The sequence below is a fragment of the Mobula hypostoma genome, chromosome 13 (assembly GCF_963921235.1).
Source record: "Mobula hypostoma chromosome 13, sMobHyp1.1, whole genome shotgun sequence".
NCBI classification, from domain to species: Eukaryota; Metazoa; Chordata; class Chondrichthyes; order Myliobatiformes; family Myliobatidae; genus Mobula; species Mobula hypostoma.
This window is the reverse complement of record NC_086109.1, coordinates 18,504,363-18,648,541: the sequence shown is the minus strand read 5'-3', so window position 1 is coordinate 18,648,541 and position 144,179 is coordinate 18,504,363. Positions and strand designations below refer to the sequence as shown.

The 144,179-nt window shown below is 40.9% G+C and overlaps 1 protein-coding gene across 2 annotated transcripts; it reads left to right on the top strand.

Moving 5' to 3' along the window:
• Positions 1–51,210: 51,210 nt before the first annotated feature.
• On the top strand, positions 51,211–139,826 carry cttnbp2nlb (CTTNBP2 N-terminal like b). 2 transcript variants are annotated; one of them, XM_063065398.1, is made up of 6 exons: positions 51,211–51,340; positions 70,303–70,408; positions 106,357–106,587; positions 116,883–116,990; positions 130,912–132,615; positions 134,930–139,826. In XM_063065398.1, exons 2-5 carry the CDS (start codon positions 70,310–70,312, stop codon positions 132,595–132,597), a joined length of 2,124 nt encoding a protein of 707 aa, XP_062921468.1. In that variant the 5' UTR covers positions 51,211–51,340; positions 70,303–70,309; the 3' UTR covers positions 132,598–132,615; positions 134,930–139,826. The 2 variants fall into 2 exon arrangements, with proteins under 2 accessions (XP_062921468.1, XP_062921467.1); XM_063065397.1 differs by having other exon boundaries at positions 130,912–139,826.
• The last annotated feature ends 4,353 nt before the right edge of the window (positions 139,827–144,179 follow it).

Genomic DNA, 144,179 nt, shown 5'->3' with positions numbered 1-144,179 from the left:
ACTGCTGTGACTCTAGCCCTCAGTTCAGTTGCAGCAAACATACAAGCTTACCTTCATCTCAATGTTACGCACCAGCAGTGGAAGAAATCTGAAATAAAAACTGTAATCACTGAGCAGGTGAGGCACGAGAGAGAAACTGGTTACCACTTTAGGTTGAAGGTACTTCTTCTGATGAATGGACTCCAACCTGAAATATTAACACTGTTTCTCTCCGACAATGTCTTTTGCCTTGGTTACTCCAACCAAGATTACTCCAGCACACTCCACTGACCACTTCTCATGCTTTATTTTCTGTAAACTTGAGGTTATCTAAAATGTTAAGGATGTAATTGCATTGGAGAGTATGCAGGGGGGCTCAGTGAGATGCTGCATTTATGAGGAAAGAGTAGCTTTGTTTTCCCTGGACTGGAAATGGCCAAGGGGGTCTTGTCAGAGATACGCAAAATTATGAGACCACAGCTAAAGTAGGTAGTAGGTGTCTAAAACTAGAGGACATAATTTTAAGCAAGGAGCAATTAGTTTTGAGGAGATCTTAAGAGGATTTTTTTTTCAACCAGAGCGTGGTTAGAATCTGGAAAACGCTGACTGAGTGGTTGGTGAAGTCAAAGAGTCTTGGAAAATTTCTAAAGCTTTATTAGGTACCTACTGTACCTAAGAAAGTAGCTACTGTGTATATATTCATGGTCTTCTGCTGCTGTAGCCCATTCTCTTCAAGGTTCGACATGTTGTCATTCAGAGATGCTCTTCTGCATACCATTGTGGAAACACGTGGTTATTTGAGTTACTGTCATCTTCCTGTCAGCTTGAACCAATCTGGCCATTCTCCTCTGACCTTTCTCATTAACAAGGCATTTTTGCCCACAGAACTGCCACTCACTTGAGTTTTTTTTTGTTTTTTGCACTACTCTCTGTAAAATCTAGAGACAGTTAGGCGTAAAAAGTTTCTGAGATACTCAATCCTCCCAATCTGGCACCAACCATCATGGTCAAGGTCACTTAAATCAAATTTCTTCCTATTCTGGTGTTTGGTCTGAACAACAATTGAACCTCGTCTGCAGGTCTTCATGCATCAAGTTGCTGCCGCATGATTGGCTGATTAGATATTTGCACAAATGAGCAGGTACACAGGTGTACCTCATAAGATGGCCACTGGGTGTAGGTGAGGACTTGAATCACCTATAGATCACGTGTTGATAAATTAGGATTAGTACAGAAACCTGGTGATTCAGGGACTTGTGTTGTCAACCTGAGAAACAATTCTCCCTGCCGTAAACTACCAAGCCTGATAAAATGGTCTTGTCCATTTCATACACGCCATAGTCTGTGCCTGCGACTACATAGAGATTAGATTTGTAGTCACACAATCTATAGTCAGTTGATGCACAGCTAAAATTAGAGAATTATTTACAGTAAAATTAATGTCCATGTATTTATTGTGGTCAAACAGTCCAACAATATTACTTACCTCCTGTATAAGGTACAATTCCTGGGACATTAGAGGTTCACATATAGTCTAAAAAGAAGGGTACTTAATGTCATCCATGTTTTAAATTACGTCAACTTCTCTTCACCCTGTGCCAGTTTACTTACACTGTCTCCTGGTTGATCAATGACTTGACTTTAAATTTCTAACCCTCATTTATGAATTCTGCCATGGCATTATGTCCCTTCCTCACAACCCTTCCCTTATTTTGGTAAACTCCATCTCTTTAGCCATCTGCATAGTTCCAGTGCTGGGCTTTCACTCACCCTGACTTTAATCTCTCTGCTAGTGTTAACTTCAGATGTGAAGACTTTAAGCAGTGAAATTCCTTTCTTGCCCTTCTGCTCCTCTGTCTATCCTTCTGTTTCCTTAAAACTACTCCTTGATTTTGTTGCAATCTCTTTTTATGGGTCTTTGAAAAGGCTAAATGCAGAGAGGATGGTTCCCCTCAGTTGGAGAGTCCAGAGCCAAAGGTCTCATAATAAGGGCCTCTGGTCACCTAACTATAGGAAGGATATCAGTAAGATTGAAAGAGTGCGGAGAAGATTGGCTAGGATGTTGCCGGGTCTTCAGGAGTTGAGTTACAGGGAAAGATTGAACAGGTTAGGATTTTATTCCTTGGAGCATAGAAGAATGAGGGGAGATTTGATAGAGGTTTACAAAATTATGGACAGAGTAAATGTGAGTAGGCTCTTTCCACAGATTAGGAGAGATAAATACGAGAGGACATGGCTTTAGGGTGAAAGGGGAAAGATTTAGGGGGAACGTTAGGGGGAATTTCTTCACTCTGAGGGTGATGGGAGTGTGGAACAAGCTGCCATCTGACGTGGTAAATGCAGGCTCACTCTTAAGTTTTAAGAATAAATTGGATAGGTACATGGATGGGAGAGATCTGGAGGGTTATGGACTGGGTGCAGGTCAATGGGACTAGCGAAATAAGGTTTCAGCACAGGCTGGAAGGGCCAAATGGCCTGTTTGCTGTGCTGTAGTGTTCTATGGTTCCATGGTTCTAATAAGACAATGTCCACTGAAGACTGAGATAAGGAAGAGTTTCTTCCCTCAGAGGGTTCTGAATCTTTGGAGCACCAAGGCAGAGAGAGCTATTGGACAGAGTCCTTGTGTATATTTATTGCTGAGATAGATCTCACCTGATATGGAAACACCAATGCCCAGGAGCAAAAAAATTTACAGAAAGTGGTGGATACAGCCCAAGCCATCAGAGGTAAAATACTTCCACATTGAGCACATTTACAAAGGAGCACTGCCACAAAAAAAAACAGCATCTATCATCAAGAACACCCACCATCCAGGCTATGCTCTCTTCTTGCTACTACTAGTCAGGAGGTACAGAAGCTGAAGGTCCCAAACCAACAGGTTCAGGAAGAGTTATTACCCTACAACCACTGGGTTCCTGAACCAGCATGGATAACTTCAATTGCCTCAACTCTGAGCTGATTCCACAACCTATGGACTCACTTTCAAGGACTCTACAGTTCATGTTCTTAGTATTTATTTATCTAGTTTCTTTCACTTGCATGATCGGTCTTTTTTTTGCACATTGGTTGCTTGATAGTCTTTGATTATGTATAATACATTGTAAATTCTATTGTATTTCTTTACTCTCCTATAAACGCCTGGAAGAAAATGAATCTCAAGGTGGTGTATGGTGACGTATATGTACTTTGATAATAAATTTAATTTGACTTTGACATGACTTTGATTAGGATGGCAATGAAGGACTCCAGGGAAGGGGATTTGTGGAATACTAGATCAGCCATGCTCCAGTTGAATTGCCAAGCAGAGCTGAGGAGATGAATGTCCTACTACTGTCCCCACTTCTTAAGATTTTTACTCGATAACATTCCTTATGATGTTTTATAACATCAAAGGTGGTGTACACTGTAAATGGAGGCTATTGCTGTTGTCAACGTTCAGTTTTAAAGGGATAGCATCACTATAGGGTCACTTTCTGTCCTTTTTATCGATCCGTTGACTTGGAGTTTTTTTTCGTTATGGTTGTGTGGGAAAGATTTGGGTTTCCAATTGTTGAGACACTTTAGATTTACACCAGGGATCATGAGAAGAAGTCAAACCACAGAAAGAAGCAAAAAAACACTCGCAATCCAATAAAGATATTTACTTCATTCACTGTAAAGTATCTCATATATTTCAAACCTTTTGTTTACCTTAACTCAATAAATTTAACACAATGAAAAATTTACTGGTTGCCAAACACAAGGCCTATTTTGATAATCTATCAATTTCTTTCAGAAGTGTTCAAAGACTAAATGTATTATAAATGTATTTCTGCTTAAACTTCTATCATTTATTTCCAGTATAGGATGGAGAAAATCTTTTGCTATTTAACCATTTTCCCTGCTATTCTCCTGACTTTGGCTCTGCCTGAGCGCCACCAACCTGTAGCTCAACACTACCAGCTATTAGAAGCATCAGTCTTACCTCAGGTGTTCAAGCCTTGCCCAAAACCATCCGAACTCAGAGCTGATTCCACCTCCATTGTCGGTCGCTGACTCAGACCACATCAGCAGCTGCCCAATTCGGTTTCTTGTTCAAACTTGAGTTCACATTTTGAATCCCACAAAATGGACATTGCTGTCATCCTTTTGATCACAACCCCCAGATACAAACAGCTGGAAGTAGGTAATTTATCCCAAATCACCCCTACTACCCAAATCGGCATTCTTCTGCATTAATCCTATTTCCGGGCTCTTGGCCCAAACCCCACTTTGTTCAGGTGAGTTATGTGCTCTAGACACTTCTTCATTGGTGTCAACCACCCAACTTCAACTACCCTCTCAGGTAGTCCATTGTAGGTACTGTACCTATCACTCTCTGGGTGAAGAAGATCTCCCTCATATCCACTCTAAATTTCTTTTCCCTCACTTTAAATCTCATTTTATTTCATTATCATCATCATGGTGTGCTGTGTTGTATGACATGGGCGATAATGGTCTTCCATCTGTTTCAATCTGAGAAGTTCTGATCTCTATCCATGACCATGATTACTCTTGGCAAATTTTTCCACAGAAATGGTTTGCCATTGCCTACTTCTGGATGGTGTCTTTACAAAATGGGTGACCCCAGCCATTATCAATTCTCCTCAGACATTGTCTGCCTGGCTTCAGTGGTAGAATAACCGGGACTTGTGATATGCACCAGCTGCTCATATGACCATCCACCACTAGCTCCCATGGCTTTACTTGACCCTGTTTGGGGAGAGGGGGAGCTGAGCAGATGCTGCACCTTGCCCAAAAGTGACATGCAGGCTAGTGGAAAGAAGGAGCACCATACAACTTCCTTGAAAGAGATGTATCTCCACCTAGCCACCGCAGTTTTATTCACTTACTCTGTTTCTTTCCCCATATCCTAAATCTGTGTTCTAGTCTATCTCCTTAGGTAGATGGAATGAAAGGGCTTAGAGGGTTTTGGATCAAACATAGACAACTGGGACTAGTGGTCAGCATGGACTAGTTGGGCCAAAGGGCCTGTTTATGTGGTTATAACTCTATAGGGGTGGTCAATTTCTCTATCCCAGGAAACATACTGATGGATCTCCTCTGCACACTTTCCAGCACAATCACATCCTTCCTATACCTTGGTGACCAGAGCTGCACGCGGTACTCCAGCTGAGATTCATAAATTTGGAGCATTACCTCTCTAGTTCGGTTCCCCTTTGCCTTCATATTTCTGAACAGACATTGAAGTGTCAAACACTGCCTCACTATATTGCTCTCTCTTTGCACTATTATTTTAATTATTATATATTACTTACCATAATTTTTAAGCTTTGTACTGTACTGCTGCCACAAAACGACACATTTCATGGAATAATTCAGTGATAATAAACCTGATTCCGATTCTATATTCAATACCATGATGAAAGAAGGCCAGTATCCCAGACGCCTTCCTAACCACATTACCCACTGTGTCACCACCGTCAAAGGTCTCTGGACGTGTACTACACATTCCCTTTGTTCCTCAGTGTTCCCTATCCCATGGCCTTTCCACTCCTTCAAACCATCTTTTGAATTAAACATTAACCCAGAGCCTTCTACCCACCGCAGTTTACGTTGCCAAGCCCATGGCTCCAAAGAGCAGCCATTATGAATTGGCCATTCCTTTGCCAGATGGGGGAATCATTTGCCTCAAGATGAAACAAAGGTTACAGGAAACAAATTGCAGAGAAGTAAGAAAGGTGGGAAAGTTCTGAGAAGCAGTGTAGAATCAATGGGCTAGATAGAACATGGAATATTTCAGCTCAGTACAGTCCCTTTGGCCCACGACGTGCTGACCTTTTAACTTACTCCAAGTTTAATCTAACACTTCCCTCCCGCATAACCCTCCATTTTACTATCATCCATGTGCCTCAGTGTTGCTTAAATTCCCTTACTATATCTGCCCCTAACCCCACCCGGCAGCAGGCCATTCCACTCACCCACCACCCTCTGCGTAAAGACCTCTCTCTGACATCCCCCCCCCCTATAATTTCCTCCAATCACTTTAAAATTCTGCCCTTTTTATTAGCCATTTCCAACCCGGCTGTCCACTTGATCTTTGCCTCTTATCACCTTGGACAGGTAATGCCCCGGTTAAGATTTCTACTGCTGTGCTGCAGGTATTTCATATTAACTGTTTCTGCAAAAGCACTGAGTTCTGCTGGTAGAATGATTTGGTGTCAGCTGAGATAAGAAGTCCTGTTGTGTCGGCCAATCAGGATGGTGGGATCCAGAGAAAATGCTAGAGGGAGTGGGGCAGAGAAAGATTTGTGTTGGAGAGCAGGCTGGTTTTTGGTGGGAGCTGCGGAGCAGGACAGAAGGGAAGGTGCCGCAGAGTGCTTTGGGAAGGAGAGACCCCGTTGCAAGGAGTGCTTTGTGCAGATGAATGGCTCCAAGGAGGGAGCTCACTACACCTGGCAGAGAGCCAGTTTGTTCGAGATGGACTTCAAGGGAAGTTCGGATAATGGCGGGTGCTTTCATGCATACTGTGGATCCGGCGCTGTAGGTAACGGTTATATCCGGGTTTGGAAGGTACAAGCTCTAACAGCCCTGTGTACATTTAGACAAGTTTAACTGTAATGGACCCTTTTATTTCTTTTTTCTTTTCTTTCTCTTAATAACTGTTTGATAAAGCTGAAATTAGTAAATATGCTTCCATTATAATTTTATGCAGTGTGTGGTCTGTAATTTCTTGCCGTCCAATAATTGTGTCATCATCATCAGGTGCCATGCCCAGTTTGAGCTTTGACTGCCATGGCCCACACACTCCTGTTTCAGGTCAAGTGGATCAATTCATTGGTATTCATTTCCAGTTTTCTGGCTGCTGTCTCTACCATCATTTGTCTTTGTGTTCCTCTTGCTTTCTTTCCTTCAATCTTTCCCATAATTACCGTGCATTCTAACTTCTCTTTCCTAATCACATGTCCAATGAAGTTATGTTGCCTTTTCATGATCTCATACATTATTTCTCTTTTTGTGTTTGCTCTGTTCATGACATCCTCGTCAGATATTCATTTCATCCATGATATTCTTTGCATCCTCCTCAAAAACCACATCTCTGCTGCTACAATTGTGTATAGACAGTATTTACACAGCATTCTCTCAAATCGAGATTTCTTTAATCAGAACATTGCGACATTCCTGTTTGGTTGAATCCCAAATCATACTGAACCTAGACGTGTATTGTTGTGAAAGGTGGCCGCCTCACTGCTGAGTCATGGGGCCGTTAGCAGAGGTAGCTGTAGAGCCAGGTTTGCCTACAGGCCCGATGGGAGGGTTACAGACACATCTTGTATAGAGGAGTCACTGCACAGGATCAGAAAAGCTGCCGAGGGTTGCAAACTCAGCCAGCCCCATTCTGGCCACTAGCCTCCCAAGGGTCGAGGACATCTTCAAAAGGTGATGTGTCAAAAATGCAGCATCCATCATTAGGGACCCTCACCATCCAGGACACGATCTCTTCTTACTACTACCAATAGAGAGGAGGTACAGGAACCGGAAGACACACACTCAACATTTTAGGAACAGCTCCTTCCTCTCTGCAATAAGATTTCTGAACCGAAAATGAGCCAACCCGTGACACTAATTAATTATCTTTGCTATCTTTTTGCACCACATATTTAATTTAATCTTTTATATATACTTTTTATTTTAATTTACAGCACTTTTACTTATTAGAATGTACTGCTGCAGCAAAACAACAAATTTCATGACAGTGATATTAAACCTGATTCTGAAACACCTCTTGCAAGTCTGTATGAAATGATACCTTTTGCAGCTTCTTGGGTGAGAAGAACCCAGAGCATTTATGAAAAAAAATATTCATTCCCCTGCCTAAGGCAGTTTGCACTGTCAAACTGCGGAGCCTGAGCTCTCAAAGGTGGTCCTTGGTACATGAGTAACAGAGGCCAGAGGAGCAAAGGTGTTTCACATTCATCTGAAACAGAAATTAAAGCTGTAATTTAATTCAGGCCAAAACAGATAAGCTTGTAACCCTGTAGAAGCAGTGACTGCTGTAGTATCTCAGTCATAGAAAGCTTTAAGTGGAAATCACTCCTGTATGTGCAATGCATTATTTGCAGTTGTATCGCAGGACAGCCTCACTCTATATGAACATTGACGACCTTGCTTAAAATGACCGTGATTCAAACTTCAGATTATACTCCCCTCTGCTGGTGCTACTGTGATAGCACATGTTAAAGATCCAAGACCCTTTTATTTGCGCCTTGCAGGAACTCGTGACTCTGAGATTGGCCTTGAATGCAAATGTGCCAGGCTACGCTTTAGCCCCTTCGCCTTCACCTGCAAGATATTTTGGCTCTGCAGTTTATATAAAATGGAAACACGGTCTATCCCCGAGTCATGAGATTTAGAGAGAAACATCCAAGAAGCAGCTAAGTAAATTAGAAGCAAATCGGATACAAAAAGAGGAAAAGACAAATAAAGAATGGAAAAGAAACCAAAGGAAATATATTATGAAATTTGAAAAGATCTCAATCTAGTAATGATTCGATATTGGCCAAGTGGCTGAGGGTTGGAGTGGAGTGATCCCCTGAGATGGATGGATCAAAGTTCAGTATAAACTGGATGTGAGCAAACCTCACTGTAACAACTGGGATTCATGTTCAACACTAGCATTCCTTCACATCACTTCCCCTTTCCCAACAAAATCCCCTGATAGATAGCCCATGTGGGGCCAGTAAACCCAGTGTGGTGAAGAAATGGTTTGTTCGTATCAATCCTGATTGACCCTCTGGAAACAGGAAAGAAGAGTGATTGGAAACTAACCCAGTTGACAGGCCAGGCCCTCCCTTCATTTTATACTTTGTGAAATTTTTTCACTCTGCGTTGGCCTGAAGAACAAATAATGGCCAGAGAGTAAGTCCTAGTGATCCACCTCAACCCCCAAGTTCCTGCCCAATGAGTTTGGACACAAGTGTCATTCAGTCACAATTGCTCTGATTAATTTCTAAATTTTTGTCATAGCTTCCAAATCCTTCTGTGACCTCACACCCACCACCAACCTCCCCTGCCCCACCACCATCACCAGTCTTCTTTAAAACACCCCAGAACAACTTGCAGTCTAATAATCTCTAATCCCTTCTTTTTCCAGCCTCCTATGTAAGTCTGATATTTGTTAAATTATCTTTACTACCCATTCCTTCAATTGAGTGATGTCTACACTGGGAAACCCTCTTCCCAAGTCTCCCTACTCTTCTACTTTCTTTTGCTTCTTAAAATCCAATATTTTATGAAACAGAAAACAAACTGGTATTTAGCCCCACCCTCTCTGTGCCAGCCAAGATTTGCCATCTGAGCCCATCCCATCTGCCTGCATTTGTCCCACCTCCCTCTCTTCTCACTACCGCCATCAGGCAGGAGGTGTAGGAGTCTTGTGTCCCACATCACCAGGTTCAGGAATAGTTGTTGCCCTATAACCATTGGGCTCCTGCATCGGTGTGAATGGCTTCACCCATCCCAAAGCAGAACTCCCCACTTTCAGGGGCTCTGCAGCTCACTTTCTCATTATTATTTTTTTACTTTTTTTTTTATTATTTACATCATTTGTCCTCTTTTGCATTTAGGATGTTTGTCAGTCTTTTTTATGTATGTTTTTCATGGATTTTATTGTGTTTCTTTATTTCCCTATGGGTTTCTGCAAGAAAATGAATCTCATTGTTGTATATGGTATACAAACTTCGATAATACCTTCGGGAGCAATGTAGCATAGGGTTTAGTGTAATGCTTTGCAGCACTAGAGACCCGGGATCAAATCCCCCCCCCCCCCGCAGTCTGTAAGGAGTTTTTATGTTCTCCCCATGGCCATGTAGATTTCCCCTGGGTTCCCTGGTTCATGTGGTTTAATTTAATATCAGAGAACATATAGAACCTGAAATTCTTACTCTTCACAGACTCCACAAAACAATAGACCCCAAAGAATGAATGACAAAAAACATGAGGATCCCAAAACCAACCCCTGCTCCCACACACAAGCCATAGGCAAACTGGAAGAAGTCACCTGGGTCTACAAAAACGTCTGGCACCCTACATTGTCTTTTCCCACATTTCAAAGATGTACAGTTAGTAGGTTAATGGTCACATACAGACAATGTGGGCTCATTGGACAGGAAGTGCATTTTACAGTGCTGCATCTCCAAGTTCAATAATAAATTTATTTTGAACGCTGAAGTTCAGGTTTCTTGTACTAATATCTCTTTGTTGGCTCAGTCTCAAATATTTTTAATGACTTTTCTGCTTAATACCTTAAGTTTCTATTGTTTTGTTAATGGTGCTAAATAAATGCAGGCTATTTGTTGTATATAATACACAACAGAATGCCTGGTAACAACTGATAATATGTCTTCAGCCCCACCCGATTTACAAGGCGTGTGAGTTACTGGCAATGTTGATAAGGAGCAGAAAAAAACTTTCAGACAATATCATTTCATGCAGATGGTTACTTTATCCTGACTTGCACCTCCTGCAAAGGAGAAGATAATTACCAGACATTCCTCCAGAACAGACACAGGAAACTGTTGAAGCATCCATCAAAATTTTCATTGGGAACTTTCTCTAACTGCACAAAATTCAACTTCAAACACTGCTAGTTAAGATTATTATAATGATTAATGATGTTATTATATTTATATTAAGGACTAGTAATCCAGAGGCAGCAATCCAGCTAAAATCCAGAAAACATTAATTCAATTCCTAGCATGGCAATTTGAGATTCTGAAATCAAACAAAAAATGCAGATACTAAGGTTGGCAGGTTTGGACTTTATTCCCTAGAGGGTAGGAGAATGAGGGGAGATTTGATAGAGGTATATAAAATTATGAGGGTGTAGATAGAGTAAATACAAGCAGGCTTCTTCCACCTAGGTTGGGTGGGTGAGACTGTAACTAGAGGTCATAGGTTAAGGTTGAAAGATGAAAACATTTAAGGGGAACCTGAGGGAGAACTTATTCACTTGGAGGATGGTGCAAGTGTGGGATGAGCTGCCAGCAGAAGAGGTGGATGTGAGATTAGATGCAATAGTTAAGAGAAATTTGGATAAGCACATGGATGGGAGAGGTATGGAGGCTATGGGCTAGGTTTTAGTTGATGGAACTAGGCAGAATAACAGTTCGACACTGACTAGATCATCTGATGGGCCTGTTTCTGTTCTGCAGAGCCCAACGACCCTATGACTCTATGCTAAAAATCTGAAATTAAAACAGAAAATACTCAAGACAGTCAACAGTTTAAACTTTGTGAAGTGAGAAATAGAGTTCTCAGATTGACACCATTCACTAGAACTTAAATTCACTTAAAACTGGTAGTATTCTTTAGAGCAAGACCCTTGCCATCCATAACAGGGTCTAACCTACACATAAAGTGTTTGCACAGTCTCACTCTGAAATGCTCTCTGTTGCATCAAAACCGTCCACTTGTCAAAGTTTCTCAGATTATCTCAACATGGGCAATACATGTTGACCTTGGCAAACTTACTTATGCCCATCACCGCTCCTGGTGCGTAAGCCACCGACAGTAGCTCACCAGAGTCCTCTATCCAGGACCAGTCTTTCTCATCATCTCCAGGTGTGGCCTTTCTTCTTGGTGTGTCCTTCTTCTCCCAAGTCTTCCGAGCTTCTGTTGGTGTTCCTATGGCACTGGTTTTTATGAGATGGAGTTGCTAGCCCCATGCCCAACCCTCTTCCTTTCCTAGCTGGCTTGTGTCCATCCATGGCAGAGTTACCTTGCTGAAGATAACATTAAAAACTATGATCCTTCTTCAGTGCCAATTTAGGAGCTGCTCATGTTCCCTTCCAGTTTGGAATAGTTCTTAAGTCACAAATGATATGCAGATACTCCAAAGAAAATGTAATTGCCTTTGCCATAGCATTTACTGCATAGTCCAAAATGTACCTTGAAATTTACAATGTGAAAACTAACAGGAGATAAGCGATATGGCTTACACCAGAAGTGAACGGAAAATTAATTAAAATGGAATTGGACACTGGCTCAGCAGTTTCATTCATCCACAAAATGAGTTTGAGTGACATTTCAAAGGTACTGAACTGAAGCCTGCAGATATCAAACTAAGAACTTATACTGGAGAAAATATACCTCCTGTGGGAATGACATTCATAACAGTGAAATACAACTTACATTAAGCTTTTATGTGGTAACGAAAGGAGGGCCAGCATTGTGGGAGTGTGATTGGCTGAGATAACTACAACTTGACTGGAGATCCATCCTCCATTTGCATGCCACATCTCTGGAACTAAAGCCAATGAAAGTGAATTAAGAAAGGTACTGGATAATGTCACAGCAGTGCTCAAGGATAGCTCAAACATATCAAGGGTAAAGTAGTGTTAAAAATGGCACACTAATTTTACAAAGCTCGTTCAGTTCCTTATACCATCTGTGATAAAGTAATCAGTGAGCCGGATTGCATGGAGGCTGAAGAAATTCTTTTCAAGGTTGAGTGGAGCCCATGGGCAATGCCAGTGGTCCCAGTAGCCAAGAAGGATGGGTTTGTCAGGATCTGTGGTGATTTTAAGGTCACCCATGGCCAAGTGGTTAAGGCGTTCGTCTAGTTACCTCAAGGTCGCTAGTTCGAGCCCCAGCTGTGGCAGAATGTTTGTGCCCTTGAGCAAGGCACTCAATCACATATTGCTCGAGTCTGTGCGAGGAGTGGCGCCCCACACAGACTTCCAATCTGCGCCTTGTAAGGCATGAAAATGCCCGTCTGAGTTGACGTTCCCTGCCTCCCTGACCTAGTACTGAAAGTACGTTTGTAGATCAGTTCCCTCTGACCAGGACAGAGGAAGCACTTCAGCAGAGTGGACTTAGCTAATGCCTACCTACAGATGGATATGGAAGAAGAGTCCAAAGTGTTTCTCACCAAAAACACTCACAAAGAGCTTTATCGCTATAATAAACGTATTTTTGGAGTAACATCTGCATGTGCACTCAGGTAGAAATCTATGGAAAAGGTGCTGCAAGGCTGCCCAGGCACTCAGTGTTACCTGGATGACATTGTTGTTATTGGTGAGGGTGACAAGGAAGATCTCCAAAATGTCACAGTAATGTCAAAAAGATTAGAAGATTATGGGCTCAGAGCATAATGCAATAAATGTGAATTCTTTAAAGTAAGTATCACGTACTGTGGTCGGTCTATTAATGCACAATGATTACACAAGAGTGCTGAGAAAACTCAAGCAGTGGTGGATACCCCAAGGCCAAAGAACGGGTCACAGTTGTGGTCCCTTTTTCAGGATCTGTCAATTCTATAGCAGGTCCCTGCCAAACCTAGCAGTGTGATGGAAGTTCCAAAGTGTCAGGGGTCAGAAGTGTGTGAAGTTGACATTACTAGGGAGAAGGTTCTTGAGAAGCTGAAAGGTCTGACGGTAGATAAGTCACCTGGGCCAGATTGTGTATGTCCCAGGGTTCTGAAAGAGGTGGCTGAAGTGACTGTGGAAGCTTTAGTAATGATCTTCCAAGAATCTATTAGTCTGGCATTCTTCTGGAGGAATGGAAATTGCAAAATGTCAATTCACTTTTCAAGAAAGGCGACAGGTAGAAGAAAGGAAATTATAGGCCGGTTATTCTGATCTAAATGGTTGGGAAGATGTTAGAATCAATTGTTAAGGAGGTGGTTTCTGGATACTTGGAGGCACATGATAAAATAGGTCATAGTCAGCATGGTTTCATTAAGGGAAAATCTTGCCTTAGAAATCAATTGGAATTCTTTGATGTAATAACAAGCAGAATAGACAAAGGAGAATCAGTTGATGTGTATTTGGATTTTCAGAACGCCTTTGACAAGGTGCCTCACATGAGGCTACTTAACAAGTTAAGAGCCCATGGAATTACAGGAAAGATACTAGCATGGATAAAGCATGGGTGATTGGCAGGAGACAAAGCCTGGGAATAAAGGGAGCCTTTTCTGGTTGCATCCCAGTGACTAGCATTCAACGTCCGTAAGACAAAAGAGCTGATTGTGGACTTCAGGAAGGGTAAGACGAAAGAATACAAACCAATCCTCGTAGAGGGATCAAAAGTGGAGAGATTGTGCAATTTCAAATTCCTGGGTGTCAATATCTCTGAGGACCTAACCTGGATGGAACATATTGATGCAGCTATAAGGAAGACAAGACAGCGGCTATATTTCATTAGGAGTTTGAGGAGATTTGGTTTGTCAACTAAAACACTCAAAAACTTTAACAAATGTACTGGGGAGAGTATTCTGACTGGCTGCATCACTGTCTGGTGTTGGGGAGGCTACTGCATAAGATATAAATTGCAGAAACTTGTAAAATTAGTCATGGGTACCAGCCTCCGTGGTATCCAAGACATCTTCAAGGAGCAGTGCCTTAGGAAGGCGTTGTCCATCAGTAAGGACCCCCACCACCCAGGACATACCCTCTTCTCATTGCCATCATCAGGAAGGAGGTACAGAAGCCTGAAGGCACACACTCAGCGATTCAGGAATAGCTTCTTCTGCTCTGTCATCTGATATTTAAATGGATATTAAACCCATGATCACTACTTTGTTATTTTAACAAAATAACTTTTCTGTTATTTTGCACTACTTATTTTAACTTATCTATTTAATAAATATATATATTTAATGTAACAGTTTTTTTTCCTCTGTATTTATTTATCATGTATTTCATTGTACTGCTGCTGTAAAGTTAACACATTTTGTGACATATGCCAGTGATATTAAACCTGATCCTGATTCTGAACTAGTAGCGTTCCACGGGGGTCTGTGTTGGAACTGCTTCTTTTTCTGTTATGTGCCGATGAATTGGATGATGGAATCGATGGCCTTGTTGCAAAGCTTGCAGATGATATGAAGATATGGAGGGACAAGCAGTTTTGAGGAAGAAGAGAGGCAACAGAAGGACTTAAGATAGATTAGGAGAATGGGCAAAGAAGTGGCAGATGGAATACAGTGTCAAGAAGTGTATGGCCATGCACTTTGGTTGAAGAAATAAAAGGGTAGGCTACTTTCTAGATGGAGAGAGAGAAAATTCAAAAAGCTAAGGTGCAAAGGGACTTGGGAGTCTTTGTACAGGATTCCCTAAAGGTTAATTTGCAGGTTGAGTCAGTAGTAAAGAGGGCAATTGCGATGTGGTGTTCACTTCAATAAAAGCAAAGGTATAATGTTGAGGCTTTATAAAGCACAGGTGAGGCCTCACTTGGAGTATTGTGAGCAGTTTTGGGCCCCTTATCTTAAAAAGGATGTCCTGGCATTAGAGGGGGTTCGATGGAGGTTCACAAAAATGATTCCAGCTTTGAACGGCTTGTCATATGAAGAGCATTTGATGGCTCTGGGCCTGTATTCACCAGAATGCAGAAGAATGAGAGGTGAACTAATTGAAAACTATTGAATGTTGAAAGGCCTCAATAAAGTGGATGTGGAGGGGATGTTTCTTATGGTGGGAGAATCTAGGACCAAAGGACACAGCCTCAGTATAGAGGGGCGTCCTTTTAGAATGATGATGAGGAGGAATTTCTTTAGCCAGAGAGCGGTGAATCTATGAAATTCCTTGCCACGGGCAGCTATGGATGCCAAGTCTTTACGTATACTCAAGGCAGAGGTTAATAGATTCTTGATTGGTCAGAGCCTGAATGGATACAGGGAGAAGGCAGGAGAATGGGGCTGAGAGGAAAAAATGGATCAGCCTTGATGAAATGGCTGAGCAAATGACCTAATGGTCTATTGGCCTAATACCCAAAAGGCCTAATTCTACCCCTATAGCTTATGGTCTTATGGTCAAACCAGGTTACTGTGCTCCACCCCTTGAACTCATTACTACAGATCAGGAAGAAATGGCAATAAATAAAGCAGTGTGAGGTGGCTTTCCAAAAGGAAAAGGAAATAATGACGTCGGACACTGTACTCACACATTATGAGTAAAAGAAGTGAACGCCCAATAACCATTACATCACGTTCCCTGACCACTACAGAGAAAAATTATGCACAGATTGACAGAGATGTCTTGAGTTTGGGGTGTAAAACATTTCAACCACTAACTGTATGGGAGAGAGTTTACTCTCATTACTGATCGTCAACTACTGGTGGCCATTTTCAATTCCCAGTCATGTGTTCCACTAACAGGAGCAGCAGAAAAGCAGAGATGGGCTGTTTTTCTTGGAGGATACACGTACAAGATCGAATTCATGGAAATACTGATGGCTCGTTCTGTTTATCCTTGGAAAAGGAAATACCTGAAAATTTTATAGAAGAGGACACTCCTCTTGACACACTCTCCCTGATGCAAATCAAAAGTTTCCCTATTATGGTAGAGATAATCCAAAAGGAAACCAAAAAATACTCCGCACTGTCTAATGTCTACATGGACATCTACAATGGCTGGAAGGTGTAGCAGAAATTCCATTTTCTCCAATTTCCCAGAGGTGGGATGAACTTGCCCCTGACGGGGGTTGCCTTATATGGGAATTGACAGTTGTTGTACCATTCAAGTTGAGAATTAAAGAGTTGGAGGAGCTGCATGCCAGTCATCTAGCTGTGGTCAAAGTGAAAGTGTTGGCTTGAAGCTTTGGCTGGTGGCCTGGGATAGATCAGCAGATCAAACAGCTTACCATGCACTGCATGGGATGCTAACACGTCCAAATGCCAGCGGCAGCACCTCATCCTTGGAAATGGCCTGCACTACCCTGGCAGAGGATTCGTTTGGATTTTGCCAGACGATTCATGGGCACAAATTTCTTGATAGTGGTGAATGCAGCTACAAAGTGGCCAGAACTGTTTCCAACAGCCTCCACTACAGCCTCACACACTATTGATGTGTTGAGAAGCCCCTTCTCATGGACTGGTGTTCCAGAATACTTAGCTCGTGACAACTGTCCACAGCTTATTGTGGAACAGTTTCAGTCATTCCTGAAAATGAATGGAATAAGACATATTACATCTGCACCGTACCACCCAGCAACAAATAGCTTTGCAGAAAGTTTTGTCCAGTCTAAAGAGCAAACTGCAAGCAACGTCAACAGAGCACACTACACTATCCTTGAATCAGAAGTTCATCAAATTTGTCCTACATATCACACTGAAGCACACTCCACAACCAACAACTCACCAACTATGCTTTTCCTGGGTCGTCCCATCCGCTGAAGCTTGGATCTCCCCAAACCCAGTCTCAGAAGGAATATGCAAGACAAACAGCAGAGACAAATTGAGGGCTCCTCAAACAAGGATGTTCGATGTTTCACTCATGACAAGCAGTCCTGTTGAGTGACTACAGAGGTGATCAAAAGTGGGTACTTAGAAAGATTAAGGACAGATCTGGAGCATTCTTCTACACAGTAGAGATTGCATCTGATGTCATCAGGAGATGACAGATCCATCGGTTGAGGACAGCAGAGTCAATTGTTAGAGAAGAAAGGTATCCAGAGATGTCAGAACCACTTCCTACAGTCCCAGAATCATCTCCTACAACCACCAAGAGAGAAGCCCAGAACCTGAGATTGTTTCACAGCCACAATTCTCACCTGCAAAGCATATTGTCTTTCCCTTGTTTGGAAAGATATTATCCCACAAGAGTAAGAAATCCTCCAAGGTGATTAAATCTTTAGGCCTGAATAGGACAACTTACAATTTATTAAGCTGTCAATGTCTATATAGTGATTTTATTATACAGTATGCAGTGTGTGTGTATATATACATATATGCACACATTATATAGATGACTATAGAACAATACATTACACATTTGAATTCAGATTAATTCTATGTTGAGTTGGAGTCTATAGCTAAGCAGGTAGGAGAGATATGTATTTAATATTTTAGTGATATTTGAGTAATATCGTAAACATATTGTTTGATTAAACATTCTTTGTTCACATAATTCACTACAGATTATATGTATCTTACAAAATTAGATTTATTGTGTTTTATTATAATTGTGTTTTTGTCATCTTATTGTGTTCTTTTGCACCTGGAGAAACAATCTTTCGTTCTCCTTTACACTCGTCTACGAAAGTGACATTAAGCAATCTTGAATTTTGAATATTGATTTAAGCACAGAGAGTAGAGATGGTCTTCATCCTTGATTTAGCACAGGACGTCATGTAAACATGTCACTTGAATCCACCAATCCAGCTGAATTCAGAGTGTCACTTTCTCATCATACTGCTATTTTCCTTATTGGAATTCTTTGCAGGCACAACAGATAATATTATTCTAATCCTTTGACGAGGGTGCAATGAGGTTAGCTGTCTATCTTTCACAAAACCAAAATCAACAATAATAGAATCAATTGAGCTACTAAACAAGCTGCCAGCCTGAAATGCCATTGTTAAAATCACACTTGTTAACTAATGGCCTAAAACAATGTAATCTTAACTATCTGCTTCTCCATCTGAATCCCAACAATATTAGAAAAATCAATTACTTGCAGGTATTCATTCGACAGGCCACGCAATTTCTATTCAATTCAAAGTCAAAGTTCAAAGTAAATATATTATCTAAGTGCATATATGTCACTAAATACTATCAGTGTCAGCATTTACTGAAAATAAAGAAATACAATAGAATTTATGAAAAATTAAACGTAAGCAAAGATTATGTCGGGATAGGGCCACACTTAGGTTGGAGGAACAACACCTTATATTCCGATTGGGTAGCTTCCAACCTGATGGCATGGACATTGATTTCTCAAACTTCCAGTAATGCCCCCACCCCGCACTTCACCATTTCCCATCCCCTTGTCCCTCTCTCATGTTATCTCCTTGCCTCCCTCTGGTGCTGCTACCTGCCCCACCTTTTTTCTTTCTTCCAAGGCCTTCCTACCTCCTTCCTTCATCCCTCTCCTCCAAGTTTCACCTATCGCTTGGCGTTTATCTCTCCCCCCACCCCCACCTTTCAAATCTACTCCTCAGCCTTTTTTCTCCAGTCCTGCCGAAGGGTTTCGGCCCGAAGTGTCGACTGTACTTTTTTCCATAAATGCTGCCTGGCCTGCTGAGTTCCTCCAGCATTTTGTGTGTGTTGCTCGGATTTCCAGCATCAGCAGATCTTCTCTTGTTTGTGATAAGCAAAGAATGACAACCAACGTACAAAAGAAGACAAATTGCACAAATAAAAATAATAAATAAATTATCAACATGAGTTGTTGGTTTTTTAAAAATTTCTGTTCCTGCACTGCTTATTTTAATTTAATTATTCAATATATGTACATATACTTACTGTAATTCAGTTTTATCTTTATTCTTTCTATATTTATCATGCATTGTGCTGCTGCCACAAATATCATGACATATGCCAGTGATATTAAACCTGATTCTGATTCTGATTATTTGAAAGTGAGCCTGTAGGCTGTAGAATAATTTCAGAGTTGAGGTGAGTGAAGTTATCTGTGCTGGTTCAGGAATCTGATGGTTGTAGGATAACAGCAGTTTTTGAACCTGGTGATGTCAGACTCCTGTACCTCCTGCTGGATTGTAGCAGCGAGAAGAGAACACAGCCTGGTTGGTGGAGGTTCAGGATGATGGACTCTGCTTTCTTCTGGCAGTGCTCCTTGTGAATGTGCTCAGCAGTGGTGAGGAGCTTGCCTCTGATGAACTGGGCTGTATCCACCACATTCTGTAGACTTTTCTGTTCCTGGGCATTGGTGTTTCCATACAGGCCATGATGCAACCTGTCAGGATACTTTCCATTGTGCGTCTGTGTTAAAGTTTTAGTGGAAGAACAGTTGATTAAACATTAAATCATTTTAAAAATTCAAAAATAACGAGAGGGGCCAGAAGCTCAACCTAAAATTATTGTCCTGGTTATTATTATGCTAATGCGATTAATGCTAATAAAATTACTAAATAATTCAGAAAGATGTTGGTGAAGCCATGTTAGGTGTAGTGTGTACAATTCTGGTCCCCCTGTTATTAGTAAAGAAATCATTAATTTGGAAAGGGTGCAAAAGAAATTATAAGAATATTAATAGGACTGGAGTTATAAGGACAGCCTGGATTGGCAAGGACTTTCCTCACTGGATCCCAGGAGGCCAAGAGGTGATCCTGTAGATGTTTATAAATTCATGAGGGGCATAGGTAATGGGAATAGTCACAGTCTTTTCCCCAGGGTAGGGGGGACCAAACTTAGAGAGCATATGACACAACTGTGCCTTATGACTCAAGTGCTAAGAGAGAGGGAATTTGTTGATCAAAAGTTCAGTGACTTTTATTAGGAACTGCAGAAATAAAAGAAAAACTACAAAACACTAGGCCAACAAGGCTGCCAACTAGAACACAAGAAAGTCTGCAGATGTTGGAAATCTAAAGCAACACAAAATGCTGGAGAAACCACTAGGTCAGGCAGCATCTATGGAAAAGAGTAAACAGTCAGGACTGTTTATTCAGTTCCATAGATCATGCCTGACCTGCTGAGCTCCTTTAGCTTTGTTAACAAGCCAAAGCTAATGCCCATATGGTGACTAGGCAGTAATATCTTAATACTAAAAAACACCGAGCATCTGTCTAAGCTTCTTTCCCGGAACCAGGACAACGGTAAGCAAGGAGCAGACGTTGCTCTGCCTTTCACCAAGTCTGGACAAGACTGAAAGGAGAGGAAGGGAGTTAAATACCACCACAGTGCAACACTTATTGGCTGGAACATGCATACTCACAAGACTGATTGCCCAACTTTGTCTGCAGCTCACCTGCAAGGACGAGCCTGTGATTGTGACAGGGGCCCCTTCCTACGCCGAGCTCCTGAGGCGCCACAAACCTGCGCCTGCCGGAAGTCCTGGATGAAAGACTTGTCCAGGAGGTCACGGGCCAGAGCTCAAGAATGTTCCTCAGGGCACACCCCTCCCAGTCCATGTGATATTGGACCCTGCCCCACACCTGGCGAGATGCCAGGCAGCGCTGTGCAGAATAGATCAGGGACACATCCATCAAGTGGGGAGGAGGGACTGGAGCAGTGAGGGAGAACGTCACCGGCTTGACCTGGGAAACATGGAACACGGGGTAGACTCACTCTAGACAAGACCTTGCTGATGGTGTTCTCCACTATGAATGATCCCATGTAACATGGGGCCAACCGGTGGCTCTCGACTTTCAAGTGAAAATCCCCAAAAGCCCGCCAGACTTTCTCCCCTGCCTTGAGAGGTCTCACCTATCAGCAGGGCCAATCAGCCTGCCAGGCATCTTGACCCTGAGCATGCAGCAGAGAAGCTCTGGTCTGTCTCCACGTGCACTTGGAGCATTAGACCAACGGTTCTGCAGCAGGATCTCCCACGTCAGTTATGATTATGGAGACAAGCAGTCCTCTTTTATTGTCATTTAGTAATGCATGCATTAAGAAATGATACAATATTTCCTCCGGTGCGATATCACAAAACACAGGACAGACCAAGACTGAAAAAAAACTAACAAAACCACATAATTATAACATATAGTTACAAGAGTGCAACAATACCATAACTTGATGAGGAAGTCCATGAGCACAGTAAAAGTTCAAAGTCTCTCAAATGTCCCACATCTCACGCAGACGGGAGAAGGAAGAAAAACACTCCCTGCCGTACCCGACCACGGTCCGACTCTGAGTCATTCAAAAACTTCGAGCCTCCGAATCAGCTCTCCGACACCAAGTACTGAGCGCCATCTCTATCCGAACGATTCGACCTCCATCTCGGTCGCCAACAGCAGGCAAAGCCGGGGATTTTGAGGCCTTCCCTCCGAAAGATTCCCAAACGTGCAGTAACGACAGCAGCGAACAAGCGTTTCAGAAAACTCTCCAGATGTTCCTCTGTGCTTTCACGTCCATCTCCATCAAATCAGAATTGTCCATGGCCCCTATTTAACGGATACGATATCATTTTTTACCGGAGGGCTGCGCACGCACGGCGGGCTGCTTCTCTCTCCTCCCGCCTGCTCCGTCAGTGAAGAGCAGTGGCCGGATTCTCTTTTGGCATCCAAAGGCAGACATGCCAGTGGAGTACAACTGGAGGTTACTGTAGCTGATCTCTGCCCAAACCAATTAGGAGCTCTAGGATGTGGGGTTGGAGGAGACAAGACAGAGCATAGGGTTGTCTCCAGCTCCTGATTCACTCTCTCAGTCTGGTCATTAGATTTGTAGTGAAAACTACTTGAGAAGCTGGCTGTGGCTCCCACAGGGAAACAGAAGGCCTTCCAAAAACGGATGTGAACTGTGGTCCTCAATCAGACACTCTGTCCTGAGGGAAGCCATGCAGTCTGAACATGTGCTGAACCATGACAGTGGCAGTCTCATGAGCTGACAGAGGCTTTGGGAGAGCAATGAAGTGGGCAGCCTTGGAGAATTGGTCCACAACCACCAGAATGGTAGTGTTTCCATCAGACAGGGAGTAGACCAGTGATAACATCCTCTGAGAGGTGGGACCAGGAGCAGTAAGGCACAGGAAACGGTCAGAGCAGATCCACAGGGCACTGACTTGATGTCTTGTTCTGGGCACAAGTGGGACAGGCAGAGACAAAGCTGTAGATATCATGGAACGTAGATGGCCACAAAATTCATCTCTTGATAAATTCCAGGGTACATTGAATTCCTGGATATCCAGCCAGATGAGAGGGGTAACCTCATTCCAATGCTCCATGGCAGGGACAAACAGCTAGATCCCCACATAGGTCTGGTTCCAACTCTTGGGCAACCATCACCTCCTCCTCTATTCCTCATGTCACCGGAGTAGCAATGAATTAGCGAGGAAAGACGGGCTCTGAATTGGTGTTGTCCTCAGATATGGACCAAATGTGAGCAGATGGGACTATTTCATGAGACAACTTGGTTGGCATGGAGAAGTTGGGCTGAAGGGGCTATTTTCCATGCTGATTGGCTCAGTGAATCTTTGGCAATTCATTGAATACATTTTACCTGTGAACTGCTAATTCTGAATTTAATAACTTGTGTTTTCATACCTTCACTATGTTTCATTTCCCCATGTCCATAACTTTCTTCAGGTGTACGTACATACTGTTCAGAAGGTCTTTCCTCCTGTTCAACCATTGTCAGATTCATCTGCCTAGACACAACTCCCTATAAATCTTTCTTGTTTCCTTTGAAATTTTCCAAAAAATCTGTCTCTTCTAACCTCCATATTGCTCTCATTGTACATAATTTCCCAGTTGCACTATTTTAGACTGTTTCTATGCTTAAGGAGCTAGGTAGATGACAATTAATTATTTTGGTCATTAGAAACTTCTGTAATCAAGAATTCACTGGTAGGCAGAGCTTTCCTCAGTAACATTGTGCAGAGAAGAGAGTGTATTTCTTATTCCTGCAGTGAAACGATTTGCCTATAACGTACTCCCACCAAAACACAAGGCAGTGACTAGATAGCCTATTCTTTTATAATACCACCATAATTTTAAAGAATGTATTGTCTAGGCGCCATGGTAGTGTAGCGGTTAGCACATCACTATTACATCTCAGGGCATTCCAGAGTTTCACGCCATCCTGTACGGATAAGGAGTCTCTGTATGCCCTCCCTATGGAATGCGTGGGTTTCCCCCGGGTAGTCTGGTTTCTTCCCACAGTCCAAAGACGTACCAGGTAGGTTAAATTGTCACTGCAAATGTTCTCACGATTAGGATAGCATTATGAGTGTTGTGGGGACGCTGGGGTGGCGCGTCTCGATAGGCTGGAAAGGCCTATTTCACATTGCATTGCCAAATAAACAAGTTAAAAAACTATATTAATATCCTATTATGAGTGCCATATCTACCTTAAATGTTGCAAGTTCAAAACAAATTTATTATCAAAGTACATAATGTATATGTCACCCATATACAGCCCTGAGAATTATTTTCTTGCAGGCATACTCAATAAGTGGAGTAACCATAAAAGAATCAACAACCACATCAACAAGGTGGAAAACCAATGTGCAAAAGACAACGAACTATGCAAATACGAAAAGAAAATAATAAATAAATAAATAATCAAACAAACAAGCAAGCAAGCAAGCAACATATATCGAGAACATGAGATGAGAATGAGTCTATAGGTTGTGAGAATAGTTCGGTGATGGAGCAAGTGAAGTTATCCCTTCTGGTTCAAGAGCTTGATATTTGAAGCGTAATAACCCTTCCTCGTGGTGTGAATCCTGAGGCTCCTGCACCTTCTTTCTGATGGCAGCAGTGAGGAGGAAGCATGTCCTGGGTGGTAGGGGTCCTTGATAATGGATGCTGCTTTCCTGTGAAAAGGCTCTGTGCAGATGGGCTCAATGGTGTGTATGGCTTTATCTTCCCACCATTGATGGACTTTTTGTAGCATTTTCCATTCAGGGATACAGTACTGGTGTTTCCATATCAGGCTATGATGCAGCCAGTCAATTTACTCTCCACCACACATCTATAGAAGTTTGTCAAAGTTTTTTATGTCATGCCGAATTTTCAGAAACTCCTAAGGAAGTAGCAGCACTGCTGAATTTTCTTGATAAATACACTTACGTGCTGGGCCCAGACAGGTCCTCTGAAATGCTAACACCGAGGAATTTACAATGTTCCTGGCCCTGTGGCGGCATCAGCGAAATTAAATATGGCATTGGAGCTGTGCATAGCCACACAGGCATAAGTGTAAAGTGAGTACAGCCTAGTCGTGCACCTGTGCTGATGCAGACTGTGGAGGAGATTTTGTTGCCAACCACACTGACTGGGTCTGCAAGTGCGGAAATCAAGGATCTGATTGCAAAATGAGGTATTGCGGTCAAGGTCTTGAAGCTTATTGAATAGTTTTCAGCGGATGATAGTATTGAATACTGAGCAGTAGTTGATCCTGATGTATGCATCTTTGCTGTCCAGATGTTTCAGGGTTGAGTAAAGAGCCAGTGAAATGAAACGTACTGTGGACCTGTTGTGCTGGGAGGCAAATTGGAGCGGATCCAAGTAGCTTCCCTGGCAGCAGCTGAAATGTTTCATCACTAACCTCTCAAAGCACTTCATCACTTCTTCTGGACAATTCTCATTGAGACAGGTTACCATGCTGTTCGTAGACACCAGTATAACTAAAGCATGCTGGAAGCAGGTGGGTACCTCAGACTGTCGAAACAAGAGGTTAAAGATATCTGTGAACACTCCAGCCAGCTGATCAGCAGAGGTCTTTAGTACTCAGCCAGGTATCCCATCCGAGCCGCATGCTTTCTGGGGCTCACCCTCCTGGAGAATGTTCTCACATCGGTCTCAGGGACTGAAATAACAGGACCATAGAGAGTTTGTGATGGCTCGTCCATGTTTTGACAGGCAAGGCGAGCAGAGAAGGCATTGCGCTTATCTGGAAGTGAAGCCCTTTTGTCAACTGTGTCACTTGGTTTCACTTTGTAAGAGGAGATAACCACAGCCTAACACAGCCATCAAACATCCTTCAGTGATTCAACTTCAGCTTATCATGTCCATTTCCAGACAAGATCCTGAATTGTAGTTTCTATATTTAATAGTAAGGCAAGATCAACTATAGTACTTGATGAATTGGCACAGATACAGCCTGAGGCATAGTCAGATGCTCCTCAAGGACATAAATGTCTATTAACAGCTAAAGTCTGTTAATGACTGCACTATCCCAAACTCAAGACAATATGGAGGGACAGCAGCATCACCATGAAGTACAAGATCAGACTCCTGCGTGCATTGGTATTCTCCATCTTCCTGTACGCATGTGAGAGACGAACCCTCACAGCAGAGCTACAGAGGAAGATACAGGCATTGGAAATGAGGTGCTATCGCAACATCTTGGTCATCTCATACTTGGACCACGTCACAAACAAGGAGGTCTGCAAGACCATCCAGCATCACATTGGCCCCCATGAAGACCTTCTCACAACGGCGAAGAAAAGAAAGCTGAGATGGTATGACCACATAACAAGATTCAGTGGCCTTGCAAAGACCGTTCTACAAGGAACTGTGGCGGGGAAAAGAAGGAGTGGTAGACAGAGGAAAAGATGGACGGACAACATTAAAGAATGGACAGGGAAAACATTTGTGGTGACCCAGGCTCTGGCACACAACCGTGACAGATGGAACAGACTGGTGCAAAGCTTGTCATGGCGGTGCCCCGAGGACTCCACCAGGAGCTTAGGGCCAAAGGCAAGGCAAAGCAAGCTAAAGTCTGATAAAGATTACATATCGCTTTTTGCTATAGGTGCCAAAATGTATTACCTGAACTTATGTTGGATATTACTGGATACTGAAGCCTATTTCAGGTCTTTACATCCTGATTGCCATTCTGGTCACAGATTATTCCCATAATAGTATTACCTGGATAATGTAGCAAGAAAGATGTTTAAATTGGCAATGGTCCATTATTCAAATTCTTATCATAGATCAGATTATTTTGCCTTAATCCTTCAGTATGAAAAGTGTGAATAAAGTTGGTATAACTGCTGCTGCTTGCTTAGTATCACAAACATGAGAACATGTGCAGACGCTGGAAATCCAAGGCAACACACACAAAATGCTGGAGGAACTTAGCAGGTCAGGCAGCACCTATGGAAATGAGTAAACTGTCGACGTTTCGGTCCCAGAACCTTCATCAGGACATGTATCTCAAGCAACTTTACTGTAATTAAACAGCTTGACTATTCTTTAACCCACCCTGCCTCCTTTAAGGTCTCCATTTCATTCTCCTAATCCATTCATCTCCATTGTATTTGCTCCAATTTTGACACCTTCCACACTGATGCCCATGAAATGCCTTCTTTCCTTCTGAAGAATGGCTTCCCCTCTACCATCAACAAAGCCCTGGACCTCATCTCACTACTTCTGGTGCCTCTACTCTCTTCTCCTGGCCCTCTCTTTCCACTCCAACAGCCTTTACATTCACAAGATCATTCTCTGCAATTTACACCACTTTCAAAGATATTCCATCTTCCTCTTTCAGCATTTGCTGAGGACCATTCCCTTTGTGAATCCAGTCTATTCTTCCATTCCCACCCACCAACTTTTTATGGTACTTTCCCTTTTGACCACATACAATGCAACACTCATCCTTTCACTTCTTGCCAAGCCACCATTCAAAGTACATTTACTAACAAAGAATGTATATATTATGCAACCTTGGGATTAGTTTGTTTACAAGCAGCCACAAGGCAAGGAACTTGAAAGAACTCATTAAAGAAAAATAAAGACCAATTCCCAATGCGCAGAGAAAGGGGGAGAAAAACAGAAATAATGTGAGCAACAACATTTCGAACCAAAATCAGTCCTTAGACCTGAATTCTGGATCATCCCGGAGTAGGCCCAAGCCTCAGTATTAGTCCATCATATTAGTGGGCATGGAGCAGTCTTCATAGCCTCAGTGCCATGGAGAGAGGAGTGAACATCGTGGGAAAGCAAGCGAAATGGGCTCTCACCTCCAATCCCAATGGCCTGGCTTTCCAGTATATCGTTTAAATTGTCCAAGTAGTGTACGGTACCTCACATTAGGACCTGGTACCACGGTGTGAAAGGCTCTGGGCCTAGAACACGCCGCACAGCGACTCACTCCAGGCCCAGCTTTTGCCGCCCAGCCTGAAGCCGCTCTTGATTTCTCCAAATCAGCTCGGCACCCAGAGCAATCCAACCTCTCAATCGGGCCAGTTGTACAAGCGTCAGAACTCCTCTGCCTCAACTTCTCCTCTCCGAATGGCTCACTCCACCTACGTTGATTCTGCAATTCCAGAGATCCATTCAATCTTTCTATATGAAGCAGCGATTCACTTGCATGACTGTCCATTCTGACGTATTGGAATTGGAAAGCTTGTCTTGCAAGGTGTTCATACAGATCAAATCATTACACGCTGCACTGAGGTCGAACAAGGTAAAACAATATCAATGCAGATCAAGTGCAATAGCTAGTGTGAGTAAACAATAAAGTGCAAGATCATAACAAGGGAGATTGGAGGGCCAAGAATCCACCTCATTAGACAATAAGTCTATTCATGAGTCTGATAACAGAGGGATTTAAGCTGTCCTTGAGCCTGGTAGTACTTTCTTTCAGGCATTGTTATATTCTGCCCTGTCGGAAAGGGAAGAAGAGAGAATGTCGGGCATGGGTGGGACCTTTGGTCATGCTGGCTGCTTTACTGAAGCTGCGGGAGGTATAGAGAGAGTCTACAGAGGGGAGGCTGGTTTCTGTGATGTGTCCGCAGCTCACTGATTCTTGTGATCTCGGGGAGAGCAGCTGCCATGCCAAGCTGTAACGCGTCCAGGCAGGATAAAGGTGCGTTGATAAGAGTGAAGGAGCCCTGGGAAAACTTGGTGAGCTTTCTTGACCGCAATGTCCATGTAATTAGACCAGGTGATATTCACTCCTCAGAGCTTGTCACAGTGAGAGGCAACGCAAGCTGAAGGAACAGACCTCATCTTCCATCCGGTCATGGAGTTTTCTGGATTTGATATTGAATTGTACACCATCAATCAATTAGATATCTGGATTTGTCCCAGTTATCCGTCTGTAATATTGGCTCAGCTCTCTTTCCCTCTCTCAGAGAGTGGAGGACATGTTCACTAGGTCAAGTCTTCCTGCTCTGCATTTCACAACTATCCCATGCTTTTGACTGGGTTCTTTTGTCTATGTTCTCAACTACCCCTATTCACTCATTGACCAGAGAACCTGGTTTACAGTTTATCCCCCGGTCACCATGGCTTCATCTCATCAGACGGTTAGTGCCATCACAGGCACTAGCCTTCCCATCATCAAGGACATCTTCAAAAGGCAGTGCCTCAAAAAGGTGGCATCCATCATTACAGTCCTTCGTCATGCCCTCTTCTCACTACTACCATTAGATAGGAGGTACAGGAGCCTGAAGACACACACTCAACGCTTCAGGAACAGCTTCTTCCCCTTCCACTGTCAAATTTTTGAAGGGACAATGAACCCATAAATACTTCCTCAGTAATTTTATCCCTCTCATTTTGCATTACTTATTTAACTTATTTTTTAGCATATGCTTTTTATTGTTATTTCTACTTTTTATTACCATGTATTGCAATGTACTGCTGCCACTAAATGCTAAATTTCACGGCATATGCCGGTGATATTAGACCTGATTCTAAGTCTACTTCTCATGTCAGACAGTAATCATGTAACGCAGGCTGTAGAAACCAATACAGAAGCAAAAATAGCAAATAAGATTTGACATTTAGATTTAGCCACAATAAATGTGCAGTGACCATCACAGGTTGGTATATCATTACATCTCATGAAAGATATTGAGAGTTTGTGCTGCGCAGTGTCCAGATAAAGCAGCAAAAAGTACATCAGATGAACTGAATAATGACAGTCAGTATAAAGATAAAGATTAGCTTTATTTGTCACGTGTATATTGAAACATCAAAACATACAATGAAATGCACCCATTTTATGTTAAATTCCAACACAGTATGGGGATGAGGATGTGTGGGCACGTGGCCAAGTGGTTAAGGCATTGGACTAGTGACCTGAAGGTCGTGAGTTTAAGCCCCAGCCGAGGGAACGTGTGGTGTCCTTGAGCAAGGCACTTAATCACACATTGCTCTGCGACGACACTGGTGCCAAGCTGTATGGGTCCTAGTGCCCTTCCCTTGGACGACAATGGTGTCGTGGAGAGGGGAAACTTGCAGCATGGGCAACTGCTGGTCTTCCATACAACCTTGCCCAGGCCTGCGCCCTGGAGAGTGAACACTTTCCAGGCGCAAATCCATGGTCTCGCAAGACTAACGGATGCCCTAAAAAAAAATGAGGATGTGCTGAGGACAGCCTGCAAGTGTCACCACGCTTCTGGCGCCATAGCATGCCCACAACTCACTAACCCTACCCCATAGCTCTTTGGAATTGGGAGGAAACCTACGCAGCCACAGGGAGAATGTACAAACTGCTTGCAGATGGTGCTGTAAAATGTTATGCTAACACTACTATGCCGCTCTGGGAGCTGTTGGTATCATGGGACGGGAGGAACTCAGCCGGTCAGGCAGCATCTATGGAAAGGAATAAAGAGTCAACATTTCGGGCTGAGGACCCACCAGCCTACAGCCAGAAATGCCAGCTCTTTATTCCTTTCCTCTCCAGCATTTCCTGTCTGTTATACTGGAGAACTTGTATCATGGAGCAGGTCCAGCAGAATGAACCAAAACACTCGTTCACAACGAGGCAAGTTGAACAATTGGAATCGTTGTTGCTGGGATTTCCAAGTAATTTGATCTGGTCTCATCCGTTACCAGTAAAAAAGGGTCATTTTACTAGATGAAGTGGTCCTGTCTAACTTCCCAACACTGGCTAGCAGAGGTACATATGATTTCCTACACTTAATTCAACTTCAGCACTGCTCTGTTTTAGCAATTACCTCAGAGGAGACTACATTATTGAAAAGACAGAGCCCCGGTGGATGCTGGCCAGTAATCAAATGTTTTATTGAGTTAGTTTCTTATGCCCAAAGAATGTAAATTTGAACTGTTCATCTCAAAATGTGGAAAATGTGAACAATTATATATCTGTTTCAATACATTGCTTTGAATGTTTGTTGATTAATTGCATAATTTTGCACTATGCCTAATACAATTGAGCATAATAGTAATGAACATAATAAAGGCAGCTTCAGGGGAATAGAAGGTATATTTAAAGATAGAAGGCTAAGGCACTTCTTTATAAAGAAATGATTTATAGCAGTATTTATGCATTTAGCGGCACTTGAATCCCCTATCACCAGCACTCTCCTTCTTCCACCTTCCCTTCCAGACTCTTCCATCTCCTTCCCAGAGCCAGACTCAGTGTGGCATGGAAGTGTAGTGGTGACTGTAACCAGCAACCCAGGTTCAATTTCTCTGCTGTTTGTAAGGAGCTTGTATGTTCCTCTAGGCGCTCTGGTCTCCAACCTCATTCCAAAGATGCACGTGTCAGTAGTTTAATTAGTCACATGGTTATAAGTTAAGCAGTAGGGCTGTGTCTCTGAAATAAAACAAATGTTGTACCATGCTCATAAGAATTTTCCAGTGCATTAATTTCTGGTGAAACTGTCTTTCGAAGAATGATATTTTGCTTAATGTTCTTCCGCATAAAGTGTGCTCTTTTGTTAGTGCGAATGTCCTCAGTTATTACTTGTTATTCTGTACGAGCTGAAAACTACAACTGACAGGGACTAGGCCAGTCAATTCCAACCAGGAGCAGAACAACTCCTATAGTGAAAGACATAGCCTGTTCTTTACCCTGGGAAAGACCAGTTTTGGCTCTACAAATCATGTTCCTTCCACCTGTGTTTTACTCCCATCTTACTTTGGATTCAGTAAAAGTTCAGAATCAGAATCAGGTTTAATATCACTGACACGTCGTGAAATTTGTTGTCTTTGTGGCAGCAGGACAATGCAATACATATTAATAGATTAAAAGCGTGAATTAAAGAAAGTATACATAAAATAGTTCAATAAAATAAGTAGTGCAAAAATAGAAATAAAAAAAGTAGTAAGGTAGTGTTCGGGGGTTCAATGTCCGTTCAGAAATTGCATGGCAGAGGGGAAGAAGCTATTCCTGACTCATTGAGGTTGTGCCTTCTGGATTCGCTATTTCCTTCTTGATGGTAACATTGAGAACAAGGCATGACAAGGTTGACCAGATTGATTCCTGGAATGGCAGGACTTTCATATGATGAAAGACTGGATCAACTAGGCTTATATTCGTTGGAATTTAGAAGATTGAGGGGGGATCTTATTGAAACATATAAAATCCTAAAGGGATTGGACAAGCTAGATGCAGGAAGATTGTTCCCGATGTTGGGGAAGTCCAGAATGAGGGGTCACAGTTTGAGGATAAAGGGGAAGGCTTTTAGGACCGAGATTAGGAAAAACTTCTTCACACAGAGAGTGGTGAATCTGTGGAATTCTCTGCCACAGGAAACAGTTGAGGCCAGTTCATTGGCTATATTTAAGAGGGAGTTAGATATGGCCCTTGTGGCTAAAGGGATCAGGGGGTATGGAAGAGCTGGTACAGGGTTCTGAGTTGGATGATCAGCCATGATCATACTGAATGGCTGTGCAGGCTCGAAGGGCCGAATGGCCTACTCCTGCACCTATTTTCTATGTTTCTATGTTTCTATGACCTGGATGATGGGGTCCTCAATGATGAATGCCATCTTTTTGAAACATCGCTCCTTGAAGATATAATCTAACTCAAAACAATTAAAATACTCCAAGATTAAAATGGGTATTCTTTCATGAGCATTATATTAAAAGTATCATGCATCATTTCAGTACACATGATTTTTATACATAAAAAGGGGTTAAATCATAACTTCTCCAACAGGTAGAACTGCAGATGCGAAATGTGACAAGAATCATTACTTAAACATTAAGCATTATGATAAATTGGCTCAATGACATAAAAGTATATGATGGATTTCGTCCTGAAAATTGGTGATTGTTAGATATTTCTAACAGTAATTTTGCTCTATTCTTTAATAATTTTGCAGGTATCTGAAGTTTGAGAGGACATCCATCAATGTCTTAGGACATGCTTTTTTGTGTGCACCAAGCCTTTTCGATTATTGTTTGTAGTTTTCTTTCCTTTTCTCCAAATCTTCCCCCTCATGTTGAAGTGCGACTAGAACTAGAGAGCTTAGGTTCAGGGTGAAAGGTGAAATATTTAAGAGGAATCAGAGAATGAAACTTCTCCACTCAGAGCGTGGTGGGAGTGTTGATGAGCGGAAGTGGTAGATGCAAGCTCTGTTGTGATATTTAAGAGAAGTTTGGATAGGTACGTAGATTGGAAGGACTTGGAGGGATATGGTCCAGGTGCAGGTAGATGGGCCAGGTATCTGGTTGGCACACACTGGATGGGCCAAATGGTCTGTTTCTGTGTGGTAGTGTTCTATCACTTTATGATTGCTTCTGTCTTTCCAGCATTTTTGGCTAAGGAGCTTTCTATTAATCAGTAATAGGTGTAAAATAGCTTAGAAACAGTGAAGATGGTAAGGTATTGGTGGTATGCTGGAGCAGATACTGTTAGCATATGTGAGGAACCTAATGATAAGCTCCAGTATATAATGGGTCACTACAGAGGAGAAATGAGGGAATTAAGTATCTGTCATTAAGGAAACTCCATGGGAATACGATGTGAAGCCCCTGCCAGTAATTCTGGCTATGAATGGGAGGGAGTGGTCTGAGGCTGCATCCTGCAAGTGATAGAGGTGCAGGTATTGGAGAGGCTTGGTGAGCCCAAATGAATCAAAGGTTGCAGAGGATGAGCAGGAATAGTTACCAGGGTTATTCAGGATATCACCGGTAATGTTCTTCAGACCTCTGGCTGTCACTGCAAGTGCCAGCAGTGTCCCAGTGCCCCAGGTGTTGTATGGTCACAGCAGGTGAGACAGGTGGGAGGTCCTGGGCTGACGTAGCAGGAGTGGGGGGGGGGGTGGAGGGATGTGCGGCCCCAATATGTGACATATTAACAAACAAATCAAAAATACCACGCCCAAGTTCTTTAACCTCTTCAAGGTGGCATGGTAACATAGCAGTTAGAGTTACGCTATTACATCACGAGTGACCCGCATTCATTTCTCGCCGTTGTCTGTAAGGAGTTTATATGAACTCCCCATGACGGTGCAGGTTTCTTCCGGGTGCTCCAATTTCCTCCAACATCCCAAAGATGTACGGGTTACTAAGTTAATTGGTCACATGGATGTAATTAGGCAACCCGGGTTGTTGGACCGAAAGGGCCTATTACTGTATTCTATCGTTAAACAAAAAAAGACACAAACTTTAATTTCCATAATTGTGCAAGTAACACACATTACCATAACAAAACAGAATTACAGTGGTGTGTGTGTTGAACTGAAGCTCAACAGCAATAGCAGTGAAATAAGCTTTTTTTTATTATAAATCAAAACACATAATAATAAAGAACAAAAGAATTGAACACGGCAATGAGGAGTGTGCTTCAGCTCTTGATTACATCAGGGGTCTCAGCTCATATGCAATGCCAATCAATAAATGGTACTCAGGACTACACCAAGTATTAACTGCATGGTAAACAAAACAGCTCAATTCTGCTTCAATGTTCTATCTTGTTATTACATGATATATTCCTCAGGTTATTGAAATATGCCTGTTTATTCAAATTGCTCTTATTAAGACAGAACAATTTGGGCTCTCGAAAAAGAAAGCCATCACTGAAGTGATACTTCAGATTCTCAGAGATAGTTCCATGGTCTTCCATTTTGGTGCACAATAAGAACTAGCAGGCAAAAAATAAAGATAGCAAAATGTTCTATTCAGAAGACAGAATGATTTATATTTGCTATTAAAATTTTATTGCTTGATTTTCAGCCAATTTTTTTTCCCCGCAATATCCAATAACTTTGGGGCATTACCACATCCAGCCCATTACAGTCTGAGCTGAGCTGGACAATGCGTCGAATAACTTTCTGTGGGAACATTACCAAACACAGACAGTGTGTAGTGAGACTGCTAGCAAGGAGAGACTGATGATAGGGCAAGATTGCAGTCAGCAGGATGAGTTGCAATGTAAAAGGCAGACAAAAGTCATAAAGCATGAATACAGGACTGAAAGCGTTATATTTGAATGCATGCAGTATACGGAATGAGGTAGACGAACTTGTAGCACAGTTACAGAGTGGCATGAATGATGTATGGCATCACTGAATCCTGGCTGAAAGAAGATCATAGCTGGGAGCTTAATATCGAAGGATACACACTGTTTCAAAAGGATAGGCAGATAGGCAGAGGGAGTGGTGTGGCCCTATGAAATCAAATCAATAGAAAGGTGACAGAGGGTCGGAAGGTTTTGAATTGTTGTGGGTAGAGCTGAGGAACTGCAAGGGTAAAAGGACCCTGATGGAAGTTATATACAGACCCCCAACCAGTAGCAAAGATTGGTCTACAAATTACAATGGGAGATAGAAAATACATGTCAAAAGGGGATTAGCTGTACTGGATTGGGTGTTATGTAATTAACCGGAGTTGATTAGGGAACTTAAGATAAAAGAACCCTTAGGAGGCAGTGATCACAATATGATTGAGTCCAACTTGAAATTTGATAGGAGGGAAAAGGTAATGTCTGACATAACAGTATTTCAGTGGAGTAAGGGAAATTACAGTTGTATGAGAGAGGAGTTGGCCAAAGTAAATTGGAAGGAAATGCTGGCAGGGATGACAGCAAAGCAGCAATGGTGCGAGTTTCTGGGAAAAACGAGGAAGGTGCAGGATAGATGTATTCCAAAACCAAATGGCAAAATAGTACAATCATGGCTGACAAGGGAAGTCAAAGCTAATATAAATGCAAAAGAGAGGGCATACAACAACACAAAAATTAGTGAGAAGACAGAGGATTGGGAAGCTTTAAAACTGTACAGAGAGCAACTAAAAGAATCATTAGGAGGAAAAAGATGAAATATGAAAACAAGCTAGCAAACAACATCAGAGTGGATAATAAAAGCTTTTCAAATATGTAAAAAATAAAAGAGATGAGAGTGGGTATAGAAGCACTAGAAAATGAGGCCGGAGAAATAATAATGGGGGACAAAGAGATGGCAGATGAACTAAATAAGTATCTTGCATCAGTCTTCACTGTGGAAGACACTAGCAGTGTGCCTAATGTTGAAGGATGTGACAGAGGAGAAATGAGTGCAGTTACTATTACAGAGGAGAAGGTTGCTCAAAAAGATTAAAGACCCAAGGGTACATAAGTCACTTGGACCAGATGTACTGCACCTAGGGTTCTGAAAGAGGTAGCAGTAGAGACTGTGGAGGCATTAGTAATGATTTTTCATAAATCACTCAACTCTGGCATGGTGTGAGACTGGAAAATTGCAAATATCACTTCACTCTTTAATAACGGAGGAAAGAGCAGAAAGGAAATAATAAACCAGTTAGCTTGACCTCAGTGGTTGGAAAGATGTTGGAGTCAATTGTTAAGGATGAGGTTATGGAGTACTTGGTAACACATGACAAGATAGGACAAAGTCAGAATGGTTTCCTTAATGGAAAATCTTACCTGATGAACCTCATGGAATTCTTTGAGGAGATTACACATTGAATAGATAAAGAGGATGCAGAGGATGTTGTATATTTAGACTTTCAGAAGGCCTTAGACAAGGTGCCACAAATGAGGCTGCTTACCAAGTTAAGAGCCCATGGTATCACAGAAAAGTTACTGGCATGGTTAGATCATTGGCTGTTTGGTAGGAGGCAGCGAGTGTGAATAAAAGGTTCTCTTTCTGGTTGGCTGCCAGTAACTAGAGTTGATCCGCAGGGGTCGGTGTTGGGACCACTTCTTTTTATGCTGCATATCAATGATTTGGATGATGGAATAGATGGTTTTGTTGCTAAGTTTACAGATGATAAGAAGATTGGTGGAGGGGTAGGTAGTGTTGAGGAAACAGGTATGCTGCAGAAGGACTTAGAGAGATTGGGAGAATGGGCAAGAGAGTGACAAATAAAATACAATGTTGGAAAATGCATGGTCATGCACTTTGGTTGGAGAAATAAATGTGCAGACTATTTTCTAAACTGGGAGAAAATCCAAAAATCAGAGATGCAAAGGGACTTGGGAATCCTTGTGCAGAACACCCTAATAAAAGGATAATCAAGGATACAACCCACCCAGCCAACACACTTTTCGTCCCTCTTCCCTCCAGGAGAAGGCTCAGGAGCTTGAAGACTCGTACGGCCAGATTTGGGAACAGCCTCTTTCCAACTGTGATCAGATTGCTGAACAGATCCTGACCCGGATTCGGGCCATACCCTCCAAATATCCGGACCTTGCCTCTTGGTTTTTTTCCCATTTTTCTATTTTCTATTTATGATTTATAATTTAAAATTTTAATATTTACTATCGATTTGTAATCCAGGGAGTGGGAAGCGCAGAATCAAATATCACTATGATGATTGTACGTTCTAGTATCAATCGTTTGGCGACAATAAAGAGTAAAGTAATGTAACGTAACATAAGGTAAAGTAACGTAATGTAATGTAGCGTAAAGGTTAATTTGCAGGTGGTGTTGGTGGCGAGGAAGGCAAATGCAATGTTAGCATTCATTTCAAGAGGTTTAGTATACAACAGCAGGGATGTGATGCTGAGGCTTTATAAGGCACTGGTGAAGCCTCACCTTGAGTATTGTGAACAGTTTTGGGCTCCTCATCTAAGAAAAGATGCGCTGGCATTGGAGAGGGTTTAGAGGAAATTTACAAGGATGATTCCAGGAATGAAAGGGAGGAATCGTACAAGGAATGTTTGAGAGCACTGGGTCTGTACTCGCTGGAATTTAGAAGGAAAAGGGGGGAATTGCATTGAAACTTATGGAATATTGGAAGGCCTAGACAGAGTAGATGTGGAAAGCACGTTTCCTGTGGTGAGTGAGTCTAGGACAAGAGGGCACAGTCCACAGCCTCAGGATAGAGGAGTGTCCATTTAAAACAGAGATGTGTAGAAATTTCTTTAGCCAGAGGGTGGTGAATTTATTAACACAGGCAGCTGTGGAGGCCAGGTCGTTGGGTATATTTAAGGCTTGATAGGTTCTTGATTGGACACGGCATCGGGGTTATGGGGAGAAGGCCAGAATGGGGAAAAAGGATCAGCAATGGTTGAATAGTGGAGCAGACTCACTGGGCCGAATGACCTAATTCTGCTCCTGTGACTTATGGTCTTTATGTTACAGTAGTCATGGGGGATTTCAATATGCAGGTAGACTGGGAAAATCAGGTTGGTGCTGAGTAAAATTTCCCAAGAAGGGAAATTTTTAGAATGCCTACGAGAGGGTTTTTTAGGGTAGCTCATGGTTGAGGTTACCAGCAATTTTCAGGATTCGGTGTTGTGCAATGAAACAGAATTGATTAAAGAGCTTCAGGTAAAGGAACACTTAGGAAATGAGAGATTTCACCAGTAATTTGAAAAAGAGAAGCTCAAATCAGATGTATCAGTATTACAGTGGAGTAAAGAGAATTACAGAGGCATAAGAGAAGAGCTGGCCAAAATTAGTTTGAAAGGAACATCAAAAGGGATGCTGACAGAGCAGCAATGGCTGGAGTTTCTGGGAGCAATTCGAAAGGCGCAGGATTTACATGTCCCAATATGGAAGAAGTATTCTAAAGGAAAGATGACACAATTGTGGTTGACAAGAGAAGTCAAATTCAACATAAAAGCAAAAGAGAGGGCATATGAGAGCAAAATATAGTGAGAAGTTAGAGGATTGGGAAGATTTTAAAAACCAACAGAATGCAACTAAAAAAGTCATAAAGGAAAAAAAGGTGGAATACAAAGGTAAACTAGCTAATAATATTAGATTAGATTATGAGGACACACAGTCCTCTTTTATTGTCATTTAGTAATGCATGCATTAAGAAATGATACAATGTTCCTCCAGAATGATATCACAGAAACACAGGACAGACCAAGGCTGAAAAACTGACAAAAACCACATAGTTATAACATATAGTTACAAAAGTGCAAAGCAATACCATAATTTGATAAAGAACAGACCATGGCCACGGTAAAAAAATGTCTCAAAGTCTCTCAAAAGTCCCATCATCTCACACAGATGGTAGAAGGAAGAGAAACTCTCTTCCTGCCATGAGCAGGATAACAAAAGTTTCTAAAAATACATAAAATTTAAAAGAGGCAAGAGTGAAGAGTGAATATCAGACTGCTGGACATGTAGTAATGGGAGACCAGGAAACGGTGGACAAACTGAATAAGTATTTTGTATCACTCACACTGTGGAAGACACTAACAGTATGCCAGAAGTTAGAGTGTGTCAGGGGGCAGAAGTGTGTGAAGTTGCCACTACTAAGAAGGTTCTTGGTAAACTGAGAGGTCTGAAGGTAGATAAGTCAAATGGACCAGATGGTTTACACCCCAGGGTACTGAAAGAGGTAGCTCAAGAGATTGTGGAGTCACTTAGTAATGATCTTTCAAGAATCAATGATTCTGGCATTTTTCCAGAGGAATGGAAAACTGCAAAATGTAACTCCTTTCTTCAAGGGAGAGATGGAAGAAAGGAAACTATAGGCCAGTTAGTCAGTTGGGAAAATGTTAGAATTGATCATTAAGGATGTGGCTTCGGGGTACTTTGGAGGCACATTTTAAAATAGGCTGTAGTCAGCTTGTTTTCCTCAAAGGAAAATCTTGCCTGACAAATCTGTTGGAATTCTGTGATGAAATAACAAGCAGGATAGACAACGGAGAATCGGGGGATGCTGTGCACTTGGATTTTCAGAAAGCCTTTGTCAAGGTGCTACAGGAGGCTGTGTAAAGTTAAGAGCCCATGGTATTATGGGAAAGGTACCAGGATGGATAGAGCATTGGCTGATTGTCAGGAGGCAAGGAGTGGGAATAAAGGGAGACTTTTCTGGTTGCCTGCCAGTGACCAATGGTGTTGCACAGGGGTCTGTGTTGGGACTGCTTCCTTTTATGTTATTTGACAATGATTTGGATAACAGAATTGATGGCTTTGTGGCCAAGTTTGTGGACGATACAAAGATAGGTGGAGAAGCATGTAGTTTTGAGGAAGTAGAGAGGCTACAGAAGAACTTAGATTAGGAGAATGGGCAAAGAAGTAGCAGATGGAATATAGTGTCAGGAAGTGTATGGTCAAGCATCTCAGCAAAAGAAATAAAAGAGTAGACTGTTTTATAAATGGAGAGAAAATTCAAAAATCTGAGGTGCAAAGGTTTGGGAGTCCACATGCAGGATTCCCTAATTTTCAGGTTGAATCCGTGGTGAGGCAGGCAAATGAGTTTTTAGCATTCATTTCGAGAGGACTGAAATATAAAAAGGATGTAATGTTGAGGTTTTATATAGCACTGGTGAGGTCTCACAGAGTATTGTGAGCAGCTTTGGGCCCATTTTCTAAGGAAGGATGTGTTGACACTGGAAAGAGTTCAAAGGAGGTTCATGAAAATAATTCTGGGTTTGAAAGGCTTGTCAAACGAGGAGGATTTTATGGCTCTGGGCCTCTACTCTCTGGAATTCAGAACAGTGAAGGGAAACTTTAATGAAACCCATTGAATGTTGAAAGGCCTCAATAGAGTGGATGTGGAGAGGATGTTTTCTATGGTAGGGAAGTACAAGACCAGAAGACACAGCAAGTAGAGGAGCGTCCTTTTAGAACGAAGTTGAGGACAAATTTCCTTAGCCAGGGAATGGTGATTCTGTTGAATTTGTTGTCACAGGTGGCTGTGAAGGCGAAATTATTGGGCATATTTAAGGCAGAAGCAGATAGATTCTCGATTAGTCAGGGTACTAAGCAATATAGGGAAAAGGCAGGAGATTAGGCCTGAGAGGGAAAGTATCATCAGCCAAGATGAAATGGCAGAGCAGACTCGATGGGCCAAATGGCCTTAATCTGCTCCTATATGACATCCACCCCTTAACTGAGCTGAGCTGGCTGATGCTGACCTTCTCCCCCCCCCCCCACCCCACCCTCAGTGAGTGTCTTTCCCATTATTCAGGCAGACACCAATCTCTGGTAAGGGGAAAAAAAAAGGATTAGAGGTTATTAAGGGGTAAAAGGGGTATTTAGAAAAAGCCACTGAAAAAGAGGATTGAAGAAAGTGATTACAGTTAGAGAATTTCCCAGCTTCATTTGCCCTCACTGAAACCCACACAAGCCAGCCCAGGTAAGGGGCTCAGTCATTTTTTTTTTCGCACTAAAGAATCAAAGGGAATAAACGGATTGGATTCTTAAAGCAATCTGATACTGAGCTTCTGAGGAAAGGGATGGATGCTAGGGCTAATGTGCTGAACTTCAGTGGACATGTTGGAATGGACGATAGAAAGATGGATGGTTATTTGGTATGGAAGAGTCGAAAAGGGATTTATCCTAAAATAGGTTAAGTGTCAGCACAAGATCTTGGGTCAAAGGATCTGTACTGTTCTATGCTTTGTGTTCTATGAATGTAGCTGCCAGCTCCTTTCCTTGGTGTGGAAGTGAAGGTGACAGGGGAGTAATTGGGCAGCACTGCTGTATTTTTATTTTCTAACTGCACAGAGGCAGATACATTAGGGGCATTTATCAGACTCTTAGATAGGCAAAACCCCAGAACAGACAGACGACCCTGTAGGAATGAGGTGTGGAGCAGTTTCTTTAGCTAGAGAGTAGCGAGTCTGGGGAATTCACAGCCCCAGATGGCAGTGGAGGTCAAATCATTGGGTATATTTAAAGTGAAGGTTGATAGGTTTTTAATTAGTAAGGGTGTCAAAGGATACGAGGGAGGGGTGGTGGGGAGAGGGGGATTAATGGGGTTTCAGAGGGATAAAAAAAAGCCATGATGGATTGTAGAGCAAATTCAATGGGCCAAATGGGCTAATTCTGCTGCTATGTCGTATGATAGTATGCTGCACATAAGCGCAAGAGAGATGTAATCCCCACTCCCCCTCAGATGTCAGGGATAGGGGTGAGTGGAAGACTATAGAGGAATCTTGAAAACAAAGATTTCAATACTGAGCTACTGAGTAGACCAGCGAGAACTGGAAGATAGATGGAGAGGTATGGGTGGATGTCACCTTCACAAAGTGCAAGGGCACATTACACACTGGCAAGCTCTTGGTACTGACACTGTAGAATACAATCAAAGGTTTTCAAAAGGTTTTCAAAAGGTTCACTTTATTGTCAAAGTATGCAGGTAAAATACAAATGATATTCATCTTCTACAGATAGCCTCGAATTAAAGTAAAAACGAGAAGACATCAACCCCCTCCCCACATGAAAAGAAAAAGAAACAAAACTTGCTAACACCAAACTCCCAATCCCTCCCTCACCAAAAAAGCGATATCAAACCCCCAACACCCTCCCTCCCCAAAAAAAATCAAATTCCCAACACCACTCCCTTGCAAAAAAAAAACAGCGACAATAGCATCAACCCCCCCAAAATCACATAAACTAGCAGATCACCCACACAGAAAAACCAACAAGTACATCAGGCCCCAAATTCCCCAAACCCCACTCCCTTACAAAAACTAACATATTGCCTACCCGGAACCCCAACCTGCCAATCGGGAACAAGAAAGAGAACACCGAAAACTGATGGAGAGCAATACAGTCCAATAATCACATAAATCTTAGAACTTCAGGTTCCAAGGTTGTCAAGCTGAGGAGTGTTAGTGGGGACAAGCTCCCACTACCTAAAAGTACTCCTCACGGCATGTGCCTCAAATAGCCTCTGACAACCAAGTCCAACTCCTGACCTTTTCGTGTGGCTTAGCCTCTAAGCCCAGTGGGACTGTTTCTACTGACGGGAGAAGGGGCGAAGGCGGGTCTTGGCGCCTTAAAACCAGTGCTTTGGGTAGATGCAGCTCGTCAGCCTGGGAAGGCAGCCCATCTAAGAGAGGGAAAACTCTGATTTCAAACTTCTGCTGCCTTGCGGCCATACCCACTCATGGGAAAGGCTTCAGGAGTAAACCCCGAGGCCAAATCCGGAGCTGGAGTCCCTAAGGCAGTCCGACATTGCCTTCAGCCTCGTCCTGGCAACTCCTGCGACGACAGTGGTGCCAAGCTGTATCAGCCCTTGCCCTTCCCTTGGACAACATCAGTGTCATGAAGAGGGACACTTACTGCATTGGCAACTGCCGGTCTTCCATACAACTTTGCCCAGGCCTGCGCCCCGGAGAGGACACTCCAGCGTCACCTCACCACGACGGCTTGAAGCAAGACTTTCCAGGCGCAGATCCATGGTCTCACGAGACTAACGGATGCCAACACTTACAACTCCGAAAACATCCTCCCATCAGAATCGAACTTAGCCCTTCTGCAAAGAGCAACCGCCATGCCCCCATGACACCGACCCGTGGCTACGAACCCGATAGCCTGTGGCCTCCGTGAAGAACGACCGCTGACCTCCTCCGCAATCACCTTGATACTTCAAAACTGAGCCAGTCATGGCCCTGCACCCACGGTCTTTCCCCAGGAGGCGACTTTCAGTCCTCTCCAGGGACAGCAGAGCACTAGATTATTCGATGGAATTCCACACTGCACGTCACAGGCTCCAACTGTATCCAAAATGCATTCAAGACCAAAAGAAGCAGCACAAGACATAGAAAAAGTGAAATAATTGAAGAGATTAGCTATCTGAAAGATGTAGCCCGAGGAATCATTGCTCGCCGGCGCCATCTTGACTAGAAGATAAAGGAAGTTCAAAGGTAGCACTATGGAGACAAATCCTTGACAATAACCTTAACGCTGCAGTCGGTGCCTCTGGACATGGAGGCTGTGACCTGGATACCAGCCAGCGTGACTGAGATGGATTGGTTCTGGCTAGATCCGAAAACCGCCAAGTGCTGGAGAACAGCGGACTGCTGCCTATTCTTGATCAAACCATACATGTCGTCTCGCTCAGCAGGATCCGCTGTCACATATAAACCAATCTGCTGGGACAGCTCTCCTTCCACCACAGGGTTTTCGAACATCACCCCAAAGAAGCACGATCCCACCTCGTAACTCAGGAGTCCGCAGCAGAGAATTTCCCCCGGGTTGGTGGAGTACTTGCTCACACTCTCTGCATTAGGGGGGACCACCTCTGGTTTAATGACTGTAGAATTACCATCAAGGAAAATCCTGAGAATGCAAGAAGATTTAATCAAAATAGTTTTTCTTTAAAAAAAAGTTGGTAATTATCATTAGTGTGGCATGGTAGCGGGGTAGCACAGTGGATAGTGTAATGTTTTATGATACTGACCCGGGTTCAATTCCCGCCACTGTCTTTAAGGAGCTTGCACGTTCTCCCTGTAACCACACGGGTTTCCTCTGGGTGCTCAAGTTCCCTCCCACATTCCACAGACCTACCGGTTATTGAGTTGTGGGCATACTCTTTTGGCACCTGGTCTATGACAACACTTACGAGCTCCCGCCCGGCCCCCTGCACATCCACAGATTGGCTTGGTCACTGATGTAAATGATGCGCTTCACTGTATGTTTTAATATTCTGATGTATGCGTGACAAATAAAGTTAATCTTTACTTTCATCATGCTTTGTAAATGTTTACCTAACTTAGGTCTGCTGTCTGGTTCGACGACATGGCTGGGGACATACTCTGTGGCAAGGAGGGGGTGGGGAACAGGAAAACACAAATGAATTATAATCACTAATGACACATAACAAACCCAGCCATATGACACACCATAATTCTTCCTCTGCAAGGAAGGAAATGATTACATTATCCAACGCTCCACATCCAACACATTATCGTCTACAACTTCCACCAGCTTCAATGGGATCCTACGACTAAACATATATTTAGCTTTTCCCCGTTCCACGGGGATCGAGCCTTCTGCTATTCCCTGCCCATTTGCCCATCCCCACTAATCTCCCTCCAGGAACTTATCCCCGTTAGTGGTCCAAGTGCACCTCCACCTTCACCTCCATTCAGGGCCTCAAACAGTCCCTCCAGATGAGCCAACACTTCACTTGTGAATGTGCTGGGGTTGTTTATTGTATCCAGTGCCCCCAATGCACCCTCCTCTACACTTGTGAGACCCATGGTAAATTGGGGGGGGGGGGGGAAGCACTTCATCGAGCACCTCCACACCATCTGTCACGGGCAGGACTTCCCAGTGGCCAGACACTTGAATTCTGATTCCCATTCCCGTTCCAACGTGTCGCTCCGCTCCATGGCCATCTCTTGCACTGAGGAGGTCGCCAACAAGGTGGAGGAGCAACACCTTATAATGTGTCTGGGTAGCCTCCAGCCTATTTCTCCTTCTGGTAAACCAAATTCCTCCCCTCCACCACCACCAACCCTTCCTCCATTCCCCACTCTGACCTTTTACTTCTTCTCAACTGCCTATTACTCCCTGCTAGGTCCCCCCCCTTCCCTTTCTCCTATTGTCCAATCTCCTATCAGATTCTTTCTTCTGCAGTCCTCAACTTTCCCACGCACTTGGCTTCATCTATCAACCTCCAGCTAGCCTCCTATCCCTCCCCCACCTTTTTATATAGGCATTTCCACCCACCTCCCCCGCAGTCCTGAAGAAGGGTCTTGGCCAGAAACATCGACTGTTTACTCATTTCCATAGATGCTGCCTGACCTGCTGAATTCCTCCAGAATTGTGTGCGTGTTACTCTGGATTTCCAGCATCCGCAGATTTTCTTGCGTTTGGGACTGCATTATCATTCCCATCCAGTGATCATAGACAGAATTACACAGCTCAGAGACAGGACCGCTGAATCCACACCAACCTCAAATCGCATGTCATTGTATTTATTTTATTCAGAGAGACAGCAAGGTAACAGTGCCTTCCGGCACAATGAGCCTGCGCCACCCAAATACACCTTTGTGACTAATTAACCTGCTACCTGTGTGTTTTTGCAATGTGGGAGGCTACCAGAGCATCCAAAGGAAACCTATACAGGCACAGGGAAAATGTGCAAACTCCTTACAGACAGAGGTAGGAATTGAACCCAGGTCACCCATCATCTCCTTCCAGGTTCTCCCACTCAGCGATGCATTGTGGGTAATTAGCCTACCAGCCCACACAGCTTCAGGAAAGCAGTGAGTCTACGGCAAACCCACAGAGTCACAAACCACCAGACATCAGGACTGAACCAAGGTCACTGGAGGTGTGATGGGGCTGCTCCACCTTCACCAGCATTCATTCTCACAGAATGCCAATTCACAGAGCAGACTATTGCTGTCCTCTGTAAGAAAGCAGAATCCATCATCAAGGGGCCCCCACCATGCTCTCTTCTCACTGCTGCCATCGGGAAGGAGGTACAAGAGCCTGAGGTCCCACACCACCAGCTTCAGGAACAGTTATCACCCTTCAACCATGATGGTCTTGAACAGGCATGGATTACCTCACTCACCTCAACACTGAACTAATCACTAAACACAACCTACGGACTCACTTTCAAGGACTCTACAACTCATGGTCTCAGTATTAGTTATTATTTATTTCTTTTTTGTATTTGAACAGTTCATGTTCTTTAGCACGCGGGTTGCTTGCCAGTCTTTGGGGATAGTTTTCATTGATTCTATTGTATTTCTTTGCTCTACTGTGAAAGGCTGCAAGAAAACTAATCTCAGGACAAAATTTAGTGACAGATACACAAGTTGATAATAAATTCACTTTGAAGTGTCCCTTGAATAATCATACCCCAAGCACGGCAGGCCTATAAATTATGATCAGGAGAACGCAGTGCTGTAAGTTCGCACACCACCTACCTGGGATCATTGAGACACAGAGTACTACTGTTGTTAATAGTTGTAACCTCAACAGATGCCATTTTCATCTTAGCAGAAGATCAGCTGGAAGAAAACAAGAGTAATCAATGCTTACATAACAGAGTCTGGACTTCACAGTTCTCAGTTGGGTATGAGTGGCGTGGAGGCCTCAACTCGTGAAGAGAAATAGCCGAACAAGAAAAGGCAAACTACTGAATGCACCTTCCTTTATCTGATCCCCACCATCCGAATCCATGCTTTCTTCTCACCGCTATCATCAGGAGGAAGGTACCAGAGCCTTCGGTCCAACACCACCGAGTTCAGGAACAGTTCACCATCAGGCTCTTGAACTAGTGTGGACAACTTCACTCACCTCAACACTCATTTGCAAGGACTCAGCAACTCAAGTTCTCAAGCATTGTTATTATTACTTGACTCATGTTTGTATTTGACCAATGTGTCAGTCTTTCCTTGGGCATATTTTTTTCATTGTTTCCATTGTACTTTTTCATTCCACAGTGAATGAATTTTAAGAGTAGTATTTGGTAACAAACATGCACTTTGATAATAAAATTTACTTTGAACTTTGAAATAGAAGACCAAATTGTTTTTCAACCCCTCCCAACACCTGTAGTGCATTGATATGAACAACTTTGATTAACAGAAGGCAGACTGGAACTAGAAATCCTGAGGGTGTGGTCTGTTATCTGGCGATGCATTGGTATTTCATAATCAGAGATGATTAAGTACAGTTTTTTTTTGGGGCGGAACAACAAGACATGGGGTATTAGGGACAGGAATCTCAAAAATTGCATTCAGGCAGTTGTTATCATTATCTTGGGTGAAAATGATCTAATATTTTTAAAGTATAGAGGGTGGATACCGGTGGCATTAGTGTAGTTCAGAGGCATTGATGTAAATACTTAGCCATGGTGTTACAGCAAACAACAGGAGCAAGCTCAAGGGGTCCGATAACCGATTCCTGATTCTACATCAGATATTACAGAGTATAATAAAGGCAAGACAGCGACTGTACTTCATCAGAAGTTTGAAGAGATTTCGTTTGTCACCTAAAACACTCGAAAACTTCTACAGACGTACTGTGGAGAGCTCTCTGACACCGTCTGGTATGGTGGAGTGGCGGGGTGGCTACAGCACAGGACCAAGAGCTAGAATTAGTCAGCTCCACCTTGGCTACTAGCCTCCATTGTATCCAAGACATCGTCAAGGAGTGGTGCCTCAGTAAGGTGGCATCCATTGTTAAAGACTTCCGTCACACAGGACGTGCCCTCTTCAGGAAGGAGGTACAGAAGCCTGATGGCACACACTCAGTGACTCAGGAACAGCTTCTTCCCTTCTGCCATCCGATTTCTGATTGTACATTAAACCCATGAACCTCACTTGGTTTTTACAATATCCCTGTTTTTCACTATTTTTTGATCTATTTAATATACATACATAATTACTGTAATTGATTTTTTTTCTATATCATCATGTATTGCATTGTACTGCTGCTGCTAAGTTAACAAATTTCACGAAACACGCTGGTGATAACAAACCTGATTCTGATGCTGACAAAAGTGTGGGGGACGAGCATACACAGACTGGAAAAAATTCAACCAAATCCTAAATAACTAACATTATAGTCATGCCAGCTGAATGTGGCCATTTTATAGTTAATTATTATCTAGGCAATTTTGCTTATCTCTAGCCTGAGTCCACTGCCTAACATCCAATGAGAGGGTTAGGAAAACTTACTTTCAAGCGCCCAATTACTTTCCAAGGCGCTAATTTTTAGTCTTTGCTTTCTGACACAGTACTCCTCCACCAGTAGAGGGCAATGCTTCCCTTTATTTCAGACTTCAACATCGAACGCTTTCCCATACCCAAGTACCAGTTTTAGCGATACAATTTCTGCAATTCGCAAGTGGTACAGAAAGTCCTGTTGGATTAGGCTGTAGAATTATTATTTTCTTGTATTTTTTATAAAATTGTGTACAAGTTCAATGATTTGTCCAATATTTATGGTACAATTGCTTCTCTATTTTTCTAATAGCTCCTTGGTTTTCTGTAGGAAGTGTAACACCACCTGAATCTGGCTATTTTATATTTAGTCATCATCACTGCAATTTTATCTCGAGTAAGACACAACCACAACTTCTTTTTTGTCTTTTCTTCATTCACTCTTGTAACCCTTAAGCAAGTTTTAATCTTGACTTCTGAAGAACCTCTGGATTGCAAAAACACCAGGATCCAACAGTGCTAAAGTGGTTTAAATCCTGAAACAGAAAAAAAACAACAAATTGCTGATGAAAACTCAACTGGTCAGGCAGCATCTGTGCAGGGAAATGGATGGCAAATGTTTTGTGTCCAGACGCTTCGTTGTGCATTCCTGTCCTAGAGCACCTTCACCGGAAGTGCTGGACTAGTTCACCACAAGCTTCTCACGGGCAGCTAGAGATGGATAGTTAATTATGGCAACACCTCAAGCCCAAATTATATTAACATTAGACTTTTTTTAAACTTTGTCCTTCCTTCTCACCTCTAACAGATTCTCAGCAGAAAGAATTGACTTTATTTCTTACATCCTTCATATACATGAGGAGTAAAAATGTTTATGTTACATCTTCATCTAAGTGTGCAATTTATAGTAAGTAGTATGGTTCAGCGTGAATTAAGGAGTCTGATGGCCTGGGGGAGGAAACTGTCCCGGAGCCTGTTGGTCCTGGCTTTTATGCTGCAGTACCGTTTCCCGGATGGTAGCAGCTGGAACAGTTTGTGGTTGGGGTGATTCAGGTCCCCAATGATCCTTTGGGCCCTTTTTACGCACTTGTCTTTGCTGCCTCTCAAGCTCAGCGACCCAGTTTTGATTCTGACTCCTCTGCTGTGGTTTACTTGTTCTCCCTGTGACTCTATGGGTTTACTCCTCATGTTCCAGTTTTCCACCAACCCCACATCGAAAGGTGTGTCGGTCAGTAGGTTAATAGCCTACTGTGAATTTCCTTAAGCCAGGTGGATGGCAAAATGGGGGGGGGGGTGTTGTTGATGGAAATTCACGAGATCAAAGTTAATATGGCAATAAGTGGGGAGCGGAGCAAATTTATGAGATTGCCCTGAAAACTAGCATGTACTCATTGGGCCAGATGGCCTCCGAAGCCAGTGGGGGAGGCACAGATGACTGGAAAGAATAGCCACTTGCTCATATCACTTTTGAAAATCACCCTGCCCAGAGGAGATCAAGGAGCCCTTCACAAGTACCAAGTCACAGGTAGACAGAGTTTTGGTCTTCATAAGTCCAGGGACATTGAGTATAAAAACTGTGGAGACCACACATCTAGTGTATTATCAGCTTTGGTCACCCTGCTTTAGGAAAATGTTACTAAACTGAACATTTTTCCCCTTCTATCTTTCTGTATTTGCAGAAATCATGTTTAAGTGTCCTTACGATTTAAAAAAATTGATTCAATAACTAAAAAGGTCACTCTTGCACACAGGGACATAAATGGAGCTTCTAGGAATGCTCCCCAAGGACACGTTTTACCACATACATAAAAATGACACAGAGATCAGTTATAAATCTTTCACACTGCAAAACATTCTTGAAAGGTCAAATTGCTCCAGGTGGGGTGCAGAACTACCACAACCACATGAATTTAAATAATACCTTTGCTTGACCAGAATTACACACACAAACTGAGGCAGTTTATTCAAAGGTGTAAATTTCATTTTAAAGAAGGAAAGAGGCTGAGAGCTCGAATGTGGCTTCTGAACCTGATGACGGTGAAACTGATGAAAATCTGTGACATAAAAAGGCCCTCAATGTGGTAAATTCAATCAATATAAAAACTGATAGCTTTAAAAATCAATTTGATTATTTAGTTATCCAATTCAATTATAGTAGCTTTCTGCTACCTTGGAAGCAGTGCATTGTATATTGCACAACAAAGATAGAATGGAAACATATGACAGGCACTCATTATGAAGGCATACTCCCTCATAGTGGTTGGATAATTGGACTTGATAAACTCCAGTACAAGATAATTGAGCTTAAAACTACGTGCTTGCTACTGCTGTGTGGAGTTTGGACATTCTCTTCGTGACCGCTACTCCGATTATTGTCTCTGATATCTCAAAAGATAAGTTGTTAGGTTAACTTGCTAGTTAATATTTTAACTATAAACGTAATTGCATGACAGGGGAATGAGGGGTGGGGGAAGTTAATGAGCATATGAGAGGGAATCAAATTGATTGGGAATTCTAAGAGCCGGTAACTCAATGGAGAATAGAAATGTCAAACCCAATAACTAATTCCTTCAGACTAGATCCTAATTCCATCAATTCTATCCCAACCACCGCGCAGTCAGTTTCAAAAGTTTGTTCAGAAATTTTAAAACTTTTCCTTGAAGATACTCCACCACTCCTTTTAGTTACAGCATTGCACATCAAACGCACCCACAATAAACAGTTGAACTTGGATGACTCCTGTCCCGTTTGTTAAAGTGAGTTTCAATACAGACTACACCTGTCACTCCGGAAACCATACCTCTCCTTTTCCAAAGAAAAGTCCTGAAAACAAACGTTTATAATCACAGCACAATCAAAATTTCCTGAGGGCTCAGCATTCTTTGTGGAGCAGACCACTCGGAAAAATAAAGCAAGTTCACCCGGATTAAACGCGACAGTAAATATATATTTTGCATGCTGGTGTGCCAAGTTGTCATTTTCTTTCCATCATTAATACAATAACTTTAAACAATAAGGAAATACTTCACACAAACTATCTATTAATAAACACATTTTAACCAGGGAGAAAAAGACGGGTACCTTATCTGCAAGGTTGTATCCAAATTTGTAACAGCTGTTTGCAAAGTTTGTATCATTGTAGGGAAACCCCACCCGCCGGAAGTGACATTTAACTCCTCGGAGAGGAAAGCTGAACGACGGGGAAACAAAGGGAAGGCGAAAGCCCCGCCTACTTCACTGAGCATGCGTGGCTTTCGATCGAAACGAAGGGGCCGGGACAGATGTCTCCCCGCCCATCCGCTCCTTTCGTCTTCCGCCCCGCTGGCCGAACTCATTGGAAAATTGTCCCGAGGATCTTGGCTTCCCATTGGCGGAAGCCATTGCCACTCAACCTATATGACATCCAGCGGTGAAAGAGGCGGGCGGAAAAAAAGTGAGAGAGGAAAGCTGCTGAGATTGAGTCGAATCGTCAACACGGAGAGCTGGAGAAAAAAAGCACTAAATGTAAGTTTTTTTTCCATCTAATAAAGTATTTTTATGATTATTGTAAGTACTCGATGTTTTATGTCGATTTATGTTGTGGGAGTTTTGAAGTGGATTTATTTTCAGACCTTTCGGGAATATTTTACTCTTTTCGTTCTGTACTTTGTAGTTTTAATTTCTTTTCCCCTTTTTTTCTAGTCAATTTCTCTGGACAAAACGCTATTAGTAGCCTTTTTATGTAACCCTTCAACAGGGACCGATTGACTTGATAAAAGAAAAAAATCAGGAATTTGCAATCAGATTAAAAATCTTACTGTAAATTACAAGTTTCATCTTGTAAATCTACATTTCGTCTTTTATGATTTCTCTGTAGTTTTATACTCTAGGAATAGATCGCAACATTTTTTGGGGGGGAGGATGATTCTGTATTTTCAGGTCAAAATAGATAACGACTAAATGTTTTATTTTTCTTAAAAACAAAAATTCTGCTTCGATTTCTTTCTGAACTTCGTTTGCACCCTGCTCTCCCAATTCTGATTTGAGTTTTGTGTAGTTGAAGCACTTTGCCAAGTGAGGGGGAGGGTTTTGTGAATGTCCCGATTGGAAGGGGAGAGATCAGCTCCATGGAAAGCCCCTTAATGTTGATAGCTGTTCAACTCAGTACTTTCTTCATGCCCCATCTAATACTAAAAGGCTGCATAGTCGTTAGTGGTGTCCAGTCACTGGGAAAGCATGCTTATTGTATATTAATCAGTAATAGTTTAAAAGTACTTAAATGACTGTAAAGGACATTCCATCTGTCGTGGAAGATGTCATATAAGCAATTTGTTTCCTTCCTGCATTTCAGAGGAAGCACTTTGGGTCATCCTTAAGCCATACAAGATGAGACAATTTTTCTTTTAGTTGGTTGTGGAGAAAACAGTTATCACCCTTAACATTTTTTTTAAAGTGCATGCTTTCGTTTGAATGTAAAGGAAATACGGATTTAAGCAGTTTCTTTATGCTGATATTAACAGTTCAGGAAGAAATTGTCTCTTGTAATAAAGAGAAAGGGCTACAATTTACTAAAGCAACAATGGCATAGCTTGAAATTTCCTTGGAGGGCCATTAATTACAGAAACAACTTGGGTATTCCCTTCTCTTTGGAGAGGAATGTTTTCTTTTCATTTTTTTGTTGTTCTTAATTTGCATATATAATTTAATTGTACTTTCGTGTGACTAATATTCAGAACCTTATTGACTCATATCTTTCATCTGCCATTTTTCATTGTGCTACTTAAATCTTTAAGGTCTGTTCTGTATTTAATTACCCACATGCATTTATTTATTGATTTATCACAAGTTGTTCTTTGCTGTCACTACCCTGCACAGTAGCTGGCAGTGGATCACACTTTCTATAATAAGCTCATGAATATACATTTGGAAGTACTAACCATCTGTGGCAGTATTGATATATAGAAGAATTATGAGTAACATCCTTTTTGTTTAATTCATTGCCCTTGAAGTATTTTTGACAAGGCTTTTGTTTATTCAGTAGCTACCAATTACATAATTGAATGTTTATGGATAGGTAGTTAAGCCTAGCAATATGAGAAGTTAGAATTAATCTAACCTCTACTGTCATGTATCCTGTGTTAATCATTGCCACTGCTGATCTCCTAAAGCCAGTCTCGATACCACTCTGTTAATATTCCTAATTGGAAGAAAACAATAAGGTGTAAAAAGTATAAAGAGATAATAAGCTAGTTGAGTGGTGTCGCAGCTACAACCTTGCACTCAACGTCAGTAGGACCAAAGAGCTGATTGCGGACTTCAGAAAGGGTAATGTCGGGGGAACCCAAACCAATCTTCAAAGAGGAATCAGGAGTGGAGAGAGTGAGCAGTTTCAGGTTCCTGGGCATCTAAACTGGTTCCAACACATCAATGCAGCTATAAAGAAGGCAAGACAGTGGCTTGGGGTTTGAGGAGATTTGGTATGTCACCTAAAACACTCGTAGATTTCTACAGATGTACCATGGAGAGCATTCTAACTGGCTGCGTCACCATCTGGTACGGGGGGGGGGCGGGCTGCTGCACAGGATCGAAGTAAGCTGCAGAGAGTTGTAAAATTAGTCAGCTCCATCATGGGTACTAGCCTCATTGGTATCCGAGATATCTTCAAGGAACGGTGCCTCAGAAAAGTGGCTTCCATCATCAAGGATCCCCATCACCCAGGCCATGCCCTCTTCTCATTGTTACCATCAGGAAGGAGGTACAGAAGCCTGAAGGCGTATACTCAGTGATTCAGGCTTATATATACTGTGTATGTATGTATATATATATATATATATACATACATACTGTAATTCATAGTTTTTCTATATTATCATGTATTGCATTGTACTGCTGCCGCAAAGTTAAATTTCATGACATATGCCAGTGATGTTATACTGGATTCTGATTCTGATTCTAATTCATTGAAGTTTTTGAATTTACATGTTAGGTTGCCATGATATTGAATGCAACATTTAAGAGAAGTTTGATTAAGTACTTGGATGGGAGGAGTATGGAGGGCTTTGGCCCAGATGTGGGACTAGACAGAGTAAAAGTTCAGCTCAGATTAGATGGACCAAATGTCTTGTTTCTGTTCTGTAGTGCGCTATGACACTATGACTCTTTGATGATGTTAAGTCCAGTATGTGACACTTAGTCATCATTAAATATAACCCAATATAACCTTTCAGTCAATAAGTGTTGCTGTGGGTTGTTAGCACTGAGTTTACAGTATAATGTTTTATCTGGAATATTTTAAATATTGTGATTGATCATGATTTAAAATCATTTAATTTTGTTCAGAGGCTTAGCTAAACCAAGAATTACAGTAATTGTTTTCCTCCTCACAAGTTCCTTATCTGGTGGGCATATTAAATATAAGTTTGTTGGTGTTAGCTGGCTGGTGGCATAGTGGCATCAGCGCTGGACTTCGGGGTGAGAGGTCCCGAGTTCGATTCCAGCTGGCATCTTTGCATGCTCTCCATCCGTGGGTTAAGAGCTGGTGATCTCTTAAAGAAAAAACTCACGCGGCAGAAGGCAATGGCAAACCACTGCTGTAACTTGCCTTGTACACGATTTCCCAATACGTCAGAACGGCGTGGAAAGAAATAGCTTGCTAACCAGAAAATTCCGGATGCGACATACCTTTTTGTTGGTGTATCATGGATTTATTGGCTCAGAGTAAAATAACAGCATGTTATGGGATACCTTCTTATAAAAGCACGAAAAATATAGTAATTTAAGCTGTGGACACAAGTGTGGCCAATTGCTGCAAATTGCTGAATGATTTGTGCGCCTGTCATTAGCTTAACAGATATGAAATCACTCTTGTCAACTTGCCTCTGAACAGTAAAAAGTTATTGAAACTAGGCCAGAAGTATGAATTAAACTCGCCATAGAAATGCAGAGCGTATAGGACACAGGAAATGTAGTACTTTATGGTTCTGAACTGCCAGGCCAAGAAAAGGAAAAAGTGGAACTTAACTACAGATGGCAAATAGTTCCTAGAGATGATATATATTAAATTTTCAGTTTTATTTTACTTCTCCTTTTAAATCTTCTCACTTGATCCAGTCATATTGTCCTTTTTTTATATATGTCCCTTTCGCCACTCATGTTGAACTGTTCAGCCATTGTCAGTTATGCTGTTCCAACCATTTGCAATGCAAAATGTGGTGCTAACTGAAGGAAATAAGCCAACTCATGGCAACTGCTGCAAGAATCCCTGCTCAAGCAAATTCTAGGCCATTACGTCTTTGATTGGTTTCCAAGTGCTACCTAACTGAAAGCCAATGGTCTGATGCGAGCCCATTTGTGCATGCTTTTTTCATTGTTGCACAATGTTAAATGACAATGTTAAACATCCAAATTTAGGGGACAGTGGCAAAAATCATCAAATTTGCAAATCTAGTGTGTAGTTTGTTGTTGTTAATTTGTTTATCCGGGTATTGAGGCGTACAGAAATCTCCTAGTCACCACTGAATGCATCTAAATCAAGCTGCATATATGGACATGGATACTGCCGATGTTTGCTTAATGGACAATAACACTTAACTCTTTATATTGTTCTGTAGAATATCTATCTATTAAATATATAATTACCTTAATTTTATACTGAAAGACTTGGACTGGAATTCCATTTCTCATAAAGACCTTTTAGAGATATTCCCCAGTATGTCGGTGTTACGTTTTCAGTAATCTTAATTCTCTAACGAAATACAGTGTATAAGTTTTTGAATGTTTGATTCAAGTTGTTGACTCAAGTCTTTAGCACCTTCAGTTACCCTGAGTCAAAGGATAATTTTTATTGAATAAGCTTGTGCACTCCTGTATTTGGAAACATCCGCTTGTTGTTTTGCTTGGTAATCAGAGATTTTCCATTATTGGATTACCTCCATCTTTCATTCCCTTCGCCAAGAAGGTCTTTTACTTGGGGGCTGGGGAGGGAGAGAAGTTTTTCTTTTAAGAAAATCATCCTTTTCATTATGATTCTTGAAGTATAGCCAATGAGGAAATTATATCAGTGTAAGGGAAGTTATCATCGATTAATGCCATTTAATTGACTTATTGTAACTTCATATATCTCAGTAAATTTTGTTCAATATAAATTTAGAAGTCAGCGTTTGAACATCTGGTGTGCCACTGCGTAATGGTTTATTTACATGTTTTATTGATTTTGTTTTGAGAATGTATACAAATTTTAAGTGTGTGTTTAACCTGATTTGAAATATGGTTTAAATTCAGCTTTTGTGCTCCAGTTTTAGTTTTAAGCACATTTTTCACAATTAGGCTATTGGATTCAAATCGAATATGCCTTAATTAACTTGTCACATCCATTAAATTTACTTGAAGCAGAAGAAATTAAATCTGGAAAGTAATAAACTATACTTACCATGGAGTGGACAAAGAGCTGGTGTGTTCAGTAAGGAACAGCTGCATCAAGGTCACGGAAGAGCAGATGTGGCAGGAAAGCAGAGGAAAGGAACAATGATCTGAAATGAAGGGATTAAACATTTTGTTGTTTCCAAGCTGAGCTGCTTTCAGCCAACAATTTTGAAGAGTAACGTGCTGGTTACTCACTTAATCACATTTGAAAAATATACTTAACTGTTCGAAGCAGAAAATTTTATTTGAAATCTTAAAGCAATAAATATTTAAGGGCAGAGGGTTGACTACTGTGCATGTTCCTTTTATTAAACTAACTTGTAGTTTATTGAGTAAACATTTTTCACCGTTCTCACTACAATTTGAAATCTTAATAATGAACACAGTAGATGTATTACATGAATGAACCCATTTTCCATTATTTGAATGTAGGTATGCCATTTTGCTTCTCATTTAACTTGTTTAAAGCAAACTAATAATGTCGTGGACCATGAAAACAAGAATCAATGAAACATTTGTTGAGGTATACGGTTCTCAGTTGGGAAATAAATAAACCCAGCTGGTCCCCTATATATGTAGTTTATTAAATTCCCGCTTTATGTCCCGAAGCCCAGTAATGTCATGTTGACTCAGGGAATACTCAGAAAAGGAATCTGGACAACATACTTGTATAACAGTATTGTCCTCTCTAAATAGCAAGTCAGGCAGCATCTATGGAGGGGAATAAACAGTTGACAATTTGGATTGAAACCTTTCATCGGTATGGGAAAGGAAGGGGACAAAAGCTAAAAATGCCATGCTTCTTCCCCCTTCCTTTCCAGTCCTGATAAAGGGTCTCAACCAAAAACGTTGATAGTTTATTCCCTTCCATAGCTGCCACGTGACTGCTAAGTTCCTCAAGTACTTCAAAGTGCATTGCTCAAGATTTCTAGCATCTGCAGAATCTCTTTTGCCCTCTCCATCTAGTTATTGTGTTTAACCATTTAAAAAAAATGGTAATTTGTATTGTCCCACATTAGTATGGCATTTGTGTAGCCGTTGATCTGCAGAATTATTTTACAATTTGTGTTTGAATCCCTCTACTTCACTTTGCCTTCCACTAGCAACACTGAGGTTATGTCGTTAGCTCAGCCATTCAAGGAGGTGGATCCATCCTCTCTGTTACCACCACAAGGGCTGTTTCCACTGGCAGTGAAGTTCTGAGTGTGCAGGAGGGCTCTGATAGACTTCCTTTCTTGCTGCTGATGAATCACATTCTTGGTGCATGTTCGAATGCTATAGTGATGAGACATTCTGCTAGTTTGCTCAAGGAACCAGCTTGACAGGATCCACAATTTCCCTTTTCCTGTAGGGTCTTAAAGGCATTTCCTGTAAACCAATACCTAATTAACTTTTGATCAATGGATTTCTTTGACGCAAACTTTTCTGTGAGGGTCAACAGATATGGAATAGTCCAACTGAATGGTTTATTCTGCAACAGTATGTCCAGACTTCTACCTAAATAGATAGCTAGGGGCATGGGGATAGAGAGAGAACCTCAGCACTTAGCAACGCATAGTTTTGTACAGAAGGAGCACAGAAATCAATATAGGTACAGATAGCCATCTGGTTGAGGGAATGTTAGATATGTTTTTCCTTTCATACTTTTTAGAGCTTCTTCTCTTGTTATTAGTCTTTGTGGTGTGTGTTAAAGTGTCCGAATTTGTCTATCCCTCCTATTAGCTAATACTCTCTAATCCAGATAACATCTGGTCAGCCTATTCTGCACCTTCTCTAATCGCTCCATCTCCATCCTGTAAAAAGGCAACCAGAATGGTAACGTAGTGGCTAGCACAATGCTTTACAGTACTGGTGACCTGGATTCAATTCCTGCAGTTGCCTGTAAGGAGTTTGTATGTTTTCCCCTTGACTGTATGGGTTTCCTTCAGGGGCTGTGGTTTTCTCCCACAGACCAAAGATCTACCAGTTGGTAGGTTAATTGGACATTGTAACTTGTAAATTGTCCCATGATTAGGCTAGGACAAGGGTAGGCAACCTTAAGCACAAATGATTTTCTAGCATGCATTATTCATTAATTTGAGACAAAACGTAACTATATGTATTTAAATGGATAATTCCCATATTTCAAGTTTTTTATGGCATTTATCTGGCCCACAGTCCCTCATTAATACACGATCCGGCCCACAGAGACAAAAAGGTTGCCCACCCCTGGGCTAGGATATAATTGGGGGATTGCTGGGTAGCACAGCTCAAAGGGTCGGAAGGGTCTATGCCACGCTGCATCTCAATAAATAAATTGCCTGCAGTGCTCCATATCTGACCTAAGTGAAGTTTATACAGCTGTAGCATTACTTCCTGACATTTATACTCTCACACTGATCAATAAAGGCAAGTATGCCTTATGCCTTCTTTACCACACTATCTGCACTTTTAGGATGTTATGGACTTGCACTCCTATTGCCCTCTGTGGTCTCTGTCTATATTTCTTGCTAACTCACTTAAAGCACTAAGTATAATCAAAAACCCACCGACCTTGACCATTCTCTCTTCTCCCTTCTCCCCTCTCCCATTGGGCAGAAGATACAAAAGCCTGAAAACACATACCACCAGGCTCAAGGATGGCTTCTATCCCACTGTTATCAGAGTCATGAACGTACTCCTTGAAGAATAAGATGGACTGTTGACCACACCATCTGTCTTGTTATGACTTTGCATTTTATTGTTTCCCTGCACTGCCCTTTCTCGGTAAATTTTACACTTTATGATGCTTTCCTTGTTCTACCTCAATGCACTGTGCAATGATTTAATCAGTATAAACGGTATTCAAGACAAGCTTTTTACTTTATCTCTATATATCTGACAATAATAAACCAGTACCAATACCAACATCCTTTTATAGATCAATGCTCCTAAGGGTCCTTCTGGTTAATTGGGCCATCAGTTAATCAGGGCAGCTTGCTTATTTGGAACAACTCTTAAAGAACGAAAACTAATCAGGAAAATTGCCATGATCCCCGTCATTAATTTTGGATACCATGCCACTTAATTTGGGCAGGAGACTGTTACGGCAGTTGTGTGGCCATTAGATGCTACACCATGCTCCGAGTGAACAGTTTTTAAATAGCGTCATACACAGTTTATGGTACTGTAGTATTGGTTGTGTTCTAATTTGTTCTGTATTTCATTTAGATACATAATTTGTTACTTGGTTGTTGTTTTTTATACCTTTTTAACTATTTCTATGAAACTTAGGCTAACTGGGGCATTTGCTTAATTGGACCAAAATGTACTAGTCCTGATGTCTCCCAATTAAGCGGAATACACTATATATACTTCCCTCTCGCTTTAGGCCTCCAGAAGGCACAGTACCTCATACTTGTCCAGATTAATCTCAGTCTGCCATTTCTCAACCAGTACTTCCAACAGGTCTGGAAATCATTGAGAACCCTCCTCATTGTCCACAACCCTGGCAATTTTTGTGTCATCTGCAAAGTTACCAGTCAGCCTGCCTACATTTTCGTAAAAGGCATTTTATCATCAAAACAGCAGAGGTCCAAAATCAACTGATCCTTGAAGAGCACCACTGACCGTAGACCTCCAGTCAGAATACCACCCCTCCATTTCTGGCCTCTGTCTTCTGTGCTGGAGCAAATTTTGAATCCAATCTATAAAATCTAATGTGCTGTCATTTCAGTGTTTTTGTTTTGTTCAAGTACTTTTTTCAATTTTTGTGATGAAGAAAATTAGAAATGTAGTTTATTTTTCTCTGTGATCGGTCCCAGCTGTTGGCATGTTAGATTTTTGTAGCACTCCTTGTTAACTTCTAATTAGCATTACAGTAGTAAGTCGATTCTCAGCAGAAGAGGTGCTAAATAGAAGAAAAGATGTGAGAATTTGAGTCTTGTGAAGCAGAAGCCTCACAGTAATTTTTTTTTTGGAAATTAAAGTTTTGAGGTAAAACATTATACTTAAACTAGGAACCACTGCAATGCCAGAAGATAGTCAAAGAGGAGGAGGCATGGTCGGAAACTTCTGGAGATATGACATGCAGTTTGGAGTCCAATTGAATGATCAAGGTCTCTGCTGTGTCGGGAGAGGATCAAGAGCTGCCTCGTGGAGAAGACCAGAGATGGGGTGTGGGGTCATGTTCGACTCTTCAAAGTGTCAAGGAAGATTGAAGCATCAAGACAAAAGCAGGGGAAATCAACGGTCACTCTCCACGGAAGCCAGAGGTTGGCAGCGTTCGGAAGGACACATGTCTGTAGGACGGTGGTTGCTCTTCACAGAAGGGCTGAGTTTGATTTTGATGGAAGGGTGTTTTTGAAATTCTAATATGTAATTATTTTACTATAGTTTATATTGCTCTCCTTCAGTTTTCTGTATTTTCTTTCTTGTCAATTGGCGGGTTAGTGTTTTGTGGACGATATGTTAGTTTTTGTGAGTTGAAGGATTTGGGGCTTCGGGGTCTGATGTTCTTGGTTTTTCTTTGTGGGAGATCTGTTAGTTTTTATATATGAGAGAGAGGGTTGTGGTTTGATGCTATCATTGTTTTTTTTTGCGAGAGAGGGGGTGGGGATTTTGGAGTTTAATGTTCCGGCTGCTGTTTTTCATGTGGGCGAGCTGTTAGCTTTTGTGCAAGGGAGGGGGTGGGGGTGTTTGGGGTTTGCGAGTTTTGTTTCTTTTTCATTTTTTTATGGGGAGGGGATTGATGTTTTTTCAACGACACCCATGTTTTTTCTGTGTTTCATGGCTATCTATAGAAGACAAATATCAGAGTTGTATTGTACATGCATAATTTGACAATAATATGAACCAATGAGCAGGTCAGGCAACATCCATGGAAATGTAAACACGAGGAATTCTGCAGATGCTGGAAATTCAAGCAACACACATCAAAGTTGCTGGTGAATGCAGCAGGCCAGGCGGCATCTCTAGGAAGAGGTACAGTCGACGTTTCAGGCCGAGACTCTACATCAGGACGAAGGGTCTCGGCCTGAAATGTCAACTGTACCCCTTCCTAGAGATGCTGCCTGGCCTGCTGCGTTCACCAGCAACTTTGATGTGTGATCCACGGAAATGTTTTCATTTAATTTAGTACTAGCTGTCCTTAGGATTTGCAGTTGACTAAGACCGCAGTCCAGGTTTTATCTTAATATTATCTTATTTTCAAAACTTGATCTTCGGAATTATTGAAATTTAACTCAAAAGGTGTGTGCAAAACTGGTTGGTGGTGAAGGCAGAGGGAACCAGAAAGTGTTGCTGAAAAACACAACAAAAACTGTGGAAAATTAATGACTGGGAAGAAAAGACCACTAGGATTGAAGAAACTCAACTCATTACTTACCGTAATTCACAGTTTTTCTCTCTCTTCTGATGTATTGCATTGTACTGCTGCTATGAAATTAAATTCACAACATATGCTGATGATATTAAACCTGATTTGGATTAATTCACCAGACTCTCATTCATTTCTGTTGATATGTTGGGACTATGCTTTCTGCCTCCCACTGCCATCACCACCAAGAACTGGTTTTACTCCCAGCTTTTGAGCTTAGATTTCAGTACTACTTATGTCAGGGTTAGCTTTTAAATTTACCTTTAAATTAAGCTGAGTCCCACATTTAGATAGGGTGAAGAATCCTCTTCTGCCATGTCATAGTCCATCTCCTTTGTTCTCTCATTATTCCTTAAAGATACCCCACCATCCCTGCCCCACCTCCGCCTCTTTAATCTACATCCTAACAGTTGTTCTGCTTGTTAATTATTTTGGTTCTGTGCCATCATTTAATCTGAAAATTTAACTTTTTTTCTCTTTCTCCACAAAATGCTGCATGACCCAATGCAGTTCCAGCATTTTCTGTCTTTATCTTTTTAGCACCTATGTACTTGTGCACCACTAAGGTATTGGCTTTAAATAATTTGCTTTAAATTGCTATTCACATACTGATTCACATTCACTAACAACACAAGTCCAAAAAAAATACCCCAGTTAAATTGCACAAATTTATCATTGGTTTAACATGTGTTGTTTCTGAAAGTGCCCAACATGTATTTAAAATCAAGCAGTTGTAGATTAAAATGAATTATTTTGAAAATCCATAGTTTTTTTCCATAAAATAATTATGCATGAAAAATATTTCCAAATGGATTGCTCTTCAGTGGTTTGAACTCAAGCTATCCTTTGTTTCTGAACTTTGGAGAATCACGACTGACATATTTCAAGTATTTGTGAGGCATCATGGGAGATGCCTTTGGTCTCTTCAGAATTAGTGCAGAACAATAATACACGTTGTAAGTTGAAGATGGAAATTTACAAATGCGTGTACTGCTTGTTAAACTTTAAGCTGGAACAATTCCTGAAGTTCTACCTCAAAATCAGTACCTGTAACATAGTAGAAAAGAGAATTCTCAATGAGGAATTATTGTGGAAAATGTACTTGTTTCTTTGATCTTTAGACCTTAGTTAGGATGCTACCTATTCGTACAAAGCCGTACTCCAGCTCCTTGAATACAATGTAGAACTCGACAGGTATATTTATATTATAATTTAGAGGCTTATCATAGGTTTCCTGAAGTAGACGAGCTGCATAAAAAAGTACTTGTGGAGGAAAAATTATTACTGGTCTTCAAAGAGGAAGAATGCTAATGTGATATTTCAACATAACTGTCCTTTAGAAATAGATAGCTTTTCTAGAAAGGCTACCTTGCTGTGTGCTTGTAAGTAGTTTGCACTTGCACAGTGTATTATCTCAACAACATACACAAAATGCTGGAGGATCTCGGGTCCTGAAGAAGGGTCTCGGGCAGAAATGTCGACTGTTTATTCCTTTCTATAAATGCTGCCTGATTTGCTGAGTTCCTACAGCATTGTGTGTGTGTGTGTGTGTGTGTGTGTGTGTGTGGTGTTGCTTTGGAATTCCAGCATCAGCTTTGGATTATCCGAATCCTGAGGTCCATAACATTCACATGGAGAACATGGGATATGAACCTATGTTGCCAGATGCTATTGCACCGAATTTCACCAGCACAATCCTTGTTAGTCACAAACCTGAAACTTCATTAGATTTAAATGTGGAAATCCACATCGAATTTACATCTCTAACTTTTATCCATCATGCATGAAATTGAAGTTTAATTGTCATTCAACCATACATGAATACCCACAAATACAACCAAACAAAACAACATGCCTCTGTAGCCAAGGTACAAGACACAGTACCAACAATCATGCACAGCACAAGGCACATACTGTATAGGATGGCAGTAAACATACAGTCACATAAAAATATATAATATAGACCAAGTCCTTAAGACCATGGATGTTGTCAGTAAGAACAAGCCCACAACAGTCCGCAGAGGAACGCAATTGAGCTGATCTTCCACTGAGTATACACTGGAGGGCAGCACTGATGGGAGTGGCCAGCCTCCAATCCAGCATAGATGCTGCACCTTACCACCTCTGGCATCACTTCCATTGGGCAGCTGCAATAGGCAGCATTGCGGCATGAGGCCTAGTCTGCATTGCAACTGAGGCCATGCAACTCCGCTGCCATTGGTCCCTTTAATAAACCAATGAATCGGATATGTTTTTTTTTAATATATTGCACAGTGTAGTGTCCTGGTCAGGACACTCTCAATGATTTTCCTGTTTTCAAAAAAAATTGTTAAAATGGGTTTCAAAGGTTCATTTTATTGTCAAAGTATGCGTGTAGAATACAACTCTGATAATTGCCTTCTCCAGATAGCCATAAAATACAGAAAAACCATGAGGGTTGTTGAAAGAAAAGACATTAACTCCCCCCACACAAAAAGAAAAAGAAACTAAACCCACACCCCCTCCCTCACAGAGGAAAGTAACCAGCAACAATAGCGTCAAATCTCCAACCCGCTCACACGGAGAAAAAATCAGCAACAATAGCATTAAACCCCCAACCTCCTTTCTCACACAGAAAGCTAACAGATCACCCACACAGAAAAACATCAACATGAAAATCAGACCCCAAATTCCCAACTGCTTCTTCTCACAAAAACTAACATATTGCCCACCCACAAATTAGCCACAAGAAAGAAAAAAAAGGAAAAACTGAAGGAGACCAATATAAAGGACAGTCCAATAATCTCATGAATCTCAGAATATTGAAAACATCTTCTCCTCAGCATTTGAGGAGAACAGCTGCATGAACTCAGTCCTTCCGTGAAGAGTGCCTGCCACGCCAGGTCTAAACGCTGCTGATCCGGCTACCGACTGTCATTGCCCCTGTGTCCTCCATTGAGAGTGATCGCTGACCCCTTCTGCAATTGTCTCAATCTTCATTCTTTCTCGACGTTTCGAAATGGAGTCATTCATGACCCGTGCCCCATCTTTGGTCTTTTCCACCAGTCAGCTCATGTTCCTTGTCCTTCTTGGGACCAAAATTATTATTTAGAATAGAAATACTGCCTGCTTGATAGAATTGAATTTGGAGGGTAGCATGGTAATGTAGCAATCAGCATTCTCCTATCGTTTCGGGTCTCCCCCTCCCCCTCCCAATTTCAAATCTCTTACTATCTGTCTCTTCCGTTAGTCGTAACGAAGAGTCTCGACCCGAAACGTCAACAGTTCTTCTTCCCATAGATGCTGCCTGGCCTGCTGCATTCCACCATTTTGTGTGTGTGTTATTAGCAATTAGCATAATGTTTTACAGCACCAGAGTTCAGAACATCAGGGTTTAATTCCTGCTGCTGTATGGATGTTTGCGATGAGTAAGGATTTCAGGTTGTATACTGTATATATTTTCTGACATTAATTTGAACCATTGAATTTCCTCTGGATGCTCCAGTATCCTCCCACATACCAAAGTCGTTTGAGTTAGGATTAGTAAATTGCAGGCATGCTGTGTTGGCACAAGAAACATGGTGGCTTTTACAGATTGTCCCCAGCACATCCCCAGACTGTGAGCATTGAAGCAAATGAAGCATTTCACTGTATGCTTCTATTTACATCTGATAACTAAAGTTAATCTTAACCTTAAATTTTATCTCGAATTAAGATTTCATTAGTGTATGCATGGGTTGAAAATGTGATTATAAATACCTTTTTATTTCCAGGGCAGAGATATTTTGTTTAGTAAAATGGTAGCTGGTTTAGAATCAGAATCGGGTTTATTATCACCGGAATGTGACGTGAAATTTGTTAATTTAGCAGCAGCAGTTCAATGCAATACATAATCTAGCAGAGAGAGAAAAAAGAAAATAATAAATATAATAGTAAATAAACAAGTAAATCAATTACAGTATACATATTAAATAGATTTAAAAAGCATGCAAAAACTGAAATACTGTATATTTTTTTTAAAAATAGTGAGGTAGTGTCCAAAGGTTCAATGTCCATTAAGGAATCGGATGGCAGAGGGGAAGAAGCTGTTCCTGAATCGCTGAGTGTGTGCCTTCAGGCTTCGGTACCTCCTACCTGATGGTAACAGTGAGAAAAGGGTATGCCCTGGGTGCTGGAGGTCCTTAATAATGGACGCTGCCTTTCTGAGACACCGCTCCCTGAAGATGTCCTGGGTACTTTGTAGGCTAGTACCCAAGATGGAGCTGACCAGATTTCCAACCTTCTACAGTTCCTTTCGGTCCTGTGCAGTAGCCCCTCCATACCAGACAGTGATGCAGCCTGTCAGAATGCTCTCCACGGTACAACGATAGAAGTTTTTGATTGTATTTGTTGACTTGTCAAATCTCTTCAAACTCCTAATAAAGTATAGCTGCTGTCTTGCCTTCTTTATAATTACATTGATATGTTGGGACCAGGTTAGATCCTCGGAGAGATCTTGATACCCAGAAACTTGAAGGTGCTCACTCTCTCCACTTCTGATCCCTCTGAGGATTGGTATGTGTTCTTTTCCCACAGTTGGTAGTACCTACAGGAAGCGCTGAAGGCAACGTCCATGGTTGAATCCTCAACAAATTTATAGATGATATTTGAGCTATGCCTAGCCACACAGTCATTTGTATATAGAGAAATAGAGCAGTGGACTGAGCACACACTCCCGAGGTGCACCAGTGTTGATCATCAGCGAGGAGGATATGTTATCACCAATCTGCACAGATTGTGGACTTAGAAAGTCGAGGATCTAATTGCAGTGGGAGATACAGAGGCCTAGATTCTGCAACTTCTCAATCAGGATTGTGGGATTGATGGCGTTAAATGCTGAGCTATAGTCCAAGAACAACATCCTGACGTAGGTGTTTGTGTTGTCCAGGTGGTCCAATGCCACGTGGAGAGCCATTGAGATTGCGTCTTCCATTGACCTATTGTAATGAGTCCTCGTCCTTGCTGAGGCAGGAGTTCAGTCTAGTCAAGACCAACCCCTCAAAGGATTTCATCACTGTTGATGTGAGTGCTACCAGGCGATAGTCATTAAGGCAGCATACATTATTCTTCTTAGGCACTGGTATAATTGTTGCCTTTTTGAAGCAAGTGGGAAGTTCCACTCGTAGCAGTGAGAGGTTGAAAATGTCCTTGAATACTCCCGCTAGTTGGTTGGCACAGGTTTTCAGAGCCTTACCAGGTAATCCAACAAAATTTTGACTTTTGTCAGCAATTACTCCTTTTTAGTCATTTAGTAATTTTTTTTTTCCACAGGGTTTATTAACTTATTTGTGTAACCTGGCAGTCTGTAATGTCACAGGAAGTAATTGCATAGCATTTAATGACTTATGTGCACTGTTACGTTGCAGATAATGCTGTTTGACAGACAGTAATCTACAGAACTTCTTCAGTAAGTTTGATTACAGGGAAGAAAGGTGAGTGAGGGAGAGAGAAGGATTTGGAATGCTCAGTCTAATTTCTATGATTGATCACAAATAACTTGCATCTTTACAATGCTGATAGATGCAAACCTTGTTACTGGAGCCTTGCTCCTGGATCCAGCACACAAGTGCCATTGCAAAGAAGAAATGGCAGGGCCGCTACTTTCATAGAAGTTTGCGACAGTTCAGTATGTCATCTTAAGTTTTGGCAAACGTCTATACATGTATGATGGAGAATGTACTGATTGGTAGCATCATGGCCTGCTATGGAAACACCAGTTCCGAAGAATGGAAAAGCCTAGAAAAAGTGGTGGATGCAGCTCAGTCCTTCACAGGTATGCCCTCCCCACCATTGAGCACATCTACAAGGATATAAAGGCATCCATCAAGGACCCCTACCACCCAGACCACTGGTACCATCAGGAAGAAGGGACAGGAACCTTGTCTCCCCACATCAACGGGTTCAGGAACGGTTATTATTCCTCAGCTAGAGTGGATAACTTCACTTATCCCAATACCAAACCGATTCCACAAAATATGCACTCACTTTTAAAGACTCTACAACACATTCTCAATATTATTTTCACCCACAGAACTGTGAATCACTGGATTTTTTTTCTTTGGACCATCCTCTGTAAACTCTAGAGACTCCAGTGAAAATCCCAGGAAATTAGAATTTTCCAAGATACTCAAACCACCCATCTGGCACCAACAACCGAGCCACACTTTCGAGCTACCCCCAGTATAACCCTAACCTAATCATGAGACGATATACATTGACCAGTTAAACTTCTAACAGGTATGTCTTTCGACAGTGGGAGTAAATCAGAGCAGCTGGAGAAAAGCCACACGTTCCATGGGGAGAAAGTACAGATCCCTTACAGAGGATGGATGGATTGAACTCGGTTCTGAGCTATAATAGTACTGTGCTAACCAGTACACCACCATGGCGTCTTCACCATTCTGTTGTTTGGTCTGAGAAACAACTGAACCTCTTGACCATGTTTACATGATTTATGCATTAAGTTACTGCCACATGATTGGATGGTTACATATTTGCATTAATGAGCATGTGCACCAAATAGAGTGGCCACTGAGTCTATGGACACCATGCTTCCAAAATACAATTAAATCTGGAGGCATTAACACATCACACATATTCAGTTATGTACATGACAGAACTAGTTTCCTTTCTTCACTTCAGCAATGTTCTTATCAGGCTTGCATGCTTTTGATGCCATTCATTATCATTCTGTGACACCGTCACTGACTCGCAAAATAGCACATATTACACATATCACTGACTCACAAAATAACATTCTTTCATTGTTTTTCAAGATGCCATTTTTAACAGGAACATGAGGGCATCTTCATTCAATCTGCACTGGTTCAAAGTGCAGTTTCCCATTTGGTTCACCTGTTGGGATTGGGTGATCAAATACAGCCAGAATAATTGGGTCCTGTAAATGTAATTAATAAATTAATTGAATGGAAACAAGACAAGTGTTGGGATTGATACTTATAGATTTCTACTTAAAGGATGATTACATGTGCTGCAAATTTGGCAAACTTTTAAAATTAAAAGGTCATAAATTGGATTAAGATCAAAAATGCCAGAAATGTTTTGCATATCAGGCAGCATGTGGTGTAGGAAATAGTCAACCATTCGTTAGAACTTGGAAAAGTTTTTAAGTCAAGCACAAAAGAGTTGGAGGGGGGAGGGGAGGGAAAACAAAATGAAATTTTTTAAAGATGTTCACCCATTTGGCTCCTGTTACTCCATCAATTTAATGTACTATACCTATACTGATCAAGCAGTCAGATAAATCTCTACAGTACCCTAAAGAGCGGAACTCAAAAGATTTGAACACTGAAGAAATTTCTTACATCTGTCATAAATACCACCCACCTTTCTGTTTTAAAAAGAGGCAGTGTTCTCTTGTTGGATAGGAGGGTGGCAATATGTCTCTACGAAAAGAGATGTAAGGTGCTCCTTCCCTCTGCAAGTCTGCAGATCACCCTTGGGCAAGGTGTGGCACCTGCTTAGCCACCCCCCCCCCCCAAATCTGGGTCACGTAAAGCCATGGGAGCAAGTGATGGATGGTTGTATGATCAGCTGGTGCATATCACCATTCTTAGTTGTGCGACCACTGATGCCAGGCAGAAAAATCTCTGAAGAGAATTGATAATGGCTGGGGTCGCCCATCTTGTAAAGACACTGCCCAGAAGGCGGCAATGACAAACCACTTCTGTGGAAAAATCTGCCAAGAACAGTCATTGTCATGGAAAGACCACAATCGCCCACGTCATATGACATGGCACAAAACGAACAAACAAGTCTTCTTGACTCCTAAGCCAGGTGAAATGTCTTATCCGCATTAACACTGTCAGGATCCCTATGACCGAATGGGAGATAGAGGTTGAGTGACAAAAGCAGAGATGGAGCTGATGGAAAAAGGGTTAGTAAAGACAGGTGTGTAATAACAGGTATGAATGTTGGCCTTCAGAATGGAATTGACCTTTAAAGGTTGATGAAAAGCTTGAATAGCTGCTTTGGTACTAGCAGTATACATTGCTTGCATCAGTGGTAATCTTCCTGCTAGCAACTCAGAATAATTTCCAGAGCCTGTTCTTAAGTTTGAGTATAAAAGATCTGCTCAACACAAAGGATCAGTACTGTAATGGAGCAGTCATTCTCTAGGAACTCATCGCTCCTCAACATGTGTAATGTGCCAATATAGTGTTGCACAGTGTTGAACAGAAGACCCTTGTTCCTGTGATTTGCTAACTGGAAAGGCTGTATGTCCTCTCATGATTTTTTTTTTCCTGTTTGGACAATGGAAAAAATCAGAAATAAAAATGCACAATGCTGGAAATACTCAGTGGATCATGGAGATACTGCAGAAAGAAACAAAATCCATTCCATAGACTAAAACTTGTGATAATTTAAATGAAGCTTAAATAAAATGGTGATGAAGAATGACTGTTGTATATTTAATACACTGTTGAATTATATTTAAAGGTGTTTCTAGGCTAATGAAATTTAACAAGGTTCAAAAAGCCTAAAGTTGGCACAGATTTGGATAGTTCCAAAGGTAGGATTTTTCAACATACAAGCCTATTACAAAGAAATATTTGTTAATATATTGGACCAGCCTTGATTAATTCTGTCTAGAGTAGTCTGTGCTTTGCAGTATATTTCTTACACCTGGCATCAAGAGAAGAGAAAAGTAAGTTTAATAATATTAACTAATGGATGAACTTTTGTTTCGCAGAGCCATCATGAACCTAGAAAATCTCAGCAAGTCAGAGTTGCTGATGTTCTTCAGTGTGCTTGAGGGGGAACTTGAAGCAAGAGATATGGTGATTGATGTGCTGCGAGTAAGTATCACAGAATCTCCTACTTTGCTATTTCTCATATAGCGGTAATATTAAGCGGTGCATTAGCTTGTTCCAAAACAAATGTATTGATCTTAATTCCAATTGAAGAGTAATTTTGAGAAATGATTAGTGTCATCACTTTTCCTAGCCTTTTGTGATGCTATGTTTGAAGTGATTCTATTAGCGGTATTATTTATCCTTTGGCAAGGACTATTAATATATTGGCAATTCTTATTTCTCTATTCCAACATCCCAGAACTGTCAGCTTTGGTGAAATGCTGATCTGCTTAGGTAGTTAGTTGATGTGCTGTCATCAGGTAAATATGCAATAGAAACACACAAAAAATGGAAATATTCAGCAAATCGGGCAGCATCTGTGGAAAGAGAAACAGGGTTAGCATTTCAGGCCAATGATCTTTCATCAGAATTGGGAAAAATCTAGAAAACAAGTGTGTTTTAGGTACCATAGAAGAGAGTTTGAGTGAAAATAACGAATATGGGTGGTAGAACTTAGACAGTTGCAGTTGATATTTGTGTACTAGATAGGGTGGATGTGAAGAGAATATTTCCTATCGTGAGGATATCCAGAACTAGAGGGCACAGCTTCAAAATTGAGGGGTGACCCTTTAGAACAGTGGTAAGGAGAATATGTTTTTTTAGCCAGAGAGTAGTAAATCTGTGGAATGCTCTATCACAGACTGAGGTGGAGGCCAATCTGTTGGTATATTTAAGGCAGAAGTTGATAGTTTCCTGATCAGTCAAGGCATCAAAGGATGTGGTGAGAAGGCAAGTGTATATGGTTGAGTGGGATCCAGGATCAGCCATGATGGATTGGCAGAGCAGACTCGATGGGCAGAATGGCCTAATTATGCTCCTATGTCTTGTGGTCTTATAGTAGAGTTAATCTGGAATGATGAAGGAGAAGACCAGAAAAATACAGAACACTGTATTTGCTGTACATTAAAAGACAATGCTAGAAATACCAGCTGGTCAGGTAGCATTTGTAGAGGGTAAAATACAAGTAATATTACAGGTTGATCACATTGTATCTAAACTAATCATCACAAACTGGAAACTGAAAATTGCTGAATTTGCCATCAAATACTGAAGGCTGTGAAGTGTTTGGGTGCTTAGAAGATAAAATGCTATTTCTCAAACCTGTGTTTGGTTTTGTTAGAACAGCCAAAATCTGTCAGAGTAAGAATGTGATGGAGAATGAATAAAGAAATAATTGGAAGTTCAGGGAAACTCGTCGACTGAACAATAATGTTCTGCAAAGCCATCATCCGGTCTGCATTTGGTTTCTCTCGTATAAAGGAGACCACATCATGAGCATTGAATGCTGCGTACTAAGTTGAAAGAAGTAAATTGCAGCATTGCTGGAAAATAATTTTTGGGCTTCAGTAATGGGAAGGTGTTACATTTTTGTGGATGGTGCAATGTATGTTGGTGGAGTTAGAAGAATGTACAGCATCAGGAATGCTTGAGAAATATGTCTGCTGAAGCCATCTTGTCAAAAATTTGAACTAAACATGGAGCTTCAAAGTGGCTGATTCCTTTCCACTGACATCTTTCAGCATGATATAGCAAAGAAACATTTTTTAAAAATTATTTCTGTGGTGTTAAGGAAATGAGAAAGTGGATGGACAGACAAGTATAATTTCCATTCATAGTATTTACACAATAATTCATGCAATTTTCCATTTCTAAATGCATATGTCAGTGAAGAGACTTGATACAAAGTTATTACTAATTGCTTCATTTTCACTCAGATAGTAGATCTATTTGATTTATAATTAAGTAATGCAAAAAGGAGTTTCTTTATAATTAAAGCAGTTGGGTGTCATGTGACAGAATCCTCCTGGTTTTTGGTGGCCAATATTTAAAGTGATCTTATCACAATTGATGTGTTTCAAAATTAAGTAAGTGACATCTACAGAGCTAATTAACTTTCAAAAATTGCAAAATTTGTTCACAAATATTGTAAGAAAACCTAATGGCCTTACTACATTGCTGGGTATCTATATTTTTCACCAAGGATCTGTCATGCCCCTAATAACTGGTTGCAGAGCTTTGCAAGACCAGTAGTTTGCAATAAAACCCTAATTGCTAGTGAAAAGAAATCTTGTATGACAATAAGAGAGATATTTTGAAGAATACAAGTGCTATATTATTTCTTTAAATGCTGACCATTACCTGTCCGCTAACAGACCCTTTAAAGTAATTTTCCACATGATTACAACAACCTTAATCTCTCATACATTAGCAGTTTAATTTTATTTAGATTTAAGACCATAATTTTCAACTTAACTGCAGAATTTTGAATATGAAATTCTACCATTATCCTGCTTTTTTTTTTGCTTATCATTCTAAATATGATGGAATGGTGTAGCAGACTCGAAGGGATGAATAGCCTAATTCTTCTCCTATATCATCTGGTCTCAGACTCTCATTCTACTTGCCCTTCATTCCTTTATCTATTTATTTTGTATACTACTTTTCTGTAAGATGATAAGTAGTGTTAATTATTACAATATTGTTTATAAATCATTGAATGTATTATAGGAAAAATCTACCAACTCAATGAGTGGTGAGGATTTGAAACTTAATTGTTGTAGGTGCAAGTTTGAGGTCAGTGGCATAGTGTCATCAAGAGGAAGGTGTGCATCCAAATGAAAGAAATACAAGAAATAGGTCAGTTTGATGAAGTTGTCAACAATCCCCCAGTGCTTCAAACTTTTAAATGCATATCTTTCTGTAAATTCTGTTTGTAGCCCTGTCCAGCCATACACTTTTCAGTCCTTCCTAGTAGTTTTTTTCTGCATTGAAACTCGCACCCCACCTGAGTTGGCTATCTCCCCCCACCAGATTCCCTCAACCATTAGGTTCTTGAACCAGAAGGAATAACTTCGCTCACGACAGCACTGAACTGTTCTCACGACCGATGGACTCATTTTCAAGGACTCTTCCTCATGTTCTCTGTTTATTTTTTTTTTCCTTTTTATATTTGCATAAATTGTCTTTTACATGCTGGTTGTCTGTCTTGTGTGTGTTTTTCATTGATTCTGTTATGTTTCGTTGTATTTACTGTGAATGCCAGCAAGAAAATGGATCTTGGGGTTGTTTCTGGTGACATTTACTTTGAATTTTAATGGTACCTCTCTAGTGCTTTCAGATGCTTAGTAGTTGATGAGTCTGAAGCATGCAGGTGCGTGCCTAAGCTTCTTCATAAGATCGGCTACACTTTTCAGCAGTGCTGAAAGCACTTTTCAGAGCTTACAGATAATTAGTTGATGTGGTTAATGGCTTTTCTGCCTTCAGGAACCTCACTATACCAGCTGCCGGACCCTTTAAACTCTGGACCAGTCTGTTTTTTCATATTATCTGAGTACTGCCACTCAACCATTAACTGACACGTCTGCTGTGCCTGAGCCTCATACTCTTCGTCCCCATTGGGCGCGGGCTTGACTCCAGAGAACACTCATAGCCTACGATAACTTTGACTGTGATGTAACAGCTGAAACCAGCACAGGATTTCCTTCAACTGCTGAAGAACCCATTACACAACTCTTTCCCCTCACTTTGCAGCAACCAAAACAACTTGTCTTTAAAGTCTTCACCCTCAGCTACGTGCTCCCCTTCTCTAAAAGTATGCACTGCCCATGACCCGTCCTCTCCAGGGTATCCCATCCGATCAGGTCGCACAACTCCAGTTACATCACTGCTAGTCTCTATTTTTCCCCAACACTTTTACAAAACTCCACAGTTCCATCCACCCCACTCAGAACACAAGCATTACTTATGGATAACCACTTCATTTGCGCCAACCCTTTATCCCTGCGGCATCCATATTAAAGTACCTTAATCAATTTCCCCTGACACTAGCCTGACCACTGGCTTAAACACACAAACCACATAATCAATCCTAAAACAGCAGTCGTACAGCATCCCAAATCCCCAGGGGATGGCCCCCCCACAATTGTAACCTCTCACAAGGGCTCGTATACATACTCTGCTCATTAGCTAACTCTTCCGACAGCCATGTGACTGACTCAGTGGTGAGAAGCCCACCTTTCATAAACAATATACGTCTAGCTTCAGTATGATTTATGGTTCAACCAAATGGGAATGTCGTGATTTTCTGTTTAAAGGAATCTCAATTTGAGCGAATGCCTTGTAAATATTGCCCATACATAATTATTGGTCAGCAAGAAATAACAGATCGTACACTGCATACAATTATAAAGAAAATATATTTACCAATTTCAGCTTTATTAAACAGTTAATAGGAAAAAGAAAAGGGCCCATTACAGTTAAACCAATCCAATGTGCACATGGCTGTTGGAGCTCATGCTGGAGTATTTGAGGGTGTATCTCTTACTCACAAGCTGGACCCACGATCTGCGTGAAAGCACCTGCCACATTCTGAACTTCCCTCAAAGTCCATCTCAAACAAACTGGCTCTCTCTCAGGAGCATTGGCCCTTCTTCCTTGGAGTTATTCATCTGAACGAAGCATTTCTTGCAATGGGGACTCTCCCTCCAATGGCGTTCTATGGCATATTCCAACTTCTGGTTCTGGTCATGCATTATCTGAATTAATTCATGAGCTAAATGCTGGACCATCAGGATTTCTGAACAATTGAATGCTGGATTACTAGTGTTTTGCTGGAATCTCCAGTGTTCAGGCCAATATTTATTCCTGGACAAACTGTAAAACTGGTCATTGAAAGTCAAAAAGATTGCAGATACTGGAAGTTCTGAAATAAAAGCAAAGTTCTGGAAATAATCAGCACCATTGTGGAAAGAAAAAATGCATTTCCACACATATCTTTCCACAGATGCTGACTATTTCCAGCAGTTTGATTTTATTCCATGATTTCAACATCTGTAGTATTTAGAGCCTCGCTTCCTAAAATAAGGATATACTTTTTAAGGAACACAATGATTGTCAAGTGCTTTGGGGTATCTTATGGTTGTGAAAGTACCACAATAATCCAAGGTCTGTTTATTGCCATTGAGAAGGAACCATTTATGGACTGACCATCAGCCTAGTATATTGAAACTCAAATCCACTTGCAAGGAATGTTGGAAAAAAAACTTTTTTACAATCAAATGAAGAGGGTTTGAAGGGAAGATGACAGAGAATAGTTGCATGGAAATGCATCTAATAAAGGGTCGGTTGATGGATTTAAAATGTAAGTTAGGTATACCTGTGTTTGTTGATGCAGATATCTAATCAGCCAATTATGTGGCAGCAACTCAAAGCATAATAGCATGGTCAAGAGGTTCAATTGTTGTCCAGACCAAACATTAGAATGGGGAAAAACTGTGATCTAAATGACTGTTGGTGCCAGATGGGGTGGTTTGAGTGCACAACAGTCTCTAGAGTTTACAGAGAATGGTACGAAAAGTATCCAGTGAGCGGCAGTTTTGTGAATGAAAATGCTTTGTTAATGAGAGGGATTAAACAGGCACTCAACATATTGAATGCTGCCAGCAGCGAATAAGAAACAACCCCTCCCCTCAATGCATTTCAATTCATAGTCAGGGACTACAAGCAGACTTGTTTGAAGAAATCTCTGCCCAGTTATCATCAGCATATAACCTGCAGCACTAACGGTCACAGTACAGTTGACCACTGCTATATTGTAATAAGGAATGCCTACTGTTCCATGCCTGGACCAGATTTCAGGAAATCTGATCACTTGGCTGTCCTCGTACCTGTATTCAGGCAGAGGCTAAGAGTAAGGCTCCAGGGATAAAGACAACAAAGAGGTGGTCGCAGGAGACAGAGGAGCAGCTATGGGATTCCTTTGAGCAGGTGGACTTGGATGTGTTCAATGACTCAAAGGATCTGAATGAATATACCACAGTCGTCACAGACTTCATTTAAAAAAAACAGTCATAAGCAAGTGTTTCCCTACAAAATCACTGAGTCTTCCCCAACCAGAAATTCTGGATGAACCACGCAATCCACAATCAGCTGAGTGTCAGATCAGTGGCATTCAGGTCTGACGACCAAGTAAAATACAAGAGGCGCAGGTATGATCTTAGGAAAGATCTCTCACGTGTGAAAAGGCAATTCCATACCAAACTTGAATCACTGAAGGTTGTGCAATAGCTATGGCAGGGCTTAAATGCTATTAACTTTTTCAAAAGTGAAGCCAAGCTCAATGCCTTCTACGCTGTCAAAACATGGTGACACTGGGTATTCAGTCTCTGAAGCCAACATGAGAGCATCCTTCAGAAGGGTGAGCGCACTGAAAGCATCTGGCCCAGATGGGGTAACTGATCAACGGGCTGGAATGTTTACTGATGTCTTTAACTTTTTGCTTCGGCAGTCCGAGGTACCCACCTGCTTCAAGCAGGCTCCATTGTACACCTATCTAAGAAGAACTTACTAACTGCCTCAATGACTCGTCCAGTAGCACTTACACATCCACTGTGATAAAGTACTTTGAGAGATTTGTGATGAAAACTACCAACTCCTGCCTGTAAAGCTATTTGGATCGGCTTAAATTAGTCTAGTGGCACAACAGATCCACATCAGATGCTGTATGGAAAGTTGGCTTGTCACTCAACTTTAGAAAATCTAGATAGCAAAAATGCACACATCAGAATGCTCTTCATCGGCTACAGCTAGGCATTCAGTAGAATCGTCTCCTCAAACTGGCGGGAGGAGAAGGTGGCGGCACGATGCAGCTCGCAGCGGCCACTCCGGTGGTGATGGCTGTTGTTTGTCAAGTAAGGTGCCGTGCACAATCCTGATTTGATGAAGACGGACTAGAGAGCACGGAGGAACATCTGGTGAAACTTCTGAAATGCCCACTTCGCTGCTGCTGCTGCTACTGTGTGGTCCAGAATCTCTGGAGGAGAAGGCCCCGAGTCCTCGGCTTTGCTTGTTGCTCGGTGACCGGGGCGGGATCGAAGCACTCGGCAGAGGATGGTGCATGGAGAGGCAGTTTCGGAGGGGCTGGTCAGAGGCTCGCAGTTTTTGGACAGACTCAGAGTCCACTGCGGTCAGGTGCTTCCGGTGGTGCTGCATCGGCAAGTTGGCGGCGCTTGGAGGTTCATGGCAGGGAGAGTTTCTCCCTTCTGCGGCCTGCGTGAGATGATGAGTCTGTTGGGACTTTGAGACTTTTTTTTACCGTGCCCATGGTCTGCTCTTTATCAAATTATGGTATTGCTTTGCACTGTTGCAACTGTATGTTATTATGTGGTTTTGTCAGTTTTAGTCTTGGTTTGTCCTGTGTTTTCTTGTGATATCATTCTGGAGGAACGTTGTATCATTTTTTAATGCATGCATTTCTAAATGACAATAAATGAGGACTGACTCTCCTCGCAATCTATCTAAACCTAATCAATAAGCTTCAAGACCTTTGCCTCAATACCTGCTTGTCCAACTGGATCCTCAATTACCTCACTGGCAGACCCCAGTCAGTTCAGATTGGCAATGACATCTCCTTCATGATTTTCATCAGCACAGGTGCACCACAAGGCTGCATGCTTAGTCCCCTGCTCTACTCACTTTATACTTATGACAGTGAGGCTAAGCACAGCTCCAATGCCATATCTAAGTTTATTGATGACACCACTGTCATTGGCCAAATCAAAGGTGGTGAGAAATCAGCATCTAGGAGGGAGGTTAAAAATCTGGCTGCATTGTGCAATTTACATAGACTGTTGTCGCAGGAAAGCAGCATGCATCATCAGGGACTCCTACAATTCGGATCATGCTCTTCTCTCGCTACTGCCATCACAAAGAAGGTACCGGAGTCTCAGGACTCACACCACCAGGTTCAAGGTCACTTATTACCCCTCATCCATCAGGCTCTCAAACCAGGGGGTTTAAATTCACTCTACTTGCCCCATTACTGAACTGTTCCCACAATCTATGGACTCTTCATCTCATGTTCTCATATTATTTATTTATTTATATTTTTTCCTCTTTTGTTCGCAGTTTGTTGTCTTTTGCACACAGGTTGTTTGTCCGTCCTGTTGGGTGCAGTCTTCCATTAATTCTGTTGAGTTTCTTAGATTTACTGTGTATTCCTGCAAGAAAGTAAAGCTTAAGGGGTTGTATCTGGTGACATATATCATCATTTTACTTTGGCCATTGAGGGCAGAAGAGAATGGCCAGACTGGTTCAAGCCAACAGGAAGGTGACAGTAACTCAAATAGCCACACGTTACAACAATGATGTGCAGAGAAGCATCTGTGAGTGGACAACACATTAAACCTTGAAGTGAATAGGCTACTACAGCAGAAGACTATGACTATATACTCAGTGGCCACTTTATTAGGGCAAAATGACCAGTAGCAGGAACAGCTACCAGTTCACACCCTTCTTGGAATGGGATCCACCAACAAAAGGTTATAGAGATGAGGACATCTGCAATCAAACAGAGCAACATCTGGTCTGTCGTTGACACTGGGAAGAGTGTGACACAGCTTGCAGTATGATGGATCTCTGCATCAACTACACTCAGTGTAGGTTGTGCAGTCAGGCTTGTGAAAGGAAGTTGGATTTTATAAATGAGTGCACATTGTGAAATAAGTATTTGTTTCAGATTTTTCTGTGGAGCAATTGCAAATATTTGGACTGTATAGCTGGACAAAAGTTGGACCAGAAGGCCAGTTTTAAAAAAAAATCATCTTATAAGCAAAGATGTAACCTCCAGCAAAGCTAAAGAGGCTAAATGCCAAAATGAGGAAGAAAATATTTAGCATGAACAAATTCAAACATTTAACAACAGATTTGACTTTCAGCAGGAAATTCTAACCTAATGTGTTCACACTATGTTTGCTTTCCAGGAGGTTCTGCCAAAAATTAAGCATTTGGAGATGCCATAATCAATAATGTGATGGGCTTAATGGCAGAACTGTTTCGCATGGTACAGAGTTTAGGCTGAATGAGAGGAATGGTCACTTACAAAATGTGGTTAATGGGAAACGGGGCTCGTGACATAGCAACAGCCGTAAGGACAGGAGGAGAGAGGAGGAATATTTCACTCACAAAATTCAAATATAAAATGATGCAAATAGGAGCAGTACGCTACTACTATAGCAAAGAAAATTAAGACTTCTATCTCAAAGAAGAAATTAAGATTATTACATGAAGCCAATCTCTCTGAATGTTTGACATAAACAATTTATTTAATCAGTTTATGACGAATATGGTCTAAAAAAAATTAACCTGTTATCAGTTATCCAAATAATTTTCTAATGCACGAGTTATGTTTGAAGTGCTTCAACTGACTTTATAAGGAAAAGTTTTAAGGACAAAGTGGTGGGGGGGGGGGGAACATGTTTAGTTGAAATCAAACTCTGGAATGTAAATACTTCATCATTTCCTTCCAAAGGTTATGCTACTGAAAATAATCAACGATTTAGTCGTAGTCATACTTTATTGATCCTGGGGGAAATTGATTTTTGTTACAGTTGCACCATAAATAATTAAATAGTAATAAAACCATAAATAATTTAGATAGTAATATGTAAATTATGCCAGGAAATAAGTCCAGGACCAGCCTATTGGCTCAGGGTGTCTGACCCTCCAAGGGAGGAGTTGTAAAGTTTGATGGCCACAGTCCGGAATGACTTCCTATGATGCTCTGTGTTGCATCTCGGTGGAATGAGTCTTTATACTATATTGTCGCCAAACAATTGATACTAGAACGTACAATCATCATAGCGATATTTGATTCTGTGCTTTCTGCTCCCTGGATTATAAATCTATAGTAAATATTAAAAATTTAAATTTTAAATCATAAATAGAAAATAGAAAAATGAAAAGTAAGGTAGTGCAAAAAAACCGAGGTGCAGGTCCCGATATTTGGAGGGTATGGCCCAGATCCGGGTCAGGATCTGTTCAGCAGTCTTATCACAGTTGGAAAGAAGCTGTTCCCAAATCTGGCCGTACGAGTCTTCAAGCTCCTGAGCCTTCTCCTGGAGGGAAGAGGGACAAAAAGTGTGTTGGCTGGGTGGGTCGTGTCCTTGATTATCCTGGCAGCACACTGCTCCGTCAGCGTGCGGTGTAAAGTGAGTCCAAGGACGGAAGATTGATTTGTGTGATGTGCTGCGCCGTGTTCACGATCTTCTGCAGCTTCTTCTGGTCTTGGACAGGACAACTTCTATACTAGGTTGTGATGCACCCTAGAAGAATGCTTCCTACGGTGCATCTATAAAAATTAGTGAGGGTTTTAGGGGACAGGTCAAATTTATTTCGTTTTCTCAGGAAGTAAAGGCGCTGGTGGGCCTTCTTGGCAGTGGACTGTGCTTGGTTGCACCAAGTCAGGTCATTTGTGATATTGACCCCGAGGACCTTAAAGCTTTTGACCTGTTCCACTTGCGCACCACCGATGTAAATTGGGTCGTGCGATTCGCTACTCCTTCTGAAGTCAACAACCAATTCCTTTGTCTTGCTGACGTTGAGGGATAGATTATTGTCTTCGCACCGTGCCCCCAGGTTCTTAATTTCCTCTCTGTACTCAAACTCATCATTACCCGAGATACAGCCTACGATTGTTGTGTCATCAGCAAACTTATACGTTTGTATATTGAGTTTGATGGAAACTTGGCTACACGATCATGGGTGTACAGTGAGTACAGCAGGGGGCTGAGTACACAGTCTTGTGGGGCACCGGTGCTCAGAGTGATTGTAGAGGAGAGCTTGTCCCCTATTTTTTTACAGCCTGGGGTCCTGTCTGTGAGGAAGTTGAAGATCCAGCTGCAGATCTGAGTGCTAAGGCCCAGGTTCCGGAGCTTAGGAATCAGTTTATTTGGAATGATGGTATTAAAGGCAGAGCCGTAGTCAATGAAAAGGAGCCTTACGTATGCATCTTTATTCTCCAGGTGTTCTAAGGAGGAATGTAGGGTCAGAGAGATGGCATCTGCTTGAGCAAAAGGATTACATGAGCAATAGTAGAGTAGTGAACAAATAATATACACTCACTATTAGGTAACTCCTGCACCTAACAAAGTGGCCACTGAGTTTATGCTAGTGGTCTCCTATTGCTGTAGGAGATCCACTTCAATGTTTGACGTGTTGCACATTCAGAGATGCTCTTCTGCACACTACTATTGTAACACATGTTTATTTGAGTTACTGTCACCTTCCTGTCAGATTGAACCAGTCTGGCCGTTCTCCTCTGACTTCTTTCATTAATAAAGTGTTTTTTCCTATCGAACTGCTGTTCCCTGGAGGGTTTTTGTTTCTCACACCATTCTCTGTAAATTCTAGAGACTGTATGAAATCCCAGGAAAGTAGCAGATTCTGAGATATTCAAACCACCCCATCTGACACCAACAATCATTCCACGGTCAAAGTCACTTTGATCACATTTCTTCCCCATTTGATGTATTGAGTTGCTGCCATTTGATTGGCTGATTAGATATTTGCATTAACGAGCAGGTGTACATAATAAATTGGCCACTGAGTGTAAGTGCCCTATCAATATTCCAAAGGAAAACAAATCTTTAAAAAGTCTCTTTAAGAACTTTGTATCGAAAGTATGATGTCGATCATAAGGACAGAGTCAATTAATTGTTGATGGTACACTGACTAGTTCGTTTTCTTAAGTGCTGTTGCTTGAACAAGATGTGTTGTGTAGAACACCAGAAGAATTCCTTGCTCTTTGACTAATACAATGAAAGCATTTTTGTTTATGTGAGCAGATAAAGTCTCCCTTGGTCCAATTATCTATTCAAAGTCTAATACAATGCAATACCCTTCAGAATCATAAAGAAGTATTAATCAAAATTATGTATTCTAGGCTTATTTTTGTCAAAGCTTTCACTCAAATTAGAAAAACAAATTAGTATCCTATTAACTGAAACAAAAGAAAATGAAGGCACTTTTAGATTATGCAAGACTATTTGCAATAAAACATTTTAAATGTTTATTGTTACCTTCAATAGTTCTACTGCACACTTTAGACATGGCAATGTGGATTCCTCAGCCAGATAACCAAAAAAGGTAATTTCCCCAACAAGTGGTGATGGACTTGGTATTAACCACACCACAATAGGCAGACAGGAGTAGCATGAGGGGAGAGGGGAGGAGAATGCAAACAAAATGGGGAGTGCATTTTTACAGTGTTGCTTCTTGTGATGTTACATTGCCATTAAGGAATTTAAGATATCCTGAAGTGGGAGGGTGAAGAGCCAGAGGTCCTGGTACATATAGGTACCAATGACATAGGTAGGAAAAGGGATGAGGTCCTGAAAGAAGAATATAGGGAGCTAGGAAGGGAGTTGAGAAAAAGGACCGCAAAGGTAGTAATCTCGGGATTACTGCCTGTGCCACGCGACAGTGAGAGTAGGAATGCTATGAGGTGGAGGATAAATGTGTGGCTGAGGGATTGGAGCAGGGGGCAGGGATTCAAGTTTTTGGATCATTGGGACCTCTTTTGGCGCAGGTGTGACCTGTACAAAAAGGACGGGTTACACTTAAAACCTAGGGGGACCAATATCCTGGCAGGGAGATTAGCGGGGGCTACTGAGGTGACTTTAAACTAGAATGGTTGGGGGGTGGGAATCAAATTAAAGCGGCTAGGTGTGAGGAGGTTAGTTCACAACAGAGGGATGGGAACCAGTGCAGAGAGACAGAGGGGTGTAAAGTGAGCGTAGAAGCAAAAAGTACAAAGGGGAAAAGTAAAAGTGGCAGGCCGACAAATCCAGGGCAAGCATTAAAAAGGGCTAAGAGAGTTGTAAAAGAGCGCCTGAAGGCTTTATGTGTCAATGCAAGGAGCATTCGTAATAAGGTGGATGAATTGAAAGTGCAGATTGTTATTAATGATTATGATATAGTTGGGATCACAGAGACATGGCTCCAGGGTGACCAGGGATGGGAGCTCAACGTTCAGGGATATTCAATATTCAGGAGGGATAGACATGAAGGAAGGGGAGGTGGGGTGGCGTTGCTGGTTAAAAAAGAGATTAACGCAATAGAAAGGAAGGACATAAGCCGGGAAGATGTGGAATCGATATGGGTAGAGCTGCGTAACACTAAGGGGCAGAAGGCGCTGGTGGGAGTTGTGTACAGGCCACCTAACAGTAGTAGTGAGGTCGGAGATGGTATTAAACAGGAAATTAGAAATGTGTGCAATAAAGGAACAGCAGTTATAATGGGTGACTTCAATCTACATGTAGACTGGGTGAACCAAATTGGTAAGGGTGCTGAGGAAGAGGATTTCTTGGAATGTATGCGGGATGGTTTTTTGAACCAACATGTCGAGGAACCGACTAGAGAGCAGGCTATTCTGGACTGGGTTTTGAGCAATGAGGAAGGGTTAATTAGCGATCTTGTCGTGAGAGGCCCCTTGGGTAAGAGTGACCATAATATGGTGGAATTCTTCATTAACATGGAGAGTGACGTAGTTAATTCAGAAACAAAGGTTCTGAACTTAAAGAGGGGTAACTTTGAAGGTATGAGACGTGAATTAGCTAAGATAGACTGGCAAATGACACTTCAAGGATTGACGGTGGATATGCAATGGCAGGCATTTAAAGGTTGCATGGATGAACTACAACAATTGTTCATCCCAGTTTGGCAAAAGAATAAATCAAGGAAGGTAGTGCACCCGTGGCTGACAAGAGAAATTAGGGATAGTATCAATTCCAAAGAAGTAGCATACAAATTAGCCAGAGAAAGTGGCTCACCTGAGGACTGGGAGAAATTCAGAGTTCAGCAGAGGAGGACAAAGGGCTTAATTAGGAAGGGGAAAACAGATTATGAGAGAAAACTGGCAGAGAACATAAAAACGGACTGTAAAAGCTGTTATAGATATGTAAAAAGAAAAAGACTGATAAAGACAAATGTAGGTCCCCTGCAAACAGAAACAGGTGAATTGATTATGGGGAGCAAGGACATGGCAGACCAATTGAATAATTACTTTGGTTCTGTCTTCACTAAGGAGGACATAAATAATCTTCCAGAAATAGTAAGGGACAGAGGGTCCAGTGAGATGGAGGAACTGAGTGAAATACATGTTAGTAGGGAAGTGGTGTTAGGTAAATTGAAGGGATTGAAGGCAGATAAATCTCCAGGGCCAGATGGTCTGCATCCCAGAGTGCTTAAGGAAGTGGCCCAAGAAATAGTGGATGCATTAGTGATAATTTTTCAAAACTCGTTAGATTCTGGACTAGTTCCTGAGGATTGGAGGGTGGCTAATGTAACCCCACTTTTTAAAAAAGGAGGGAGAGAGAAACCGGGGAATTATAGGCCGGTTAGCCTAACGTCGGTGGTGGGGAAACTGCTGGAGTCAGTTATCAAGGATGTGATAACAGCACATTTGGAAAGCGGTGAAATGATCGGACAAAGTCAGCATGGATTTGTGAAAGGAAAATCATGTCTGACGAATCTCATAGAATTTTTTGAGGATGTAACTAGTAGAGTGGATAGGGGAGAACCAGTGGATGTGGTATATTTGGATTTTCAAAAGGCTTTTGACAAGGTCCCACACAGGAGATTAGTGTGCAAACTTAAAGCACACGGTATTGGGGGTAAGGTATTGGTGTGGGTGGAGAATTGGTTAGCAGACAGGAAGCAAAGAGTGGGAATAAACGGGACCTTTTCAGAATGGCAGGCGGTGACTAGTGGGGTACCGCAAGGCTCAGTGCTGGGACCCCAGTTGTTTACAATATATATTAATGACTTGGATGAGGGAATTAAATGCAGCATCTCCAAGTTTGCGGATGACACGAAGCTGGGTGGCAGTGTTAGCAGTGAGGAGGATGCTAAGAGGATGCAGGGTGACTTGGATAGGTTGGGTGAGTGGGCAAACTCATGGCAGATGCAATTTAATGTGGATAAATGTGAAGTTATCCACTTTGGTGGCAAAAATAGGAAAACAGATTATTATCTGAATGGTGGCCGATTAGGAAAAGGGGAGGTGCAACGAGACCTGGGTGTCATTATACACCAGTCATTGAAAGTGGGCATGCAGGTACAGCAGGCGGTGAAAAAGGCGAACGGTATGCTGGCATTTATAGCGAGAGGATTCGAGTACAGGAGCAGGGAGGTACTACTGCAGTTGTACAAGGCCTTGGTGAGACCACACCTGGAGTATTGTGTGCAGTTTTGGTCCCCTAATCTGAGGAAAGACATCTTTGCCATAGAGGGAGTACAAAGAAGGTTCACCAGATTGATTCCTGGGATGGCAGGTCTTTCATATGAAGAAAGACTGGATGAACTGGGCTTGTACTCGTTGGAATTTAGAAGATTGAGGGGGGATCTGATTGAAACGTATAAGATTCTAAAGGGATTGGACAGGCTAGATGCGGGAAGATTGTTCCCGATGTTGGGGAGGTCTAGAACGAGGGGTCACAGTTTGAGGATAGAGGGGAAGCCTTTTAGGACCGAGGTTAGGAAAAACTTCTTCACACAGAGAGTGGTGAATCTGTGGAATTCTCTGCCACAGCAAACTGTTGAGGCCAGTTCATTAGCTATGTTTAAAAGGAAGTTAGATATGGCCCTTGTGGCTACAGGGGTCAGGGGGTATGGAGGGAAGGCTGGGTTCTGAGTTGGATGATCAGCCATGATCATAATAAATGGCGGTGCAGGCTCGAAGGGCCGAATGGCCTACTCCTGCACCTATTTTCTATGTTTCTATGTTTCTAAATCAGGCTGTTGAATGCAGTCATGTGGGTTCCCCAAAACTGGCAAACCTAGAAGGAGCATTCTGCAGTCTTGAGTAACTGTAGGTTTTCAGTCAAAAAATAATAATTTTTGGCATTAGATTGTTAAATGAAGGTTCAGTTGGAACAAAAAAAAATCACCACTTAATTGTTGATGTTAGCCAGTGTTAGTAGAAATTTTGAGGGTTATGAGCTTATCTGGATGTTAAATATGCTAACTCAATGGAAAAAGTAGCAATTCTGTTTCATATTTTGCCTATATAAACAATGTTACATTAATTAACTCACCATAGCTAGTCTGTGTCTCTCAGCAATTTCACTCAGTTGTAATGAAAAATCAGAGCTACAGATTTTACTACAGGATCTGCCTGACCTGTTGAATGACAGGGAGCAGCTTTTATTTTCAAACTTTGAACATCTCATGTATACTACATTTTGCAATAACTTCCTTGTAGGATTGCACTAGCATACACTGTTCTTAATGTTACATAGCTTGATGTTAATTATACATGTTGACAGATCTGTTTTTTTTTGCCAGGTACTATTCACCCCTTTGATAACTGCCTAAGAACTGAAGGGGTATATTTAAAAAAAACAAAAGCTTTTGATGCAATTAACTGAGCAAAGTTATACTTGTATGCAGCCAAAAGCAAAAGCCAAAAATAGATGATTTTAACATTAATTGAAAAGCAAAAAACTTTAATAATACAGTGCCTATAAAGAGTATTCACCCCCGCCCACCGGAAGTTTTCATGTTTTATTGTTTTTACAAAATTGAATCAGTGAATTTAATTTGGCTTTTTTGACACTGATCAACAGAAAAAGACTTTTGTGTCAAAGTGAAAACCGATCTCTACAAAGTGATCTAAATTAATTACAAATATAAAATCAAAATAATTGATTGCATAAATATTCAACCCCTTCAAGTCAGTATTTAGTAGATGCACCTTTGGCAGAAATTACAGCCTTGCGTCTGTGTGGATTGGTCTCTATCAGCTTTGCACATCTGGACACTGCAATTTTCCCCCATTCTTCTTTACAAAATTGCTCAAGCTCTGTCAAATTATATGGGGATCATGAATGAACGGCCCTTTTCAAATCCAGCCACAAATACTCTGTTGGATTGAGGTCTGGACTCTGACTTGGCCATTCCAGAACATTGGCGTTGTTTTTAAGCCATTCCTGCGTTACTTTGGCTTTATGCTGGGGGTCATTGCTTTGCTGGAAAACAGATCTTCTCCCAAGTCACAGTTCTCTTGCAGCCTGTATCAGGTTTTTCTCCATGATTTCCCTGTATTTTGCTGCATTCATTTTACCTTCTAACTTCACAAGCCTTCCAGGACTTGCTGCAGTGAAGCATCCCCACAGCATGATGCAGCTACCACCAGGCTTCACAGTACAGATTATGTTCTGGCAAACTCTAGCCAAGATTTCATGTGAGTTTTTTTTTCCAACAGTGGCTTTCTCTTTGCCACTCTCCCATTAAGCCGTGACTGGTGAAGCTCCCCGTCAACAGTTGCTGTATACGCAGTCTCAGCCACTGAAGTTTGTCTCCTCCAGAGCTGTCGTAGGTCCCTTGTTGGCCTCCCTCACTAGTCCCCTTCTTGCATGGTCACTCAGTTTTTGAGGACGTCCTGCTCCAGGCAGATTTACAGCTGTGCCATATTCTTTCCATTTCTTGATGGTTGACTTAACTGTACACCAAGGGATATTCAGTGACTTGGAAATTTTTTTATATCCATTTCCTGACTTGTGCTTTTCAATAGCCTTTTCACAGAATTGCTTGGACTGTTCTTTTGTCTTCATAGTGACTCACCAGCAGTTGGACCTTCCAGATACAGGTTTTTTTTTGCTTCAATCAATTGAAACACCTTCAGTACACACAGTGATCCCCATTTAACTAATTATGTGACTTCGAAAACCAATTGGCTGAATCCGTGATGATTTGGTGTGTCAAATTAAAGGGGGTGAATACTTATGCAATCAATTATTTTATGTTTTATATTTGTAATTAAATTAGATCACTTTGCAGAAATCTGTTTTCTCTTTGACACGAAAAAGTCTTTTTTCTGTTGATTGTGTCAAAAAAGGCAAATTAAATCCACTGTGATTCAATGTTGTAAAACAATAAAACATGAAAACTTCTGGGGGGGAAGTACTTTTTATGGGCACTGTATATATGAAACCCTGCTCAGCATAGAAGTGAGGAATCAGCTTAAAGCAAAATTCACAAAAAGTTAACAAGGACTGTTTGTGTCCTACCGAAATCCATCTTGCACAGTACCCTGGAAATGTTAATTATTACATTACTGATGTAGCAGTTGTATAATTAAATTCGGCTGCAGCAATTCGCATAGTCCCCATTATTAGTGTACCAAACATTTCTTCAACTGTGTAATTGTTCATGTCATGTCATTTAATTTAAAATAAAATTGCAAAAATATTCAAAAGCTTTGCAAAAACTCCTATCGTGAAAAAGGATACACAGTAGTTTTCAAAGCAGTTATTTACCAACAGTGTGAACTGTGCTATAAAGTAACAAGATTAATCCACTATGAAAGTAGAAAGTATGGAAATAAATTTAGAACATTTTACAAATATCTCTTAATAGTTTTAGAAAAATAACTTGCAATGGATAGGAAAGGTTTAGAGGGATTTGGTCCAAATGTAGGCAAATATGACTCTCAGGTTGGCAAATTGGTCAACCTGCACCGGTTAGGCCAAAAGGCTTCCCTGCTTTATAATTCTCTGGTCAGTGATAATTAATAATAGTAAATATAACACAATATAACTAGACCAAAACAAAGGTAAAATCTTAAATTACATTTTGGCAGTGGAAAGCCCATAATCATGCTAATCACATTCAATAATTGTGTGCATAGTCAGGTGATCTATAGAGTAAAATAGATATGAAAAACATAGTGCATCTTTATTGTGTGAAAGACTGGTTAATTTAGAATATAATTTAGCTGAAGTAATAATTGGACTAATTTGTTAATACAAGACAACTATACTGCAATCTTCTTTATACCTGTGCAAAACCTACTGAAATAATTAGCTCATCATTGTTAATATTTGAATGAAAGTTGAGCTTGGCAATTCTCCACCTTTCTTTTGAATATTGAATATTTATGATTAAATTATTGCAATTATAAAATGTATTAAAAGCATTTATCAACTATTACTTAGTATCTCAATGTTAACTAAATTTCAGTGCATTTTATCTGTATTTGTTTTCTTAAGAGATAGATATTTTTAAGTTTGAAAAACACTATAGTATAGTGTGTGAAGTTCAATATCATGAACCACAAGGCTGTCAATGTTTTTGTAAACATTTCACTGATGACCTGGTCTCTTAATATTATGTAATTCAATCCCAGCACTAATAAGAAGCCACTGACATCACCAATCCTTTGAAATACCTGTTCAGTTAGTTTTCCTCCTGCGTTTCATTAACCTATAATTATTTTTATTTTTTTTTCTCCTTTCTATGTCTATATCCACACCTTTCTGAAAGCTATCATTAGTGCTGTTTTTGTCTTTTACAGAGGATTTTCAGCATCAAAGGATACTGCATTTAAAATAAAATCTCTCTTCAGATTCTTTTCGGTTATCTGATAAATCTTGTCTACACCTCCAAGACTTTAACATCCTTTTTAAAGATTGAATCAAAAAGTGGACGTTTAAAATCTCAGAATCGAGTTTATTATCACTGACATACTGTATGTTGTGAAATTTGATGTTTTATGATAGCAGTTATAATTAATACATAAGTGTTTTTCTATAAGTTACAATAAGAATTATAAAAAATTATATGTAGTGCAAAAATAGAACAAAATAGTGAGGCAGTGTTCATGGGTTCATGCGTTGTTTAGAAATCTGATGATGGAGAGAAAGAGGTTGTTACTAAAACATTGAATATCTGTCTTCAAGCTCCTGTACCTCCTCTTTGATGGTAGTAATGAGAACAGGGTATGTCCTGGGTGGTGAGGGTCCTTAATGATGGATACTTCCTGCTTTAGGCATTGCGTTTTGAAGACGTCCTCGATAATGGGAAGATGTGCCCATGATGAGTTTACAACCCTCTGCAACTTTTTCCAATCAGCATTGGAGCCTCCATACCAGATGGCGATGTAACCAATCAGAATGCTTCCCACAATACATCTATAGAAATCTACAAGAGACTTTGGTGACATACTATTCCCCTCATTTAATTAACAAAGTGGTTTAGAAAGATTTGCAATTTTCAGTGAAGCATTTATGTTGGGGAGCCCAGTGGGACTGCTGGTAGAGTTGCTGCCTCACAACTTCAGAGATGTGAGATCTATTCTGAGTTGATAGGAAGGTGGGGAAATGAACTAGATTAAGGTAGGATTACTGTAAATGCACACTGACTAGTTGGTGCTGATTCAGTGGGCCAAAGGAACTGTTTTGATGTAGAGCTGGTCAACATGGATCGTAGTAAGGAGTTTGACAAGATCCTTTATGTTAGGCTCATCCAGAAGAATAAGATACATGGAATCCATAGTGACTTGGCTTTTCGGATTCAAAACTAGGCTCCTGGAAGACAAGTGATCAAAAATACCTATTCTGTGTTTCTGTAAATGTAGTTCACTGGCTTGTGAGTGTGTGGTTGAGGAATTAAGTCCTCAACAAAGAAATTTCAGGCTCACATCTTACTGCTGAACAAAGGTGTTTGCTGTACTGTCAGAGGCATTACTATCAGGATGTGCTGTTAGCCTGAAGCTTTATCTATCCTCTCAGTTCACACTAATGGTGTTGAGGCATTTTGTTTTAGAAAGGAAAATTACCCTTGGTGTGTTGGCTAGTATCTATCCTTTGTTCAACCTAACTAAAATAGATTTTTCGGTTATTATCATGTTGCCGATTGTAGATACTGGTTCCTTGCAAATTGTTTTTCTTGCATAACGGTACTTCAGTTTTAGAACCTTTCAGGATGACCATGGATTGTGAAATTCTCTTCTACATAATGTGGGATAGGCTTGATGGGCCAACTGTTAATATGCTCTAATTTGCATGATGACCTGTACATTTGTTTAAAATATATGGTGAGCTTGGCTCCAAAGAACAAGGTCAGAACAAAGGAGTATGGAATGCATCTAAATTATACTGGAAAAGAGCCCACCTACTACTCTCTTTTACAAATCGTTTTTTGCTTTAATGACAGTGTTGCCGCGTGTAACTTTGGAGGTTCTGTATCCATTTTTAAAAAGTGTCCCGCAATGTTGCTTCATTTGTTTTGGATTGTTGTCAAACTTTAATATAATTTACATGCATGGGCTAAACTGTACTGTGTAGTTAAGTAGCTTCAAGATATTGATTGTGCTGAAATTGAATTGATATATTTCTGAAGCTACATTCCATGAAGTCAATGAGTAATAAATTAAGTGTGCAAAACGATCAGATGACAAGCTTTATTAAAGCTTGCCAAGCCCGTTGGTGTTTTAGCTAAAGAAAAAAATGTACATCTTAAGCTCTTCAGATACATGATTTAAACGACAGTAAATCAAACAGACCACTTTGAGGATATGAGTTCCCAAGAATGATTTAGAAGATCCATTTTAAGCAAACACAGTGATTAAACTAATAATAGTTATAAGTTCAGAAAGCATGACTAAATGATTGCCATAAACTTGTTCAATGGAAACTAATACCAAAATGCATCTCCTGAATGGGGAAGTATAGTATAGCTTGGCTAGGGGATTGACAACGCCTTGATTTAGAGGCTGCTCTTTTTTTTGTTTTAGCCATCAGTGATAATTTTAGTCCAGCTTCTCCTAAGCATTAATACCTGCTCTAAAAGGATCATATTCACCATGGAATTTAGTTTTTTTTAATGAGTTTTGGATGAGTTCAATGCCTTTTATGCATGCTTTGAACAGGAGAATAAAACTGTACCGGGAAACTTTATAATCTGCATTTTGAAGCTGTCATCAGAACATCTTTCAAGAGGGTGAACCCTTGCAAAGTGTCAGGCCCGATTGCATACCTGACAAGGTACAAAATACTTGTGTTGGCCCACTAGCTGGAGTGTTCAGCTGCTCACTGCTGCAGTCTGAGGTTCTTGCCTGCTTCAAAGGGACACCAATTATACCAGTGCCAAAAAAAAACAGCATGAGCTGTCTCAATCTCTATAACCCAGTAGCACTCACATCTACTGAGATGAAGTGCTTTGCGAGTTTGGTCATGACTTGAATTAGCTCCTGAATGAGAAAGAACCTGTACGCATTGCAATTTGCCTACTGCTACAGCAGGTCTAGAGTGGATGCTATCTCACTGGCTCTCCACTAGGAAAACCTGGAAAACAGCAATACACATTGTGATATATACAAGCAGACTTGCTTGCAAGTTCTGGAGCCATGAACCAGAGCTATGTAAGAAATGTTGACTCTTGAAACAATGGTTAATTATGAATGTTTTTCTTCCTGTCTTCCTCTTGGTTTGGCATGAACACACTTAAGTAAGAGCTTGGGAGGGAGGGTGGGGGGGATGGGAACAGGAGGTGACTCTGGTGATGGTTAGTGGTTTCAGCGGTAGAATTCCAGTGACTCAGTTACAATTACAAAGGTCATTTGCTCTGGAGCCACACAAAAAGGAGTGGCTGAATATCTTGCTGCTGTGTTGTCTGCGTAATAAATGGGAGGAAATTCTGCACTGAGCCTTCTTTGTTTTATTTACTGGCACATGCGAACAACATTTCAGAAGGGTCAAAGAAAAACAGCATTTAAAAGATGATGGGAAGCTCAGCTAAGCCATTAGGCTGAATATGGTGAAGCTGATTTTTCTAAATAAAATAAAAATGGCAGATTGGATGGAATTTTTCATTGAAATCTTTCATTTCATCTTTGTGTTGAAATTTATTCAATTTTATCCATTTTTTAGAATAATTCATTATCCTATGGCATAAACACAAGAGATTCTGCAGATACTAGATATCCAGAGCAACACACAAAATGCTAGAGGAACTCCATAGATTAGGCAGCATCCATGGAATGGAATGAACAGTTGCTGTTTCTGGCAAAAACACTTCATCAGGACTGGAAAGGAAGGGGAAAGAAGCCAGAATAAGGAGGGGGGAGGTGGGTGAACGGGGTGTGGGAGATGGTGAGAAACTGGGAGGTGATGGGTAGAAAAGGTAAAGGGTTGAAAAAGGAATGTGATAGGAGAAGGGAATTAGACCACGAGAGAAAGGGAAGGAGGGGGGCATCAGAGGGAGGTAATGGGTGGGGGGGGGGGGGAGGGCTGATAGCAGATATTTTCCTGGATCCAGCTTGTAATTGAGGCCATCCTTGTCCTTGCCAAAATCCTTTCGACTTCATTTTCATTGTACTTGAATGAAATTACTGGCCATTCTAGGACCAACTGGTCTTTTCAGTTTATAGCACTTTCCTGAAGAAAAACTGAATCAAATAATATCGTAGTTTTAGAGCAAGACTTAGAAATTCTATTATAGAGCATATGTGGTTCTCTTTGTGAACTGCAGCATGTTTGTCTATGCTTGTGTCAAAGGAATATGAGGAGATGGTCTTTCACCTTCAAAAAATAGCCTACTAGAGTGGACCAGAAGATGGACGGCCTGTAGTGAGTGACCCTCCTCCCTACTCCCGACAGCCATTAGGAGTGTGAAGGAATATTGTCCACTTACCTGCAACTGTAGCAATACTCACGGTTCAATACCATCCAGAATAATTGTTATATTCACTATGTCATACATTCAGTCCCTCCACCAGCACACTCACTTATACATTATCTACAGAATGTCCTGCAGTTACTCCTCCTAGCATATCTTATGGCATCCCTTAAAATCCCATTGCGCTGATTACGAAAAATTAACACACAACTATTAAAAAGCATAAGCACACGAGATTCTGCAGATGCTGAAAATCCAGAGGAACAAAAATAGAATGCTGGGGAAGTTCAGCAGGTCAGGTAGCATCCATGGGGAGGAATGAACAGTCAATGTTTTGGGATGAGACCCTTCATCAGGGCCAAGGGATTCCAGGGGTGGTGGGAGTCCAAAGAAACAAACATAAAATACTGGAGGAACTCAGCAGTACAGACAGCATCAATAGAAAGGTTTGAACAGGCAACATTTCAAGTTGAGACCCTTCATCAGGACCAAATACTAAAAAGCAAGCTGAAAACCTGAGAATTTTAATCCTGCTGTCAAGGGGATTGTATACATAAATAAGGAAGTTGTGTCGTATTGCATTTGCTATCAGGCCTCATCTGGTCAACTACCATCATACTTGAGTACAACAGGAAAGGTTTTGGTAGTCTTGCAGAGTACAACAGGTAAGTTTTTTATGGCAAGGCTGAAAAAGTTTAGTTTTGGTCTTTTTTGTTAACATGGAGCAAAGGTAGTCTAACTGAGATTTGATTTTAAATAATACATTAATTCAATTAAATGGCAAATTCTTTTCTCCAGGTAAGGAATCTGGGGCATTGGCGTAATATTAAAATCAAAAATGCCAATGTAGATTCATATAGACTTGGAACTCTGCTTACTAGTTCTGCCCCTTTTGGCATCAATATAGCTGTAATTTTAAGTTGGGATATGGAGAATCTTGATCAGTTATAATTGAATTTAATTATAAGGAAAGTATCGGGGAGAAGTCAGAGGTAAGTTCATTACAGAGGGTGGTAGGTACATGGAATGCACTGTCGGGTAGTGATAGAGGTAGATACATTAGGGACACTTAAGAGACTCTGAGATAGGCACATGAAAGAAAAATGGAGGGCTTTGTGGAGGGAAGCAGGGTTAGATTTATCTCAGAGTAGTTAAAAGGTTAGCGCAGCATCATGGGCTGAAGGTTGATGAGCTTTGAAAAGCCAAATCTTATTCCTATTCTATTTTTTCAGTAAAGAAATTCTCATGTTACAGTACCGGGAGTTAGGATGTTGAATGTGTGTCCCATGAATTTGCCTAGTGTTCATGCGATAGGACTTGGTTGATCTATACTTAAGGAGATGTACAACTATACTTTAGCATGCATGCTATCATGTGTATTACATGATAGATACAGATATAAACTGGAATAGATAGAGCGTTCCTGACTTTGTAAGGAGTATACTCTCAATGACCAGTGAAAAGGACATTCTGACAAGCTTGTAAATTGAAAGCCTATAAGATGATCTGTGATAGATCACTCATCCCAAATTGCTTATTGTGTACGGAAACAAGTTTCAACATTATCAAGATGTATTTGAATATAGTTCTTTTTTCTTGTTACTGAAACTTTTCAGCACAGACTCTGAATGTGAAGAAAGGTATGAAATTATTTTAACTTGCACAGTGTATTCCTAACAAGGAGTGATTTTAAACCTGCCCTTCCTCATAGTGCTGACCATTAATATCATTGTAAAAACGTGTTTGACAAGAAATACTTAACCTTAAATCTAGGTTTCTCTAGTACAGATTAAAAAGAACCACATTGTACCTTAATACCACAGCCTACAGTTATATATGTTCACAGGCTCAATCTAGATAAAGCCTGTATTGTACAGAATATCAAAGAGAAAATGGATTGCTGTTTTTAGGAGATAAATATCATCTGATAGGCTGCATTCTTTGATAATTAAAAGCTGGGTAACTGAGAAATATTCTACTTAGAGTTTAGTGTCTCCTTTGATGAATAACTGAATTAGTTGGAGTGAATGGATGGAGATTAAATGTTTAGAATTTTGTACAATTGAAATTAGCCTTAACAATCCATTGAAACTTATTCCCTGCCTAAGCATAATATTTGCCAGTTGCCTGAAGAAAGTTTCTGGTACTAACCATCACAGCTGAACGGACAGCAGAGTACTTTACACTTTTTCTCATTTTTATATCTTCTTTTATCTCTTAGTTAGTTTTGATGAGAGAAATGATGGAGTTCACGTTTACATGATTCTTCATAAATATGAAGTAGTGTGCAGTAAATCAAGATGTATGTACATGTGTCCCCATGAAACAAGAAAAACCAGGTCAATCAGTGGCTGCTAGTGATGCTTCAATGGGAGGGATATACAGATGGTGGAGAAAGGAAGAAAGCAGAACGACAAGTTAAATTGTGGTTCTTTATTTCTTAGCAACTGATTCAGACTGATGTTTCAAGAGGACTGAGAGCATGATGCATAGTTTCAATCTTTTTAATTACATCAATTTCCATAGGTTTGGTCAGATTAGGACATCAGTGTGGCAAAAGATCCGAATCATAATCAGTTCGGGATTTGGTGATGGAAGTTCTTGTCACTTTTATTACGAAGGAGGGAGGGTCAGAGAGTGACTGACTCAAGGTAAAATTGAAAAGCAGCCAGTTTCAAATGATGCACTCTAGGACTAGGACATGTTCAATGGTTCCATTGAATATAGAGTACACAACCTGAAATTCTGAATACAGCCATGTTGTGCAAGAGCAAACTTTCATTGAGTATTCAGCAATTAGTTTGCTCTTTTTTTGCATAGTAGGGGCCAAACTATCATTTTCTAGATCAGTTCTGTCATGCAATATGGTAGCGAATGTATCTTGGCTTGGTGGCCCAGGGAATGAGCCATCATTAGATTTTTATCAAAAATTCAAAAAAAAAGCAAAAAACCTGGAGCTAGGATCATAAAAGCTGTCAGAATTTTGTAAATCGTGATCTTTTAATAAGAGAACCAGCCATTCCTTTCCTATCAAAGTCTCCCTGTACTGGAATACTGCTGTGATTTAATTTTCACGGCCCCAGCCTCTGCTAAGTAGCAGATCAGAATTTTAAGGAAATATGATTGGATCAGACCAGAACTCAGTTGTTCCAACCCAGTTAGCTTTATGGCATGGACATATATAAGCAAAGTAAGACACATAATCCACTGCTGCAAAACTACAGGCAGGATCATCTTTACCTTAGATTGCTCTATCACCATTTCTGGCTACATTGTGCCCTGCTGGTAGAGTAGACTCACAAGAAGTCTGCATGTTATTATAGCAGTTAGCATGGTGCTACTGCAGCTTGGGGTGTTCCAGAGTTCAGAGTTCAAGTCTGGTGCCATCTATAAGGATTTTGTATGCTTTCCCCATGAACCATGTGCGTTTCCTCCCACAGTCCAAAGACATACCGGTTAGTAGGTTATTTGTAAATTGTCCTGTGATTAGGCTACTGATAAATAGTTAAGTTGCTGGGCTGTGTGGCTTGTTAGGCCAGAAGGGCCTGTTCCGCGCTGTATCTCTAAATAAAAAATAAAAATTAATAAAGTGGGACTTGGTCTTGTGGAGTTAAAGTTGCCTGGTCATATTTTCTGCATTACAAAAAATTATAGGTTTGGGTTTAGTAAGGCCATGAAAACTTCCATCTGCTCACACTTTGCTCTCAGTTAATGAATTGGTACCTTGCTATGTTAAAAAACACTTGAAGTACTGAAGGAGCCAAGAATACTGTCAACAACAGCAGAATGATATGTTATTCCATTTAATGTATTTTGCTATTACATATTTTTCAAGTTGGGAAATGCAATGGGAGCATACAGAAGTATATTCTACAAAGAAATGGGTAGAAGTTTCAATAGTGCATACAGGCTTTAGACATTTCTAAATGTTCCCACAGCAGAGAAAGCCCCAGGGAATAAATATCAGTGCACATACATAGTTCTATAGTTTGATTGTTTTCTAAAGTGAAACCAGAACTGCTTTCATTAACTGGCGAAGAGGTTTACTTTATTTTGTGTTTTGAAAAATGTTTTTTAAAGAAAATTCATTATTTTTATCATTAAAATTTAGCATGCTGAATGTTGTAAAAATTGCCTCGAAGGTGATGTATGTAGTAGACACACTAAATTAGCCAGTAGATGATCACTATGACTAAATCTAGCGTTATTTCTCCACTGGGAACAGTATTCCAGGTGGTAATAAGCTTGTGTGAAAGTATTTGTTGCTGGCTGAAATTCTCTTCCAAGTGCAAATTCTGCTTCATTAACTTCACTATAATTTACAGTTCCATAATTGTGCCCATTGGAATTTCTATTGATTTAATACTGTTGGGCATATAGCTACCCATTTTAACCTTTGGCTCATGCAAGAAAGCCTTTTTTGAAAAATCTGTAATCTGATAAATACAGCCGAGCCTCGTTTTTTTTTTCCATCATCAAATTCCACTACCCTGTTATTTTGTTTTAAAGAGCATTGCCTAAAGTTTTAAGAATGTTTCCACTTTGTTGTCAGTCATGTAGTGAAAGCACAATGCTGAATCAAAAGCACAAGCCTGATATACTGTATAATGTCCAGCCACTTTTGAGTTAAAGGCACTGGTTTCTCAGTTTACACTTATTTATACGAAGAATTGCAGAATTACACTTATTTATATGAAGAAATATCTGTTCTGTGAAAAGTACTCTTATTTGCACTGTGGGGCAGTTGTCGTCATACCAAGCAGCAGACCTTAACTTTTTCTATGTCATTTATGGAGTATGAGTATTTTGTTAACCTTGGCCATACATGCTAGTTGTCTGAAAAGGCAATAACTCATATTTGCTCTCTGGAGTGATGAAAAATTTATCAGAGAATACAACCTAAAACTAGTTAATTCCACCAAGAATTTGTCCTCTTTATTTTGCAACTGTTGCTTATTTCTAGTGTTTGGCCCCTGATTACTAACAATTACAGTATTTTGGATTTTGTTTCATTAGTTTAAACTATTTCTAATCAAGACTGCCTTCAGTGGGAAAATACTTAAATGTTCCTCTATAGTGAAGCTGATTTCAAATAGTAGAAGGTGCAGCAGCCATTTAATTATAAATAGTAACTTAAGAAACCAATTGCATATGTTCTTGCATTGCATTAATATGGTATCCTCCCTACTATGTAAAGTGCAAAATCTTTGACAATTGGAATGTCAGCTGGCAGCACAGTTGTATAATATAAATATTTTTTCAATGTATATGGCAAAAGGTATTTTTGCTTTTTTGGAATCTAGAGTTGGATAGGGTGGGGTGAGGGAACAGGCATGGAGATATTGGCCTTGGGACCTGGAGACGTAAGGACTTGGATCATCATCTTCTCAACTATATTTCAGTGCTGCATTCCTTCTGAAGACTCTTCCTTGATAGTGATGAAAGAATTTGAGTCTTCAGCTAGACGGTTCTGACAGATCTACTGCCAACTATTGCTTGAATATTCTTCCAATTAAACCTCACCTCTGTTTGCGAAGGAGATTCCTGAGGGTCCGTTGAATATGATGGTCAGTTTTTGTCAGTGTGATTTGGTACAATTGAGTAGCTTGTTAAGATTGCTTCAAAGGTGAATTGAGTCAGTTATATCTGGGAAGCAAGTAATGTTAAGAGGGAACCATTATAACCAAATGAAACTTAACCTTGACCAGATTATCATGAAAATTTTCCACGTTCTTCAAATCCCCTCCATTTGCAGTGTAAAGGCCTCCAACCTGATCTTACCTACCCATCCATCTTCAGATGATAGACTCCACCTCAGACTCTTCATACACTTCAGTTCTTTAAGGTTGTTACTGAATTCTATTCCATTCCAAATCCCACTGGCCAACTCTGCTGTTGTTAACCACTATTGGCTTCTGTGGCTTAAATAGGTAACTCTACACCTTGTACTTACAGCCTTCCTGATTGTGTGACTTCCAGTCCTATGCTTAATCTCTCACAGAAGCTTTGTTCCAACTTCAGCTTCTCATTCACAGTCCATCCCCTCTATACTTTCACCGTTCTGAGCAATCTAAGTGTCACACTCCAGAAATACCTTCACCATAAAATGTAATGTTGCTTACAGCATAGGCTTAAAGGCATTTCTTAGGCAAAAGGTTACTGCAAATATTATCTTTTTGATGTTTATTGTACTGTTGCAGATACTATCTTGTGGAAACTCCCTGTTCTCTCTGGTGAAGTGAAAGGAAGCCATGATGGTGTTTTGAAGAGATGAGGAAATATCTATTATGAATTAGAATATAGAAAGAAGATAGAGAGCCTAATGGTGTGGTGTCATTATAATTGTCTTTCCCTAATGTCGGCAAAACAATAGAGCTGGTCATTGACTTTAGGTAGCAGGGCAGAGCACACTCTCACCTATGTATCAGTGCTGTTAAAGTGGCGATAGTTGAGAGTTTAAATTCCCAGGTCTGAACATCACCCACAGCTTGTCGTGATCCAATCACTAGACAGTGAGACCGTGAAAGCACACCACTGCCTCCCGTTCCTCAGAAAGCTTAAAAGAAAATTCAACACCTTCTTGTTGACCTTCACTAATTTTTATCGATGCACCATATCCTATGTGGATGCAGCTTAGCACATCTGAGAAACCAGCCTCCCCCCGATGGATTCTACATACATTTCTCAGTTCCTTGGAAAAGCAGCCAATATAATCAAAGACTTCTACCACCTGAGGCATTCTCTCTTTCCCACCCCCTCCTCATGCTTGAAAACACACATCACTAGGTTAAAGGATAGCTTTTGTTCCGCTGTTGTAAAACGATTAAATGGATTTCTTGTACGCAAATGATGAACTTTTGAGCTCGCTGGCTACCTTTTCATGGCTCTTGCACCTTATTGTCTACCTGCAGTGCCCTTTCACTGTAAGTGTAACACCATATTCTGCATTGTGACTGCTTTTCCCTTCCACTGCCTTAATGTACTAACGTTTTGAAATTATCTATATGGATGGCATAAAGAAGTGTATTTTATCTCGGTACATGTAACAATAATAGACCAATACCAATATGTTTGTATTTCAATCACCATTGGAGTATCAATGTTAAAGCACTTCTGGATGTCGTGAATTTTTAAAGGATGGGGATTCTTCTTTATTTCTGAACTTAGGAACTTTTCTATTTTTTTGAAAGCTTTGTGTGTTTGCTGCTGGTAGTAATATTGTTACTTGGAGACTAAGAATGGACAGATATTAACATAAGCCAAGTGTAAATGTGTAGGAGACCAGCAATACTGTCATTCGAAGGAGCAGAGCATAAGATGTTTTTTGTCTTCTGACAGTTCCACTTCCTTCAGCAGGCTGTGACATTGGAGTATTTCTTTTGTAAAATATCTTCAAGTTTCACGTTCTCTGCTACAGAGCTATTACAATGCAAGTCAAAATAAGAACTCAAAACACAAGTCGGCAGCTAGCCCACTCATGCCTGCTCTGTTCACTCTATAAAGCTATGGCCGATCTTTTCCCTGCTCCCTGCCTCTTCCTGCACTAACCCAATATGTTTGATTCGGTTTTTATTCAGAAATCTATTGAATCTATTTAGCAAAAATAAAAGTTATTGCTGTTTAGATAATGCAAACACGAGGAAATCTGCAGATGCTTGAAATTCAAGCAACACACACAAAAAATGTTGGTGAACGCAGCAGGCCAGGCAGCATCTATAGGAAGAGGTACAGTCAACATTTCGAGTCCTGACAGAGGGTTTTGGCCTGAAACATCAACTGTACCTCTTCCAATAGATGCTGCCTGGCCTACTGCGTTCACCAGCATTTTTTGTGTGTGTTGCTGTTTAAATAATTAGCTTTTTAAATGTATTGATTTGTTTTAGTTAGTTTTATTGTCAGTTTAGGCTTGGTATACAGCAGTGTTGAACCCTGGACTAAAACGACTTAACATCTTTTCTGCTTTGTTGGTTACATTTGAAGTACATAACTTGTACTTTGGTAAATTAAGGTTAACCAATTTCCCCCTGGGATCAATAAAGTATGACTAACCTAACTAACTAACTAACTGACTGAGAAAGGCATTTATGTAATTGGATGCACCAGGCCAACTGCAGAATTGTTTTTTGTCCCTTTACTTTCCTATATAGGTGCATTTGCTTAGAGATTGGATTTTGCCTAAGTTTGATGATGATGTCAAATCAGCTTCCCAGAAAAATAATCATGATCCAGAAAATGATGTCTACAATGTGACCCACACTCAGCAAGATCACATTCACCTTGGCACAGCTGCCAACAGTTTGCGATGCAATAATCATGAAAGGGCATCTGCCCCTCGAGGCATATACTCCGTAGTAGCCAGATCATCAGCAATGCATTAAATGGCTGCCATGGAAACAAAAAACTCTGCAGGGGTGAAGAGAAAAAGTGCCCAGATTGAAAGTAGCAGGAATAGGTGAAAGCACATTAATGAAATATGATTTGATTGTCCAGGGGACATCAAAGTCAAAGAAAAATTGATTGTCGAAGTACATACAGTGGCATGGAAAAGTTTGGGCACCTGGTCAAAATTTCTGTTACTGTGAAAAGCTAAGCGAGTAAAAGATGACCTGATTTCCAAAAGGCATAAGGTTAAAGATGACACATTCCTTTAATATTTTAAGCAAGATTACTTTTTTATTTCCATCTTTTACAGTTTCAAAATAACAAAAAAGGAAAAGGGCCCGAAGCAAAAGTTTGGGCACCCTGCGTGGTCAGTACTTAGTAACACCCCCTTTGGCAAGTATCACAGCTTATAAATGCTTTTTGTAGCCAGCTAAGAGTCTTTCAATTCTTGTTTGGGGGATTTTCGCCCATTCTTCCTTGCAAAAGACTTCTAGTTCTGTGAGATTCTTGGGTCGTCTTGCATGCACTGCTCTTTTGAGGTCTATCCACAGATTTTTGATGATGTTTAGGTCAGGGGACTGTGAGGGCCATGACAAAACCCTCTATTTGCGCCCCTTGAGATAGTCCATTGTGGATTTTGAGGTGTGTTTAGGATCATTATCCTGTTGTAGAAGCCATCCTCTTTTCATCTTCAGCTTTTTTACAGACAATGTGATGTTTGCTTCCAGAATTTGCTGGTATTTAATTGAATTCATTCTTCCCTCTACCTGTGAAATGTTCCCCGTGCCACTGGCTTCAACACAAGCCCAAAGCATGATCGATCCACCCCTGTACTGAACAGTTGGAGAGGTGTTCTTTTCATGAAATTCTGCACCCTTTTTTCTCCAAATGTACCTTTGATCATTACGGTCAAAAAGTTCTATTTTAACTTCATCAGTCCACAGGACTTGTTTCCAAAATGCCATCAGGCTTGTTTACATGTTCCTTTGCAAACTTCTGACGCTGAATTTTGTGGTGTGGACACAGGAAAGGTTTCCTTCTGATGACTCTTCCATGAAGGTCATACTTGTGCAGGTGTCGCTGCACAGTAGAACAGTGCACCACCACTCCAGAGTCTGCTAAATCTTCCTGAAGGTCTCTTGCAGTCAAACGGGGGTTTTGATTTGCCTTTCTAGCAATCCTATGAGCAGTTCTCTCGGAAGGTTTTCTTGGTCTTCCAGACCTCAACTTGACCTCCACCATTCCTGTTAGCTGCTATTTCTTAATTACATTATGAACTAAGGAAACGGCTACCTGAAAATGCTTTGCTATCTTCTTATAGCCTTCTCCTGCTTTGTGGGCGTCATTTATTTTAATTTTCAGTGTGCTAGACAGCTGCTTAGAGGAGCCCATGGCTGCTGATACTAAAGACCTGTGCTGATCAACTGGCTGAAGTGTTCACTAAAATTTTCTTGCTTCTGCAGTCTGAGGTACCCATCAGCTTCCAGCAGACTTCACTTAAACCGGTGCCTAAGAAGAACGTGGTAACCTGCCTTAATGACTATCACCCAGTCGGACTTAAATCCACAATCCTGAAGTGTTTTGAGAGGCTGGTTCTGAAACATATCAACTCCTGCCTGAGAAGCGACTTGGATCCACTCCAATTTGCCTACTGGAACAACAGGTCCACGGCAGATGCCATCTCAGTAGCTTTTCACTCAACCCTGTAACATCTGTACAGCAAAAATGCATCCATCAGGATGTTCTCAGCTCAGCATTTAATTACCATCATCCCTTCAAAACTAATCAATAAGCTTTAAGACCTTGACCTCAATAATTCCTTGTACAATTGGATCCTCGATTTCATCATTTGCAGACCCCAGTCAGTTCAAAATTGCAACATCTCCATCAGCACAAGTGCACCACAAGTCTGTGTGCTTAGCCCCCTGCTCTGCTCACTGTACACCTACAACTGTGTGGTTAAGCTCAGCTCCAATGCCATAATTAAGTTTCCTGATGATACCACTGCTGCAGGTGGAATCAAAGGTGGTAGTGAATCAGCATATAGGAGGAAGATTGAAAATCTGGTTGAGTGGTGCTACAACAACAATCTTTTAATGTCAGCAAGACCAAGGAATTGATTATTGACTTCAGGAGGAGGAAACTAGAGGTTCATGAGCCAGGTCGCATGGAACAGGGATGGAGAGGGTCAGCAAATTTTAATTCCTCGATGTTTCGAAGAACTTGTCCTGGGCCCAGCATGCAAGTGCAATTATGAAGAAAACTCAGCAGTGCCTCTACTTCCGTAGGAGTGTGGGATGATTTGGCATGACATATATTAACTGGATGCATCACAGCCTGGTATGAAACACCAATGCCCTTGAATGGAAAATCCTACAAAAAGCAGTGGATACAGCTCAGTCCATTATGTGTAAAGCCTTCCCCACCATTCAGAACACCAACAAGGAGCTTTGTCACAGGAAGGCAGGATTCATCATCAGGGACCACCACCACTCAGGTCATGCTGTCTTCTTGCTGTTTCCATCAGGAGGAAGGTACAGGAGCTTCATCCCTTAAGCTGTTAAACTAAAGGGGATAACTTCACTTGCCCTATCATTGGAATGTTCCCACAACCTATGGACTGGCTTTCCAGGATACTTCTTCTCATTTTCTTGATATTTATTGCTTATTTATTTTTATTATTATTTCTTTCCTTTTGTATTTCCACAAATTGGTGTCTTTTGCACATTGGTTAAATGCCAGTTGTTAGTGTGGCCTTTCATTGATTCTATTATGGTTATTATTTTATTACGGACTTACTGAGTATGCCCACAAAAAAATGAATCTCAGCGTTGTATATGGTGACATATATGTACTTTGATAATGCATTTGCTTTGAACTTTGAAATACCATAGAATTCGTGGGAAAAAAACTATACAGAAACTAAGACTGACAAACTATCAGTATGCAAAAGAAGACAAATGGTGCAAAGCGCAACAGGATCCTCCGCTCCCGCACCAGCAGGGACAGGAAGAGCTTCTTCCCTGAGGCTGTGACCCTGCTGAACCTCTCATCACAGAGCTAAGCAGTATTGCATCCGTATTGTACTGTCTCAGTACTTTTATATTTGTGTGCTGTAGCACTTCTTTTATTTGCAGTTATTTTGTAAATAACACTATTCTTTGCAATTCTGGTCAGATGCTAAATGCATTTCATTGGCTTTGTATCTGTACTCGGCACAATGACAATAAAGCTGAATCTAATATAATCTAATCTAAAATAAAATACCGAGAACATGAGACAACAATGATCAAATCTTGTTGTTACAACCTTACGGACTGAAATGTTACTCTTTTGCTGCTGATGTATCACCACTTGTACTGCATTATGAATCTTGAATTGATCATTTGGTAAAGTGGCTTAAAATGAAGTTTCACCTGGCGTTTCAAGCAGTATTTCTCAATGCGAAATGATTGTGGATTCCATTGGTTTCATATGCCCAGCTGATCTAAAAAAGTACACTCAGTGGCCACTTTATTAGGTACAAGAGTGTAACTAATTAAGTGGCCGCAGGAGTGGAAACCAGTGTGGTCTTCCGCTGCTATAGCCTATCCACTTCAAGATTTGATGTGTTGTATGTTCACGGATGCTGTTCTGCACACCACTGTTGTAACATGTGGTTATTTGAGTTACTGTTGCCTTCCTGTCCTCTTGAACTAATCTGACCATCCTCCCCTGACCTCTCCTATAAACAGGGCTTTTTCATCCAATGAACTACCGCTCACTGGATGTTTTGTTTTTTGTTTTTTTTTTCACCATTCTCTGTAATTCACTTGTGCGTGAAAATTCCTGGAGATCAGCAGTTTCTGAACTATTCAAACTACCCTGTCTGGCACCAACAAGCATACCACAGTCAAAACCACTTAGATCACTTTTCTTCCCCATTCTGATATTTGATCTGAGCAACAACTAAAGCTCTTGACCATGTCTGTATGCCTTTATGCATTAAATTGCTGCCATATGATTGGCTGATTAGATATTTGCATTAATGAGCAGGTGTGCCTAATATAGTGGCCACTTAGTGGCGTATGTATTATGCTGAAGTCAGAATCCATGAAATCAGATATATCACATTAGAAAACAGATTTTGCAGCAACCCATTTGAAGTTACTAACATTAAGAGAGTTCTACGCTGCCATTTATTTTCCCGTTTTCATAATTTGTTAAATAAGTATTAATTTGGAATGGGTTTAAGACAGCGATTAAACTAACAAGTATTCTCTGATTGGTTGCAGGCGCAGCACAAAGATCGTTTCATCCAAGAACGCTATGGAAAGTATGACATCAGTGACCCATTCCTTGCTCTGCAAAGGGACTGCGAATCAATCCGTGATGGGAATTGTGTTGATAAGCAACCAGTGTGCACCAATCCATTATCCGTGCTTAAAGTAGTGATGACGCAATGCAAGAAGATGCAAGACAGAATGTTAGCCCAGCTGGCTGCTGCAGAGAGCAGGCACAGGAAGGTATTATAAAATGTTATATTGCATGATGCCTCAGGTTATAGGTTGTTCTCAATTCGAGGAACATCATGGGTTAATGCATTAAATAATCCATGCATAATGCATAAAACTTCTATTAGGTCTTTCAGAGAGCTGGCATAGCCAGATTGAGCTCAATATCCTCTTCTACTTAAAGCTTCTATGACTTTTACTTTTCCTTGTCATTCTCCTTCAGAAATATAATTGTATTGGGACAATTTGTTTTCTGGGAAGGATGTAATAGAGAAATGGAGGTCATCTAAAGGTGAAATTTTGAGGGTACAGGATCTTTATGTTCCTGTTAGGTTGAAAGGAAAGGTTAAAAGTTTGAGAGAGCCATGGTTTTCAAGGGATATAGGAAACTTGGTTCGGAAAAAGAGAGGGATCTTCAATAAATATAGGCAGCTTGGAGTAAATGAGGTGTTCGAGGAATATAAAGAATGTAATAAGAATCTTAAGAAAGAAATCAGAAAAGCTATAAGAAGATACGAGGATGCTTTGGCAAGCAAGGTGAAAATAAATCCGCAAACAACAGGAATTCTGCAGATGCTGGAAATTCAAGCAACACACATAAAAGTTGCTGGTGAACGCAGCAGGCCAGGCAGTATCTCTAGGAAGAGGTGCAGTGGACGTTTCAGGCCAAGACTCTTCGTCAGGACTAACTGAAGGAAGAGAGAGTAAGGGATTTAAAAGTTGGAGGGGGAGGGGGAGATCCAAAATGATAGGAGAAGACAGGAGGGGGAGGGATGAGGCGGGGTCTCCCAGTGGCCACACATTTTGATTCCGCATCCCATTCCCATTCTGGCGTGTCTATCCACGGCCTCCTCTGCTGTAGAGATGGGGCCATGCTCGGGTTGGAGGAACAGCACCTTGTGTTCCGTCTGGGTAGCCTCCAGCCTAATGGCATGGACGTCGGCTTCTCTGGCTTCCGCTGGTGCCCCGCCTCCCCTTCGTACCCCATCTGTTACTTATTTTTATACACACATTCTTTCTCTCACTCTCCTTTTTCTCCCTCTGTCCCTCTGGATATGCCCCTTGCCCATCCTCTGGGTCCCCCCCCACCTTGTCTTTCTTCCCAGACCTCCTGTCCCATGATCCTCTCGTATCCCTTTTGCCTGTCACCTGTCCAGCTCTTGGCTCCATCCCTCCCCCTCCTGTCTTCTCCTATTATTTTGGATCTCCCCCTCCCCCTCCAACTTTCAAATCCCTTACTCACTCTTCCTTCAGTTAGTCCTGACGAAGGGTCTCGGCCTGAAACGTCGACTGCACCTCTTCCTAGAGATGCTGCCTGGCCTGCTGCGTTCACCAGCAACTTTTATGTGTGTTGCTTGAAAATAAATCCAAAGGGTTTCTACAGTTATGTTAGTGGCAAAAGGATAGTGAGAGATAAAATTGGAGAATCAGAGTGGACGGCTATGTGCGGAGCCAGAAGAGATGGGAAATATTGAACAATTTCTTTTCTTCGGTATTCACTAAGGAGAAGGATATTGAATTGTGTAAGGTAAAGGAAACAAGAAGGGTAGTTATGGAAAGTATGACAATTAGAGAAGAGGAAGTACTGGCGCTTTTAAGGAATATAAAAGTGGGTAAGTCTCCGGGTCCGAACAAGATATTCCCTAGGACCTTGAGGGAAATTAGTGTGGAAATAGCAGGGGCTTTGACAGAAATATTTCAAATGTCATTAGAAATGGGGATGGTGCCGGTGGATTGGCGTATTGCTTATGTGGTTCCATTGTTTAAAAAGGGTTCTAAGAGTAAACCTGGCAATTATCGGCCTGTGAGTTTGACGTTAGTGATGGGTAAATTGATGGAAAGTATTCTTAGAGATGGTATATATAATTATCTAGATAGACAGGGTCTGATTAGGAACAGGCAACATGGATTTGTGCGTGGAAGGTCACGTTTGACAAATCTTATTGAATTTTTTGATGAGGTTACTAAGAAAGTTGATGAGGGTAAAGCGGTGGATGTTGTCTATATGGACTTCAGTAAGGCCTTTGACAAGGTTCCACACGGAAGGTTAGTTAGGAAGGTTCAATCATTAGGCATTAATATCGAAGTAGTAAAATGGATTCAGCAGTGGCTAGGTGGGAGACGCCAGAGAGTAGTGGTGGATAACTGTGTGTCAGATTGGAGGATGGTGTGTAACGGTGTGCCTCAGGGATCTGTACTGGGTCCAATGTTGTTTGTCATATATATTAATGATCTGGATGATGGGGTGGTAAATTGGATTAGTAGGTATGCAGATGATACTAAGATAGGTGGTGTTGTGGATGATGAGGTAGGTTTTCAAAGCTTGCAGAGAGATTTAGGCCAGTTCGAAGAGTGGGCTGAAAGATGGCAGATGGAGTTTAATGCAAAAAATGTGAGGTGCTACATTTTGGTAGGACTAATCAAATAGGACATGCATGGTAAATGGTAGGGCATTGAAGAATGCAGTAGAACAGAGGGATCTAGGAATAATGGTGCATAGTTCCCTGAAGGTGGAATCTCATGTCGCTAGTGTGGTGAAGAAAGCTTTTAGTATGCTGGCCTTTATAAATCAGAGCATTGAGTATAGGAGTTGGGATGTAATGTTGAAATTGTATAAGGCATTGGTAAGGCCAAATTTGGAGTATTGTGTACAGTTCTGGTCACTGAATTATAGGAAAGATGTCAATAAAATTGAGAGAGTACAGAGGAGGTTTACTAAAATGTTGCCTGGGTTTCATCTAAGTTACAGAGAAAGGTTGAACAAGTTAGGTCTTTATTCTTTGGAGCGTAGAAGTTTGAGGGGGGACTTGATAGAGGTGCTTAAAATTATGATGGGGATTGATAGTTGACGTGGCTAGGCTTTTTCCATTGAGAATGGGGGAGATTCAAACAGGACATGAGTTGAGAGTTAAAGGGCAAAAGTTTAGGGGTAACATGAGGAGGAACTTCTTTACTCAGAGAGTGGTAGCTGTGTGGAACGAGCTTCCAACAGAAGTGGTTGAGGTAGGTTCGATGTTGTCATTTAAAGTTAAGTTGGATAGCTATATGGACAGGAAAGGAATGGAGGGTTATGGGCTGAGTGCAGGTCGGTGGGAATAGGTGAGAGTAGGAGTTCGGCACAGACTAGAAGGGCCGAGATGGCTTTTTTCCGTGCTGTAATTGTTATATGGTTATATGGTTATTTGGTATTAGGTCAACGGCATGTAGAAATTAACTCATAGAACAGGATGTTCTAAGAAGTTTAATTTCTTCTTCATTATTATGTCCTAATGTATTTTCTTGGCTTGTCATAGTACTGGACAACAAGTAACTTATTCTCAACTTCTTGCCTTCATCACTCCATGCAGTTTGCCTGAAAGCTTGGCAGATGGAGAGAGTGGCTGCTCATATATTATTTTTGTGATATTCCTGATAACTTGTACTGTGAATCAGCAAACATTGGCTACAAATAACTTCTCCAAACCCGCTGGACACATTAAATCAATAGCAATTTCAGAATTTAATTATCTAAAGCGTGGGATGTCAGTGTTGGATGTGTTAACTCATTGACACAGCTGGCATCAGGATACTGCTAGCATAATCAAAGCAATTAAATTGCCAGTGTGACAACTCAAGTGATCTTTCTGCAACATTTTTCAATATCTTCCTTTGAAAATGCCTCAACTGAATGACACAGAGCATGTCCCGCTGGTGAATACCACACAAGAGAGTAAAACATGGAATATAGGATTGAATTCTCCGCGTATATAACTAACATGATAAATGTTTTCTGTGGCCTAGGGACACACTAAAGCAATGCACAAAGGTAAAGTATTTTTGAAGCTCAGTCATTGCTGAACAGTGGAGCAAAGTAGTAGCAAATTAGCCAAAAGCAACATTCTTCAGGCAGTATTGCTGTTGGCAGATTCACTAGATTAAAGAATAAAGTTGGCTGGAATATCGGGAGAGCTTCCCAGAGTTATCTTCGGATCTTCTCATATTGGTCCAATGCCCTTATGTGACCTGTATACATTTGACTTCATTCAACTGTATAAATATAATAAAATCCACTTGTACAGCCCCCTACGTTGGTGTATGCTATGCTGATTTATGTAGGCAATTTCTATATTTTAAGAGCTTTAGATGTTTACAGTAATTTTAAATTCAAAGGAAGAGCAGAAATTGAATATAATGATTAAAACTAAAAAAATTCTAGTCTCTTTAATAACATAGTGCCATTTTCATGGCCATTCTCCAATCAATGGCATACCTGATACATTCACTGTAAATAGCATACATAACCCAAAAGAACACATTTACCACATAATGCTGACGGTGGAGATTGCAATTGTGGGATGTGAATTAACCCCAGAGGACGGCACTAACATATATAGATGTACTGTACATGTTTAACCAGGCATTCTGTTATCTATGAATCAAGCTATTGACAGTGTTAATGAGATGGAGAATACCTCCAGATGGAATTTAAGTTTAATTACCTACAGCAATTGTGCTTCAAGGCAGAGTTGACCCAAATCCCAATAAGAGAACACTAGACAAATTTTCTTTTAAATAATTCTGTATTATATTTATTATTTTTGCAGGCATAGTCAGGAAATCTAAGACATCTGTTTGGCCTTGGGGTAATGAAATTAATACTCTGCAGGCTAGCTGCCTACTAAGGATCTTCTCTACCCTCCAAAAAAACTTCTGCTCAAACTGAAAGATGGAATGACAGCCATTCAGCCCCAAATCAAGTTAGATCATGATTGATCTGTTACCTCGCTACCTGCCTGGTTTCATGTTCTGTCTTACTTCTTCCTAATTAAAAATTCCAATAATCTTTGTTTTTAAATTGTTTTAGATTTTAAAGGATTTAGATTTGTACAGTCCTTGCCATTACCTCTAATTTGTAATGTTTTTTTATATTGGACTCTTCTAACAGAGGAAATATTTCTCTTCATCCACAGTATGAATTCTTTTAATCATTCTGGATAAATATTCAATCCTCTTCAAATATGAGACCTATTCCTGGTTTTGTTTTCGGGCTACATATCTGATATTCACAAACTTAAAGGTCATGATGCCTTTTGGAGAGGTGGTACCCAGAGCATTCCAAATGGAACTTAATAGACAATAGACAATAGGTGCAGGAGTAGGCCATTCAGCCCTTCGAGCCAGCACCGCCATTCACTGTGATCATGGCTGATCATCCACAATTAGTACCCCGTTCCTGCCTTCTCCCCATATCCCTTGACTCCACTATCTTTAAGAGCTCTATCTAACTCTTTCTTGAAAGCATCCAGAGAATTGGCATCCACTGCCTTCTGAGGCAGAGCATTCCACAGATCCACAACTCTCTGGGTGGAAAAAGTTTTTCCTCAACTCCATTCTAAATGGCCTACCCCTTATTCTTAAACTGTGGCCTCTGGTTCTGGACTGCCCCAACATCGGGAACATGTTTCCTGCCTCTAGTGTGTCCAATCCCTTAATAACCTTATATGTTTCAATCAGATCCCCTCTCATCCTTCTAAATATCTAAACTAATAATTTTATAAAGCTTAGGGAATATAAAATCTAGAGACCAAGATTAGATTTACCATTTTAAAGTCCACTTCTGTACTTGAAGTCCAAAAAAAGTCTGCTACTCCGGGTTTCCTACTGTTTTTAAAAAAAAAAACTTCCTTAAATTACTTGTAACTTATTAGTCATTGTCCACATATTTTTCCCACCTTGTTTTCTTTTCATCTGAGCAAATATTTATTTTTTTGATTTTTTGATTTCTTTAGCATTTTGTCTGATTTTTTTTTTGCGAGAGCAAGCTGCTAGCTCAACTCTCAACCCACCATGGATGGAAAGCGTGCAAGGAGTTGGCCATATTTGAACCCAGGACCACTGGCCTCAAACTCTGGTGCTGATGCCACTACACCATCTTCTGGCTTAACCTCTTCTGTAGCCAATGAAAACACATTGCTTTTAGAAATGAGTGGAGAGTATTGTGTTGTCTTTGAGAACGATTGCATTACTTGGTATGACTCATCCTCAAGATCCGTTTCTGTAATGAAATATTTGATTGTTGCTCACACCTTTTATTGATTAAGTTGTCATTTTACTGTGACGGTTCGCTAGAAGAATCTTGTCCTTTGCCCCTTGTGACACATTTATAATTAACCCGTAAGTGACCAGTGCCAATCAGCTGATACAGTGATTAGATTTTATAAACACAAGAAAATCTGCAGATGCTGGAAATTCAAAGCAACACACACAAAATGCTGAAGAAACTCAGCAGGTCAGGCAGCATCTGTGGAAAAGAGTAAACAGTTGATGCTTTGGGCTGAGATCCTTCATCAGGACATTTTACAATGTGTTTGCTGGAGTTAAATTCTGCCTCTTCAACAGATATTGGCAGCAACTGGGTGTGTTTTAAAGATAAAATATGGCAGTACAATACTTTGAGAGTGCATTAGATTTACCTCAGACATCCCACCTCTCCCGGGAGTTCCGGGAGTCTCCCGCATATCGATAGCGGCTCCCTGATGCCCGCAAATTATATACAATATCCCAGAAATCAATTTTTTAGAGAGGGAGAGGGGAAAAAAAAGAAAGAAAGAAAATGAATGAATCCTGCTTGATCTCTCTTTGTGCTAAGTAGACTATCAGTTTGCTCTGTGGGCGGGCTTTACAGTCAACCTCTGTCTCTCTTCCGTACTCCATCAGTTCAGTTACTGCTGTCTGTAATGACGCTGAAATCATCCGGACAACTGTCGGTGACGAAGTACAAAAGGCTGGCAAAGAAATTCCCAAGACTGGCGGTGACAACCTGACTACACAAGGTTGTCCTATACGGGCGGGGCGCGTTGGCGTCTTAAAGAGGATTAGAGCGGGGTTTAAATTGGAGCGAAATTCCAAAATCGTCCCCTAAGACATCTTTAAAAACACCCTCGGAGCAAGCAAATTCTTCGAGGTTTTTTCCCTGAAATACTTGCACTTACAGGTACATCGAAGCCCACAATGGGCTGGGTTTAAGCGCAGCCGTTTTCAGAAGAAAAGCCGATTTTAATAAATACCCAGCCCCCACCGAGGTCTCGTCATTAGGACAGCAAACTGTTTACCTGTGCTGCACACTTTATATGCATTTTGAATTACACTTTATTAAATAATATGGTAATATATTGTTTTATGTGGTGTGCGTGATATATGTATTGTGGCTACACCATGGTTCGGACAGAGGTTGCTTCATTTGTGGACAATCAGCCAGATAGTCATAGTCACAGTCATACTTTATTAATCTCGGGGGAAATTGGTTTTCGTTACAGTTGCTCCATAAATAATAAATAGTAATAGAACCATAAATAGTTAAATAGTAATATGTAAATTATGCCAGTAAATTATGAATATGTCCAGGACCAGCCTATTGGCTCAGGGTGTCTGACCCTCCAAGGGAGGAGTTGTAAAGTTTGATGGCCACAGGCAGGAATGACTTCCTATGACGCTCAGTGTTGCATCTCGGTGGAATGAGTCTCTGGCTGAATGTACTCCTGTGCCCACCCAGTACATTATGTAGTGGATGGGAGACATGACCAAGATGGCATGCAACTTAGACAGCATCCTCTTTTCAGACACCACCGTCAGAGAGTCCAGTTCCATCCCCACAACATCACTGGCCTTACGAATGAGTTTGTTGATTCTGTTGGTGTCTGCCACCCTCAGCCTGCTGCCCCAGCACACAACAGCAAACATGATAGCAGTGGCCACCACAGACTCATAGAACATCCTCAGCATCGTCCGGCAGATGTTAAAGGACCTCAGTCTCCTCAGGAAATAGAGACGGCTCTGACCCTTCTTGTAGATGACAATAAGCTTGAACTTGAAGATACAGAACTTCTAAATCACTCATTTAAGATCCCCCATTTCGATGTAAAAAAGTAAGTTCTGATCCCGACTACTGCAGGCAGCATGTGTGTGTGTGTGTGACTATGGACGTATATGCGATCGGACGTTGTCCGAATGGACGTTAAGCGGCGCACACCTGTAGTAAGGATACACCTTATGCTTTTATTTCTTTTAGGAACCACAACATATTAGGGAGGCTAAGCACAGGGAAGGCTGCTCAAGTATTTCGCAGTCCTTTTCAGCAGAAAACCAAAGTCTGACAGAGAAGGTCACTAGAGCAGAGGTGTACTTTACATCTTTCATCGTTGAGCATAACCTGCCATTCCAGGTGTGTAAGCACACAGGCAAGCTATTAAGGAAAATGTTTCCTGATTCAGAAATAGCAAAAAACTGTGCCTGCTCATCAGCCAAAACAGCAGCTATTGTGAACATGGCCCATTAAGACAGAATTCAGAAGTCAGCTGTCTCACAAAACACTTGTGAATCTGATGTCTTGCAAAATTAACAAATTCATTGACACAGACTGCTGTGAGGTTGAGACTTCCGATTGAGACCTCCGTGAATGAGGTTGAGACCTCCCTGAAATGAATTTTTGCAGGGTGGGGTGTCTGTTTACCTTAATGCTGAAATTTACAATAAAATAAATACAGAACGCATTGTTCCTGAGTACTTACATTCATTTCACAAATTCTGGTAATTTCATCTGAAATGGTAAATAATAAATATTTTGCTTAACTTTTGAGTGTAATATTTATTATTTACTGAGCAGACATGATGCAATCTTCAGTAGCAGAGACAGCAGCAAGTCACTGTTCCACATCTGTGAAACAGCTTGTGGCCAAAAAAGCCCATCTGCACTTTGCTCAGTTCCTCCAACACTATAAGCAGCCCTAATGGAATAGCAATAGTATCCAGCTGAGTAAAAATTGGCCAATTTTAGCTTAAATTGGTTGTAAAAACTGCAATATAAGCAGCTTGCGAACAAGTGCGATTTGTCTATTTAGCTCCTTTTGAGGAATGCATCAAGCAAATGAGAATAAACTCAAGGTTGCTCATTATTGTCAAGGCTCAGAATAAGGTCACTGAGTGTGTGATGGCTCTCAGAACTATCCCATCGATCCTGAATCCCCAAAGAATTTCTCTAAATGATTCTCTCTATGGTGTGCATCAATGCCCCCAATTTTCCTGCCATACACTTATACAAGAAACCAGAACACTGGGGGAAACTCACAAGGTTATAGTGAAAAAGTGCAGACTCTATATGGAAAGCACCAAGTTCAGGATTTGAACCCAGATCACTGGAGCTGTTCACGTGCATGTTAGTGCAATACATTGAATGGTAGAATTTCATAGCTGAAATTTATCCTTTTAACAAATGTGCTGAATGTGTCATCAGGAAGGAGGTACAGAAGCCTGAAGGCACATAGTCAGTGATTCAGGAACAGCTTCTTCCCCTCTGCCGTCAATTTCTAAATGGACATTGAACCTTTGAACACTACCTCACTTCTTTTAAATTATTATTTCTGTTTTTTCACTTTTTTAATTTAACTATTTAATGTGGATATACTTACTGTAATTCATTTATTTTTTTCTATATTTATCATGTATTTCATTGTACTGCTGCCACTATGTTAACATTCAACAACACATGCCGGTGATATTAAACTTGATTCTGATCGTGATATAATTGGGGAAAATGTGCCTAATTTTAGTGCTCCGGCAGTAGACTAAGTCAGGTAATAGTGTCTAATAAAAGCAATAGAAAGGTGTTGCACTGATGCAGCATGAGCTATCTTTCTGACAAATTGAGATGGTAGGCAGAGTGAAGGAGCTTTTCCTTACAACTAAACTCAGGAAAACTGACATGCAACTTCAACCATTTCTCCACAATAGAGGCGAGATTTAAAAAGAAAGCAGCGGGTTATTGGAATGTTAACCGTTCACTGGTCATAAGCACATGACGAGATCTGATTGCAATCATAATTATATTATGCATGGTTCCTTACTTAACTGGGTCATCAAAATTTATATCAATGTGCCCTGTAGATATCTAATTAAACCAAGGCTCTGTAAGATTTTGCCCTAAGCATTTGACTGATGTGTTTCTAACATTTCAAAGGCACTTACTTGACTGAAAAGTATTTTCTAATATCCTGAAGTCATGAAAGACATTTTAAAAATATAAACTATGTTTTGTAATGAGGCACCTTTCTATTCTTAACATTCATCCTACCATATTGCATTCAAGGGGCGTATATTTAAATTAGTTTTACAAAATATAGCAGGGAACCAGTTACCTAACCAGCATTTGAAATGTTCGTACAGAGTTGTTAATGCAGTGACTATTGAAAATAGTTGTAACATTATCAGGAGCCTTTCACAAAATGCAGGAATTAAAATTGGAAGATTCAATAAGGTTACTTTTTTTTTCCTAGGTTATTCTGGACCTCGAAGAGGAGAAACGAAGACATGCCCAGGACACAGCCGAAGGTGATGACGTGACTTATATGCTGGAGAAAGAACGCGAGCGACTCACACAACAGGTATAAAGAATTTTGCCCATTTTTTTCCTTTGAGCCAGTGGAATAGATCAATCCTCTTTTAGTTCTGAGAACAAAAACTTTTTTTTAAATTTTGTGTGCAGCTGAACCAGTAATTCAAATTAGTTTGTTCCCAGTCATTGGGACCAACCTATTAATAACAATTCAGAAAGAGAATTGTAAGAGTGTCTTGTATGGCCTATGTATAAAATATTCCAGAAAATTCAGTAATTGTTCATCAAGTGAGACAGAATCGGTGAGAAAAGACTCATTTCACCTTTCATGATGATGACCATCTGTCAAATGGGGAAGGAGTGGAGGGAAGCAATAAAAAAGGTCTGCTTCCCAAGGCAAATAACATGGGCATAGGTTCTCAACAAGCAATGTATCTGTATCATAGTGTACTTATACAAATGACGCAGGAGGCCATTTGATCATCACATTCATTCCCACTCCATATAGAACAATCCCACTAGTACTATCCCCTCTCCCCTTACTTCTCAGTACCAGTGCAACTTGGCGTCTTTCATACATGTCCAATAGCTGCCCACTCATTATGTGTATATTTATCCCATTTGCCTAGACTCAAGGGAAATTTAAAGTAGCCAGTGAACTTTTAAGCACATCTTTATGGACAGGCAGAAAACAGAGCATCTACAAACGATAAGAGCTGCACAGTACCAGAGGGAGCATGCAAATTCCTTGCATACAGCATCTAAAGTCAGGATGGAATTCGCGTAACTGCATCCTGTGCTGTGGTTCTGCATTGATGCACACTTAGATTACAATCTGTAATAGAGTAGGAGAAATGAAAGGAGAAGAAGTGCTTAAAATAGTGAAGGAGTGTAGTAGTGGGATTTAAATTTTTTTATTGTTTTAAACTGTGGCTGGGAGAAGCAGAAATAATATCTGAAATTACTGAAGGAAATACCATGAACTCTGAATCAGAAATAATACTGGAAATGTTAATCACTTGAAATTATTGAGATTTCTGTCTAGCCGGGATGTTGTAATATGCCTATCCAAAAATGAAGCTCTGTACCTTGAACTTCTATTATGTTTAAATGAGCAATTGTGGAGGGTAAGGTCAGTGTGATAGTGGGAGGGAGAGTTAAACTTGATGACAGGGTGGCCCATAAAGTCATATTCTGGTGCAGCAATTTACTAGCAATAGGTGAAAGATTATGTCACCATCCTATTTAGATAACTAAAATCTCCATTCGACCAATCTTTGCATGTCTGATGTCTAAACCAAATCGTAATTCAATCTTGAAAATTAAAGGTACTTCAGGCACAGGAGTTTCAACAAGTGGAAAGAAAAACACCATACAGCTTGACTTCATGCATTATATATTATTTTCAATATAGAAAACTATCTCAAGACTTTTCTAGTGAGGTACTGGAAGATAAATTGACATTAAGCCCAAGAAGAATTTGAAAAGTGACCACTATCATTTTGCAGGAACCAGTAGCTATCGGGAGTCTAGAGGGTAAGGGTGAGAAAACTTCTTAAAAAAATAACATGCCATATTTAACCAACATTAGGGAGTGTGACCTAGACATTATTATCAAATACTTACAAATAATATTTTAATATATTTTTCGTGACCGTATGTGTGCTTGCTATCTTGAATGTGCTGCGTGCCTTATGCCGTGTATACTTTGCACCTTGCCCCAGAGGAGCGTTGTTTTGTTCAGCTGTATTCATGTATGGTTGAATGCTAATTAAACTTGGATTTGATTTGATTCAGTGCTGCTGTGAGCACATTTGACTGGTTTCTGCACCATCCCATCATACATCTTCACAGTGCTGTGATTTGGCTTCATGGAGCTGCTGCCACAGTGGCTCCAATGGCACATGCTCCATTCCACTACCGCTAGCCGTTTGCCTCAGTCTAATTGGGGAATGCTGTAGTAATGACAGCCAAATTCTGTCGGAAAATCGTGACCAAAGTGCTGGTGTTGTTCCCTGTAAATGAGAGTAACTTCCATAATTCTGTACGTGTGAGTGGAAATCCTCAAGCTGCAGTGAGCTGTTTCTGTTGTTTTTCTTAACTAGGCTCTTGCTGAAACTCTCAAGTTCAAAGATAATAAATTGCTGCAAGTTCCTTCCCTATGGTGCTGAATACACACAAAAAATAAACCAACCCACATCAGCAAAAGCAGAAGTTTTGAAGAAGGAGATTGTCGTGTAGGCTGGAGTATAGCAACAGAGTTTTGGATGATCTTAAGGAAAAGTAGAACAGAGAAAGTATAAGAGCTTAAACAGCTCGAATAGCTTGATAAGGATACAAGTTTCAGGGTGAAAGACTACAATATTATGGGGCAGAAGTAGGTAGTAGTTTAGGATTTAAAAAGTCTGTCTCCGTTTAGAGTTGATTTGAAGGTCAAAAGTTTAAAACATTGCTAATGCAGTGTAAAGAAACATCATTATTTTTGTTTCTATGGTTGTAACTGGGATTTGTGGCTATCATAGCAGCCCATTGTGTTGTTAGTTATTCATTGGCTTTATTGTATGGTTAGAAAACACCTTGCATCATATTCCATTTGCAGTAGGGAGTAGCCCATTGTATTGCATGTGTACAGCTACCAGCTGCATGACACAGCACTAATAGAAGAAATAAAAGCATAGACTATTTTCTACGTGGAGAGAAAATTCAAAAATCTGAAGTGCAAAGACTTGGGAGTTCTCGTGCAGGATTCCCAAAAGACTAATTTGCAGGCTGAATAGGCGGCGAGAGTAAATGCAATATTAGCATTCACTTTGAGAGGACTGGAATATAAAAGCAAGGCTGCAGTGTTGAACAACACACACAAAATGCTGGAGGAACTCAGCAGGCCAGGCAGCATTTATGGAAACACTGTAGGCCAAGACCCTTCATCAGGATTGGAAAGGAAGAGGGGAGGAGTGGGACTAAGAAGGTGGAGGGAAGTGGAGGAAAAAGTACAAGGTGACACCAGGAGAGGGGGATGGGTGAAGTAAAAAGCTAGGAAGTTGATTGGTGAAAGAGACAAATGACTGGAGAAGGGAGAATCTGATAGGGGTGGATTTCCCAGTGGCCATCCATTTCCATTCTACTTCCCATTCCCATTCTGACATATCAGTCTATCACATCATCTACTGCCATGATGAGCCACACTCAGGTTGGACTGCAACACCTTTTATTCCGTCTGAGTAGCCTCCAACCTGATGGTATGAACATTGATATCTCGAACTACAGGTAATTGACCTCCCTCCTCTCCTTCACCATTCCCCATTCCTGTTTCACTCTCATGCCTTCTCTTCTTACCTGTCCATCACCTCTCTCTGGTGCGCCTCCCCCTTCCCTTTCTTACACGGTCTTCTGTCCTCTCTTACCCTTTGTGCCATGAGGAGATACCTGGTGGCCCTGTCCAAGTCACTGCCACATTTCTGGGATTCTCCCTCCTCCGCCTACGATGGACCTTTCCAATACTTTGTCCTCCGCCAGATCCACACTTTCAACCACCAGTTCTTTGCCTTTCTCGCATCCAGCAAGGATCGGAATGTCACCCATCTTCAGACCGCAGATCCCGCAATCTCCAGCTCTGGCAGCCCACGATCCCTGCTGCTTCCTGCTTGGACTCAGTACTATTGGATGATCCCAGATTACAAATCTTTTCGAATCCATCCCCAGCCCCGACAGCTCTGGGCACCTCCATATTGGTGACACTACCATCACCAACGCCAGTTCCAATGATCCTGAGCGGATTCAGAACCTGGATTCCACTGCCATCAGTGGCAGTTCCGATGACCCCAGACACCTTCAAACTGTTAATTGCATGACTGCTAACTCCAGCTGCAGCCTGGACCTTGACCGATAGCACTTACACACCGGGTCTTTACACTCTGCCACTGGAACCCCTGTCTTCCCTTTCCCTACCACCACTGCAATCCCGTGTCGCTCAGATCCCCCCACCAGCTCTACCCCCTCTGAGGCAGAACGTTCTGTCCTCAATAAGGGCCTCACCTTTGTCCCCCTGTACCCACACCTCAATGAGTTCTGCACCCGCCATGACACTGAGCTCTTCTTCTCTGTGCCTACTTCTTTAGCAAGGACTCTCCACCCCGCACCGATGATACCTTCTCCTGTCTTCAACCCTCCTCCTCTTCCTAGACACCCCTCTCTCTGGTCTCGTGGTTTCTCTGCATCATTTTGTCGCTAACTGCTGACGAGACATCAACCATCTCGACTTTAGCACGCTTCTTCCAATTCCAATCTCACCCCTTCTGAACGTGCTGTTCTCCACTCTCTCCGCACTTGTAATATTGTTATTCCCTTCTCTCATTTCCTCCGTCTCAGCCTCATCTGCTCCTTAGATGAGGTTTTTCATTCCAGAACAACTGAGATGCCCTCCTTCTTCAAAGAAAGAGGCTTCCCTTCCTCCACCATCAATGCTGCCCTCACCCAACATAGATTGGGGGATCGCTTTGTCAAGCACCTTCATTCCTTCTGCTACAAAAAGCAGGATTTACTTCCCATTCCATATTATGACATGTCAGTCCATAGCCTCCTCTGCTGCCAGGATGAGGCCACACTCAGATTGGAGGAGTAACATCTTATATTCTGTCTTGGTAGCCTCCAACCTGATAGCATGAACATCAAATTCTCAAGCTTCTTGTAATTGACCCGCCCCCTTCACCATTCCCCATTCCTGTTTCCTACTCTCCTTCCCTGCCCATCACCTCCTTCTGGTGCTCCTTCCCCTTCCATTTCTTCCATGGTCTTCTGCCCTCTCCTATCAGATTCCTCTTTCTCCAGCCCTTTTATCTTTTTCACCAATCAACTTCTCAGCTCTTTACTTCACCCCTCCCCCCCGCCTTCTTAGTCCGATTCCTTCCCCCTTTCTTTCCAGTCCTGATGAAGACTCTTGGCCCGAAACATCAACTGTTGACTCTTTTCTATAGGTGCTGCATGACCTACTGAGATCCCCCAGCATTTTGTGTGTGTGTTGCTTTGGATTTCCAGCATCTGCAGATTTTCTCATGATGTAATATTGAGGCTTTACAAAGCACTGGTAAGGCCTCACTTGGAGTATCTTGAACAGTTTTAGGCCCCTTAGCTAAGAAAAGATGTGCTGAAACCAGAGAGGGGTCAAAGCAGATTCACAAAAATGGTCACAGGATTGAGAAATACTATATGAGGAGTGTTTGATAGTTCTGGGCCTGTATTCACTTGGAATTCAGAAGAGTGGGGTGGGGTGGGAATCTCATTGAGACCTATTGAATGTTGAAAGGCCTCAAAAGAGTGGATGTGAAGAGGATGTTTCCTGCAGTTGGGGGACACAGCCTTAGAATAGAGGGAGTCCATTTAGAACAGCAATGAGGAGGAATTTCTTTATCTAGTGAGTGGTGAATCTGCAGAATTCATTCCTACAGGTGGCCATGGAAGCCAAGTCACTGGGTATATTTAAGGCAGATGTTGACAGATCCTTGATTAGTAAGGGCATGAAGAGATACAGGGAGAAGCCAGGAGATTGGGGCTGAAGGGGAAATGAATCAGCCATGATGAAATGGTGGAGCAGACTTGATGGCCAAGTGACCTAATTCTGCTTCTACATCTTACGATCTGATTATACATGTAATGGAATCATATGCCTGGTTGGAAAAACTTGTACGGTCCAGCAAGACAGCCAGAAATAGAAAGTAAAATATGGCTGAGTAAAGTCCATGAAACCTAAGCTTTTCACTATTTTTCATAATTTCAGCAAAGTAACAATGTGCCCTAAATAACTGGAATTGTTTCTGTCATTCTGGAAATGATCAAGTTTCTGTTTTAAAAAACTGCCATCATTCAACATCCACTACAAATTTGACTAGGCTATGAGAGAGCAATGACTCTTCAGGGGAAAAAATCTTTTTATTTTATTATTAACCATTTCTGTACTTTTTTTTTAATACATTCTGTCAAGACTTATGGTTTTATCTCCAAATAAATCAATCAGACTAAATCTTGTCTTGGAAACCTCAGTCTTAAGACTGTACTGCTGGAAAGTGTGTTGCCCTAACAAGTTCAAGTTTATTAACCTTCAGACATTCGCATGAATACTGCCAAATGAAACAACCATTCTCTAACACAATACAGGTTTCCCCCGTTATCCAAAGGTAGAGCGTTCCTATGAAACAGTTCATAAGCCGGAATGTCGTAAAGTGAATAAGCAATTACCATTTATTAATATGGGAAAATTTTTTGAGCGTTCCCAGACCCAAAAAATAACATACAAAATTATGCCAAATAACACATAAAACCTAAAATAGCAGCAACATATAGTAAAAGCAGGAACGATATGATAAATACACAGCCTATATAAGGTAGAAATACTTTTCTGCAGCACTGTCTAGCGCAGCGAAAATCTCACGGCAGCACTCTGCAGAGACACTCTCCAGTAACCTTTAAGCTATGAAGCTGCAAAATCATACCAAATAACACAGCCTATATAAAGTAGAAATAATGTATGTACAGTGTAGTTTCACTTACCGGAATCAGGAAGACTCCAATAAATTGCAATTTCATCACAGTTAAGCACTTGCTTATATGAATAACCACCTTCTGTAATTATTTTCTTCAGTTCTGCTGGGAACTTTTCGGCAGCTACAGCATCAGCCGAAGCACTCTCTCCAGTAAATGTTAAACTATGAAGCTGCCCTCGCTTCGAAACCAATCAAACCACCCATGACTACCTTTAAATTCCACTTTTGCAACACTTTCATCAGCATCGTCCAGTGCTTTCTGTTTCAGCTTATTAAAAAGGCTGACTGATTTCTCCTGTATAAGAAAACTTAACAGAACCCATGCTTTGTACACCCATCAATCCACACAAGCAATAGACCTTCCATTTTATCCATTATTGGATGCCGACTAAGAGAGGCCACTTTGCTACGAGCAGAACCAATAGCAACATCGGCAGCTTTCAAAATTCTTTCTCTCTGCGTATAAATAGTGCGAATGGTGGACACAGGCAAGTTCAACATGCGGATAATGTCCTTACTTCGTTCACCATGATCGAAACGCTTAATTATGTCTAGTTTTACGCTAAGTGTAACACCTTTACGAGCTCTTTTAGGCTTTTCCGATACCTTAGAACTCATCTTGCTAACGGATGCAAAAAATAAATCGAGATAAAGCACGTGTTTAAGCAATGGCGGCTAGAATGCAGTTCCGGGTGAGGAGCTTAGCTTTTCGAGCGTGTGCTGACTTTTATCACGCGCTGCCTTTTTTCATAACAGTGAAAACACCTTCTGTTAGCGAAAACAGGTAACTAATGTAGGTCTTTCGTAACAGCGAGGTGTCGTAAAGCGAACGTTCTGAAAACGGGGCCACCTGTACATATAACTCACACACAACACAAGGTAATGTTACAACATATAAATTAACAATTAATGAAATATTTCCAGAAGATTGATATTTAGCATGAGGTGCAATTACGACACAAACTTGGACCCTGTCCTCAGAAATTAATTTTTGTTAAGCATCATTCTGGTTGCTTTCATTTCCATATTTTTCCATGTATGCAAATCCTTTACCAATATAGGAACTAAAATAGGATATAATACTCACTTAAACTGGATGTTCTTTGCAATTCTGCATAAAATTTAACCTGCTTTCTTTACAGCCTGCTTACATAATGTGCACTTTGAATTAATGAACAACAGTGAATCCCACACTTTGTGAAATTAATGCATTCCTTGCAAGGAAAAGTAAAACAAAAAGTTGAAGGACAGTTCACTGAAGGCCACACTTTCACATTACTAATTAGATGTTGAAGTGAGTGTGCAGAAGCCCAACAGTCTGCCTAGTCATTTGCCTTATGAATATGTACATGATACTTGATGAAAAGTTAAAGAGTATATCAGCAGCAGGCAAGTTGGACCCTTGTGCTGGCTCTGCCATTCTGTAACATCATAGCAGATCTTGTACCTCTATTCCTCTTTCATACTGTAACCCATTTCCTTCATTCCCTTGATATCCAACCATCTATCCATCTTTCTTAAATAAACTCAATGGCTCAGCCACCACAGCAGTAAAGATTTGCAAAGAATCACTGTCCTCTAGATTTAAACTCGAGATAAGTTGCCTGTGTAGAATACAGACAGGAAGTATGTGTGTGAGGCCGATGTTCTGTACTGGGTGTCAGATGTGGGAAGTCCGGGAGACTCCCAGCCTCCCGGACGGCCACACCTGTGCCAAGTGCGTCGAACTGCAGTTCCTTAGGGAACTGGAAATGCAGCTCGATAACCTTCATCTGGTCAGGGAGAGTGAGGAGGTGATAGAGAGGAGCTATAGACAAGGCGTCACACTGGTCCCTCGGGAGACAGATAAGTGGGTAACAGGAGAGGGAAGGGCAAGAAGCAGATACTAGAGAGTACCCCTGTGGCTGTCCCCCTTAACAATAAGTACTCCTGTTTGAGTACCGTTCGGGGGACAGCCTACCTGGGGGAGGCAACAGTTGACACACTTCTGGCACAGAGCCTGGCCCTGTGGCTCAGAAGGATAGGGAAAGGAAGAGGATGGCAGCAGTGATAGGGGACTCTATAGTTAGAGGGTCAGACAGGCGATTCTATGTACGCAGGAAAGAAACACGGATGGTAGTTTGCCTCCCAGGTGCCAGGGTCCAGGATGTTTCTGATCGCATCCATGATATCCTAAAGTGGGAAGGAGGAAGTCAAGGAGGGATTGTCTATTGAGTCTCTGTGGGTGGAAGTTAGGAACAAGAAGGGGTCAATAACTCTATTGGGTGTTTTTTATAGACCACCCAATAGTAACAGAGACAACGAGGAGCATATAGGGAGACAGATTCTGGAAAGGTGTAATATGTACCAGAGGTCGTGATACATATTGGTACCAATGACATAGGTAGGAAAAGGGAGGAGGTCCTGAAAGCGGACTACAGGGAGTTAGGAAGGAAGTTGAGAAGCAGGACCTCAAAATTAGTAATCTCGGGATTACTGTCTGTGCCACGTGACAGTGAGTATAGGAACAGAGTGAGGTGGAGGATGAATGCATAGCTGACAGATTGGAGCAGGGGGCAGGGATCAGATTTCTGGATCATTGGGACCTCTTTTGGGGCTGGGGTGTCCTGAACAAAAAGGACGGGTTGCACTTGAATCCCAGGGGGCCCATTATCCTGGCAGGGAGGTTTGCTAAGGCTATCGGGGAGAGTTTAAACTAGGATTGCTGGGGGGTGGGAACCAAACTGAAGAGACGGAGGAAGAGGTGGTTGGCTCACAAGTAGAGAAAGCTTATAGACAGTGCAAGAGGGAGGATAGGCAGGTGATAGAGAAGGGATGCGCTCAGACCGATGGTTTAAGATGTGTCTATTTTAATGCAAGGAGTATTATGAACAAAGCAGATGAGCTTAGAGCGTGGGTCAGTGCTTGGACCTGTGACGTTGTGGCCATTACAGAGACATGGATGGTTCAGGGGCAGGAATGGTTACTTAGAGTGGCAGGCTTTAGAGGTTTCAGAAATTACAGGGAGGGAGGCAAAAGAGGTGGGGGCGTGGCACTGCTGATCAGAGATAGTGTCGCGGCTGCAAAAAAGGAGGAAGTCATGGAGGGATTGTCTATTGAGTCTCTGTGGGTGGAAATTAGGAACAGGAAGGGGTCAATAATTCTATTGGGTGTTTAATTTTATAGACCACCCAATAATAACAGGGACATCGAGGAGCATATAGGGAGACAGATTCTGAAAGGTGTAATAATAACAGGGTTGTCATGGTGGGAGATTTTAATTTCCCAAATTTTGATTGGCATCTCCCTAGAGCAAGGGCTTTAGATGGGTTGGAGTTTGTTAGGTGTGTTCAGGAAGCTTTCTTGACACGATATGTAGATAAGCCTACAAGAGGAGAGGCTATACTTGATCTGATAATGGGAATTGATCGTGGTCAGATGTCAGATCTGTCAGTGGGAGAGCATTTTGGAGATAGTGATCACAATTCTATCTCCTTTACCAGAGCATTGGAGAGGAATAGGAACAGACAAGTTAGGAAAGCGTTTAATTGGAGTAAGGGAAAATATGAGGCTATCAGGCAGGAACTTGGAAGTATAAATTGAGAACAGATGTTCTCAGGGAAATGTATGGAAGAAATGTGGCAAATGTTCAAGGGACATTTGCGTGGAGTTCTGCATAGGTACGTTCCAATGAGACGGAAAGGATGGTAAGGTACAGGAACGGTGGTATACAAAGGCTGTTGTAAATCTAGTCAAGAAGAAAAGAAAAGCTTACAAAATGTTCAAAAAGCTAGGCAGTGACAGAGATCTAAAAGATTATAAGGCTAGCAGGAAGGAGCTTAAGAATGAAATTAGGAGAGCCAGAAGGGGCCATGAGAAGACATTGGCAGAGAGGATTAAGGAAAACACCAAGGCATTCTACAAGTATGTGAAGAGCAAGAGGATAAGACGTGAGAGAAGAGAACCAATCAAACGTGACAGTGGAAAAGTGTGTATGGAATCGGAGGAGACAGCAGAGGTACTTAATGAATACTTTGCTTCAGTATTCACTACGGAAAAGGATCTTGGCGATTGTAGGGATGACTTACAGCAGACTGAAAAGCTTTAGCATATAGATATTAAGAAAGAGGATGTGCTGGAGCTTTTGGAAAGCATCAAGTTGGATAAGTCACCGGGACCAGATGAGATGTACCCCAGGCTATTGTGGGAGGCGAGGGAGGAGATTGCAGAGCCTCTGGCGATGATCTTTGAATCATCAATGGGGACGGAAGAGGTTCCGAAGGATTGGAGGGTTGCGGATGTTGTTCCCTCATTCAAGAAAGGGAGTAGAGATAGCCCAGGAGATTATAGACCAGTAAGTTTTACTTCAGTGATTGGTAAGTTGATGGAAAAGATCCTGAAAGGCATGATTTATGAACATATGGAGAGCCATAATAAGATAAGGAATAGTCAGCATGGCTATTGGCAGGTCAAAGGCAGGTCGTTTCTTTCGAGCCTGGTTGAATTTTTTGGGGATGTGAATAAACACATTGAAGGTAGAGCAGTAGATATAGTGTATATGGATTTCAGCAAGGCATTTGACAAGGTACCCCATGCAAGGCTTATTGAGAAAGTAAGGAGGCATGGGATCCAAGAGGACATTGCCTTGTGGATTCAGAATTGGCTTCCTGCAGAAGGCAAAGATTGGTTGTAGATGGGTCATATTCTGCATGGAGGTTGATGACCAGGGGTGTGCCTCAGGGATCTGTTCTGGGACCCTGCTCTTCATGATTTTTATAAATGATCTGGATGAAGTCGGAGGATGGGTTAATAAATTTTCTGATGACACAAAGGTTGGAGGTGTTGTGGATAGTGTAGAGGGCTGTCAGAGGTTACAGTGGGATATCGATAGGATGCAAAACTGGGCTGAGAAGTGGCAGGTGGAGCTCAACCCAGAAAAGTGTGAGGTGGTTCATTTTGGTAGGTCAAATATTTGACAGAATATGGTATCAATGGTAAGACTCTTGGCAGTGTGGAGGATCAGAGGGACCTTAGGGTCCAAGTCCATAGGACACTCAAAGCTGCTACACAGGTTGACTCTGTGGTTAAGAAGGCATATGATGCACTGGCCTTCATCAACCATGGGATTGAGTTCAGGAGCCGGGTGGGGGGGAGTGTGGGTTGGTTAATATTACAACTATATAGGACCCTGATCAGACCCCACTTGGAGTACAGTTCTGGTCGCCTCACTACAGGAAGGCTGTGGAAGGCATAGAAAGGGTGCAGAGGAGATTTACAAGGATGTTGCTTGGATTGGGGAGCATGCCTTATGAGAACAGGTTGAGTGAACTTGGCCTTTTCTCCTGGGAGCGACGGAGGATGAGACCTGATAGAGGTGTATAAGATGATGAGAGGCATTGATTGTGTGGATAGTCAGAGTTTTTTTTCCCCAGGGCTGAAATGGCTAATATGAGAGGGCACAGTTTTAAGGTGCTTGGAAGTAGATACAGAGGAGATGTCAGGGGTAAGTTTTTTACGCAGAGTGGTGAGTGTGTGGAGTTGGCTGGAGGCGAAGGTCGTGGAGGCGAATATGATAGGGTTTTTTAAGAGACTCCTGGACAGGTACATGGAGCTTAGAAAACTAGAGGGCTATGGGTAACCCTAGGTAATTTCTAAAGTAAGGACATGTTTGGCACAGCATTGTGGGCTGAAGGGTCTGTATTGTGCTGTAGGTTTTTCTATGTTTCAGTAGGATCACCACCCATTTCACTCTATTGCACTGTCTCTGCCAAGTAGATCCTTTGGGGCGTCATAGCTAAACCATAGGACACTGGAGCAGAATTGGGCCATTCAGCCCATCGAGTCTGCTACATCATATAATAGCAGTAAAAGTGCAGAGATCTCGAAAAAGCACTTCAACTAAAAGGATGACTACATTATAATAAACAGTTTGTGCTTTTGTTCAAAATAAACAAATTCTCTTGAAGGAAACATATTTCTAAGAGACAATCTTTTAACTAAAAGCCCTGGATATTTACTGTTTGAATTTTAAATCAATCTCATGAACCTGATTTGAATAGTTTTTGATCTCAATGGTTGTTATGTGACCAGAACTCTGATTCATGCTTTTATTGTTTTGTTGCTTTCCTTGTTCTGATAACATTGTGGGCATGCTATTTTGGCGCCAGAATGTATGGTGACACTTACCCCCATCCTCAGCATAGTTTTAGGTTGTGTTGGTTGTTTAACGTAAATGACACATTTCATTGTGCTCCTATGCACATGTGATAAATAAAAGAATCTCAATCTCTAGGAAACTGTGGCAAAAAAAATGTTCATGGAAGAATGCACCTGCTGGTATGGTGGAGGCACGCAGTCTGCACCCTCAACGACTTGCATTCTTGTGGTGGGTGTGATGATTTCTTTTTCTCCTGGTTCTCATTAATAATGGATCAGTTTCCATATTGAAGTTTAGTTTCCATAAAGATTTTATTTATATTTTTAACTATGAAGACAGATTTTTTTAGTTAAGTAATACACAGTTTGAGGGAAGTGCAAAAGAACAACGGGGGAACCTGACGAAGTTTTAAAAATATTTAGGGAAATGCAGTGAGATGTATATCAATGATCTTTGTGCAACCTAGAACTGAGCTTCTGCCCCTGTGCCACATGACTGATGTTTCCTGTCTCAAGTATATAAATTAGCCTGATTGTATGGTGTATGGACATAGTACATTATCACACATACACTCCTTTGTCGCTTGATTAAGATCAATATTCAATTTAGGATTATGATATACAGTTGTGTTTTCAAACAATGGCAGGTATCCTTGGTAATAGATCATGAATAAGCCATCTATGAAACAGACTTGAGAGTTTATAAAAGAAAAAAGGTACGGTCTTCATTTTTAGCAATGCATACTTTATTATTATCCTAAGCTATTACTCCAGTTTTTCCTGCCCCTCATTTTATTTGATTTCTAGCGTTTTAACCTGCCTTTGAAATAGGTTGTATGAAAAAAATGCAGCATTGGAGCGTGGCACTTAGCGTAACACTTCACAGTGTCAGCAGTGGGAAGATTGAGGTTCAGATCTTGCCACTGTCTGTAAGAAGTTTGTGTGTTCTCCCCATGACCATGTGGTTTCCTTTAGGTGCTCTGGTTTGGTATGTATGCTATGTTGGCACTGGAAGCATGGTACCCCTAGCATATTCTTGAATTGTGTTGGATGTTGAATCAAACAACACATTTCCCTAAATGTTTTGATGTACATGTGACAAATAAAGCTAAACTTTAATTTTAAAGGTACAACTGTGACCTGCTTATCCTATATTTTACACCTTAGCCTTGTGATAAGTAGCAGAAAAGCCACGTCACTTCAATTACCTATAGACGAAAATCTTCACAATGGGGAAAATATAGATTGTAGTAAAATAAATTTGTTTTTCTCTTTCTTCCCCAAAATGCATCTGCGTAGCTGGAGTTTGAAAAGTCGCAGGTGAAGAAGGTGGAAAAGGAGCAGAAGAAGGTGTCCACGCAGTTGGAGGAAGAACGATCACGGCACAAGCAGCTGACCACAGTGTTGGTGAAAGAATGCAAAAAAGCAACTAACAAGTCAGCAGAGGAAATGCAGAAAGCTGCAGAGCTAAAATTAAAGCTTGAGAAAGAGCTGGAAAGGAGCTGCAAATTGGAAGAAGAGTTGACCATTGAGAAGAGACGGGCCTTGCAGAAGGAAGCCCAAATGGAGAAACAGCTCTTTGAATTTGACACTGAGAAGGAGCAGCTGAGAGCTAAGCTAAACCGCGAAGAAAACCAAACACGAGCTCTCAATGAAGAAGTGGAACATTTAAAAAAAATCATTGCAGAACTTAAAAGTGGAGCAGGAACCTCAATTAAAACAACAGGGAATGAAGCAGGCTCATCAGTAGGGACTGGGTCTAATAAAAGTAAATCATGCCAAGTAGATCTTCCATATGTGGAAGTGACAAGCAGAAGTGATACAAAACCAGGACATTGCACATCACCTAAAATGCCAGTGTTTGTTCCACATCTAAACGGGCACTGTGCGACACTTGCATTTAATAACAACGACGATCAGTCAACTGATGACAATGAAACGGATGGCATTTATGCAAATGAGAACAAACCTGTTTCTCCCACTCCGGATCACGTCAGTGAAAATGGAGCTGCCACAGTGACCACGAGCTACGCACCACATTTCACTGGTTCTCCAAACAACACCGTAAATTCATCGGCTGCCTCTTCAGTATCTTCCTCCCCATGCTCATCCCCTGTGTTGACAAAACGACTGATTGGTTCAGCAAGCCCCACGACCAGCTTTCAGTCCTCCTACCAAGCTGGGCTAAATCAAAGGTTTCATGCTGCTCGATTTAAGTTCCAAGCACAGGCAGAGCAAGATCAACAGACTGGTGTCCTACAGAGTCCTCCCCCAAGGGATCTGTCGCCCACTACCTTGGACAGTTCAGCTGCCAAACAGTTGGCTCGTAATACTGTGACCCAAGTCCTTTCTAGGTTTACAAGTCAGACGAATACCCTCAAAACTACAAATAATTCCCCGTTTGGTACTGACTATCGGCAGCTGGGCACTTCAACAAAAGCTCCAATCAGTGATGCCAATCATTCACCAAACAGTAGCAAAGTCTCTAGTCCTCAGAGTCCACTGGTACCTTGTATAAGATCGCCAACGACATCAAGGGTGGATCGAGGCAATCCACCACCCATTCCTCCTAAAAAGCCCGGCCTTGCACAGTCTCCAGCTTCACCACACCCACTGGGGAGAACGTCAGCGGATGGTGGACCAACGCAAATCGGGCTTGCTTCCAAAAACGAGTCAAGTACCCCCAGCTCTGTGCAACCACAGCGTTTCTTTAACTGGCGAGAAACAGGGAATCATGAGGATGTCTCATCAAAATCGTCTTTGGACCATGGTGCAGTGATGGGCTCAGCGGATGGTACTGAGGCTGCAGTTTGTGTTGCACCACTACCCAATGAACCAAACCCTACAGCCTCCATAAAGCTCTCAGCCGTTTCTGTGGATGGTTGTAACACCACGGTGGACCTTCCAAACACTTGTGGCATGGATAACAGTTTGATCACACCATCCAATAAAGAGATTGATATACTTCTACCAACCAGTAGTTAAACTGTGTAGAAACCAGATGTGAGTTGATGCTTTTTTTTCACTCCTTCCAGATAATTGGAGTTTTGTAATAACAATTTATTATTTATAGCACATTTTGTATTTATACAATATCCACTTTGCTCAGCATTTTACAAACTTTAGCAGTTAGTGTTTTATATTTACCTTTTTAGTCTTGGTATCAATAACATTAATTTATGGGTTAAATGGGAAAAATTAACTAAATGTATAAAAATTCAGAAGCTCCCATTTAATAAAAGACTTTTCAGTACAGTGTTACCAGTCATCAATTAATGGATGGAATCACTGAATGCTCCCCAAAATGTTTTGAAGTTCCTTCGGGGTGTTTTGTCCATTCACCATAACCATGGCTTTTATTGGTATTCACTAATGTAATTTTATAATCGTGAAAAGTACATTGTGAAACTAAAATGGGAAGAGATTTAAAAAGGGAATGAAAACTCTATAATTTGCAAATCTGGTTAGGTTCATGTTGCAGCCCAAGCCAGCCTTTATGTAAGGGATGATAATGGTGCTGGGAAATCCATCAGGAATTTCACAGAAAACTGCAAACAATTTTCTGATGGTCACTTTGGTTCTTATAATGATAAACGTGGGTAGTGGGTAGAAGATAGTGGATCTGAGAAACATAAGTTTGCTTTCTTCCTTGTCACATAACTAAAATAATTTACCCTTCATTATTGTTTTGCTTTGATGGTGGTGGTAGTAATTAAGAACTGTTTTTGCTCCTGCAATGAGTGCATTTAAAACCTTTAAATGTAATATCTCTTCAGTGAAGACTTCAGTTAAACTATATATATTTAATTATTTTATTACTTAGCTAACTGATCCTGGGAGTGTTAGCAAAGGTTGCTGGTGATGTTTTTTTTTTCATCTGGATGCTAAACTACTAGAATAGACCTGTGATTGATGTTTTAAATGCTGTATTCCTCTGGTTTGATTCATTAATTGCCAAGGATCTGTATATCATATCAGAGGGAGTTCGAGTACTTTAACAACAGATTCAAATGTTTCCTCGATTTGTAAGTAGCACAGCCAAAGGGATTGCACAGTGTTCTGCTTTACATCCATTAGTTAAGTGTCATTAAACTTTATTCAAAGTGAGTTCAACTACTTGTGGTATTCAGGGGCAGTCAAATTTTGAGCAACTACGTACTGTAATAATATCTTTATAATTTCCAGAGGCTTGTTTAAATGCTCAGTTTAGCTAGAAATATGCAATGAGGAGAGGAAATCTACGGTGTGCACAAGGCATACACAACATCAAGTACAAGAAGATGGTACAATTTTTTTAAACTGAGCCTATAAACCGATGTTCTCCCCAGTGGGTGTGGTGTGTTTTTTTTAGTTTTTTTTCCTTCCAACACCCCACAATGAGAATCTCATTGTACACATTCATATGACTAAAATGGCAACACAGATTTATTGCTGGATCTCTACCACAACAGTGAAGCTGGAGTTTTATCAGACTGTCCAATGGTTTGGGAAAATGGCTTTGCTTACTTACATGCCACCTGCCCCCCATTTCCCTACACAAATAGATTAGTCTTCCACCATGATAGGCATTAACATAGACAAATCAGAATTTAAATAACTTCAAGATCTGATAAAGTATTAATTTTAGTCATCTAAATGACAGATTAAAAATTGTATGTTTGATTGGCAGCAGTCATTTTAAACACAGTTTTGTAAACTGCAGGATAGATATGATCCACTGAGGAGATCCAGTGAGAAATTGTACTAAATTTGTATCACAGTCTGTGTTCTTTTTTTTTACCACCTGTTTCTAAGCATCAGGGTAAATTGGTGCGACTACTAGAACGGAAAATTTGAAAATTGTTTAGCATCTTTTTGCACCTTGGATCTATAGCTCAAAGGTCTTCAGGTGAGTTGAATTGCCTTAAAATGTGGTAAATGTTATTTAGGTGCAAGTGATGGCCATTTTGTACATAGTAGGAATCACAGAGCAATAAGTGAAATCCTCGGTTAGCATTTTTAAATATAATATTTCTTTTAATACTCAGTATTTTAAAGGCTACAAAGACTGTGCACTTGAGACGCTCAAAAGGCTCACTCAGCCATTTAAACTCTGAAATAAAGGGCCTTCAATTGCCATTCTTGCCCAGTCCTGATGAAACCTTGGGAATGAATCATTTCTATGAATTAGAAAGCTACCTTTGGTATTTCTGATGCCCTTAGAGTTTGATCTTACTAGATTAGGAGGTAGTAACTTTGAAACGTTACGTTTCCAAAAAAAAGCAAGTTCCTAAAATGTCTGAGATTTCTTTGTTTTTTTGAATGATCTGTTCTGCAGCAATCAGTAGGTATCGGGAAACTAGCAGTTTGGACCTCAGTAGTATCACCGTCTTGGAAGATGAAATGCAGTTGTGGGAGGACCAGAGTATTCCATGTCATCTCATCCTGCCTGCCTTCTGGCATCAGCTTTTATCAGTTCTAAGAGGCACAACACCCAGCTGAACCAGAACTGTATCTCAACCCTCCTCCAATATTCTCCCTGCTTTGCTTAGCAACAGAAGTTCAAAGCTTGTTGGATCACACAAATTCTCAGATAGCCTGCTGACTTCTGGGATGTGTCGATAAATTCATGTGTTTCCATGTAACGGAGGGCACAAAATAAATAATTTAAGACAGTGCTCCATAAGCTGTGAACTAGCTTAACAAAACATTATGATAAGCAATGGAAAGTCTGTGACTTCAGATTGACATGGTTTGCTATGATTGGTTTATTCCAGATCCATGAACATTGCAAATGAACCACTACTGCTTTATAAAAAATTACACATGTTGGTCCCAGTAGGGTATATATCATTGTTACCAAAATGTGATCAACAATTTCGGCAACAGAACAACAGATTATTGCTTCATGAATGGTCAACTTTAAGTAATCAATGTTTTGTGCATTTTTGAAATTCAGTGACGCTTTTCTAAAATACATTTTATATTCTTACTTTCTTAAAGCTGTGTGGGCCACCTGATAGGGATAGCGAGAAATGAAATCAGAGAGGTAATATCATTACGTAGCGTGAATACATCCCAATTAATCCAGTTGGCTGTCTTGCACACTGAGTGCTGATCAGTGCCCCCCCAGGACTATTTGCTGTGATTAGGGAAGTTGCAAAGAATGTAGGTGAGGCATTGCCTCATTTAGATATACAGATAATCCATTGACAGTAAATCTGGAACTCCGCAAGGTAAACTAATAATAGAACAAAGACAGGTAGGGCAAATGAGGGCCAGTTTCAAGAAGTCCTTTGTACTGAGAGATGATTTTGAAAATGGTTGAGGAACTGTAGACAAATTAACTGCAGAAGGTAAGTACTTATGTCCATATTGGAAAAGTTGACAGTTCTAGTATAATTTTAAGTTTATGTAAGTGCTGAGTAGTAGCTGAAGAATATAGTCAGTATAATACAGCTAACAATACGTATTTATAAGTAAATCATGGAAGTGAGTTCCCGTGGAGAGAAAATTGCAAGCTACTGGAGTAAGGGTTGTGCGGCTTGTGGAAGTTTTTGGAATCATGTTTTAATTGTTTCCTTAATGCCACGGGTATTTTAAAAATAGTTTTCCTTTGAGGATTTTTGTTTTAAATTTTGCTACCATGCTGTGACAGTGATTTGAAATTACATGATGTAGGTGATAGAATGGTGGTGGATAGTGATGTAGGATCGGGAGAAATAGGGAATAGTGACTGATAAAGTACCGGGTTTCTTGTTTTCTGCAACAAAACTGCACTAAATGATGCTAAATAGTTAAAATCTTGCAGTTATTGACAAACTTTTAATAACAGTAGTGATTGCAATAAATAACAATTATAGAAACATAGAAAATAGGTGCAGGAGTAGGCCATTCGGCCCTTCGAGCCTGCACCGCCATTTATTATGATCATGGCTGATCATCCAACTCAGAACCCAGCCTTCCCTCCATACCCCCTGACCCCTGTAGCCACAAGGGCCATATCTAACTTCCTTTTAAACATAGCTAATGAACTGGCCTCAACAGTTTGCTGTGGCAGAGAATTCCACAGATTCACCACTCTCTGTGTGAAGAAGTTTTTCCTAACCTCGGTCCTAAAAGGCTTCCCCTCTATCCTCAAACTGTGACCCCTCGTTCTAGACCTCCCCAACATCGGGAACAATCTTCCCGCATCTAGCCTGTCCAATCCCTTTAGGATCTTATACGTTTCAATCAGATCCCCCCTCAATCTTCTAAATTCCAACGAGTACAAGCCCAGTTCATCCAGTCTTTCTTCATATGAAAGACCTGCCATCCCAGGAATCAATCTGGTGAACCTTCTTTGTACTCCCTCTATGGCAAAGATGTCTTTCCTCAGATTAGGGGACCAAAACTGCACACAATACTCCAGGTGTGGTCTCACCAAGGCCTTGTACAACTGCAGTAGTACCTCCCTGCTCCTGTACTCGAATCCTCTCGCTATAAATGCCAGCATACCGTTCGCCTTTTTCACCGCCTGCTGTACCTGCATGCCCACTTTCAATGACTGGTGTATAATGACACCCAGGTCTCGTTGCACCTCCCCTTTTCCTAATCGGCCACCATTCAGATAATAATCTGTTTTCCTATTTTTGCCACCAAAGTATTATGCAGGTATTAAATTGATAAATGCAACCCAAAAGATGCAAAACATTTTTTTCCCATATTGAAAGTAAACTGGTTTGATAGAAGTTTAGCCCATCCTATTGAATCTGAAATGAGGAGACTTGTCTATTTGTGTTTCATCTTTTCAAATTGGAGGCTTAACTAAGTATTAGATGCTGTTACATGTGCTGGCTGGAGTCATTTAAAAACAATCAAAATTCATTGTACATTTTGGAATTTAATGAATGTTCTAGTGGCATTTGTTAAAGTTCTGGAATTAATTTCAAATGAATGGTAACTCTTCAGGATACAGAATACATGACGTCTTGCAAAAGTTAACATGAACCAATGAAATTGACCTAATCAATATCTTCAAAAAATCATTGAATTGTTCTTTGGAATGGAATTAATTCATCCAATTAATTAAATCTAACAATGAGAGCGAAACATTGTGGATGGAATGTGGATTCCTTCCATTATCTGTGAAGCAAGTAATTTTATGATTCTTGTTAATCTAATTACTTCTTCAGAATCTTACAATTACAAATTACTCCAAGTTAATTTACAGAAGTTACTCTTAAAATAAATCATTAATTATGATTTTTGATGAGTGGGAAGAGAAATGGTTCTCAATTGAATTAAAAATGAATATTAATTACACTACATCTAAAATCTCTCGTGACAGAGTACTGAGAGCAGGTTAAACCTGCCCAGTTGCTTGAAAGTCTTGGCAAATGCATCCTACTGAAAACACTTAAAAACTTGAATCTTGAAGCAATTGAACTTTTAAAGTTATCTCCCTCTGCTTTGCCAACTGATGTTTTGTGGAGGCTATTTTAATAATTATTCCCGAGATTGTCAATAATGCTCCATCCTATTCCGCTTCTGACAATACTTCTAAAATTGATTATGTAAATCTTTTTAAATTGTTAAATATTTTCTTGTTTTACATGTGTCTGTGTGCAGAGACTAAAATAAAATCAAAAGAATTACATGTCGTAAGTTTAAACTACAGTGCAGATGTAATTTTGAATTTCCCACCCCAGAAGCCAGCTTACTTTTCCAAAGTATGTAGTTATGAATGCCACTTCTTTTAAAAAATATATACACTACTTTACTGATAGTGATACTGAAGGCATTTCTATTGAAGCTTTCCCACTTATTTAGTCTTCTGTCTCAAACTAATTTTCTATTGACACACATACAACAACTCAACTAATGGATGTATGTACCACACACAGATATTTAAGACCAAAACAAAAGCCACACCTTGGAAACTGACCTGAAGTGTATCAGAAGCCTTTATTTATGTTTAGCTGTTTTACATCTGATCTCTACTGTAAGTGCTGGGGCGTTTGTTTTCAGAAAAGCTAAATGCAGTTGCTTTGCTCTGGTAGATCAGAACTACTTGTGCTTTCAGGTGTACGCATTTTTTTTGTCTTAATTTACTAAACAATATGTTAAGCATATGGTTTTAAGGAAATAAATTTTGATGCATACAGTATGTATTTTTTGAGATGTGATTAATCTTATTCCATAAAATGCTGTTGCCAAGGTTTATTTGCCACACCACATGAATCTTCACAATCCAAATATTGATTAATTTCTGCATTTGGAAAATGATATTCAAAAACTCTAGTGTTCTGCATTTCCATTATTGTTTGTGAATAATTAACAGAATGGGAAGCATCCTTTCTGGGTATTGAAAAAAGTGCTGAACTTCACTGATTATCAATAGGTTTCATTCAGGAACCACTAACTTGATTAAGGCAAGGGTGTCTGAACCATGTATAGACCAAGTATACCCTATGTTATTGAATTGATGTCAGCATGATGGAAGTTTCTAATTTTCCCCTGAGGAATCAGTCACCAGCCAGTAATCCTATTGCTCAGTATTTGGAATTGCTTGATAACCACCTACAATAATTTCTGTAATGGGATTTACTCTGAAAGAGATGGCCGGTCTGGGTAATTTGGGGGGATGCTGAATAAACTGTAGTACAACAAGATTCTTGAAAGGGGCTAGAAAAAAATGTGTTGAGGGATAAAGGAAGTGGGATATTGTCCATTTGAATGGCGATGATAAATCAGTATGTATGTGGCACTTAATATGAATCGTTGTGCTTTCTCATCGCATTTGAAGTAAATTGCATTTTAACATTGCTTCCATTTTTATTGTAACACTAATTCACAGTGTAAAATAGTGTAGTGCTTCCATCTCATAGCATAATTGATTGGACCAATTAGTATTCTTAGTTTTAAAACATTCATAGCAATATATTTTTAATAATTTATAAGCTATAAAACTGTTTTGATACTGTAGAATTGGTATTTTTTCCAGACTTTCAATGTACTGTGTACCTAAAAATGCATGTAAAGGGGTGATTCCTTTTTGTGCTTCATTTACAAACTTCTAAATCTGAAGCTGCTCTATCTAACAGGATTTTGTTTGTACTGCTGGGATATTTCAACTAATTCAAAGTGCAACTTCTAAGTGCCTTTTGAATCTGCATGTTGTAAATTTTAAAAATGTAAAGGAATTGCATATATTCACAGTTAATGGTAATTACCATTAATAAAACCAGAATTCATACCAAGGAGTCTTGTGTCTTATTTACTTAGTCAACAAAGCATTTAGAGATCAAAATACAAGAGTAATTTGCATACTGGAGATGATCAACAAGCACTCACTAGTATAAGGTGGATCAAGAATCAACTTTATTCACCAAGCACTGTATATTTACATGTACACTCTGGCCATTTTATTAGGTATTTTCTGTACCTAATAAAATGGCAACTAAGTGTATGTTCATGGTCTTCTGCTGTAGGTCATCCACAGAGATGCTCTTCTGCACACCACTGTTGCAACATGTGGTTATTTGAGTTACTGTTGCCCTCTGGTCAGGTTGAGCCAGTCCGGCCATTCTCTTCTGACCGCTCAAGGCATCTTCACCCACAGGACCACTGTTCACTGGATTTTTTTTTGTTTTTCACACTATTCTCTAAACTCCAGAGACTATTGTGTGTGAAAATACCAGGAGATCAACTGTTTCTGCGGTGCTCAAACCACCCAACAATCATGGTCAAAGTCACTTAGATCAATTTTTTCCCCCATTTCACAATGCGTTTAATAGGGAAATGCACAACTCTGTTTACTGCTTACAACTAACTTCTTTGGGAACACAAAAAAACTGAAGTAATGGCAAGTTAGTGGTAGTTAAAGTCATGTGCCGCAAATATATAAAATAAAAATCAGATGCTCCAAAGCTAAAATAAAATCCAAAAATGCAGGAAGCACTCAGTGGGTAAAGCAGAGGGAGAAAGTAAGTTATTTTTAATTTGCAGAGGAGTGGGAAGTTGGATTGAACAAAAGGAATATAATTTATAGAGAGGCCATGACTGCCAAATGGATAAGTTGTAAAGATTATCTGGTCAATGGGTTAATGGGACCCAGTCAGAGAAAGTGAATGAAAGCAGTGACTTTGGGGTAGTTAAGGAGAGACCATGCAAGCAAAGAAACATGGAAGTTGCCAGATGTAGAGACTGCCTTCTGATCGCTGGTGGGATTGCTCTGCCAAGGAGAGGGAAAGGTCAGCTGCTGTGCCCAGAGAATGTTATTCAGGTTTTTTGCGATTTGGATATGGACTTGGACTATAGACTGGTTTTTCAGACCTTTTTTTCATGTGTTTTTCACCAGATCTTTCCTGTGTTTGTGTGGTGGGGAGGGGGATTTGGGGGGAGGTCGATGTGCCTGTTTTTTTGTCCAGGGAGGAGGGATTTGGGGGTTGGTGATTGTGCTTGCAATTCTTGGTTTCGTGGCTACCTGGAGAAGAAGAATTGCAGAGTTGTATACTTTGGTAATAAATGAACCTTTGAATCTTTGATCTAGTGTGTGCCCAGCAAGTCAGGCTGTGCTAATGGAGAGAGGGGAGAAAAGATGAGCTAATATCACAGGTCGATGTCTTGCCTCAGAATTTATATATTCAGTAATATTGCGTAGAGTTGTCCATTCGAGCCATGCCACCCCAGCAACCCCACAACCCTGATTAACTCTGTAACCTAATCACAGGACAATTTACAAAGACCAATTAAATTACCTGGTGCATCTTTGGACAGTGGAAGAAAACCAGAGCACCTGGAGAAAACCCACGCATTCGGAGACCATACAGTGACTTCTTACAAAACAGTGGCATAATTGAACCCAGAACTCTGGAATGCCCCAAGCTGTAATAGCATCGCGGTAACCACTATGGTAACCACATGGTGCATATCTGCTGTTCTGAATTAATCAAACTTAAAGAATTTGATACTGATTCTGCAAGGCTGCAGCATGCACCAAAAGAGAATGAGATATTGGATGTGCTTATCTTAGATCTCCTTGTGAGAGTGCAGAAGGACACAGAAATGTAATGGAGAATTAAGGTGATGGGCAACAGAAGCTCTTAGTCTCCTCTGTGGAGCACTCTATGCAGCTGCACTGTAAAGCAACCACCCGTTTGGTTTCTCCAATGTTAAGGAGGTCATATTATGAACAGTGAATGCAGTGCACCAGAAGGAAATGGAAGTGTATCGCACACCTCTGCCCTCACCCCATCGCCAGCACAGAGCAAGGATAGTTTCCCAGGTCCTCACCTTCCACATGTGCAGCATCTGGAGTGGATGAAACATTTTTACAGCTTCAACAAAATTTCACCACCAGACTCAACTTTTCTTCCCCTTTTAGCATTTTGAAGGGACCCTTTTCCTTCACGACTGCCTGGTCACTTTTTCCATCCCCAACAGCTACCAGCTTTCCTATATCTCTGGCTCACCCACTTATGCATTTGGGCTCATTAACAAGTAGGCAATACTTGACCTGAGTGCTTCTAGAATTTTTGTATTTTTTCCAGATTTTTGATTTTCAATCTAGCAGTTTGCCTAGCTATTCTGAATGATGCTGATTACACATTACTGGCAAATTAGTTGAATTATTTCTAATTTAGTGATTATGGAATATCCCATGTCTAACTGAGGAAAAGCTGCTCTTTAGAAGTTATAACCATATAACAATTACAGCACAGAAACAGGCCATCTCAGCCCTTCTAGTCCGTGCTGAACTCTTACCCTATCCTATTCCCACGGACCTGCACTCAGCCCATAACCCTGCATTCCTTTCCTGTCCATATATCTAACCAATTTAACTTTAAATGCCAACATTGAAGCCGCCTCAACCACTTCTGCTGGAAGCTCATTTCACACAGCTACCACTCTCTGAGTAAAGTTCCCCCTCATGTTACCCCTAAACTTTTGTCCTCTAATTCTCAACCCATGCCCTCTTGTTTGAATCTTCCCCACTCTCAATGGAAAAAGTCTAACCACGTCAACTCTATCAATCCCCCTCATAATTTTAAACACTTCGATCAAGTCTCCCCTCAACCTTCTATGCTCCAAAGAATAAAGACCTAACTTGTTCAACCTTTCTCTGTAACTTAGGAGATGAAACCCAGGCAACATTTTAGTAAACCTCCTCTGTACTCTCTCAATTTTATTGACATCTTTCCTATAATTCGGTGACCAGAACTGTACACAATACTCCAGATTTGGCCTTACCAATACCTTATACAAATTCAACATCACATCCCAACTCCTATACTCAATGCTCTGATTAATAAAGTCCAGCAAACCAAAAACTTTCTTCACCACCCTATCCACATGAGATTCCATATTCAGGGAACTATGCACCATTATTCCTAGATCCCTCTGTTCTAAAGCATTCTTTAATGCCCTACCATTTACCATGTATGATTAGTTCTACCAAAATGTAGCACCTCACATTTTTTGGCATTAAACTCCATCTGCCATCTTTCAGCCCACTTTTCTAACTGTCCTAAATCTCTCTGCAAGCTTTGAAAACCTACCTCATCATCCACAACACCACCTATCTTAGTATCATCTGCATACTTACTAATCCAATTTACCACCCTATCATCCAGATCATTAATATATACGACAAACAACATTGGACCCAGTACAGATCCCTGAGGCACACCGCTACACACCATCCTCCAATCTGACACACAGTTATCCACCTCTACTCTCTGGCATCTCCCATCTAGCCCCTGCTGAATCCATTTTACTACTTCCATATTAATGCCTAACGATTGAACCTTCCTAACTAACCTTCTGTGTGGAACCTTGTCAAAGGCCTTACTGAAGTTACTGATCTTTTTGATAATATTTTAAACCAATGCTTCTGTTTCCGTTTCAAGTGATCAGATTCCTCCTTCTTCAGCCCTTTACTCTCCCATCTCCCAACATTTTACTTCAACCTCCTCCCCCACCCACCCACCTTCCCCCTCGCCTAGTTTCACCTATCATATTCTTTGACTATTAGCACATAGCTAGTGCGGTAAGAATGCGTCCAGGGTTAGTGGTATGTTCTTTATGTGAGAACTCGTGGAGATCTCCAGTCTCTCTGTTTAACTACATCTGCACAAACACAAAATGCATTGAGCTGCAGTGGCCCGGTCTCTGGCATTGAGTCTGGTTCTGGCTCAGAATGGAAGGGGGAAGAAGTGTAGTGTAGCAGTGATAAGGGATTCCATAGTTGGAGAAGCAGACATGAGATTCTGTGGCTGCGAAAGAGGCACCATATGGTACATTGCCCCAGGTGTCAGGGTCAGGGACATCTCAAATTAAGTCCACTACATTCTGAAGGGGGAGGGAGAACAGTCAGAAGTTATGGTGCATATTGGTACTCACAGCATAGATAGGAAAAGGAAAGAGGTTCTGAAGAGAGAATATAGGGAGTTAGGTAGAAAGCTGAAAAGCGAGATCCTAAAGTCAGTAATCTTTGAATTGCTGCCTGTGCCACACACCAGTAAGGATAAGAATAGGATGATTTGGAAGCTGAATACTTGGCTGAGGAATTGGTGCAAGGGGATTTCTGGATCATTGAGATCTGT

Coding starts and splice junctions, on each gene's coding strand:
- cttnbp2nlb (XM_063065398.1), top strand. CDS start 70,310: ATGAACCTAGAAAATCTCAGCAAGTCAGAGTTGCTGATGTTCTTCAGT. Junction 106,588..116,882: donor CAGAGAGCAGGCACAGGAAG/GTATTATAAAAT, acceptor TTTTTTTCCTAG/GTTATTCTGGACCTCGAAGA. Junction 116,991..130,911: donor GCGAGCGACTCACACAACAG/GTATAAAGAATT, acceptor GCATCTGCGTAG/CTGGAGTTTGAAAAGTCGCA.